The 144,179-nt window shown below is 37.5% G+C and overlaps 3 protein-coding genes across 9 annotated transcripts; 1 reads left to right on the forward strand and 2 right to left on the reverse strand.

Annotated features, from left to right (window-relative positions):
* Positions 1 to 723: 723 nt before the first annotated feature.
* Positions 724 to 30,004, reverse strand: SECISBP2L (SECIS binding protein 2 like). Of its 3 annotated transcripts, none has more exons than XM_084293349.1 (18): positions 29,779 to 30,004; positions 18,497 to 18,675; positions 17,576 to 17,900; positions 16,924 to 17,059; positions 16,230 to 16,459; positions 16,119 to 16,143; positions 15,224 to 15,339; positions 14,830 to 14,961; positions 14,356 to 14,439; positions 13,221 to 13,388; positions 12,925 to 13,066; positions 11,329 to 11,498; positions 9,958 to 10,090; positions 8,829 to 8,991; positions 7,897 to 8,117; positions 6,992 to 7,146; positions 6,274 to 6,493; positions 724 to 5,342 (listed from the first exon to the last, which is right to left on the reverse strand). In XM_084293349.1, exons 1-18 carry the CDS (start codon positions 29,794 to 29,796, stop codon positions 4,669 to 4,671), a joined length of 3,291 nt encoding a protein of 1,096 aa, XP_084149475.1. In that variant the 5' UTR covers positions 29,797 to 30,004; the 3' UTR covers positions 724 to 4,668. The 3 variants fall into 3 exon arrangements, with proteins under 3 accessions (XP_084149475.1, XP_084149474.1, XP_084149476.1); XM_084293348.1 differs by having other exon boundaries at positions 15,224 to 15,357; XM_084293350.1 differs by having other exon boundaries at positions 15,224 to 15,357; positions 29,747 to 30,004.
* A 5,519-nt stretch (positions 30,005 to 35,523) lies between these two features.
* Positions 35,524 to 58,036, reverse strand: COPS2 (COP9 signalosome subunit 2). 2 transcript variants are annotated; one of them, XM_084293245.1, is made up of 13 exons: positions 57,917 to 58,036; positions 49,512 to 49,625; positions 48,435 to 48,512; positions 47,710 to 47,835; positions 46,265 to 46,354; positions 46,067 to 46,144; positions 45,000 to 45,174; positions 43,961 to 44,139; positions 43,745 to 43,797; positions 41,371 to 41,468; positions 39,417 to 39,499; positions 38,372 to 38,430; positions 35,524 to 37,584 (listed from the first exon to the last, which is right to left on the reverse strand). In XM_084293245.1, the coding sequence occupies exons 1-13, from the start codon at positions 57,968 to 57,970 to the stop codon at positions 37,440 to 37,442; spliced, it is 1,332 nt and encodes a 443-aa protein (XP_084149371.1). In that variant the 5' UTR covers positions 57,971 to 58,036; the 3' UTR covers positions 35,524 to 37,439. The 2 variants fall into 2 exon arrangements, with proteins under 2 accessions (XP_084149371.1, XP_084149370.1); XM_084293244.1 differs by having other exon boundaries at positions 46,265 to 46,375.
* Positions 58,037 to 62,100: 4,064 nt separating this feature from the next.
* Positions 62,101 to 114,193, forward strand: GALK2 (galactokinase 2). 4 transcript variants are annotated; one of them, XM_084293601.1, is made up of 12 exons: positions 62,148 to 62,280; positions 62,519 to 62,736; positions 63,627 to 63,691; positions 64,391 to 64,479; positions 65,763 to 65,886; positions 71,479 to 71,569; positions 74,444 to 74,590; positions 87,692 to 87,790; positions 90,471 to 90,623; positions 95,337 to 95,547; positions 104,485 to 104,686; positions 111,490 to 114,193. In XM_084293601.1, the coding sequence occupies exons 3-12, from the start codon at positions 63,648 to 63,650 to the stop codon at positions 111,695 to 111,697; spliced, it is 1,368 nt and encodes a 455-aa protein (XP_084149727.1). In that variant the 5' UTR covers positions 62,148 to 62,280; positions 62,519 to 62,736; positions 63,627 to 63,647; the 3' UTR covers positions 111,698 to 114,193. The 4 variants fall into 4 exon arrangements, with proteins under 4 accessions (XP_084149725.1, XP_084149727.1, XP_084149728.1 ...); XM_084293602.1 differs by lacking the exon at positions 63,627 to 63,691; XM_084293600.1 differs by lacking the exon at positions 62,519 to 62,736 and having other exon boundaries at positions 62,179 to 62,280.
* The last annotated feature ends 29,986 nt before the right edge of the window (positions 114,194 to 144,179 follow it).

A 144,179-nucleotide genomic window follows, 5' to 3' on the forward strand; every position in this document is an offset into this window, starting at 1 on the left:
TGGAGGCAACTCCAATAGCAGAATTCAAACACAAAGCTAAGGCACAGAAATAGAAAACTCAAAATTACAGGATGAAGCCGCATCCTTTTTGAGTTGCTCCAAATATTCTCACCCGTAGGAGTTGCAAAACCAGTTAATGACACTGTTACTAGAGACGCAGAAGCGTGAGCAGCTCTAGTGAGTCACTGGGGAACTGGGGGCAAGATGCTCCCAATGCCCTGCTGCTGTTTGCCAAAGTAAATTTATCACCCAATTATAGCAACAGCAGGAGGTTGACTTCAACTCTCATACATTAGCAGTATGCACGAAATCCACTCTTTTGGAGGTGCCTGTGGTTATTCTTACTCTTCTGCTCTTAGATAGTTACTTCCAACACGATATGCTGGACCTACTTCAATCCCAGGATGCCTGTACAATGGTAGCATTTCTCTCTCTCACGTGGTTTTGTGGTTATGGTACAGGGCGGTGCATGAGTAACAAGGAACTGGACTCCCTGCTGCCAAAATCCCCAGCTGATCCCCAGCCCCTCTGCCAGGGACTGCTCCATCAAGGCGACTGCCCAGGCTTGAAGCTAATAGTGTGAGACCAGGGCACAGGGCGCTGCCCTGACCCAGCAGGGACTCACAGGTAGCGTTCTGCCCTCTCCTGTCCTGCCCAGGCCACCTTTGGCAACTCAAACTCAGGATGCAGCAGCGAGGAACAAACACATCACTAATAACACCATACATTTCTACAATTGTTTTTATTAGTTATGGAAGAATCCCCCACTAGTATTTACATAGTGCAAAAAAGCTGTTATTACTCCAAAAAGTACGGTAGACAGAACAATCATCCTTCATACAGCAAAAAAGAAATGGAACAAAACCCTTCATATCATATTTCTTAATAGTTTTTCTACTGCTTTAACCTAAGTATTACCATAAATTTTAAGACGTTAAAGATTAAACAGCTTTCCTAATTAGAATCTATTTAAAAGTAAAATACACGAACTATTGATGAACATTTAGAAGGTGGGCTGTGCCAACTGGGTTTCTACTTTCAGTGTTACCATTCACTGGAGTGGAAGTTTTTGGTTAGACACTCTTATGTTTCCTTACTTGAGGCAGGGTGGGTTGGAAACCCATGTTGTTTGTTTCTATGGCTTGCTTCTGCTGGTTTTTGTTTCACAAACAAGTCGCCATGTCTACTTTTTAAATGGCTAACATTGAACTCAATAGTTTCATTGGTTGGCACAACTTCACAGAAAATACTTAATGACAGTTTCAGCAAACAGCAGCTTTCCAAACAGTAATACTTTTTACATACGTATTTAAAGTAACATTATTAAAATTTAAGCTTCTGTTAAAGAACTGGACAGAATCACACTGTGTAAGCTCCCACCCACCCCAATGAGTACAGAGACACCTCTTATCTTTACCATAAGAATACCAACAAGTGCATCATTGAATGTTTTCTATAATGAATTTTTAAAACACAGGTCAACACCCTCAGTCACTGTTTAGCTCCAATCTTGCAAATATCTGCACACAACTGAGGCAGAAAAATAGGCCACTGTCCTTGGCCAGTGGAAGTAATGCTGTCAAGCATGTGTTAGCAGGATCAGGTCCTTAACCTTAGTCATTTTTACTTGGTCCAACTAAGGACAAAGATCTTCAGAATTCTTCCCTTTTACATATTTGCAATCCATATTTTATTATTTTTACAGAGATACTTAAAGTATTTATATAAATAGGTTGTATACATAGCCACCTCTATCAGCTTTAAAGATCCCTACCACAGATACATTATTTTTGATTTTACCAGATAAATTAAGTGGTGAAATCATTTCTACAAAGAATGTCTTAAGAAAAGTAGATTCATTTTCTGAATAATCATTTGCACAACAAAAATATCTATACACCTATAACTACAGAAACATCTTTTCTTGGGAACCATAACAACCTGTATAACAAACTGCATACTTTTATACTGAAATAGAAATTCAGCTAAAAAAAAAAAAAAAAAACAACAAAACAAAACCACATGGTATTGTAAAACATTTGTATGCTTTTTTTTTTTTTTTTTAATTCAGGTGATATTAAAATTCAAAATTACCACAGTGAGATACTCTTCTCAAGTGCTTTAAGTGGTAAGGAACTTCCCTAAATTTAGATGCAAATGGATCTTTAGATTTGCATCTAAATTTAGATGCAAATGGGAATTGCAATTTCATTCTCACAGTTATTGCTCATTCCCAGCTTATCAAAAAAGGAAGCACTAAAAACAGTTTCCGTAACTCATTTTCAGTTTGCTCCTCTAAGGGTGATCTGCCACATTTTTAAAAAAAGAGATTAGTTCCTCATTTGCTGGCAAACAGAGACATTAGAAGTGCTGTATCATCTTCAAGAACTCTATTAAACCTGTAGCAAAATTGCAGGCAGTTAAGTAATGGGCTGAATATTACAAGTTTTTTTGTTTTTTTGTTTTTTTTTTAATAAATGTCAAAAAACCTTAAAATGACAGTCCAAGTTCAGAAAAGACATACAAAAAGATGCGCCTGATGCTAATACTTCAAGATCAAAAGTTATTTGAATCACTGGCACTGAAAAAGCAAATGGAAAAGTTACAAACTTTTTTTTTTTAATGTTCTGGTAAAGTTTTGCCCTCAGTGTATACACTGATCTCAGCGAATGTTGAGACATGCTTACACATCCAAGGGCAAGTTTTGCTTGTCAGCAGTTCAAACACCTATCATTTCCTAAAGCAAAAACTGTTTCCAAACACACAGACAGTAGAAGTCTGCCATATCTATACAGTAAAAGGTTTAACATTCAGGAGGCATCAATCCTTAGTCTTTATTTTCCTACAAAACGCCTGTTCTAACATCTAGGAAGAGTACATTAAGGAAGTAAGAATGTGACAGGACAGCCAGTTGTCCTAGCAGCTCTCTACACTGTTTATCTACATAACCCTTGCTATGCCTGTATCTATCAAAACACTATTTACATAACACACACAGTTTCTATTATTCTCATTAGCATCCAAAAAACCCAGGGCTAGATGATTTCTAAACCTGGAGTCTTATTTCCCCAGTGCAACCTAAAATGCCAGCATTGCTAATACTATAAGCGCTGGTCCCATGTTAATAAGTGTGGACTACATATCTAACTAAGCTATCAATTTCTTGTGTTTTTCTTTCAGCCAACCCAAATGAATTTAATATTTTGATACAAGTGATCAAGAGAAATGAAGTGGAATTAAAACAAACATATGTTTGCTATAAAAGTATATTTGTGTGTTACTCTTTGGCTACTCTTGTAGTGAAGCTCCTGCTGCTGGCAGTTTCAGTATATCTCTCATCAATATAAGACAAGGATGGAAAACAGATTCCTTGCATGCAAGGTTTAAACATACACTCAATCTTCAATCTGAAATCAATTAACCATCAGTTAACAGATTTCACTTCATATTCAAAATAAAATTAAGGAATGGTTCTGTAGCAACATGTATGTTTCAAGGGCGTGGGGGTCATTCCTTTTACCTCAGGACCACTGCAATACCTCCCCAAATTACAGGGCACTTCTACCTTTCCTGGGCAAACTACTTCCTTTTCTACTCTAGAGGTCAACTCCTAAGGCTGCTACAACTGAGAACAGACAAAAAGAGGTCACATTTTGAATACAAATTGTTAAGATCCATCCTGAACTCAACAAGAAAGTGACCAGGACCAAAGCATGCCGATGAACTTACCAAGAAATTGAGCCACTGTGTCATTTGCACTTGCTGTTAAATAATTACTCTTCCTTTTTGCAATGTTATAAATTACAATATGCAAAAAACAGCATTCCTGAGGTAAGCAACAGGAGAAAAAGGAAGTCATCAGTTTGCTAAAAGCCCTGGGTAGGGATTATGGTTAATGATTCACTTAGTGTGGTTTGGCAGGCAGCAACTGTGGAGAGCATGGGGAATTTGTTTTCTTTTCCTGCTTTTATGTAATATTTCCACTCTGTAAACAGACTAATAACAATAATAAATACATTATACCCCTGTAGTTTAAAGTTTCTGGAATAAAAAGTTGGTATAGCTTATTGTAACAACTGCAACCATCTCAACTATCAGCGGCTTTAAAAAGCTGCATCTATCTTAGCGTAAGAACCACATACAGATTTCTCTATTTACTCTTCATGAAGACTGCAAACAAGGTTTTCCAGCTTTTTCTTTTTTAATGAAGATAACCAAAACCTTACTTCTATTTCTAGACAGAACTAGACTAATCACAGCCAAATACACTGACATGCCTGGCATAACACCAATGTGAAGCGCTGGTAACTTGTCAGTCTTAAAATGTATCTTATCTGTTTGAAAATCAGCTAAGTGGTCACATCATAAAATAATTTTGCTTAAAACTGGTCAGTTATAAAGTGTTTCCTTTTGCAAAAGATTTAATGAATACTCACTGACAGATTTTCCACAGAGTTTCTATTCTGGGAAATAGATACTGATTAAAAGCTAAGCTAGTTTTTAAATCAACCAAGTAATGGACAGCTACAAAAATATTGTAAATTAAATACACATTAAATGTTTAACAGTGCAAAACGTTGAGATGAAGCATATGAAATAATGGCTGCAACTTTTACAACAGTTAGTTTTAATATAATTTCTAAAAAGTTCCTGAGTTCCTGCTGATTTCTATGGCATGTAGATGGAATCTGTGTGATCTTTATTCAAAGAAGTGCAGATAGTGGGCTTATGTTGAGTGTTACTTGCATGCTTGTCGTTTGTCCATTCCTCACCATCAACGACTGGATCAACCTGCTCAGAAATCTCTATTTCTTCCTCCTCACTTTGTTCTGCATTGTCTTCTTCGGCACCACTAAGGGTCTTCCCAAGCTGAAGGGTCTCCATAGTTCTCTGGGTCTCTGAAACCCAGGATTCAATTCTGCTATTAAGCTGAACCTCAACAGAAATCGGTTCATGGGCATAATCCTCATCATCTTCCTCATCTTCCTCATCCTCCTCTTCTAGCATTCCTGGCACAAGAGTACTAGTGGTACTGGTCATAGAGGAATTCAAAAGATCTTGGCAGCTGCCATCTAGTGATCCTGTCTCTGTACTCTGCTGTGAGGCCTGTTCCAGATTGTCATCTGGTTTCACCTCCTCCTTCTCACCTGGTATGGATTTTCCGTGATTTGTTGCTGAGGTAGTGCTGGATGTAGCCAGTGGTGGTTGTTTATTAAGGGTACATTTTTCAGTTTGACCATTACCTGCTTTTTCTGGTACTGCAGCCTTGGATGAGGATTCTCTCTCATTTTCAGAGGTTTCTAACCCATCCGATGTTTCTACCATATTTCTCCAGTTTGTTTCTACAAGTTTCAAAAGAGATTTAGGTAGGAAACAGATTAGTTCTTTCTGTATAAAAATATTTCTCCTCAACATCCCTCAATTATTTAAACAGAAGTTGAAGGTAATCACTTTAATATTACACTTGCTATAACAATTTGAACTAGATAATGGGGGAAGAAGAGGAAGGGAGAGAGAGAAAAAGAAAAGCTGTTTTGTTAATAGATTTTAAGACACATTATTAAGTTGAAAGTTCATGCACTTAGCTTTCTGTGTACACTGTGGAAGCACTAAATATAACTGAGTATAATCAAAGAGGTAAGACAAAATATTTTAAGCTCAAGTATGAATTAAAAACAGACTGCCACAATCTTAAGTCATCTGTTTAATGATTTCTCAGAAAACACTTAAGTGAAGTAATCTTAAGACACCACAAAAGAATTAAAACAAGACAGTTTCTTGCAAACCAAAAAGGATACTAATAAAGAAGTTTCTGACTTCAAATAAACATTCTCCATTTTCTCCCCGTCAACTGTGCCTATGTTAAATAAATCTGTCTATTGCTCACAATATATTCATTCATTATCTCATATTTCAGAAGTTAAGCTATACATCCTCTCTTCTCAATAATTTAGTTCATAATCTGTCATTTTCAGCCTCAATCACAATCAATTCTGTGTTTGAAGAGTCTTGTTACCATACATTTCTGTGTTAGTTCAATAAATCTGGAAAATCCACCTCCACTAATGCAAGTAAGCTAACTGTAACACTTACTAAGTGTAGAACTCCAAATTATGGTTCAGGAAAAATTACTTATAAAACTAGCCAATTTTGTATTACTCCCAAAAGCTGTAGAAGACTAATGAAGTGTTATATTTTTAGCTGCATTTTTCAATAAGTAGCATTTGGAAAGCTCCAGCTTCTGATTATAAAATTAATTTTTTAAACACTTACCATATTCTTTCTCATTCACTTCAGATATGGGTTCAGAAATAACACTACAGAACGAGATAGCACTTGCTGCAGAGGGATTACGAGAATGACCCATGTGATGGGGTGCCTTCTTGACATTCTTCAAAGCTTCTTCTGCCTGTTCCTGTTCCATTGCAGCAACCATATCTCTGTATGCTTTTCGGGCCTCTTCAGTCAGCGATACCAGCTTATTAAATAGATCCTAAGTATGAATACAGATTTATTTTGTTTTAAATAATCAGTAGTTCTTATTGATAATTTTCACTTTAAATTACTTCTTTTAATCAATGGTATACCACGTAATGAATCTTAAGCCTACTAACACCAAATACCTCTACTTCAACCAAAAACTAACTCTGCTCTGTATTACATGTAAATAAATGCCACTCTACATATATACAACTCTAAAATGTGCTTACTTTAAAACACATTGTTTTCCTTACAATTTTAAGCCTACTAGAAAATTTCAGATGGCTTTTCAAGTCTATGAAAGCAATAGAAATGTCACGACCAACATTTCAATGCATAAGCCTCACAATTACATAAAAAATACTGAATTTCAAAGAATAGATCAGGGATCAGGGCTGGGCCATTATCAAATGGGTAGTAGCTTGATGCGCTGCTCTCCATGTCAAAGTAACTCTTAACTACAAGGAACATACATTGTTTACTCCAGTCATACATTAAGTGAATTACTCACCTCAGCACCTGAGTAGTTGAAGATACCCACTACACTAACAGGAACCAGCTTGTTCACACAACGGCCGAGAGCTTTACGTCCAAGAGCAAAGACAAAAGGAATTTCCTGTTCCCGTGCCATGGCTATTACGTTATACAGAGCTTCATCCAATCCACCTTGAAGACATTAAATTTTTAATGGATATCTAGTCAAAGCCATAATATGGCGAGACATTCTGTACCCCAGCTTTACCCCAACTTTAATTGTAACTAGTCAGCAAAATCTCAATACACACAAATCACCAGCTACTATGTATCACAGGATAATGGACTATAAATTATGAGTATAGCACATGAGTATATATCAAGGCACTTCTGTTCAGTGATATTCTATATTCTCTTAGTATATATTCTCTGTTAGTCTTGCAAACGCTTTTTTTCCCCCACTCTTTTGTTCTTCCATTGAATAGATCTTTACTCTTTCAATATCTCAGGAAGAGTCTCTCTGCATTTCTGGCAGAGGCAAAATGCGTTGTTTGGCTAACTGACATTTCCACATGAGGAATCCTCCTTAAGAGCACCCAGAACTTAGGACTTCAGGTATATTACAGACATAATGTAATAAAATCGAAGTCTACAGTATCTATTATTCTTTATATTATATTTATATTTTTATATTTTTATTTTTATATTCTATATTATTATCTGTCATTGTTCAGCTATTTGTTCCTCATGAACTAGCTTCTTCCAGAATGGAAGATGAAAAGAATGAAATAAGTAGAGACTGACAATTGTACAATGGATCCATGAAGTGTTACATCCTGCATAAAAATGCTGTTAGCCTTGCTATTCAGTGCTACACAGTCATACACACACAAAAAGAAATGAATGAAATTAAGCCCATCACTTGCTTTTTATTAATTATACCTTTTGACTGGATTTTTTCGCAGTTGGGAGATATAATTACACACTTGATCTTGTTTAGCTTCATATGCTTAGTAACTTCACGCAGTCCCATAACCAGTCTTCTTCTTGCTTTAGCTCTCATGGGATCTTTTTGATAAATCCGTTCTTGAAAGCTGACAAGCTCTTGCAATAACAGAGTCACACATTCATCTATTTCTTTACTCAGAACTTGGTTACAGTACCTGTTGTAAATTCAAAGAAACAAGTATTAGCATAGCACATACTCAACTGTTTCCACTGAGCCTCTCTTTAACCAAAAAGATGTTATTTTTTTATCATAAGTTTTATGGAATTAAAGTTATTTGAAGTGGTTAAAAAGGAGTTAGAAATCAGACTATATAAGCAAAGTTTAAAAAAATTTTTGACATTTCCAGTAATATCTGTTACCTCACAAAGTCAGACAAATGGAGTATTAAGAAATGCACAGAAATATCCCAGTAAGTGCCGAAATAAACCGTTCTTTTCCTTAATTTGATACTCTTAAAAATAAAGAATATTAATGTACTAAGAGTAAATACTACACTACTTTCAGCATTCTTACGTATTCCACCTCTTTCCCATCCACAAAGTAGACTGTACTCCTTTAAATAAAAATCTTCTACAGAATATTTTAAACTAGCTTACTTGCATTGCAGCAAATGAAGAAAATCTAAAGTGTGCATATACATACACAGTATATATACACCCGTGTGTGCACACACCTGATATATATATATGTAGCCATCAATCTGTAGGACAATAAGTAATAAGAAAATACTTACACATACTTGTATTGACGAAAGGCTAGTTTATGCTTATTCAACTCCTAAAACTATTAAACCTATCCATGCTTAAAAAATTTGGGGGACTGAAGTGCAGAACTTGAATTTAAATTAACAATGCAAGACTCTTACTCTCTGAATCTCTTGCTGTGAATTTTGGTTATTGCAGAAGATGCCATTGGACTACCTATTCCAGAACTAGCAGGTGAGCCTTGTGACACTGGGGTCATACAGTAGGGAGAATTCTGACTTGCTGGTGAAAGTGAAGCATCACTAGGCATACTTAATCCAGTTTCTGAAAGACAGTTTTGAAACATTATAAAGTGCAAGGACATTTTCACATAGAAGAAAGAAAACTGCAATTCCTATGCACCTCTCTCACTTATGCCAAATTACATTTGAAAAACACTAAACACTATTCTTCTCTGGATGGGTAATTCAGAGGCAGAAAGCAAAATAAGCACATAGCAGATGCTTTGCATGGGTCAGGTAACCAAGCAATATTTGAGCATTCATAATCAAACATCTAATGCCAAGTTTAAGGAATACAACAAAATAGAAAACCTACCTAAATGCTAAAACTTCTTTCAATAACTCTTTACTATATGATGTTTATCTACTTTATTCATAGAGTATTTAAGATTTTCACACTTATCTTTAATCAGGTGAAGTCAGGAAGATCAAGCAGAAGAAAAGTTCTGAAGCAGGACATCTGAACACTTGTTAGACAACCTGCTCCCCTCCCTCCCTCAATCAAGAACATGGAAAATTCTTTGGAACTTCCCAGTTGCTCATGGCTGTTTGCTGCAAACTGACAATCCAGACACTACAGCTTATTAACAAAGTGTTCAGCAAACTGGAAACCCCCTTTGACAGTTTAACTTTTGTAGAAAAGTTTCAGTTTGCAAAAATTAACACACACTGTGACCAATGTGGCATAGCTGAAAAAAAGTTTTATTTATTTATTTTGATAAATGGACAAAAAGTTATCAACGCTGAGAGATTTCAAGTAACCACTCAAGAGAAATTTATTAAAAGGCTATATGGAGATTATCAACCTAGAACACATACTGCACTGAGGCTTCCACAAATGAGGGACAGACAAGTCATTTTAAAAAAAAGGATTCTATTTTCTAGTATTTCATGATGTTAAGAAAAATTGCAAGGTAACACCAGTAGACTGTATTGCATGAAAGAGAGACGAAATAAGTAGGTTAGTAGAACTGGGGTACAGTGGGCAAGGGGAAAAGGAGAGACTGACCTTCTTGAGAGGCCAAATCCTGAGACTGATCGGTAGTCAAACTTATATGAACCTCTTTCTGTTCATCAGATCCCAAAAGACTGTGGTCTACTGACAAACGGCCTTTCTTCTCTTCTCTTTCTTTCAAAATAATCTAGGAACAAAACCAGCAGCTATTAACATTAAAAACAAACAGGATACCTTTACAGAAAAAGGCTCATTTGATTAAACAAAACAAAATCAACTAATTAAAAACCTTCCTACTCATAGTGGTATAAAGAAAGCTGAAGTCATCTATGTTTCCTCACTGACCACAAACAGTACTTCATTCTAGCATTTTACAGATGGTATATTCCACACTCCTGTACTTCCACATCAACAGTACTTCCAACAGTTTTAAATATTAAGCACTTTTACAGTTCCTTTCTGGTACACAATACTTACTCATTAAGAATTCCTCATTTCCATTTCTGCAAAAAGATTCTTATGCAAGAATATTAGTTGTCTTCATGAAGACAACATATGAAATACAAATAAAACCATTTCTTTTGCATTGAAAAAGCACAAAGAAGCACCTGTGGGTGTACTGCCATTAGTATAAATGATAAAGACCTTAAGAGAGGTGTCCTTTTTTCCACAGGAAGCTGTGGATTTCTATCTCATGTAAATCACAGATAAGGTGGGGGAGGAGGAGGGGGGGAGGGAAGTTACCAGTGAGAGAAAAAAGGCAACTTAGCCTCAGTCAACCTTTGCACGTACACAGCTTTACCAGATTCCAACTGCCCATCTCATCAGGTAGGCAAATCTTGATTAAGATCTGTGGTGCATTAGCACCAGTAGCTACCACTTCTTTAATGCTTACCCACTGTCTCTTTTTTTTTTTTTTAGGGCTAGCTTTTCTGTGTTTTACCTTCTGATTTCAGAACATATTGTATTATCTGTGTACATACCTATTTCATATATACACATATATATACATATACAAACAATTAGTTCTAAATTCACTCAAAACCTATGTGTTTGCTTCAAGTTATACAACCATTTCTAAAAAAAGGTACGGAAATCTAGCATACTACTTTGCATTACAAACTAGGATTCAGCAACATGGAAAGAAATACACAAACTTCTCCATATATTCTAGTGCTTATAGTTAAAATATCCTCAAAACTCCTATTAAGATAAATTTATACACTCCCAACTAGTTACAGAAGTAGAAGAGTTATGCATGTTACATGTCTGTATCAAAAGGACAGGACATCAGCATAATAAGAACTAGAGGTAGAAGCTCATGAGTCCTTCCTCAAGGAATAGTGACCATGAGTATATGGTAAGAAAATTTTTATTTTTGAAGTATGAGTGCAGATCAGAACAACCTACAGTTGACGCATTTACCTTTTTAAGTGCAGTAGGGCGTTTCAGTTTTGAAATCTCTCTTTCTTTTCCTCTTTTCACTTTTGGAGCAGTTGAATCCAAAGGATTAAGGCAACCCATAGATGGCTGTCCCTTTGTTAAAGATTTTCTGCTGGCAGATTCTTTGGTATGAAAGGGAGCAGCACTGCCAACTAAATACAAGAAAGATAATAGTTTCACTAAAAGACATGTCAGCTTTATTTCAACATTACTTTCAGAATTTCCACTGGTGAGTTCTCAAAGTGCATTTTCCTTCCTTGGAAAAAAAAGCAGTTCATAATGACAGGAAAATTACATCATCAGATATTGTCAATTCCAGATGGTTTTAAGCTTTCTTCAGTTTAGCCTCATGCTTTAGGAAGCTACAGATTCCAGGAAAATAATTACTTTACAACACTTAAAATGGATCTCTCAAATGACTACACATAACATTATTAGTAAGATCATAATAGTAAGATACAATGCAAATATTTATCCTTTTTTCCCCCCGAAAAAGACTTGGTTAGTCGAAGGAGAGAACAGATGAGAGTACAGCATGTAGTTAAGTATCTTCTGTGAGAAACAGAATAAAATAAATAGTCTGAAATGAAAATGCCAACTGTTCTTTGCTGAGCTTTGTTTGATATAACCTTGCCAACTTTAATTAATGTTTGAACACAGATGAAACTCAAAGCAGGTAAATGAAGTAAACATGGTAACTATGTGCATAACAATGGACTCTAGGCTACTTACTACTGCTCAGGAATGAGATTCAGGGGATTATGATAGATAACTATGAAAGTATCCGTTCTGTACTCAGCAGCAAACATAAAAAAATTAGTTTAGCATTAGGTGTTGATAAAGAAATAAGGAATAAGTGTAATTAAGCTGGTGCATACATTTGTGATAGAACTATAACTTCATATTTTGTGTACATGTGACCTCCTGCATTTCCAAGTAGATACTGTAGAACTACAAACAGATACAGAGAGGGCAATAAGGATGATCAGAAAGACCAGCTTCCACACACTAAATAAAGAGACTAGAACACTAGTGAGAACATTAGTGAGACTAGTCAGAACTCACTACTGTTGGACTTTATGGACAGTAAAAGCATGCAACAGAAGTGACAGATAGCTTCGGAAGCAAATTTGGTTTGAGAAAACCTTGGGTCAGGAGGCACTGAACTACAATCAGTAGAGGTTTGAAGAATATCCTGGAGAGGTATCCCTCTGTATCATAGTCACAGGTATCTTTTCTAAGCTGCTTTCAAGGAGAATTAGGTAATATTCTGTAATAATACACTTATTTTCACACATTCAACACTGAATCACTCTTAAGACAAATGCTGCATTTTACTAAGTGTTTATCTTCAATTCTAATATGGACTTCCACTATTATATACTGCAGCTCAAAGGAAGTTAGCACAAGTGAATTTTTGGAGAAATAAATGCATCAAGTAGATCTTCCTAGGTTTTTGTTATGTTTATATTCCAAAATAAGAAAAAGGAAAAAGCACGCTTAAGATGCTCAGAACAATGACATTTCACACTTACATTGTCACAAAATACATTTTGTGATAGTCAAGATGAGAAGTACCTGTGTATGAAAGAGGCCTGGTGTTGGTGATCTGACGAGCTTTCATTGCTTGCTGCTGCTTTTCAAGAGCTGCTAACATGTCCCCCAAATCTAACTGAACAGGGGTCTTACTCTTCTTTCCAGCTGCTTTTGATAAAGCCTCCTATAAGATGAACGTCACATACGGATAAATACAGAGAAATAGTGCTTGCAGAACTGTCTTTGAAAGAGATTCTTGCTTTTACAGAATAGAAAGGAATAGCTACTATAAGATATTCTACTTTACCAATCTCTGATGGGTGGGGGTAGGGGCACACCTGAAGTTTTTTCTGTTCCATGCTTATCTCTGAATACTCTTGAGCTGTTGCAAGCGCTGCTGCCAAGGCCTTCTTCTTCTGACTTTTTGCACGCTTTGGTACGGAAGTTGTAATGGGAATTGGAGTTTGGACTATATTGATTGGAGAATTCTCTGGTAAGTCATCCAACTAGGATTTTAAACAGCGCAAAAGACACCATTAAAGACCTTTCTCTTGAGACCACGGGAAGCATGATGCCGATGAGGCCAAACGAACCATTGCTTTGGTCCGCAGTATGATAACCCAATAATTAAACCCAACTAGATGACCCAGTAAACTCATAGAAAAAGTTCTGTGTATTTCATTTTTGTAAGAAAAACATTATTCTATTTGTCTCCAATTATGTCAGAGGGTTTTCCAGTCTGATTGCTAAATAAGGGAAATTTTTTTCCTCTCAGATTTCATGTAGGACTTGATTTTCATGGAGATCAGCCCAATAGATTAAATAGTTTACATGTATGATTCTACAACAAAACATTTACGTAAATCACATAAAAGAACATCTTCACAACACTTATTTCTAGAGTCTAGATGCAGATATGCTTAGCTTATTGTCCTTTCAGGATAAATTAGGACAACTGTAGTTATTTTGGAGAATTGAAACTATTAACTATGCATTTGCAGATTTAACAATTCTGCATCAAAGCTTCAGTCTGAATGCAAGTCCTTGTGAGTCAGAAAGAATAACCAGGATGTGATCTATTAGCCCGAAGACAGATAGATAAAGCTCCGAATAAGTTTTAATATCAGAAATCCGTCTGTATCTACTGTTCATCCAAAATTCAGCATGCAACTTCAAAAAGCACAAAATTCATAAGAAACTATTCGTGAAATGAAGAAGTGTTCGTATCTCTTACAGTCTCTCCCATTAACAGACTCATTAGAAGCCAACAGCAGTCTTTTTAAAATGGCTTCTCTGCACCATATAATTGGCATTTCTTTAACATCTAAAACCAGTAATGCAAATACCCTAAGAACATCATAATGTCCATATCATAAATATTGTGATATGACTTCATAAAAAGACAAATTTATGTTATCTCAAAATAACTTCCCTTAATTTAAATATATTTTGCAAAACAAAAGAGTTACTTACTACTTTGGGTGAAATCTTTTGTTGGATGTTACTACTTTTGCTGCTACTATTGTCACTATTTAGCTCTGGGAATTCATCCTCATCCTAAACAGTAGAAAAAATTAAGAATGAAGAGCACAGAACCAGAATTCACATGAAAAGCATTAACTAAAACAGCTGGAAGTACAAGGATGGATTTAATCCTAAAGTTCCACAAACTAGAAGAGCTTAATAGTGGCACAAACAGAAAGTGACAGGAAAAAAAAGTTAAAATAGTGTATCTGTATCTGCATAACCTGTTTAAAAAAAGAAAAAAAGAATTTACTAACACTTAAATTAAAGAAATTCAACTATATTAAGAAAATAAAAAAATATCAGAGAACGGTATTTTTTATCTGCAGGAAAACAAAAGTTTTTCACCTTCTCCCTGTTCATAAAAATCACTTATTCCACAATTATTTCACTAATGCATAAACAGTTTTCAAACAACATTACCTCAAAATACAGAGGTTCAGGACTCTGTTCTGTTCTACTCGACTGACTTGGAGTCAGAGGCTTTTCATGTCGTTTTTGCAAATTCTGCCTTCTTTCTGAAGATGTGCTGTGGCCTCTGCACCTGAAACCAGACTAAAAAAAATAACAAATATGGTCAGCATTCTGCAATTTTGATTTTTCAAGGTGTGTGCACACACATAATACATCCATGTCCGTTAAATACAAACTAAGAAGGAACAAGTTGTATGTAATTAGATTTAATAAGCAGTTTATTTTTTTTTAATGCAAAAGCTATTCAACAGATAATACCTACTCCATTTCAAATTCCTTATTTTCATGTGTTACATGAAACATAACAAAAAAATTCTTCAGTTTAGAACCATTAACAACATACCTGTGAACTATTTCTTTGCTCAGCTTGTCTTCCACCTCTAGAAAACGTCTGAGTTTTTTCAGCCCAAGGTTTTTTTTGAATTGCCTGGGAATTTACATTAGTCCAACTTACACCAGCTGAAAGGGAAGCATCAGCTATGACAAATGAATCAGTGTGACAGAAAGCATCAGTGACATACATACCACCAGAGGTAGAAACTCAAGTTTGATACAAACACAGTTCTCTGAGAAGGTCTAATTCTCCTCTTATAATTTTAACTTCTGTTAATAGCTACAGAAATAATGAGAATCACCTTTATGGAAGAGTCCCATGACAGATATTCAAACTGCTAAAAAACGATCACTAGGAAGCAATCAAAGGAAATATCAGATTTGCATCCCTAACAATTTCAGTCCAGCCATAAATAATAGTCACTAGCATTATCAACCACTATCAGAGTAATCACAACTTTTTTTTGTGTGTTAAAGTACTTCTAGAACTTCAAAAAAAATGTGAGCACTTCTTAAATAGGTAACAGAGTTCTTCAGCTCCAGGTGTAGAGTAATGCAATTACCACCCTTATATGAACTGCAGTCCAATAGAGTAAGGAAAGAAGATAAAACACAATACAAACACAGCTTTGTCTGAACACTTCTGTTGGAAAATTTAGTTTTCCCTCATTTGAAGACACAGTTGATAAATTATTAGCAATAGCTACTTAGATACTTTCATTCAACCACCAGGAGGGAGGCATTGGTGGGGACGGTAGAAGTCACAGTAAAGAAAAATCTTCAGAAGTATTTGATCAGTTCCAACAGCATACTGGAAGCAGATCAACTGTTACCCGCAAAATGTCAAGCAAAAATACAGAAGTAGCCCAGCAAAATATGATATAGCTCACTAGGAAAATACTTACTTGTATTTACTGATGGTTCTACAACCTGAAAAGGAAAAAACATTTTAGATGTTTTCTTTTCTAATCTGCAGGATACAAATACAGTTAAATTATTCAGTTATGTTTACATACATTCACTGCACAAGAATCTGTATTCCTTGAAGTCATGGCTGCAACCTGGTTATTGCCATGCTTAGGACTACAATATCCACTATCGCTGTCAATGTCTGCTTCACTTGCACCTTGTTCACTAGATGACTCTGCAGCAGGGTGAGAAGCTCTTCTGCGTCTGCCTTTTGATTTCCAAAGCATGGTAGAGGTGCTTTCAGAAAGTGACTTATTAGCTATATCCGAAGGAAAGTCTGCAAGACAAAAGATAACAATTCCTGCATAAATAAATAATTATGAAACATGAAAAAAACATACATGATAAAAAAAAAGAAACAAGCCAGTGTCTTTGCACACGACCATTTCCCTTTAATAAAATTAACAATAGCACTGATTTTCTTTCTTTTTTTAAAAAAAAAAAAAAAAAAAAAAAAAAAGATGATTATTAGTTCGATCTAGACAACTCCCTCAACAAGGGAAGAGTTCTTTTTTGACATTGGCAAGATCTCTGCAGAAGCACACAATCATTGCAACATTATAATCTGACACATTAAATAGGTCTCTGCAAACACCAGCACCTTTTCTTCATTATCTTACTGATCTGCAAAAATCACTCTCAGAAGCCTCCTCTGAAACTGGTCCACCTTCTTTTAGGACAGACAACAAGTGAGATATAGTTCTAGTTATTTTGTACACCCAGAAAATAACAAGAAATTACCTGTTTGCTGTGATGCATCAACCAACAAAACAATCTTTGATCTATTCTCAGGACCTGATGAACTAGTCTCCTTTTGAGTGGCTACATTTTTCACTGGGGGACGTTTATTTCTTATGTGCATCTGTAGCTGCTGTTGCTGTTTTAAAAGATTAGCCATACATACTCATAAGTCATATGATTTGATTTCATAGTTATAATCAAACTAAAGAAACAAATTGAAAGTTCTAATGCTCTTTACAGAAGCCACATATCTGAAGACAAGATTAAGGGAAATATTCATAAAGTACTTGTAAGAACATTTTCTGCACAAACTTTTTTGACGCTTCCACCTCATTACAGTAAACAAAGTCTGAGGATATTTTATTCTCTAAGGAAGTAATTCTAAACTCAGACCAAACCAGCAGAGAGGCAGCGGGAATTTCCCATATTACACTTACAGATTTTATAAGCTCATCACGTATTTTAACCACAAAATTGTCTCTGTATACAGAGTTTAATGTCTCTCTAAATAACACCTTTTCTGCCCACCTTTTCTTCCATTTATATAGGCCATACCTGTTCTTACTCAAATGAGAAGCATGCTTCCGTGCAAAGACACTTTCTTTCTACAATTCTATTTATCCTGTTAACAAAGGGACAGCATCATGCTTACTTTTTGTATGACGGGTCCCCTGTTACTGCTTCTGCTCCGCTGACTGGATAATGGAAAGACCTGGCCCGATGGGTTGGGACGCTCTGTGCATTCTGTAGTAACTGCATTTACAGCATTTGCTGTTTGAAAGGGTGCAGAATAGGGAGTAGGGAAAGGATGATAGAAACCCATGACCTGAGCACATGGTGCTGGCATCAACTGATAGTATGTGTATTCTGTAGAAACAGGTGGTTGTGCAGATATTATAGGATAAGCAAGGTATGGTCCTGCAGGATTTGGGTTGGGTTGCTGCCATCTGATGTCACTGTTATATAATGGAAACTGTCTGTAAAAAAAAAAAAAAAAAAAAATCAAAATGAAAGAAAAAAAGATTGCTCATTACGTTTTTCCCTCAAGAAAATTCAGAACAAGCAAACACCACCCCCTTAAAAAAAACATTTCATAGGCTATTAGCTTACAGTAACTGAACTTAAATTTACTAAGACTTCTTAGAAATTCCAATTAAATTATGTTCACCAGCTCAAATTACATTCAAGAGCAAAATAAAGAGTTTTATCTTGTCATCTTTGTAAACTTAATTTCTTATATTAAATTTAGAAATTAAGCATAGGCATTTCCCTTAACAAGTACTTTGGACCTACTACAAATTTAATTGTTTTGACATCTCAAAAAGCATATATAACTTTAGAGACATAAGTTTGAACAAGGTAAGCCAGTAGAGAGATGTAAGAGTGAAGTTCATCAGCTTACTCAGGGCTGAGTACTTGAGTACACCAAGAAGTTGCCAACTCACCCTTGTTCAAAATTCCTTTGAAATGCAGGCCTCAACAAGCACACATGAAGACAGGCATTTACAAACTCAAACTTTCAAACTCATTTCATGAGAGATTATCTTCCATGAAGACCACAATCATGTATTACCTATTGGATTGATTTTCCTGTACAAATGGATAGCAAGTAATCAGATAGCTGGGGATAGGAGTTGGTTCCACACCATTAATTCCTCCGCTGTCATTAGGAAGTGCCATTGGGATCATTAGTGTTTCTGGACCCTTCTTTTGAGGAATAAATGGTTCTACTTCAGCTGACAGCTTGACATTCTTTAGAAAGAGAAAAAGAAACAATGACTTCATTAAGTACAGAAACGTATAAATTGTTCGGAAAACTTAAGATTCATGAAGTTGTATGGCAACCATCACAAACAGCAGGCAAATGGACGACAAGGCTACAAGCCTTCTGCAGTAAACTGAAAGACACGGAAAACAGTTGGCAAGCATTTGTTGGATCCTTCCAGTCAACACAGGCTGTAACACAGATCACCAACAACTAATGTTTATGTTAACTTTACATAGTGCTGTACAAACACCGACTAATTTAGAAAGGGGCTGAAGTTCAGATCTTGCAGAGGAAATACTAGTCTCAACACAGAAAGAAACAGACTTAGCACTGTAGGTGGAGCACGGTCATGTAGGCTTGCATAATTGAAACCAACATATGGAATAAGTAGTAATGCCTGGTCTACACTACAAAACTGGCCATGTTTCTAGGCAATTATAGAACAGGTTTTTCAGCCACCATAAGTTTACTGCTAAAATAGATGGAACATGTGTGGGGTTTTCTTCTGTGATACACCATCTGAACAAGTGTTAAAAATGATTACTTTTTGCCACGAAGAGGGAATTAAAGACTGCTTAGAAGTAAATTCTAAATTGTGCTTTCAAAGGAAAAGATCAGCCCCAAAGGTAGCCTCAAAAGTTTATGGCTTTTTACCCACTGTTTTCATCTTTGTTTGTAATAGATTAGCTAGATTTATGCTTCCGCATTGAACAATGCTCTGTTCAGCCAGCCAAAGCCTTAGTCTGAGACAAATGCAGATCCCAAATACCCTGAAATTCCATGCTCCGATATATGTTACAATTAGCCAAAAAGGATCTTTTTGTTCAAACATTTCAGCTTCAATATGCTTGCTTCTAAGTAGATTCTTTCTAAAACAGGCAAGGAGTCCAGAAATGTTTCTTTCCATTTATCCAGGAAACAATTCCAAAGGCAATGTATAACCTGTAGGAGGTCGTGGTCTTATTTTACAAAAGGAGAAGCTTGAAGGTTTGCTGTGCAGTGGACAGTTTTACATCCTTGCCGCTACCTCCACAACATCCAAGCGAGCAAAATCAGTTAAATAATGTGAGTTCTGAAAACATCATGACAAGTAGTCATGTCTGCCACACCTCTCAGTCCACATCTTTGCTCTGTGTCAAGCCCCCAGCCCATACACAAACATTTCAACCTAACTGTCCAGAATCTGAAACTAAACGCTTATTATACCCTCCCTCCATTTATTTTTGGAAACATAGCACATGAGCAGATCGGGTATTTCTTTATCAGCATTGGGTGGGGAAGTGGGTGGAAGCTGGAAGGGGAAAGTCCAAAAACGTTTAGAAAATACAGTTATCCTAAGTCAGTAGGAAACTACTTTTTTTCCTTGATGAATAGGCACATTTAATGTAATAGACTGAACAAGAAAAAATCCTAGCTTAAACTAGGAGTTAAATTTATTTGAGCAACAGTGAGGTCAAGACACACTTGTGCAGATTACTGGTTCTTCATTTAGTTAGTCTGATACACTTAAATACAATGAAGTTTAATTAACCAGCAAAAGGCAGAATCATCATCATCATCCAAATGACTAAGAGCAGTCGACCAAGGGAAACCAGCTGACGTGATCTTTTTGGACTTCAGCAAGGCTTTTGACACGGTTTCCCATAGGATCCTACTAGACAAAATGTCCAGCATACAACTTAACAAAAACATCATGCAATGGGTGAGCAATTGGCTGATGGGCTGGGCTCAAAGGGTTGTGGTTAATGGGGCCACATCTGGCTGGCAGATGGTCACTAGTGGGGTCCCTCAAGGCTCCATTTTAGGGCCAGTCCTCTTCAATGTCTTTATAAATGATTTGGATGGAGGACTAGAAGGTGTTCTGAGCAAATTTGCCGATGACACCAAACTTGGAGGAGTTGTGGACACGGATGAGGGTGGACAGGCCTTGCAGAGATATCTGGACAGATTAGAAAACTGGGTGATCACCAGCCATATGAAGTTTAACAAAAGCAAGTGCCAGGTCCTGCACCAGGGACGGGGCAACCCTGGCTATACATACAGACTGGGCGATGAGACGCTGGAGAGCAGCCCCACAGAGAGGGATCTGGGGGTTGTGGTTGGCAGCAAGTTGAATATGAGCCAGCAGTGTGCCCTGGCAGCCAGGAGGGCCAACTGGATCCTGGGGTGCATCAAGCACGGCATTGCTTGTCGGTCGAGGGAGGTGACTGTCCTGCTCTACTCTGCACTGGTGTGGCCTCACCTCGAGTACTGTGTGCAGTTCTGGGCACCACAGTACAAGAAGGACATTGAACTGTTGGAGAGTGTCCAGAGGAGGGTGACAAAGATAGTGAAGGGCTTAGAGGTGAAGACACATGAGGAGTGGCTGAGGGCACTGGGCCTGTTCAGCCTGGAGGAGGCTGAGGGGGGAACCTCATCGCAGTCTACAACTTCCCCTCGCAAGGGGGAGTGGAGAGGCAGGTGACCTGTTCTCCTTAATCACCAGTGATAGGACCCGAGGGAATGGTGTCAAGCTGAGGCAGGGGAGGGTTAGGCTGGACATCAGGAATAGGTTCTTCACCGAGAGGGTGGTTGCACACTGGAACAGCCTCCCCAGTGAAGTAGTCACTGCACCGAGCCTGTCTGAATTTAAGAAGCGATGGGACTGTGCACTTAGTCACATGGTCTAAATTTTGGGCAGACCTGTGCGGTGCCAGGAATTGGACTTGATGATCCTTATGAGTCCCTTCCAACTCCGGATATTCTACGAGTTACACTGTAATCCACCAAACAAATGAGTTAAAAACCAACAGTTATTTAATTACTTCATTGTCACATACTCTTAAGAGAGAAAAAAACACAGTTGAGACTGTAAAAGCTCCTGAGAAATATACTCTCTATTAAGTCATCATAACTGCCAATGATCAATGCAATGTTTTTATAATATAGAAATATTTTCTCTGCCTCTATCAAACTGGATCTGAATTCCCTGCCAATCTTGAAAGTAAGGCCAAAAATTTTGCTCACTAAATTCATTCTGTTACACTCCATACATGACACTCAAACTAACTGCAGAGTCTCTAAGAGCTATTCTAATGACTTGCACAAACAGAACCAAACTATTCCTCCAAGTGTAAATCTTTTATTAGAAAAATCAGCTGTTTTTAATTTTATCCTTCCATTGTCAAATTTGCTAATTGTCCTGGTTTCAGTTAGAACAGAGTTAATTTTCTTCCTAGTAGCTGGTAGAATGCTATGTTTTGGCTTAGGATGAGAATAGTGCTGATAACACCCCAATGTTTTAATTGTTGCAGAGCAGTGCTTATACTGAGCCAAGGACATCTCAGCTTCTTGCTCTGTCCTGCCAACAGGCAGGCTGGGGGTGCAGTAAGAGCTGGGAGGGGACAGACCCAGGACAGGTGACCCAAACTAGCCAAAGGGGTATTCCATAGCATCTGACGTCAGGCTAAACAATACATAGGGGTGGCTAGCCAGGGGGAGGGGGGCCGGACTGCTCGGGGTTAGGCTGGGCATCGGTCAGCGGGGTGGTGAGCAATTGCATTGTGCATCACTTGTTTGTACACATTATTATTAGTAGTACTATTATCATCATTGTATTATTATTATTGTTATTATTATTTTCCTGTCTTACTAAACTGTCTTTATCTCAACTCACGGGCTTCACTTTCCATTTCTCTCCCCTGTCCCAGAGAGGGAGGGGGGAGGGTGAGCGAACAGCTGTGTAGTGTTTAGCTGCCGGCCGGGTTAAACCACAACACTAATTCATAATCCTTCCATGAGATTTTCTGTAGTATTGGCTCAAATTTCACCATTAGCTACTGTTCCCTGTAAACATCATCTCACTTCCTCAAAGAGCCACTGGGTAGCTCCAGGGCGCAGCAGTGCTCTGCTCTCCGACCTCAGGCATATGGTAGAGCTCCCCTGTGACTCAAGTACCCACCTGCCAAATTCCAAGGCATCTGATCCAACACAGCTCCACAGCAACAAAAGCTTTTTTTAATTATCAAATGCTTTCATACAGCGATCACATCATAACCAACGAATACCTATGCTCAATTCCCTCTCTGAAAAGAGATTTTGTCCATGATACAGAAAGAATTCCAGACAGAATTACTTGCAGAAGAATTGATTCAGTTGTGGACTGGCCTACAAACCCAGATGGCAAACATGTTAGAGCACCAAGCTAAGGCTGTCTCACCCACAGAAGACTCAACAGCATAATGGGGATGAGCTCTTTACAAATATAGCATTCTTATGAAGCACTGAAAACTTCCAAAAAAGTATGCCTAATCTGCTGCTCACCAGCTTCCAGCAGTACGTCAACCCAGCTTTAGCCAAGACACCAATTACAAACCACTCAAGAACTGACTAGGAAAACAGTCAAAATATACTTGTGATTCAGGTGGTACAAGATTCCCTATTTTGAAGGGCTTTCTAGTCTCTCTGCTCTTTCCCTGTATTACTTTGGAAGACTGATGTGGAAATACAACCAAACACAGACACACATACATGCACACATTTCTTAATGGTGATTCACTTGCAGAACTGTCTTAGTCTTATCACAATAATTTGTACTATTGTATTATATCATCATTATTACTCTTATGAAGGAATATTCTTTTTTTTTTTTTTTTTTTTTTTTTTTTTTTTTTTTTTTTTAAGTACATGATAACTGATCAAAGCAGGAGCTGAATGACTCCCATCAGCAAACCTGCCACAGCAGAAGTATTTCTTGCCATTTGGGAAAGATAAACCCTTTCCTGTTAAGGTAACTTTTTCCTTCTTCTTCCCACCCCCTCACCCCCCTTTTTAAAGGATTTTAAACAATGCTGAGAATGTAAAATCCTTGATTATTCTAGTAGTAACATTTTCAAGATAATGTGTTATCCAATCTGCTTTTGCAAAACCAAGAAAAGTGACCTTGGTTTTCCCTCTAAGTATTTTGGATAAAATGTATTGGATCTCTTTAAACCTTTCTAGTAAAAACAGGATTCTCTCCTCATTTTTTTTTTCTTTAAATAAAAAACAGTCATATATTTCATAAATTCTTAAATTTAGCAAAATTTCATTAAAATTATTGTGCTTAATTTTGGTAGTTTCATACAACTCAGAGATATCCAAAGTAGAAGGACAATGTCAGTGGTTCTTCTCCTATTGCCCTGCCTCTTATGCAGGTAATGATTAACTACTGCTGTGACAGAGCAATTGCCTGATATATTTAATTACCATTTTCTGTACAACTCGTCATATATTTAACTTATTTATAGTAGTAAGATAAAGATAGAAAATATCCTGTAATCATAAACAGGTATGAGTGCATTTGAAAATTAATGCCTTTTTTTGCCTGCAGCACTTTGACAGTGTCTGTTATTAAAAATAATCAAAGCAACACTTCAGAAGTCTTTTACATGTATTATAGCATAAACTCTGCTTTCTTTTGCAATCGAATCTGTAGGGGTAGACTTTTTTTCATTTTAGTTTTTAAATGTTCATTCAAAAGATGTTTGCTTCAGCAAAAGAATTCAGGGTAAATCTTACTTTATTTTTTAAGTTTTACATTCTGTTCTGTACACACTTTGAATGCTAACTCACCAAAAGAGAAACTGAAAACTTAACCTTAATGCAGGTGTTTCAAAAACCATTCTGCAAGCATAATACATGCAATCCCCTGAATGATTGATACATCTTGTCAAACAACAAAGCTCTATTTTCGCTTCAGGGTTAAAAAGACAACTTTGCTTAGATAGTAATACACTAAACTTCAACGTATTACTTCCTTAAGTATTCCAGAGAGACTGGTAAAATACTACTGAAGTACCTTTTTACATGAAATACGTGTACATAATAGGACACTAAAGTTCATTAAACCTAAAGCAGAAAGTGGAAACAGACTTATTGAGGCAGGTCAGACTGCTAACCAAACCAAAATAAAAGTAGAATTAACTCTCCAATGTTATTATCCAGACATTTCAGTACATTTCACAAAGGGCTGGTGGTTTCAGTTGACAGGCAAAGGAAACAAAATAGCTAAGTTAGGTAATTGGCCCAAAATTATCTAAGCAGGATTTTTGGGGGGTCTGTGATATTCTTGGCTGGGAGGAAGGACTGGGAAAGACAGAGAGCAAAGTAACATTTTAATAAGAGGCATTTTAGGTCACCTGTTTCCCAATATGTTGGGGAACAACTGAAATTATCTTCTCCTTAATAGTGTAAGAAGAGAGTGAAAAAAAATAAAAATAAACAATCAGTTAAAAGGTAAGGATGTTGCTAACTACTTATTGTACTGGACAAGCAAAAATATCTCAGACTGAGCCTTTGTATTTTGCTTACATGGTCATCTCCTGTGCTTCTTTCACTAGATACTGAAATAAAACAGTTCATCGTTGCTTTTTGTTTTATTTTTAAATACAATGTTGACATATTTGAGACTCAGTAGAAAACCAACTACAACTTCAGTATACTCTAGATAAGATGAGATCCCTTTATTAAGTGACTATTTGCTTCGGAAACAAAATGCAGTGCACAAATCAAAGCATGTGGATAAAAAACAACTCCCCCAAAAGTACAGCCAGACAGTATGACAGGAGTGACAAGTGCAGATGAACACAACACAGCAGGATTGATCACGTAGCTGATTTATAACCATATGCAAACAAAAGGAATTGAAAAGAAAGACCTAGACCAAATGCCAGAAAACTGGAGGAAGGCACCTACACTTCTGGTAAAAACAACAGAACACTTGCAATAGTAATTTATGCTATGATTGCTCTCACAACATAGACATTTACATCACCCTGCACACGCTAAAAATCAACATTTTGCTGCTGACATCACTGACATATAACAAAAAAGTATGTTTTTGACTGGGCAATCTAAAAGCAAACATTGCAAGACCAAGTCTAATTTTATTCTGGCGTGTAACTTTTTCATGTTTATTCAACCCTTCACATCATAAAGCTGAACAAAGCTTTATTGAAATTGACCTTTGATAACCAAACTCAATCCTAAATATAAATTTAAGCCATGATGAAACACCAGATTTTCAATCAGTTGCCCATTAACACAAGCAGACCCCTTCAAATGAAACCAAGATTTATACACGAGTTGCTTTTGTAGATACCCCTAGTGCAAAACATTTCACAAATTGAAACCATCTCATTACATATTTCAGTCCAACAATTACAACTCTTTCAAGACAGCATATATACTGAAGAGATCCTTTGTTTCCTATATAAAAGCTACTGTAGTCATCAACAGCTGCAAAGACAGAAGATGACACAAGCAGGAACAGACTGGTAAACTTTGTCCTATAGTTGTAGTACTGTATGTTTAATCTTAGAAAAGTTTTTGTTCATTGTAGCTTAATGCCATTCAGCACTTTCCATTAAAAGGGATCTCTTTCAGCTTGCTGTCTTAGAAGAGAACACTTGGGTATCTATCTCACCATTTACAGGGGGAGAAAATAGGCACAGATGCTGCATTTCAGAGGGCTGTAATGAAATCAGCTGCTTTGCTGCCTCGAAGTCTGGAAACAAGAAGTCTCATCACAGATGTGATACACAAACATAGCTCAAGTATCTTTTTCCTTAAAAAAAAATCCTGATTTTGAATTTTGGATTTCAAAATGCAATAGTCATTTTAGTAGTAAGACAGGTCACATTTCATCTGTTGAAGATAAACTTTACAAACATGGAAGCCATTGTTTCTATAATTAGTTGCTTCTAAGTGGCAAATACTTCAGGAATGGTAAATATGCAGTCCAACTGGAAACGCCAGCAGTAGGCCATTTAACAAAGCACAAAATTTAAGCCTATCCTATTTAGATTAAACATAATAATTCTAATTCAACACTTAGAGCAAACAGGCTAGGAAGTTAGCCTTTCCCTTAGCTCCCGTACACAATTCTTTTTCCTTTTGCAAGAAGGAAACCCTACTCAGAAGCATGTAAGTTAATGTTAAAATTTTTGAAGTACTGAAATTTTTCTGCATATGCTGAACGTAAACAAGTGGCACAACATGACAAGTTGGCTGGCTTTTTAACATTCAAGACCAGAATATTAAAAAAAAAAAAAAAAAAAGGAAAACTAAACCGCAGTATTTAGTTACAAAGCTTGTCCAAAAGATAAAAAGCTGCGGACAGGATCCTCTCCACTTATCTAGTTTACAGCACTTAACAGGGCATGTAAACTTCTCAAGTATGACTGCTTTGTAGTCTATATACTAAAGGTGTTGGTACAAACCAATCACATGTCTGCTTCCTCATCATACGCTAGTCAATGATAAATAAAATCTGTGATCAGAAGGCTTAGAAGACCTTCACATGTCATATCAATAACATTTTAGATGGACTGAAGAACACATTCTATAATAAAATATAAACCATAAACAAAACTCAAATTCTTCTGCTCTTGCAGGGTTCAAGAGAAAGTAAGATGCAAAACATAGAACCCAGAAAAACTGACCTTTTTCAGTCTGCTGACAGTTGAAAATTCTGCCATGCAAGAAACATGGAAGAAAATTAATTAGGATAAGGAGCACCTAGATCTATAGCAAGCGTTTTATCAAGCCAGCTGTTGAACGGTCAAATAGAGTAGAGGCAAGCAGAACAGGCAGTATTTAAGCAACAGTAATACAGAACACAGGTCATCGATTTCACAACTTCACCTAATTTCTCAACTGCACTAATAGAATCAAATACCTTAATCATAGGGATAGACGTGTCTAACACTTGGAAAATCAAAACACATCAGTGCCCTTGAGAGGGGAAGTTGATTCTCTTTAGATTTCTACCACAATCAGCTTCAACAGAAGGAGTGACAAAGGTCACATGCTGAATCTTCTCTTTTGTAGGGAAAGACAATACTTCACAACCACTGAAAGCCTTAGGCTTCTCAATGGAAGAAGTTTCAGTTAAAAAATAATTATTTTATAGGAGGGTACATTACAAACAGCTTTATTATATTTTCCTCTTTGTTACGCGCCAAAAAGATCACTGGGAATACCATAACAAGCGAAGTCACACCAGACTTCAGGTAACAGAAACCTGAGGAGTGACGTGCAAGTGACACCTTTTTCCTCATCTGGGTGCCCAGACGTTCTTGGTGCATGACAAAACTCTGTTCAAATATATCCTCCACCAAAAGCATTTGCATTCCCCCCTCTACCCTTGAAATACCATACTTTAACATAGCACAATATTCTACTTGCTTGTGTTCTAGTTCCACAGTAGTTATTCCTATCTGCAGGGACAATTACCCTATTGTGGCTGACTGAGTAATCTGGGGAAAAGGGAAAAAGAAAATTAAGTACTGTTATCATACATCTACATGCTTGAAGATTCATTTATCAGATGTCATGCAATACATGTGCCCAAAGCAGACCAAATCAAAGAAAACGTGGAACAGCACCCAGAACTGATGCAACTTTACCAAACACTTGCACAGATAAAGGAGATTACATTTGATCTCACTGCACAAAAGGTTCAAACCCAAAGCACTTTGGAATCTCCTAATCAAGATGTTACTGCATAATGAGAAGACAAAAGCAACAAGATAATTTAATAATTTTAGAAACTCATCAGCTATTAATTTGTCTGCCTAGAAGCCTTACTAGCAGATGAGGAACCAACAGGATGAGATATGCTGCAAACAGAATAAGCAAGAAGACTGTTCCTGCTTCAGAGAGCTTAACTGCACCTCCGAGTTGAAATATTACACAGTTAAGATAATCATACAGACAGATTAAACACATTACGTTATGAGCAACTCAGAGATTATCAGCTTTTCTGAGCTATTTCCAACAAACAAAAAGAGACTGGTTTGGAAGTGGCATGAGCCTCTGGTAATGAAGAGCTCAAGCAACAGGGAATAAATATTTCACAAGGGTGCCACAGTCCTAGTTACAGATGAACTGAAGGAGAAAGATACAAGATTTTAAAGAGTACAACAGGCAAATTCAGTAAGCTAATGTAAATTTTTACAGAGTGAGATCAATTTCTCTAAATTAAATAGACAGTGGGAGCCATAAGGTAGTAAACTGCACTGTTCACTAACTTCTTTAGACATATGTACAAAATAAAAAGCAATACATCTTTACAGAATGCATTGTTACCATCTACAGGAGCTTGTACTATTTTATTGATTGACTCTCCTATGAGAACCCCTGGACATGCCAAGATCTCAAGCTACAAGGAAGGAATATCTGAATTCCGTGTATGAGTTTTGAAAACATTTTGCTCAATCAGAAGCTTAAAAATAAAGTCACGTTGTTATGGAGAGCAACATTCACTTCAGATCCACCTTTTAGAAGTGCCTCCTGCCCGTGAAAGATTTTATTGCACAGATGTAAACAAATCACATGATCTCTTAAGTCCCAGCTAAAGCTTCTTCATACCTATAATTTGAAGGGTGCTAAGAATAATGCAGGCTGATTACTTGGAGAACACCAAGTTACCTATTACAGAAAAAGAAAACAGTGGTTTCTAGAATTAGTGACCTAAACCCAAATCTCCCCACCCAGCTGAACGGCCAAGACCTATCAGCAGCGGCTCTAACCCTGAAAACTTCACCCAAACCCTTATGTTTACATTACTCCAACAGGCGACAAGCCTCACGCGTCGCCAAGTTCTCAAGAAACCCACCCAGGACTCTTGCAGTGAGCACAGAGCTTTAAGTCACACCCCACCGACCGTGACCACCCCACGAACACGAAGCAAAGCCTGTCAGGAGCAACAGGGCGGGGGGCGGAAGAATCCTGGAGCGGAGCCCCTCGGCCCTGCGGGAACACAGGGACAGCCTCACAGCCCCCCGAGCCTCTCCCAGGAGCCGGACTCCCGCTCGGAGCCTCCCACAGCCCCGGCTGAAACCGCTCCCGCGGCCGAGGAGGGCCCGGAGGCAGCCCCCCGAACACCTCCCGGTACTCCCAAACCCCGCAGGCCGCGTCAGGCCCCGCACGCGTCCCCCCCCCCCCCCCGCCCCGCCGGGCCGCGCCCTGCCCCTCCGCGGGGTGCCGTGAGAGGACACAAGGGCCGCGGGGCGGCCGCCCGCCCGCCCTCACCGCGGTGTCCGCCGGCGCCCGTCGGCCCGCACCTTGTCGGCTTTGTCCATGGCTCCGGCGGGGCTGGGCGGCGGCTCTACCGAGTGCGGCGGAGGCTCGGAGCCGCCTCCTCCATGGTGCTCGCTTCTCCCCCCCTCCCCGCCGCCTCAGCGGGCTACACCGCGCTCCCGCACACGCCCAGGGCGGCGCTGGCCCCGCTCGCGGCTCTCACGGGAACCGCGCCCGGCTGCGCCACGGCCGAGGGCGGGCACCGGAGCGGAGGGGAGGGGAAGGGAAGGGAAAGGGGGAGGCGGCGGGGCGACGGGGAGGGCTCAGCTGGGACGGAAGCCGGGCGGGCCCAAGCGGCGCCGAAAGCCTTGTTTCTCCTCAGGGCTGGGGGGGGCGGAGGGAGGCGTCCTTGAAATTAAAATATTTAAAAAAATAAAAAAATAACTGTAAGTTATTTAGTCGGAAAGCTGAAAATGTACAGGAGGGGCCGGGCCCACGCCCCGTTCTCTGCCCGTCCCCGGGTCCCCACAGGGTCGGGCCCGTCCTTGGGTGCTCCAAGGGGCTGCAAGGCTGGCTCCAGGGCTTTCACTGATACTACTGGAGTAGGGCAGAAAAAACAGGCTAAATGCCTATGTAAAATAGAATCAATTGCAAAGGATGTGCTGGAGCAGAGCTGAGTACTTCCAGGTGAAATCCAGAAATCCATTTATAAAATGTATTAATGCAAGAGGCAGGTTTCTGATTGATTTTTTTTTTTTTTTAATTTTTGGTGAGAAATAAGGGCATAGCTAATGGGAAAGGTAAGCAAGCCTGTATTTTGACACAGTTAAAATTAAAATTACCAACACTGTTTCTACAGAGCAATCTTGATAGAGCTTCCTAGATTTAACCTTCACTTTCCAATTCACTCTTTCCCACGTTATGTTCAGCATGCCACATAACAAGCTGTTGGACTTCACAAAAATTTTGTTGGATTAATCCATGTTATCCCTTTGTATTTTCTTAGCATAGCTCTCCACCATTAGAACTTTATAAGTAACATACGGTATTTTGAAGATGGCTATTGCACTGCACAGTAAGATCTCATCTTGCAAACAGATGACATGAATACAGAACTTGTGCAGACAGACTGTCACTGCCTTGTGTGCTATTTTACATCAGCGGGATCTCCGGTTAAGTGTAACTTTTGCCTAGATGCCTGCAACATTACTTACGTTCTGTGAATTAAGTTTTCATGGGGTTGCAGCCAACAAAATCATAGGTCCCATGGATCATATGTGAAAGGGAGAACGGTGAAATTGTAATCCTAATGAAATGTAACTGTAGGATTTCTGTTGACTTCAGTGAGGCCACTGTTTTACCACAACTGAAGAGAACAGGAGGGCTGTTCCTGGCCCCTAATTGCTATAGAAACCTCTCTTAGCTGGAAAAACTGCAGCACTCGCCCACTTTGCTTGCACTTCCATATCCCAACACTTTCCTTGACAAGATTAATAGAAGTCTTCATGGTCAGTGTTGACATATACCATCCTGTCTTTCAACAGTATACAGCAGTAGCGTGGTGAAGGTCTTCAGCAGAACTAACGCACGTGTTCATAACCTTAGGAAGCTGTTTAAAAGTAGCAATACTGATCTAAATTTGAGGTTATGATGTTATGCTCCCAGCAGCTTTTACACAATGACATTTCTGATTTTGACACAAGAAGTCAGGAAAGTAAAACCAGGGATTAAGCCGGTTGTATCAAGAACTTTCAGCTGATGCAACTGAACACCATTTCATCAGTCACTGCTGAACTTAAAAATGAGATGTAAATCTATAGATAAATAATGATGAAACACTGAATAAGCCACTTGAACCTTAGTCTTCATAAATTGAACAATGCATCTCTACTGAGTGAAGTGTATTTTATTCCCAATTGTTGAATATGTTTCACTTAAGTGAATACAATTTTGCTCAATTATTTAAAATCTAGTCACTTTTCATCTCCCAAGTAATGTGGGAGAACTTGCCTGACAGGACAGAAAACAGTGAAAATATCCCACTGAAACCACTACAACAATTGTCTTCTTGTATTAGCACACCAGCATTTTAGCATGGAATGCAGCTTCATTTGTCTAATATGGTGCTGACCACGGAATATATATTATGACATTTGCTTAAGATACTTGCTGTATTTTCTTTTTTTTAAATAATGACTCATTATGGCAAGGCTGTTCATTGTGAAATCCTTCTTTTGTTCCCAAGATACATACCAACAGAAAGGTCACACTTGAAAGCTCTGTTATGCATACTTAAACAACAATAACAAGAAGTTCTAAGATCTAAATTGGGCAGTGATTAAATAGGCGTCAGATCTACACAACTTATACAATATACATAGTACAGAAAGTTAGTTATGTTGGGTGACCTAAGCAGCCACTTGGGTGAAAAGAATTCAAGTCTCCCATAAAATTTAACTCTGTATTATCACAAAAAAAAAAAAAAAAAAAAAAAAAAGCCAAAGCACTTAGAACCAGTTACGTTAGATCTTCTATCCACAGCTATTTACAACTAAGCCAGCCTATCTGGTTACATCATCATCTTCTTGATCAAGTGTTGTGTAAGTGAACTCAACAGTGTTACTGGCCTTAAAGAAGCCATGAGGGGAAAAAAAAAAAAAAAAAAGGCAAACAAAACAAGCAAAAAAAACTGAAAAAACTGTCCAGTTTAAGCACACTAGTAATTGCAGTAGCTCCTTTAGAATACTCAGTCCTAAAGGTCCAGTTCTCAAATCAGTCAATATGTAAGCAACTATTGCTACTTCTCTATCACAACATAGGGTAAATAATAAATAGTTGGGAAGCAAAAATGATGCTTGAAATTAGTGGGTGCTAATTGCAATTTTGCTAATAAGTTGTTGGGTTTATTGCTGCAGCTGCTGGATAGTGGAGTTATCCTTCCTGAATACAAAGAAGAACACCAATCAAATGAAAATCTAAGCTGACATAGAAATGAAACAAGGAGCCTAAACCTAGCTATCTCAGCAGAGTGGAAAGGCACTTTGTAATGGCTGCGTTCAGATCACAAGCAAGTCTAACAGCACACATGTAGCTACTCATGCTCCCCACTTACAAAGGCTCTACTTACACCCACTGGGTAGAGAACCTCACAGAACCTGTAGGGAGGCAATTAAGCACATCTCACTGAAATCAAGGTAGTTTCTTCTACTGAAAGCTGAACATACACATACAAGCTTAATTGCACTGGCAGAGGAATATGAAGCAAGGATTGCTTGCTCAATTACACCCGCTCTATCCCCAGGTCTCAGCAGGCTCAGGCTGAGCTCTGTGGCAGCACGGCCTGAACATGGACCACAGTGGAGGCTGCACAGTGAGAAAGGGAAAGACGCAGCAGGAATGAAGCTGGCTCCAAAATGACACAGCTTTACTGGACTGGAACTAAAATCTTCAGTATAATTATAGAAAAAGAGAGGTAGAGAGCAAAGCAGAACTTGGCAAATAAACATTTGTATGTGATGGGAGATACAACGTGTCACGTCCTGCACAGGCAGCTAAAGGCAAACACAACAGGGAACACACTGCAACTGAGGTGGGAGCTCGTCTACAGATCTGAGAACCACGAATCTGATAGCAAGAAGCGATTAGCACCTGGCAGCAGTCAGAGCAAGCACAGCACTCCCACTGAGCCCAGCTGCAAACTGGTGTTACAGCCGAGGACAGATCCTGCCTTGCATCTCCTCATAGCATGGCCATCAAGGGATTAGCCGTTACTCTTGCTGTAAGGCTTACAGTTATTACATCTCAAACGTAGTGCTATGTATGCACCTATTTAATGCAGATATAGTTTGCAATCTACCTTTGCACTGATTTAGAAGCATTAGAAGGTGATAAAGCTTTTTTGTCAACATCTTGATCAAGATTTAACTATGACTATGTAGCTGTAATGTAGTTTATCTAGTTCTCTGATGTAGGCATTTTCTAGATCTACAATGGTATGTCCAGCAATTTGAAAATAATAAAGTAACAGCTAAATTTTTATGATTAAAATCAGTATGGATGAATATATATATAGAGAGAGAAATTTATGTCAAATAACTGCTCTGTTTTTACGAAAGCCTGGGGTACTGTCCAGAGTGGTATCATTTTACTATTAATACAAACATACATGCTTCCTGCTCAACCAAATTAATCTCCCCCCCACCCCAAAATTAAATGTGAAAATACAGTCTTCAAATACAGACATGTTTTACAGCTGACAATTTCTGAGTAGCTACAAGAATGACAGTGTTTGTTATCAGACTGCAATTCAAATACCTCTATTATATTATTCTGCCAGATGCATTTCAACTGTTGTGTTTTGTTTTTTTTTAATTGTTCTATAAACTTCTAAGCCTAGTTAAAATGAAAAGAAATTAAACTACTCTCTACATCAGGATTTCAGATCAAACCCATGAAAAAACCTTAAGAGAAATGAACTCCTCCAAAGTACGTTTGCTAATTAATAAAAAATCAAACATGCATCAGACATATCCTCCCAGATTTCATTCGTGTGACATTCAGTTTTAATGCATAAGCTGCCAACAGCTCAGATGAGGGGTTTATATACACAGTTTACATCACACTATCGTAACCCTACGTAAAATAATCAAATTTTCTTTTGCAAATTAAGTTATTTGTACTAACCAAGGTGCCAGTTGGTCTTGTGTCCACATCAGCAAAACTAAAGGTATATAAAAACAACCAAAAATTGTGAAAAGCATGGCTCAGTGATTGGAACTGAGAATGGAGAATGTAGCGAGGTCACTTAGTGCTTCCTGAACCTGCAGGGCAACATTTCTTGGAAAAAAATAATTGTCATTAACCATCCTTCCTTTCAATTGCTTGTTTGGTTTTCCTGAGGAGGCAGAAATTGCATCTGAGACAAATGTACCACGTGGACTAATATCAACTACTAGCACTTTCTGTTGCAGCTGTATAACAGTGCATCTCCCTCAAATTTCCCCAAAGATGATTCTAATTTTTGAGTTTAAGAATTATGAAAATTTGAAAAAAGGTTAGAATCCCTTAGGGATTCTATAAACCTTTATTATGTGCTTAGAGCACAGACGCTAAGAGCTGAAGTACAAGTAAGAACTAAAGTATGCCAAAAATGCACAACAATTTATAAGAGGTAGACTGATACTTTCTCAGTTTAAAAACACACAGTTATCTCTCACTTTTCAAGGTAATAGTCCTTTACCAGTTGGCCTAGGCCTACTATTAGTCTTTGTGAGCAAAAACTTAAAAAGGAGACTAACTGCATATGACATATTTCCTACAGTATTCTCACTTCCTTCCAGGAAGCTCCAAATATGCCTCCCCAACAGACATATTTGGGATGGGAAATGTTACATCAGTTAGAACTGGCAGAAAGGCAGGAAGACTGTTTTTTTTTTTTTTTTTAACAATACTAAGTTCACTTTTTTTTTTTTTTCCTCCTTTAGAGGAGAGTAGTTGTTCCTACCCACAGCAAGAGTGGCAGGAAACAGCAGAGAAGGGAAACACTGAAATAGCTGTCATAATTCCCTGTCCCCATGGAAGACTGGCTACCGAAACGAAAGTCTCTGGTTCTGTAGCTGTGGGGCCCAATGCTTGCAGAGGATGATGCTGGACATCTATTTCACTTCCTGTGAAGCACTGGCATACCAATTTGTTTTTGCTAAGTTCAATTTGACATCACCTGATCTCAGTGGAATTTTCCAAGCAAAAGCTATGTTAAACACCACAGCACTTTAAGGAAGCATAATACGATGTCTTTCAGTGAATGTTACCTAGAGATTTTATGAAGGAAAGAAAAACAAAAACAACAAAACAACAACAACAAAAACTTTGCCTCTATTTAAAAAACTAAGTTCAATTTATATTCATGTTTTACTATTACTTTAAGACCGGGTAAATTAGAAACACCGATTTGTAAAAATACGCATCAGTGAAGGAGAAACGTTCATCCAACATTCAGTGCCTTGCTATTCCTGCAACACATTAAGTTTTAAAGTTTTACTGTGTAAAGGAAAAAAGAAATCACTCACATTGACAACTACAGAGCAAAATAATTTTCTAAGGGAAGTAATTATCCTTCAAATGAAAGTTAATTTTATCCCATTTAATTATACACTGATACTGATTTAATCCTGCTCTAGAACATTTAGTTTACCATGCCATCTTGCACATACATGATGGACGTATCATTTATTAGGCACTTTTTTTTTGTGTGCTAATTGCTCTACTTAGGTATTTTTCCTTTTACTCTAATGATGACTGTCTGTGGCACTGCTTTGTACACCACATCATACCCTCAGCTTTAAATTGGAGTACTTGCAGTTATGGAAGACGTTAACCCTACAAAATTTCTTAAACATTCCTGAGACCTGAAAGAGAATTTCTCTGTCAATACAAAACAAGCTACCACAGGAAGAAAAATTGCTGTGGCCAGTACTGCAGATCTGTATTTTAAATGTGTCTGATGATCCCAAAATCTTAGGACGTGAGGGGTACGTACCTACTATGTGGTACAACTGCAGCACTTGAATAGTGTCTCTGAAGGGATTACAATACAAAAACATTTGGGAAAGAATGTATTCCTTTACTCCCGAGGTTACTGTACTGGGTACCCGGTGTCTTTCTATGTACACTGAATTTGGTCAAAAAGACCACAGATAAGGCAAAAAGATATAACAATCAGGGTCTGTGTTTCTATTCACAGGGTGTTGTGTGAAAACCTTGTATTCTTAGAGTACCAGAATCAAAAACGAGCATATTCCTGAGAAATGCCAACTGTCCACCAACATCAACCAGACAGGACTAATAATTCACCATCTTGCAAGATAAAAATCTTAGCCAGACTGCTAAATGTCAGCTCTTGAACTTTTTAGTATTTATATTTAACTACTTCAAGGAAAAAAAAATAAATGGCACGCATACCAAGGTTTAGACTTAAAATCTCCTTATTGTCCTTCATATGTGAGGTGAGAATGAAGTAATCCCTATCTTCTTTTAAAAATAAAATAAAGTAAAAATCAAGTATAATGAAAGCACGTCAAGAAATAAACTGTACAATTTCTGAACTGCACTGTTTATTTTGCTGCTTGAAACCTAAGTGACAGTATGCCACTATAATTATGGGGTTTCTTCTAAACCTTTACTACACTGCAGGTACAGAAATATATGGACACATTTTTGGAGAACTGACATTTTGCAAAATGCAGCAAACATTTCAATTTATACATGAGAAAAGGAAGTGTTCAATAGGGTATGCATTTCAAGTTATTGCAGGTTATTTCTGTGAGAGAATTTCTGCAGGTAAAACATGTTTAAATTTAACCAACAGTAACATGTCAGTGTTTTTAAAATCATGACAAAAATCTTCTCTCTGGTCATTAATTGCCCTTTGACAAATTATTAGGATGTTGTGTGTTTAGGGCAAAATGTCAACACAGCATAAATCCCGTGGCATTTTGGTTTTCTTCTGGAGATTAAAGCTGTTTTTTTTTTTCTTGGGATAAATGCAGCAGCAAAACACAAACCAGCTGATCAAAAAAGCACTTCTGCCGTAACTCCAATAATTTCAGGGCACACCAACCGACAGTAGTTTTGCCATTCCCAGTTCTTTTAAGGTTTACATCACTGCACTGTTGCCTTAAGTACATTTGTGAAAGCTTGTTTTCTGTTAGGCCAGCTTGCTGACTACAGCCTGGTTGAGAGAATTTAGTTGGTTGGTCCATTTATCTAACGCAGTATACCGTGCACCACCTCTCTTCTGATGATCCAGTTCTAAGAGCTGGTTGACTTGATCAATTCGGCCATGTATAGTGCTAAAAGGAAATGAATAAATATCTATAAATCTTTAATGCACATGAAAATAGCAGCAAACAATCATCAAAAGGTAAAATAAGAGGTCTTCTTACATAAGAGAGAGAGACAGTGTCCATTTCAGAATTCAACTATCCCGTGTAGTAATGCCTTTTATAGTTGTCAGCCCATTTAGAAACCAATTTAACTAATTCATTGCGCAATGTGTATCTTACTTGCCTAAGCCATGACCCACATATTAAGTCTGAAGCAATATGACGTAAACAGTTCTTCAATGACATGGCATCACAAATTATGGCGATTCATATACAAAGAAATTAAAATACGAACCCATATATGGATAGTATTTCCCTAGTAGATGTAACAAGCTACCTTCCAAAAAAAGATTTTACAAATTGTAGTTGAGCTCTTCCAGTCTCGGAGAACAGACTACTAAAAAAAATTATCAGCTTGAAAGTATACTTGAAAATATAGATGGGTATAAGCAGCATTTACTAAGAATATATCATTTTCATAATCTCATTACAATGCAAGTAATTTCTCGTGTAATTTAAAATTATAGTAAAAAAACATGCTACTCAATCTCTGTATATAATTAATTCTCTTGGCTCACATCTTACAAATATACTTTATTGCTTTATTGCCAAGCAAATAATAGTCAAAATCATTACTTTTTGGTTTTAGAGTCAAACAATATTGTCATAAAGCACAGAAATACTTTGTTGTTTATAATATTCTTTAATTATTTTAAAGTAACCAAAGATCAGTAAACAAGAAGAAAGTACATACTTATCCAATATGCACTGCACAAGCAAGCTTTCCACATCAGCTACATCTATGTTTAACTCCTAAAATAAAAAGAAATCTCATTGTGTTGGTATTCTGGTTTGCAAAATTAAATCCTTCCAGTCTTTATTTTCTTATGTAGAATTTATTTTGACGTATGTTTCTTAATGTTTGAAAGAATTAATTCAATAATGATCTGTCAAGCAGAAGAACTCCACCCAGAGTATATATGGCCAATGATCAAGAGAAAGTAACCTCTCAGATAAGGCTGAGGAGGCTAAAGCAACATTTTTGGAAGCTCCAGAAAACAGTCCCTTTGCTGACTGTATTTAAAACAAACGAACAAAACAAAAACACACCGCAAGATGAAATAAGGCAATAACCATCGGAAAAGAATTAGCCTGTGCTCAAAACCATTTGGAGAGCTAAATGGATCTTTTGCTCAAGTAAATTCTGGAAATGAAAAAGTTCTGAAAGGATATTATGCTATTACAAGTTAAACATAACTATCAGGTTTATTTCATATTTCATGAGATATTTTGGAATGCTGTGAATTTTTGCAAGAAAAATCAGACAAAGTCTGAGAAAAATCAGTCTCACAGGAGATGGAAACGTACATCTATTGTCAGTTATTGCTTTTGCTCCTTCCAGATTAGAGAATGAAATCAGTAGTTCTAGTCTTATAGTCTTAAAATACAGACATATGAAAATATCTTTTGAACACGAGATTAAAATTTGGATTTTTATATCAATAGAATTTATTTTCACTTTTTATACTTTTCTTCAGAAAAGTCTTTTTCTACACCAAGTAGAGTATGGTAATTGAGTTTTTAAGAAATATGTCACAGTGCATATTATAAAAAGCATTTGGAAGATGCCTTAAATTTACATTTTCACACTGCAAAGCTGCCAGGACTGCATCAGTACAATGTTACAGTTTAGATTATATTTTAGATGTTCTATTTCTGGAACCACTGTATTTATTTAAGAACTTTTATTCATAATTAATCATTTACTTAAGCAAATGTAAGGCTCCACTAATACATACCTTAGAAATAAAAGGAATATGTATTCTTGTGTAAGGCTTAATTAATTTTATAAGCACTTGTGTTCTGATGTTTCGCAAAAGCTCTGTAAAAAAAGAAAAACAAAACTGTAAAAACAATGGCATTTAAGTAAGGGTGCAATACAGCTCCTTATAGAAGGATATCCTAAATACCAAGATCTTTTTAGGTCGTAGGTACTGTCAAATTTAGTGAGGTGGAGAAACACAACAAAATAGAGATCCTCTTTCCTTCAGGGACAGTATGGCAATACACAACTCTGACGATGGATAGATAAAGCTGAAAATTGTTCAAACAGAGAGCAATGTATTCCCTAGTAAAAACTTTAATGATTCAAATTAATTGCCTAAGTCATGAAGGTTACTACATGGTACATCTGTCCCTCTAATTTATGGCTGTAACGCTTGCACTGTACTAAAGCAAAAAGAGGTATTCTTAAGGCTCTGAAATTTAAGCCTGCATGCATTTAACTTCATGAGAAGTATTAATATGGTAAGATAAAGGTCAGAGCCTAATGGCATAATTACAATGAGGAACAGAAGAATGATAAAAACAGAGCCTTCATAAAGTGACTGATTTTGGTTAGGTATGGTATTGCAGCTATTGTTTTAGTAATTTTTACATTAAAATAATTTTGTATAAAATGAAAGCATGAATTACCGTTGTAAATTAATAGAAAAAAAGCTAAATCCATTTTTACCTAACCAGTTACGCAAGTACTGTTTATATAATGAAAAATAATACTGAAGACCAGATTATGCATCTCAATATAACCAAAGAGATTAAACAACAACACAAGGTATGTAAGCATCACAAACATAAACATGCACTATGTATCACTACAGACTGAAAAAGAGGAGCGTTTTTTTTTTTTTTTCCCCTGCAGACTATTGTCATAGAAGGGGTGAAATTCAAGTTCCCTTGCCCTTTAATTCAACTGTCCTCCTTTTCTTGCTTTCCAGTTCTGTTATACTCCCTTCTTTAAGAATCCATCTCTCTAATCTTACTGAGTTTCCCTACAAGACTTTGAAGCTTACCAGCAGTTGACATGTAACAGCAGTAGAGGGATTATATTTAGTTTCCCCTGCTGTTTGCTGTGCTCTCTTTTACAAACAAGAAGCATAAGAAAACCAGGTCTCTGGATTTAACTCTTTTCGTGTAGCTATCCAACTGATCTGGCAATTCCACAATAAGTCCTACTCTTGATGAAAACAGTAGTTACTTGAAAAATGAACGCTGTATTCAAGTAGAGAGACTTTTACATTCTCTCTTACATACTAGTGTAAGATACTAGTACTTACCTAAGTGCTGTGGATAATTTTATTTTGTCATAGCAATGAAATGGATGGGCAGGTTTTAGTGTGTTCCCATTTTATTAAGTATAGGTATTATAAATCCAACCACTGTTTTCAACATATACATTAGAATTATGTAACAATACCTTCTAACGTATATATACATATTTTGTTGCTACACATTTATTAATCCAACTTTCATTACATTGTCTACATGTTATATCTTTCATCTGCAGCAGAAAATTTCCCTTATCAACTAGTGAACATCTAACTGTTAAGACTGACACAGCCTTTACAACTAAGGGTTGCTGTCACTTAATTCTTTATAAATGAGGGTGGACACACCTCAAAATATTCAGTGCCTAAAACCACTGTAGATATTATCTTAGAATATCCTCTCTTGCTAGAAGTTTATTCATTATTCCTGCAATTCTTAACATTCCTCTGTATGTCTGTTGGCCATGACCAACTTGAAATTGGAAACAGTAAAGGAATTGTCCATAAGCAGTATGGGCATAAGCAGTAATTGTCTGCAAGCAAAATAGCAGAATCACAAAGAATTCTCATTCTGCCAAAGAGGAAATAATAAAAAAAAAATCTTACCAAGCAGTGAAAAAAGGATTAAAATAGCCTGCAAAAATACCTTCAATGTGCTCCCTTATGAAGGGATCATCCATGATGTTGCTGTGATTTGTTTTTAGAATCTTCTCAAATTCAGCGATGTCGTTGTTCTGATAGGCACTTCAGAAAAATGGGAGACTGAATTACTGTCTTTAAAATTAAAACCAGACTCATAAGACTTCATTCTGCATCTTGTAAAAATCCATATTAAGTTATTTAGTGTTGGTGATAAATAATTATATTCAGAATCTGTGTAAAGAAAAGCTATTTCAAGTTGAGATGCCACAGAAATGACCTTTCTCCAGTTCCAATTTTTGGTAACATTTACAAAACTATAGTGAGAATATTGAGTTCTTCTGCAAGTGTGCTCTGTTTTCCAAATCCTTGTACAAAAAAAAATTAAAAATTAAAATAACCCTAAGCCCAGCCAGTTTTGGACAGTATTACTTCTATTTTGGCTTCATGAAGCCCTATTTTATGTAGAAAATAAGAGGTAAAAAGATTTCACGGGAGGTGTTGTTCTTTCTAGAATGTCTTAATCTGAATTCTGAAAATATTGGAAGATGGAAGAAACGCCTGACTTCCAGGATTAACCATCGGTAATTTTGGCCTATTACTGCTTCGATTTTTATTTATAGTGTATTTTCAGTTTAATTGCTCAACTGTTATCTGAGAAAAGGTGACTAAACAAAGGTAGTTTAGACACCAGTTATTGTTCAGTAGTGGTACCTTGACATCATTTAATGGTAAGAGCTGTAACCACTGAAACAAAGCCATTTTCTTCAAATATAACAGTCTTAAAATTCCCATCTATTATCTTTTCTTAGAGGAATTGTCAGCTGTAATAGGGACTATCTACTCACCAATCAAACTTCCAGGCTTAGTTATACTAAGCTACTGGCTAACAGTATTTAACCTCAAAGATGTACTGGTCAATACATGTTTTCAGTTTTTGCTTAATAGTAAGATAAAACACTTTAAAAGCAACATCTATTTTGCTGTTATGGTCCCTGTATATTTTCAATTGTACAAATTGGCCAAAAAAAAAAAAAAAAAGTAATCCCTGATTATCAGTTAAAGGGGAAAGAAAAAGACCAGTTAAGTTTAAGGCAGAACTTGAAGAATTTATAAACGTAGTCACATGAGTGTACGACATTCTATCACATGAAACCATTAACTGTACTTCACAATTAAATAGAATCTCAGTTAAGTATATGTTACTGTTTATTCCAGAAGTCTCTTTTATACCGTATGTAACACATTCAAGTTCCCAATGTAGAATATAAGAAGAATGAAAAACACAATTGGAATCTTTGTAATTGCTTTTATCTCCTGCATATTTCTTCTTTGCACCACTTTAATTGTATTATTAACTTTAAAGCAGCAGTTATACTCAAATGTCAAGATAAAAGTTATAAATTAGGAAATATGAATAAAATCAGATTGGGTAAGGCCACCTCGAGTTCCTTATGCCTCAAATTCACAGGAAACTATAAAAGTGAAATAGACAAGTCTGAAGTGGAAATATTCCCTTAATGATGAGTAAACAACTTGGCAGTTTATTATGTCAATAATGAATAAACTTTCAAAAACGATTTGTACGTACACAATGGTGCAGCACCATTGTATATCATATATCACAGCAAGGTTCATTCCAACCTGACATTGACCGTGTATTTTAAAATGCAAGCACGTTACTTCTTACACAATGAAAAGGTATGAAGTTCTCCTATGTTTTGTTAATTTTTTTTTTTTTAACTTGATAAAGCAAAGGTGGGTAGAGTGGATGGAACAGGTTAGCTTCATAGCACGATATAGAAAGACTACCTCAGTTCCATTTATTTCGTCTGATGATCTTAATACCCTAAAAGTCCTCACTTCACAGTTGCCTCAAAGAGGTAATGAAACATTCTTTTGATATTTATGTGTATTTGAAGGATGCTGGAGAACACCTGAGAAATTCATTTCATATTCCTAAATTATGAACCCCCTTTAATAATTGTGAAATATCCATACATTCAATTATTCTATTATCTTTAGTATGAGCTATCAATCACTTCAGTTTCTCTAATCTAATCTGCCAAAGCTGAAAGTGCAGTTGCAGTATTAGGTAACGCAACTATCTTTAAGGAAAAAAATGAGTTTTGTGATTGCACATCATAGTAGAGGATAACAGCATGTTTCTGGTACAGTACAGATACTTAGATATGTCATGGTAAATAAAAAAAACAACCAATCCACAAATATTTTCCCCATATTTATACATAAAAAAAAAAAAAAGAAAGAAGTGTTTATTGTGCAGAGAAGACCACCTCTAAAAATATTCCATTCCCGGTGTGGACACTACAGTTCTCTCCTCCCCAGCCTCGCCCCCCACCCCCAAATAAAAATCTTACCTTACTAAATTCGTCATTGCTAGAATCTCTGGATCATTTTTGTATGGTTTAGCCTATAAAGAAGAGAAAGCATGATACAATGTTCAGATTTAAAATATTTTTTTCTGTTGTCATATTTAGAGTAACATTCCTATCAACTCAGCAAAGACAAAAAAAAAAAAAAGGACAAAAATAGGACAATATGTCTAATTGACTTAATCATATCTCTAAAAGTACCTCCTGAGAATCAAACGGATTTATTCCAGATTTCATCAGCATGTTTGCTAAGACCAAATATTTTAAGCAAGTGGTTCTTCTGGGGCTCCCTGATTCATCATAATTCTTGAATGCTTCAAAAAAATCAGTATGTGCCTTTTCAAACTCTCCTTCTCTTAAGTGCATTTTGCCTCCACATTCTGAAAAGAAAACACAGATGAAGAGAAAAAGAACATTGCGTGCTTGTTGCTGACTACAATAATTGTACTAAAAAGTTCCATGCTACTTCTAAATAGATCGCTGAAATATTTTTGGGAGTCTTTTCATTCTCTAAAATTACTAGGAAAAAAAAAGCACTAGGGCCTTCACATACAGCATTGCCATTTCAACAAACCTTTTCCAAAGAAGAAAAAAAAATAAAGCCCAACCCACACTATAAATGTAAAAGAACACTAATCCTCACAGCCAGTAATTATTTTAACCTTATGTTAAAATACTGTAAAAAAAAAAAAATAAAATAATGTAATCTACCTTGATTTTAAGGGCAACGTGCTTCCTATATTTATGGAATTTTCCCAAAATATTGAACAAAATTATACATAAAAATTGAGAAACGCTCTTCATTTCCTTTTATTTTTGAAGCACCAACTACTGCAAGTACCTATACCAGAGTAAGATGATGGCACACATTTACAAAAGGGGACTACAGAAATAGCAGTCCCTTCCACGAGCAGCCTGTCAAGCCTTGTGCATTTATCCTTTGGTGCCTGCCATGGAGTCAAACAGCTCAGGTCTTCCCACGTTTTCTGTTGCTTCTCTCCTGCACTATATGTAGCCAACTGTTCTGTCTGGCTGAGCAGTGTATCTGGTACTTGGGCACCAGAGCAGCAACAATCCCATAGTCTCAGCATTTGTAGTCCCTTATTCCCATAGGGTTTGTCTGCCTATGAACCTACAAGATCCTTTGTCTTTCTAGTTGAAACTGAAAAAAACATTAATTATCAGATTTTCATTAAGCTAATATACAACAAATTAAGTGAAAGATACAAGATTAACTTGCCTCTGATAACTCCCATGATCAGCGGATGAGGAATGGCTGACTTGATGTGCAATGACTGTTCATATAGTGCTTTAAGTTTTTTGTTATTTTTCTGTGCTGTATACATTTGAATTTCCAAAGCATAGATTTCCAATAGTTGAGTACCTTTTTTTAGATCATCTTCCCCATCATCAGTCTAGGATAGATTAAGTAATAAATACTGTGAAATTTTAAGAGAACAGTGATTTCAGTTTTACACTGACAGAAAACGCATTACCAAATACTCTCACTAATTTCCTATCAAAAATAAGGATTTGCCTGAAAACTTTAAATTTTGATATAAATATAAAACACAAAACATAATACTCCAGCCACTTGCAGTAGGCCAAATTCTCAAGCCCTTTCTTTAATAAAGTCAGTATTTTTGTTTAATTGTTTGCCTTAAAACAACTTTAAGAACTTTGTTCTTTATTCTCTTCCACTCTCCTTAAAACAAAACACCAAAAAAACCCACACTCTCTCAGTATACAAACAAAATGACTTATACAGACAAACCTATATATATTTTATATATATAGTGTGTGTGTGTGTGATACATACAACTATTCTACTGCCTATGACAGAAACAATTCCCAGGTATTTTTAACCCTTTTTCCATGGTGGAGGAAAAAACGGGGGCACAAACAGGCACAGGGCACAGCAGGCTGCACAGCTATTTTTTTCCCTTCCACCTTGGAAAATAATAACTGTAGCTTCAGTTTGCAGTAACGCTCATTTGGAATCTTTGCTATACTTTAAACTAAACATCTACAATTTTAGATTATTTGTATGTGCTTATCCTTTCCGTACATGGCCAAGATGAAACTTAATCAATAGTTATGAATTATTTTTTAAAGTCATCCTTAAGTAAGGAATAAAACATTTTTCAAATCACATTTCATTCATGTTAACAAACAGAAAAATAAAGCAAGTATAACATTTCTTTCCTCTATACTAAAAAAGCTCAACAACATGCCTCAAAGGCCAACAACTGATGTAACAAAATCAATGCTGTTTACAAAGCTACAGTGATTAGAGTATAAAGGTACCTGGCATGACTGATGCAGCTGGCGCAAAATCTTTTGTAACTTTCCATATTCTTCTCGTTCTAAATATAATTTGCCAAGCTGTAATAAAAAAAAAAAAAAGTTCAAGTACTAAGATCTACTAAGATTTCATAATTATTGTTTATTAAATTTAGCTGAAGGTGTCACAAAGCAAAGCAAAAAATGAGTTATATATTTTACCTTTGTATTTGTCTTAAACCACAATCTATCGTTCTTAGCATCTTTCAGAGCTTCAAGTGTTGTTTCATAAAATTCCTGAAGCAAATCCATCTGACATAAAAAATCAGAATTCTATAATTGTAAACAGCAAATTTGTACCTGTTAATAATGTCAATCTGAACAAACTAAATGTGCATGCTTGAACTTCAAAACAAGAAAGGTATCTGCATTTTATTAAAATGTAAAAAGAGCATAAGTAACAACACTAAGAAAATTTCCTTTCCTTATATTAAATAGATATTAAAAAGCATTCACATTTTAAGACTTGCAATCATCCTTCATGCTAGTTCAAAATGAAAGCTACCTTACAGAAGCCAGTCTTACATAATAAAATTCTTACATTGTGTAACTAAAGACAAACATTAATGGGCATTGCTGCTACTTAAAAAAATAAAATAAAATAAAATAATAAAAAAATAGTAATCTACGTATCATGTAGAAAATAAATTTATGAAGAGAAATAGACAAAGATGCCTTCTGCATTCTAAGCTACCAACACCATGTGAAAGAAAGCTCTCAGCACATCAAACTATTTCTTTGCTTAAAATACAATATCCAAAACGGAAATCTAACTGCTGAATGCAACCTTTAACAAAGGTTCTACAGAGAATTCAGTAGTTTCTGGCCACTATTCTTTTTTTTGGAATAGCACATCTGCAGGTATGAATGAATGTGAATTGATGTTCCCTCCAAGTCTGGTTCCAAGTGCATTCACACCAAAAACTCTGTCAACAACGTACAGCCCAAGTCAATCCTTTAGACCTTAAAAGTAAACCATCCTTCATCTACTCAACTTCCATTTCTTTTAAGTGGCAGGACAGGAAGGACTGGGATAATGACAAAGGAATCATCCCTGAAGACCAATGATCTTCTATATGCACGTACTACTTCAAAGTAGTAATTTAGGTAAGTTTTCTGTAAATCTGCACATGGCAGATTTACAGTAAAGTAAAGGAGCTGGAATGTCTCTCTATAAACATGTACCTAGCTTGAACAGCACACTCAAAAGAAAATATTTAACACCAACACCTCACTGCAAAATTTTTCACGTTTTTCCCCCCCAAAAGTATTGTATAATTGCAAGTTATATTTGAAAAGCCACCTAGTGTGTAGCTACAATGCTAAAAAAATATTTACTTTACTTATTAGCATCACAATTCCAGATAAAAACTGCCAAAAAATAATTCAACCCTCTTGAACCAAAAGATTAATTTTTAAAAAGTTATGTATATTCATAGAAACCATTAGATGTGGGAAATACAGTTAGAATACGATGAAAAATTAATATTGTGAACACTCTCTAATAAGGTCAAAAAACAAACAAACATGACCACCATATATACAAATAAGTCCACAATTAAGAATGCAAAAAGGAAAACCACCAATGGACGAACTGATGATCTAACCTGCTTGGAAGTAGAGATATAATCAAGAATAGAATTGATGGATTTTTCAGAGTAATTCCTTGTAACTGCACTCCGTATGTAGGTCAATAGCTGTTTATATCTGTTCATCATTTCAGGAAAGTTAGTCTATAAAGAAAAACAAAACTGTTATATTTTTGTCTTAATGATGAAAAAATAAGTTACATCTTGGAACACACACAGAAAACGAAGCATAACAGAAAGGCTAGGCAGTAATGGTTGCTGCGAGGAACTTTTACATCAGCACTTTATTCATAAGCAGCAGAATCAGGATTAACTTAAGCAAGACTCTATAGAATAGATATTTAAAATATTTATCATTATTAAAAAAATAGAAATGGCTATAAAACCTTTTGGAATGGTCATATACGTAGCATAAAAGTACTTTCACTTATTTGTTCTGGGGAAGTACACATATATAGAAATGTTCAAGTTTGCAATGGTGTGCTACCTGAGGATAGCACGGGCTGAGCGTCAGACACTCAGAGTCTCAGCTGACTACAGCAGGTATTTTGCATCCATTTTGCCTTGGATTTGCAACCGCCACAAAATCTCTCTGCCATGCCTGTAGTAGCCATTAAAGTATGTGAATGACAAGTTCTGGCAGATTTAGATGTCATAGCCATAAATTTGAACAATAAATTAAGACCTCTGGATCAGATCTGTATTTAAACCATTTCTTCTCAAGTGACAGCGGAAATTCTTACCAATTTAAAGTTTATTTTAATCATCTGTTTCAGAGCTTTGAATCCCCATTCTCCTTTTTCACCTTCAAGCTCCAAAACCTGAAATAGAAACAGTCTTTTTTAAACAGTCTTTATAAAAATTTCATAAAAAGAAATGTTTTACTCTGCCATGTTCTTCAGTTCCACTCTCCCTTAATATTATTGAGGAAGTTAGAGAGGGACAGGTATCTTATTATTTTTCATACCTTAGGTGATGTAGGGATGGTGATTTGTTATTAATAGTTTTTTTGTTGTTGTTGTTATCTAACATCAAACACTAAAAACTTTAGCACCATTCCATGAATATATATGCATGAAAAAGTTTTAACACCACCCAAAAATGACTCAAACAACTCCCCAACTAAATTAGTCAAAGAATGAACACTTCTGAATTGCTATACTTTCTTTACATATCAGGAAGACTTCTAGGTTGCAGTCTTCAATAATATCATAGTCAAGTCAAGTTTTATAAGTTTTTTTCGTTTTGAAATCATGTATATAAATACTGCTACGCACTATAAATAAGCCAAAAGACGCAGAACTTTTTTCCTTAAAAAGTTATAGCTAATGTGTTGATTTCTTGTGATGGTGTTTGCACATTAAAAATTTAATACTGACATGAAGGAAAGAAACAGTCATTCAGTATTTACTCATTTAAAGTTTTGAATTCATATAGCAACCCAAACACTATGTAAAACACTGAGGAAAATGCCACTTTATTTTAAAACACAAATTGATCTAGTTTCTATAGTTGACACATGAAAACACCCTTAGGACTAATTAACCTAGTCAATTCTGAAGATTAAAAACTCAGTTCTGTAAAAAATAGGACTAGCCTATTGTCCTACTTATGCTCCCTAAGCATGATCCTGAAAGGCAGTCAGCTAGGAATCCAAGTAGTCCATTGATAAACTTAGCACATTAGCAAGTTAAAATATAAACATTACTCTTACAATTAAAGAAAATATCTCAAATCATAAGCAAATATTTAAAAATATGTATTGAATATACTTGCAGTCTACAGAATATAAAAATGAGAGATAATATAAAGAAAAAAACCTTCTGAAAACTGCTTAGTGCTGCTTTTGGATCATCCTCCTTCAAAGCTTTGGAATTGTAGTATTGATTTTCCAGATCCACATTGGGTTCAGAATTACTGTCTTCAGAATATTCCTACATAAAAGACAGGAAAAAAAAAAGAAACAAACATTATAAAACAGGAAGAAAATAAGGTTTGGAACATCTAATATTTCACTGAAAATAGGTAAACTGTAGTAAGATGCATGACAAGGAAAGCCTGTATACCAAAATCTTGAGTTTCAAAGCAGGTATCAGGTACGTACTCCTGAGATGATTCTCTCTCCTCCATCTCCAGGCCTGCCTTGCCATCCACCACCACCTGCCCGTCAACACATTTGTTTCTGAACTAATGAACTGACTGCCTTTCTGACAAGTACAGTCTGTATTATTAAAATTCAGCCAATTTTGCTGCATAAGGACAGATGCCTAATAGTATATGCCATCTCTGTACGAGAGAAGCAAACACGAAGGCCACTAGTCTCCTAAAAGGTGCTCTGTTACATGACCTTTGCTACCCACAGTGAAGACACTGGCTGAGCTGCCAAACAAGTAATGATTCAGCAGCGGAGGGTGTAACAGGCCTCCACAAATGTCTCATCTGCCTTTTTACATCCTAAAGATCCATACTCATCTGAGGAAATACGAACAGTAACACCAGCTGTTTCTTTGCTGAGCAGCAGAAACTGATTGGGAAAAATGCTAATACTTCCAGCGGGGGCTGGGAGCACTGGCACAACAGTTTAATCAATTACCCCTCACATACACTACCACCGAATAAACTAAAGAACTTAACTTCTACCATTCCTTTATTTTTATTTTTTAGTACCCTGGGGCTTTTCTGATGAAAAAACCCAAGCCAACAAGCAATTATTCTATCTTTTTATGTTGAAGGACTATTGCTGTGTGTCAATCACAGACCGCTAACAAAGTCAAATCTCAAGTAAGCCTCAGAATTATTACACTGATCAAAAATATTTCACAACACTGCATTTTTAAGCCAACTTCTGTCAACGGAGTGCTCAGCTATTAGGAGATGATCTGTTTAACAGAATCTGTTTAAACGTCCAAAGTTACTGTCATTGCAGTAATTTTCCCTTTTACCAACAGAAACAATATTCAGGTGCCCTTCTTTAAGTTGCCATTTCTTCTTTTCCTGTACTTCTTCATCTACACACACCTGTTCCTTCATTCACCCATATATTGCCAACTCCTTCTTCAAAGCCACAGTAGAAGAGAAGTTTTAAATTAGCTCTTTAGTCTTCTGAAATTCTAATGGAAAAATTAATTCTGGAAACTCACGGTTGGCCCAAATTTTAATAAACATGGTCCTTGAGCCACTGATCCAACCTTCAGAACACATTGCTCACATTTCCACTCATTACATGTGGACAAGGTACTCACGTATGCGTTTATTTGTACTCACAACCATCAATAGTCTGGAAAGCATAGGGAGGGCCACAAGCCTGTTTTCTGCATTCCCATACTTAATATGGAAAACTCCAAAGAAAACAGCAAGCAACTATCTTATTTCACCAGGGAGACTTTCCTTGTGGTTTGCTTATTTTCCCTATTGATCCAGCACTGATGGAGCCACGCAACACCTACAGGGTGTCGACAGCTGGAAGTGTATGGGGCACCTCAGGAAGGCAGCCACTTCCAAAGCTTAAGCAACCTTGCATTTAAGGTACGTGAGGTCAGTTGATGCCTTGTTTATTTTGTATTGTTGAAGTTTAGCATATTTTTGGCAGAAGTATCTATTTTTAAAGATAAAAGGTAGGCAAACTAAATTAATTCCTTTTAGGAAGCAATGGGCTCTGTGAGGCTGAAGCCAGAAACATCTAATTTTCATCTTGGCTCTGGCAGTGATTCTGGATGTGGACTCCTGCAGGAAGCTCTTTTTCAGATCATTTCTCTTAATGCTACTTAAATATTCATAAAGCTGTTTTCATACTAATATTAATGCATAATAAAGAATAAGTGTAAGTTTATAGATTATTTTTTTCCTAACGGAATCACTTTGAAATTCATCACAGGAAGCGTTTTATATCCTTGTAGCTACGTTTTTCTTTTAGTTGATGCCTATTTGCCTTACATCAATTTTAGGATGTTGATAGTAACTCAAAGCTGTAAGGGAGATAGGCCTTTCCTATCTTTGGAAACATGCTTTTCTTAATGACACATGTTCCTAAAAACAGAGGTCAGAGACCCCGGACTGGAATCATTTGCAATTTAAAAGAGAATTCACACTGGAGTTCCTGCTGGAAGCAATGCTTGCTCCTGAAATGCTTGCTACTGAAAAGTGTGAAGCTGTCTCCTCAAAGTTCAAACTCAGAAAAAGATGTATTTCCTTCCTACTACTGAAAACAGAAAAGTTCTTTAAACAATAAATTCAGATCCTGAACACCTAACATATCCTCTTCATTACTGTTAACTGCCCTGCCTCCTGCCTGAACAATTTCCCCAACTCAACATCTTGCACCTAGAAAGTTCGTTTCCCCTGCAAATGCAGTACCAAAACAGAAGCGCACAAGACTCTGTGTTGAATAGCTAGACATAACTCTAAAAATCTCAACTATACCACCTAGATCTAGCATTCTGCATAGTGAAAAATACTCTTAATTATAACTTACAGACAGAAAAGCACCTGTGTGCTACATCTTAGCTGCACAAGTCCTGGGTGATGGCTCACCCTGCTGGGTTAAGAGAACAGTCCCACCAACACAGGGACACAACGCTAGAGAAATTGCATAAAGCTCTTGAAGCATGGCACCTCTCCTCACAGACAGAGGTATGTCAACTCAGAGACTGTAACACTCCATCAGCCACATTTAACAGCAGATTGTGGCATTCCAGAACAGAGTGGCACACTAACCTGATAAAGTGAAAAGCAAAGAAAGCAGTATTTTGTGAAAACCACCTTTGACTAGATGTTAATTCTCCTCTCCTGCCTACAGCCCTTCCCTGAATTCTATATTACATGTGGAGCAATAACCTGAACTTTTGCTTTCTATATGTTGTTCAGCAAGCAAACTACTTTGCAAACCTTTTTTCAATAAAAAGGGAAAGTAGCTATGCAGAGGATATGCTCCTCACAAAAGACACAATACAAAGAGTTCTATTTCTGTAGAAATTAATCCTCTAAGTATTGTTAACAACAAAGCCCTTATTACCGTCATTTTCAATTGCTGGTAATTTTACCAAATTTCAACCATTGGGATGACTCAAAGCATTCTTTTTTGTGAAGTTCAATTGTTTCTGAGAACAAGTCTGGTAAAAATTTGATTTTACTTCAACTAACTTTGTTTCATAACCATTGCATTTAGGAGGTCTAACTCTAGGATTTGGAGCAGGGACCTGATATTTTGCAAGAGCACTAGTGATGTGGGTTTGGTTTGTTGTTGTTGTTGTTGTTTTTTTTTTTTCCCAAACACAAAAATGCCAAAATGAGGCCAACTGAAAAAACTCTGAAAACAACTGCTCAGTACATTAATCTATTAGCTTGCCAGCTAAATTTTGTGAACATTTCATCTAAAACGAACATGCACTATTTTCACACAGCTCACGGGCACTGTCCCCAGCAGTGACCAACCAAACACACAGGCCCCAAGCCCCAGGCCAGAAAGCAAATAACAGTTTCTGTGTGCATTTACCACTGGTATCCAGGCAGATGAATAAAAAGAAAGCAACCACACCGCAGTGCAAAAAAAGGAGGAAAAAAAAAAAACGAGACAAACCATGAGGGTAAAAACAACAGTGATTTGTGTGACAAGCCTGCAACTACTCAGCCACACGTTGGTAGTCCTGGTTTTTGTTTCCACGTTCTGAACTTCAGTACTCTTCTGCTCCTATCTGCTACCTCTGCAAGCCATCTAGTGCCTGCTGGCTTACACTAGGGCTCGTAACAGCCTGTTACTGACACCAGGAATAATTAGTCTGTGAAGCCAGAGATTCGCAGTGGGGCCAGTGCAGTTCCACAGAAAGGCAGCATTCTGCCTTTGTGTTATTGTCTCAAGCAGAAGTTGGAAGATGCAGAGAAATGAGACAGAAGACTGCAGAAAGGAAAAAAAAAAAAAAATAGGTATTATGACATGTAAACTGTATCAGAAAAAAGTGCCCTTTCTTCCCACTGCTATCATACAGCTCTCCTATAGTTCTGGGCATCCTAAGAGTCCATGTCGGGGTAACTAACATCTAATTTACTTAATTTTAACACCGAGCTGCATATCAGATCCTAGGGAGCTCTGTTCTGAACAGAGTGATAAATACTATCTCTCTCTAAAATATTTCCAGTAACAATAATCGAAACTTACATCAAACCTATCCATGTTCAGTTGGAAAGAATGTACTAATTATTCTCATGCTTTTTGCCTCGATACTTCCTTTTGAGACATTATTGTAATGAGGAAAATAAGCCCCAACTTTATTAATTCTGTGTTTGTGGATGAGTCCAAAGAGAATTGCATAAAATAAAGTATCAGGACACACACATTGAATCCATATAAAATATGGAATGGTAATGAATTCAGAGAACTGTGTATCCCATGTCCTCTGTAAAGCACACTGAATGTTTTTTCAGTCACATACTAATGTAATTAAATATAACAAAGAAACAGAAGAGCATAAACTGGATTTGCCTGATTTGGTATTTCCCCAGCAAATCATGAATTATTTATATATATATATATATATATACATAATATATAATTATGAATGCTCGGTTTTGCCACCTTACCACTCTCTTGCTTGCAATACATATTTACACATATTTAAGAAAAATAATGGCAATACTGAAATGTAAAGCCCTGGAAGAGGTAACTATCTGCATGAAATTTCAATTGTATCTATTATAAATGCATCAATATAAAGTAGGAAAATTTCCTTTCTTTACTGATGAGACTGCTTATCAAGTCTGAGAGCATACAGAAATTCTTTCTGAAATGGAGTATGTTTCTCAGGGTTGGAAAGAAACAGTGAACCAATTTTGCCTTTCTGATAGCCTGAAATAAAAAGCATGACCACGTACTTCTTAATATTGATATAACACGAAAAGGGAACCCCGCAGTAATTTGAAAGCATGTTGCCCTTATTTGAGCCATGCTGATCCTCATGAACCTGTGGCAATGTCACTTTTGCTCTTGAAAAGTGAAAAGTCTTCATGCGAATTGTACAAAGCTCTTCTCCTGAAGTCACTAAGATAATACAACTACATAACAGACAAGTTGTTCAGCAAACAGTATTTGGCTACCTTCCCCCAGATTAATTTTGAAGTTGAATAATAAGCATAATAATAATGAGCATAATAAGACGTCTCATTAAGAATGCCACAGACAAATTCATTACGTATCTAAAACAAAAAAAAAACACAAAAAAGTCAAGGGATTACAATAACTGTCAATGTGCTAACATTTTGCTTGCAAGGATCAATTTCTGGAGAAAGGCTGAGTTTAGTCTCAAAGACAATTCTAAACACGGTTCTCTGTCTGAGAATGAAAACAAAAATGGTAGTTACAATGGTCATTCCCTCTCCACCCTCAAGCTGAAACAAGTAAAAAGAACCGGGGCTGAAATCAGAATGTACCTAACAGCATCAAACTGGAAATTAAAATTCAGTGGCTTTCATAATGACCAGTAAACATTATTCTGTTTACTGAAGCATAAAGTGCAATAATCCGTGTTATAATCAAAGCTGTCAGTATATATTATTAGTAACTTGTGAGCTAGGTTCATCCACCCATAAAAATAAATGTTTTTTGTTGCTGATAGAAAGATCTCCAGCAGATAGTTAACTTCTGTATGAGTGGCTAAGGTCATTCATTTATGTGAAAAACCTTGCCTTCTATCTCAGTGGACAACTAAGCTGAAGCAGTAAACTATGGTCTGTGTAACAGGCAGTGTAGTAACTCCTCCGGTTATAAAAAAAAAAATCCAAGATGATGAAGCTGGGAAAGAGTTGGGCTTTCAGAACATCAGCTGAGTTTCAGTTCAAATGCAAAACATTTGCATACTAAACATAACTGACTGATTGTACTCAATGGGAAGGTCAAAAGCACATTTGAAGAGGCACAGCCATAACCACCTTAAGTAAAAACTAACAAAAACTTCTTAGGACTTTTTTTCCCCACTACTATTTTTATGCTAGCAGTTACCCTAGGACACTTGAAGGTACTGTATCCTGACAAAATAGCTATCTATTTCTGCATCCATTAGTGCATTGTGCAATTCCTGCCACTCTTCCTATTTGTTACGAAACATTTACCAACGCTCAGGTATGCTCTTTGTTTTCAGTTCTGTACTTGTCTGAGTATTGTCTTGTACTCAGTTTTTCATTCCACATCCTTCTGCAGCTGCTTTTACACTGAACTTGAGAACCAACCATCCCCTTATAGTCTTCTGTTAATGTAATTAGATTTATATCTACATGAAAGGAAGAAATCGGGCCCTGTCTCCGGAAGAGGTTTATTTAACTATTTTCCAAAACAATTTTGTTGAACACTGCAATTACAGTCTGAAGTACATCTGAAAACATCATACAATCATGGTTTGTTATTGCAAGAATGTAGAAACTAGTTCTGCTATCTTTATTCTTAAATTGTTTCTTTCCTTGATCTGTTATAAATCAAACTAAACAAAAAAACAAATCTGTTCTATTTAACAATGGAGTGTAAGTATTGTTTGATGGTTTACCTGGATGAGGTTTACATACTGAAAAGAAGAAATGAACATGCTCCTAACAAGAGGTATTTTTAAATTTGGGAAGGTCTGGGCTAGAGGCAATAAATGACAATAAAAATGTTCCATGAGAGTTAGCTGCAGTCATGTGCCCTAAGCAAGAAGTTTCAGGAAGGTTTTTCCAATAACGGAGCAAACACTTAACACAGGAAAAAGAATCACACCAGCAATTATTCTGGGTGAAAGCTGACTGAATGTATTTTGAGCATGGAGTTGCACTGACTTATTCAAATTTATATATGCATTTAAATATTGAAAAATGTAATTCCAATGATTCCTCTGTATGTCCAGGTCTCACAACATGTATATTCAACATGAATTCTGCTGTTTAGTATTACTTTGACTGTATCACATGGAAAAAAAAAAAAAACACGGTATTTTATACCAGTACGTGGATTTAAGTGTTAATTCAAATGAATGGAAACTGATGTTGGATTAAACTGACATAAAGTATGTTTAATGGTCTCAGGGTACTTCCTTCAGGAAGCTCGTTTATAAAAATCTGTGGATTCATTCATGGAGTTAAGTAGAAGATCATTGGGAGCATTATGTCAAGACTAATCCTGGAATACTGACACAGATAGATGACAATGCCTGTCAACCAAGCACTCTCATCTGAACTTGAATCTCAAAAACAAAACCAGACTTTTTCCTTTTCTTTCTGTGTTCAGTGTCATCCAGCCATTCTGGGCTGTTCATAATAAAAAATTGACCAGAATGTATTTCAAATGAAATCAGGTGAGTCTTTTAAGTTAATTTGTAAGTAACAATGGTCATCAAATAATTCATTACAAGACAAGCCTTCCATAAGCAAGCAGCTGGGGTTTTCAGTGAGAGTGCAGCACTGTGAGTACAAGTTCAAGTGAATAAGATGAAATAGACTCTTAATCCTCGACTATATGGAGTTTTTAAGAAATGCGTCAGTTCTAAGAACTTACGCAAAGTTCAGAAAAACAAAACCTACAGACTCTCAAGCCCCAATATATGATTATGGCAACGGGATTATAACTGAACAGAGAGCACAGAAAAGATTTTTTGTTTCAGAGGACAACTATTTCGTTTATTAACCCACCTTGAAATCACTTTGGTAATTATAAAAAAAAAAAAAAAAAAAAAAGAAGCTTTAATAATTAAGAAGAGACTTGTTACATCCCATTTCATTATGTTCTCCAATTTTCCTGGACTAATTGCTCTGTCTACTGCTACCTGTAAGCAGCACTTACGTTTTATTTTTACCTGCAAGAGCTCAGAGCAAAACCTGATGTGAAAACACAACTAGACACGCCACAGAAACCCCGAGCCCCGCAGAGCAAAAACCTCGCTAACACCCGAAGCCCCACAAGTTGAACACGAGGACCGAGCTGCCGGGCCGCGTCCCCTCGCTCCCCGCTCCCTTCCCCGCGCTTCCCCTCAGTTTGCCGCCGACGCCCGCGGGGGGCCAGAAGGGCCCGGGGCCGGCCGGGCCCGACACCCGACACCGGCCCCGTTCGTCTGGGGACAGGCGGCGGGGGCCCGGCGGGGCCTGCTCCGAGCGCAGCGCCCGCCCCCGGCAGCCGCGGGGCGGAGGAGGGCGCCCGGCGGCCCGGGGGGGGCCGGCCTGGTGCTGCGGCCGGCGCCGCGCCCCCCGCAGGCCGCCGCGGAGCCCCGCGCCCTACCAGGTCGTAGTCCTCCTCGTCGTCGCACATGAAATCATCCTCCATGTCAGACATCTTGGCCGCAGGAGGGGCGGCGGGAGCCGGCGCAGGGAGGAGACGCCGGGGCCGGCCCCTTCTCCCACAACGCCGCGCGGCACGGAACGGCGCGGCCCCGGAACCCGCCGCCGCCCGCGCGCGGGGAGCACGGAGCCCGAACGGCGCAGCACCGCCGCCGGGTGTCTGCCCCTCCCCCGCGACCGGCCCTCAGCAACCGCGGCCCCGGCCCTGCGGCGCCGCCTCGGGCCCCACACCGGGGCTGGGACCCCGTGCCGCTTTGTGTCCCTGACAGGAAATTCGGAAAGTCCGGGCGCTGTGCTGCCGCAGCCCTCTAGGCCTTAGCGCATCGTCCTGCCGCGTTCAGTGCCTCAGCACTTTCTGTGCACTACCATTACCGTACCCAAGTATCACCCAACCACCCGGCCCAACAGGGTTTTACGTGTGAAAAGCACAGGCTCCGCTAGGTGTGGAGTCAAGGGCTCTCTAACGACTTACACAGTAATCACTGCTGCGTTCAGCTGAAAGAGTGTTATACGTGGAGTGGTAATTCGTGTCGAGAAAATGGTGGATATTAATAAAGAAGGGGGAGATTTGGGAGTGTGGCCATGGGGGTTGGAAAACCCCATGGTTGAGATAACATTAGACTCTTAACGACAAGGCCATCAGGAATATAAAAGAGTTTAGAGGGAACAAAGAAGGGTGATTCAGGAGACTCCATGCAGTCTCGGGTTTCTTGTTCCCCAGCTGGTTCTCTTGTTCTCCAGCCATTAAGGCATGGGTGTTTCTGGGTGTTTGCTGTTGTTGTTACATTCAAAGTTGTTTGACCAATGAAAAGTTGTTTGGAAAAGAACTGCTGTGGAGAGATAGGTATAAGAGGGGAGCCTGCCCTCAAGATAAAAAAAGAAAAAGGCAGCACGATGAAGTTACATCAATAAAGAAGCAGGAAAAAGAAGTGAAGAGGAACAGGCTGGCAGAATGGAGACCAGGACGGGAACAGGCACATTGATTGCCTCACGAAGATAGGTTCGGCCAGACTCAGCAAACTGCTCAGAGAAGCTCGTACTGAAAGTCGCTGGAAATAGGCACTCTGGAGCTGGAGAGAAGCTCGAGCTGAGAGAAGCTGAGCCGCACACACAACTGCCCCTCGCTGGTAAGCAGTTGCGCATTATGGGGAATCATACGTCCTTAGGAACAAAGACTGTCCTGGCAACCTTACGGCTTATTCTCCTTCTTAGCAATGAGACAGTTTATGATCCTGAAACATGGGACCAAATTGATGTCAAGGTGTGGGACTCTGCAACTAAAAATGACAAGGTTGCAGTGGGATTGCTCAGCACCTGGTGAGCAATCTCTGAGGCCTTAAAGAGCCATGTGGAGCCACAATCACAAACGTGTGGCTTGGCAGACAGCGAGGGAGCTGCGGTCTCCTTTACTGATCCGACTGCTACGCCATCGCCATCGGCCTCTCTGCTGCTACATCGAAGGCTTTTGCTGTTACGCCCCCTGGTGACCTGGACGTGCCTTTTGACCCAGGCCTCTTGGCCTTCACAAGGCGATGGACGTGTTTTTCTTCAATCTGGGAAGAACGGGATACATAAGGCCTGAAGCAAGAAAACGAATGGAAAATGGAGACTGTTAAGTTATGGAACTTAAAAGATTGTTTGTTACCTATCCTGATTGTATGTATGTATAGGCATACTCGGGTTATTATGTAAAGCAATGTTCTGTATACATGTATTTAGAATGTTTGATGTTCGTGTGTGCGTGTTGGTGGAGCACAGACTCCCTGCACACCCAGCGCTGTTTACTTGCCTTTTATACCTTTTATAGCTTTTATACCTTTTATAAATATTTGTTTTATAAATATTACAAAATTCAGATTGAATTGAGACCTCATTTATAACAAGAGGAAAAAAGCTGGGACATGGAAGCGTTACCCTCCCACACTGCAAGGCTGGTGGATCCTGCAAGCTCCTAGACAAGTTTGCAGTATTTATTGTCTCCATTCTTTTCTGTGGGTCATTTTATGTTACAGTTGTTATAAATGAAGAGTTGTATCAATCTGAATTTAGTAATATTTATAAAAGGCAAGTAAACAGCGCTGGATGTGCGGGGAGTCTAAGCTCTACCAACATGCACACACAAACATCAAACTTTCTAAATATACAGAACATTGCTTTTACATATTAAACCTGTGTATGCCTATACATCAAAGTTTTAAAAAGCAAGTGTCCTTGAAGTCTATTACTATTAATGACCATGACTGGGGGAGCATAGTTGGAGTTGGGAATCCTGGTTAAAGTACTCCCATATCTTCCATGGCTTCGTTAATTTTTCTCAGCTCACTTAAGTCTCCATTTTCCATTCCTTTTCCTGATTACAAACACCGGAGAATTCCAGGGCTAGTCGTGGGAACAATGTCTTGCTTTAAGTTGTCAAGCAACTCATCCTTCGGGCCTTATGTATCCTGTTCTTCACGGATCGAAGGGAAACAAACATTTCCACCTCCTTTTTAAGGCCAATAGGGCCTGGGTCAAAAGGCACGTCCAGGTCAACAGGGGGCGTAACAGCAAAGGCCTGTGATGGCAGCAGCGGCGGGGGGTGGGGGCGATGGCATAGCTGTCGATCAGTAAACGAGCCTGCAGCTCCCTCACTGTTTGGCAAACCACACGTGTCTGACTGTGGCCCCACAGGGCTCTTTAAGGCCTCAAAGATTGCTCGCCAGGTGCCGAGCAATCCCACTGCAACCCTGTCGTTTTTTGTAGCAGAGTCCCACACCCTGACCTCAATTTGGTCCCGTGTTTCAGGATCATAAACTGTCTGACTGTTAATAAAGGGCATAAGCTGTAAAGTTGCCAGGACACTCTTTGTTCCTAAGGACGTATGATTCCCCATAATGCGCAACTGTTTACAAGCGAGGGGCAGTTGTGCGCGCGGCTCCGCTTCTCAGCTTGAGCATATTCCAGCTCCTGTTTCCACCGACTTTGAGCGGTTTACTGAGTTTGGCCAAACCTGTCTTCATGGGGCGATCAATGTGCCTGTTCCCGTCCTGGTCTCCATTCTGCCAGCCTGTCCCTGTTCTTTCCTTTTTTTCTACTTTTTTATTGATGACATAATTTCATTATATCGTGTTGTCTTTTTTTTTTTTTTTTCATTTCGAGGACAGGCTTCCCTCTTACACCCTTCGCCCCACAGCAGTCCTTTTCAAACACCTTTTCATCAGTCACACAACTTTGCCCGGCAACAGCAAACACCCAGCAACTTCCATGCCTTAACGGCTGGAGAACAAGCAACCCCAGACGGCGTGGTGGGCATGGCGTTTCCTGAATCACCCTTCTTTGTTCCCTCTAAACTCTTTTACATTCCTGATGGCGGTAAGACAACCATGGGGCTTGTCGACCCCCATGGCAATACTCCCACATCTCCTCTTTCTTTATTAATATCAACCATTTTCTTGACATGAATTATTACTCCACTTATCACAAGTTTTTGATATTTTTTTTTCCTCTCCTGTGGCTACTTCTATTTCAGTTCTGCCCCTGGAAAATTGCTTCAGAAAGGCATTAATCATAGAATGGAATATTACTGTATTTTTCTCAGTCCAGGCATTTAAAACTTCCTGAGGTGATTATTAGAAGCCTTAAACAGCAAAATGGACAACAATGAGCTGGGCTTGTAAACACATTCGAAAAGCTCCAGCTCCTCAAAGTTACTGCTGCCATCAGTCTTGAGGGGTAACGGGATCTGTGAAGCTACTTGTTTGAGGGAAAGCAGCAGACCCACACGCCAGAAAACCCAAAGGATAAAAATAATGCCGGGGGGAAGCACTGCTGATTGCCCTACCGCGTTGCCCCAGTGCACCATGCCGGGGCGGCTCTGGCCTCAACACCCCGCACCGCGCCGGGGGCTGTTTTTAATCTTTGTTTGTTGCCAGCTAAATTCCGACAGGAACGAAGTAACAGAGCGCCTTCTGCACGCGATGTAACAGCTTTCCAGCCACCTGCGGACCGTCTTGCGCCAGCAGCTGAGCGGCCCCACCGCCGGGAGGGCTGCGGGGCGCCGACCCCCTGCGGCACCGGCCCGGCGGCTGCACGGCGGGGCTGGGACCAGCGCCGGGACCGGGACCGGGGCCGGAGCCGCGCCGGGGAGGAAGAGGAGGAGGAGGCTGTGCCGGCAGCCCCGCCGCCCGGAAGGCCGGTGCCTGCCCGTCCCGTGACCGCGAGCCCGCCGGAGCCGCCGCCCGCCTCCAGCAGGGGCCGGCGGGGGGGAGCCGCCATGGCGGGGGACGCCCCCAGCAGCCTCCCGGTGCAGGCGGTGGAGCAGCCCAGGTGGGTGCCTGCCCGGCTGGCCGAGCGAGCCCGTGCCAGGGCGGCGGCGCCCAGCCTCGGCCCTGCAGCCGCCGTGGCAGCGGGGGCGGGTGGTGAGCAGGGGGGCCGGGCCGGCCGTGTGAGGGACGGGCAGCCTGTGGGTGTCCCCCGGCCCCCTCTCGAGGCAGCCCTCGGAGCCCAGTGCGGCGGGAGGGGGGACGGCGCCTTCAGCTGTCCTCCCGGCGTCTTCTCTTCGCAGGGTTTTGGGGATATTCGGTTATCCTTTCGTCTTGTGTGCTGTAACGAATGGCCCGTGCGATTCGCTGGGACGAAGCGTGCTCTTGCCCACGCTGCTGCGCCTGGTGTGTGGCAGTAGAACATGCTGGCAGTTGAATGAGCCCTTTTACCCGTGTTAACGCTGGCAAGGGGAATTTTCTAAATTTGTGATCCCCGCGGCAGAGTGCAGTGTATTTCCGTGTAAGTCACGTGGAAAGGACAAGCTCAGCTTTTCTAGATTTGGAGGTGTGAAGTTGCAAGGGATGCGTTTGCTTAACACTCTTGACAATCAGCTTTGATGTAGGTGCTTACATTGCAGCATGTTGCAGCAAAAAGGGCAAAGCGTGTAGATAGCTCTTCACAAGTCAACACTAGGGAGGATTGTAAGCAAGCTAAAGAGGGCCCTAACACAGCTTTGTTAGTGGGCTCCAAGGCAGAAACGTACAGAAAGATCTGTTACAAAAATTCACAACAAATAATGCTTTGTAGCTTTCCATTTAGAGAAATCTTACAAAACATTTGAATGTATATAGTTGGACAATAACAGCTTTTACAGAGAAGTACAAGCTAAATAATTGACTGTGAAAATTTGTAACATCTGTTCCTCATTGCTGTCTTCTTACTTAAGCTTTTCATTAACTAGGCTTCCAGTTTTAGTTTTAGACTAAATGTAAAAGGCTTAGCAGCCTGATTTTTTCTTAGTGGACTAAAAACCAAATAATAATAACAACACTAATAATTTGGTACATGTTTTAAAGTCACCAGGGTATGCTGGTGAGATATTTTAAGACTTGTTTTAAATTTTCTGTTCTTCTTACTTCTCGTTTATCATTTTTTTGTCTTGCATACGTTAAAGAAAGTTAATGGGTTAGTGTGTACCCTAACAGTAGTTTTGAAGTGAATCACTATTAAATCACTTATGCTTCACTAGGATAATGGCTAAATTTCTTCTCAGTCATTGTTTACCCACTGTTCCTGCATGACATGCTGAAGCATCCTAAGTTTCCAAGCACGGTGTGGAAGCTAAATATCTTTATGGTCTTATGAAACAAAACAATATGCCAAATCTTTCTCTGTTTTGGAATTTTCAGTGACACATCTAGAACCTCCAAATGGAAAGTCTGAAGAACTTTCTGGGAACTGTTGCTGTAAAACTGTAAATACTGTCTAAATAAGTCATAGGGATAATCAGTGGTTTGGAATTTTAGTTCTCTTCATATGCATTGGTACAGAAATGGTGCTCATACAAAGGCTCATAGGAAGTTTAAAAAAGTCAAAATTTAGAAGAAAATCCATTTGCTCAGGCCTGGTGTAATCAAATCTGACTTTGAAGAGGGTGCCTCCATGTGTGTTTATGTGACAAAACCAAGTGCCACAAACAAGCCATTGATGCGCACTGCTGCAGGTCTTCCTTACCTGCGAGCAGTTTTACAGAGCTGTAGCATACGAAAGGTAGGTGGAGGCCATGGAGTTTTGTTACACAAGGCAACTGCCTTCTCTGCTTCTGGCTAGAGCCAGCCAAGGTGGAGGACTTAAGTAAAAGCGGGTCCCTTTCATCCTTTTCAAAAGAACATACAAACAATAGTTTACCTTTGGACATCTGACTCCTGAATGAGTTTATGACTACTTGTATTTAAAACAAAATTCTTATCAATTAGGATACCTTAATCTTCTCTGTCATGTGTTATGTGAGGAGCAGGAAGAAGCAGCTTAATGTAGCTCCTGATATAGGAGAGAAAACCCGTTGTACTTCAAAAAGTTAAACCAAAATTACTTTAGAACATATTTTAGACAACAGGCTTCCCATCTTTTATGCAAATACAGTCCTGCTAAAGGTTTTCAACCTGCCTTTCAGATTGCTGAAGCTGAAGGAGAGTTTTATAGCAAAATTTGGATCAGCTCCCAAGTTTTATGTTCGTGCACCAGGGCGAGTCAACTTAATAGGTAAGAAAATATTAATATTTTATCATTTTATCTGACGTCACAGAAACCTAGTAATTTAAAACACAGAATCTAAAATAATGTTGGATTTTATTTTATGTTTTATTTTTTTTTCTTAGAAAAGTTGCACGTGATAAAAGGAAAGTAGAATATAACACTTTCCTAGCTTATTCCCACCTTATTATAAATAATTTCACACTCAAATATCAGTTTTGGAAAAAATCATAGAGAGCAGTGATGATTTTGAAAAGTGGAATAACATTCCAATTTATGGTTGGATACAATTCTTTTGAAAAGCTTTGCAAATCTAATCAAAGTAGTTGCTGAACAGTACATCCATAAATGAAATCATTGTATTTTTTTTCTCATTCATTATAATTTAAGTGACCAGATATAGTTAGCCAAACAGGAATGCATATGAAGGTATGAAATGATTCTGCCAGAATCTCAGCCATAGAGATGCATCCACAGAACAGTTGGTTGTGATTCACATGCTTCCTGGAGAGACACAAACACTGTTTATCTAAGACTTACCTGTGTTTCTGTGGCTGCCTTATTTTTTAGATTTGTCTATCCATGTTAGGATTGTTCTCTCTCTAGAGCTCAATTTCTTGTATATGAATAGAGGAACCATACACATTTGAAGATTTGTAAGTAAAAGGAACCTGGAAAACAGAGCTTTAAAATTAATTAGTCCATTGTGCAGTTAATGATGATTTTCATCTTGGTGTTCTTAGTGTTGCACCTATATGTATTAGTTGTTATTTACATATAATCTTCATGGAAAAAAGTCCAGAAATTTTATGAAAATAAATCCACCACAAGCCGTATCCAGTGGCCAATGAATCTGCCACATGAGCAGAGGAAATCACATAATTGGAAGTCATGTACTGACTTTATCTCTTCCAGTCATCAGTTAAATGAAATAGATTTGAATTATTTTTCCATACCGACACAAAAGTTTACAGATAATGCAGGTAGTTGTTTTCATTCTGGACAATAATATACATAGTGCTTTTTAAATTTTTATAAGCCAATGTTAAAACATGAAGATTTATAAACAGGTGCAATAGATAAAATCGCTAAAAATAAAATATTTGTGTAGTAATACAAAATGGAGGAAATGCACCCTAAACTTTCAGGTGTACTTTAAATAGTAAGAATTGAGACTATACTCAGAAGCTGTCTAGTACGGTAAACAACACTGAACTCCTGTAGGAGCCCTGTTTCTGTTACTCAAGAAAGACTTACTCAAAAATATTTTTAATCATCTGTTTCTTCATTAGGAGAACATATAGACTACTGTGGTTATGCTGTGCTCCCCATGGCTATAGAACAAGATATACTGATTGCAGTAGAACCTGTAAATAGTGATGTTGTGCAACTGGCGAATACAAATTCTTTGTACTTGTAAGTAATTGTTTGTTTATTTATGAACCTCTTTATGCAATCGCAATACAGATTAACTTTTCTGAGGTTTGACAGACTTACATTGCAGTATGGATTTTAATTGTGTACATTGAATGATACAAGCAAATGGAATCCCATTTGAACAACTCTGTGCATATTAGTTTAGAGCAGTAGGTTCACTGCTCCTGTCTGCCACCTGTTTTTTTGGATTTCTCTTGCAAAGCCTCTGATTTTTCAATCTTTATAAAAGTGCAACCCACTCACCTCTTTTAGCTCATCTTTCTTGTAACCCTATCAGCTGGCAGCAGTTCAGTTTCTCCTGGGGAAAGGAGTGAAACGTTTTGTAATCAATTGCTGCATATGTAAGCTAACACTCCCCTGCTGTTGTTGTCTTTGGGACTACACTCTGGAGAACCTGGGGCTGTATTTTCACAGCACAAGGGCCTTAGCAACAATCCTGTCTCAAAGAGCCTGTATTCCCTCTTCTACTTCCTCCACAGCTGCTTGTTTACGGAATTGTAGAATAATTTAGGTTGTAAGGGACCTTTGGAGATTATCTAGTCCAATCTAGGACTAACTTCAAAGTTACAGCAGGTTTTACAGGGACTTTTTCATTCAAATTTTGAGTATCTCTAAAGACAGAAACTATAATCTCTTTGAGCAACCAGTTCTCTAGTTTGGACACTTTTGCTGTGAAGAATATTTTATAAATGTCTAAGTGGATTTTTTCTTGCTGCAGATTACCTGTTTCCTCTTATGCTTCCTTCATATACCTCTGAGAAGAGTCTGGCTTCATCCTCTCTGGAGCCATGTGATGAGTGGTCAAAGACTCAAATGAGATTCTCCCATTCAATTTTCTTCTTCAGGCTGAATAAAACCAGCTCTCCTAGCCTGTCCTTACACATGATGTGCTGTAGTAGCCTTGTAGCCATCTTGGTGACCTTCTGCTGGACTGTTTGGCAGTTTGTCAATGTCTTTCTCTACTGGGAAGCCCCAAACTGGAGACAGTATTCCAGATGTGGTCTCACAAGTGCTGAATGTATGGAAATATTCTGGCCATTCCTTTCAACTTCAGCCACATTATCCTGCCTTCTTCCTTGCAACTGACTGATATTTGTGTGGTAGCCAGGTAGTTCAGAGTAGGTTCATTTACATGAACTTTAGTGGTCATTTTGCAAAAATCAAATCAGCACCAACTCAGTTGGCTTAAGCCAATGATAAATTACTTCCTGAAGGTGCAACATATGGCAGGCAGCACAGGCACATTTAGCTCAGAAAAGACCTCTAAGATCATCTGGTCCAACCTTTAACCTAGCGCTGCCAAGTCTGCGATTAAACCATGTCACTAAGCACTACGTCTACGCATTTTTTGAAGACCTCCAGGGATGGTGACTCAGCGACTTCCCTGGGCAGCCTGTTCCAATACTACACAACGCTTTGAGTGAAGAAATTTTCCCCAAGGAACATACTGCCAAGAGCGGGAACTAGTTAAGCACATATTCCTGGTTAAAGCTGAGATATTATCTGAGCTTTATCTTACCTTATGTTCTGAGCTGCTACCTGCAAGTTAGGCAGTTAAGAGGAATTTTCACTTCCATGCAAAGTATAAATATGCTAATACTTTACACTCTGTGGAGTATGTTCTCACTATATGGCTGGGCTGAATTAACAGCTCACCACTCCTGAAGGGGGGTGACTTACTTCTATTTCCCCTGGTCTCCCTATTCCTGCTTCCACCATTGATTCATCCTCTGCCTTTTCCATGGTGTAGTACCAATCTTAAGGTAAAGTGTGCCCTAATTAATTTTCTGTCATTTTAGTGAATTGAATTCTCACGGATTCAGCACAAAAGCTGATTCAGGATAAACAGTGATGAGATAAACATACAGTGATGAGAGGGGGGAAGGAAATGGAAGACTTTACTTTTCTGTGACAGAAACCTGCAATGGGGCTTCAACTTTGTTGCGAAATCATTTTGCAAGAGACAAGAGTTTCAAAATTGTAACAGCTTCGATTAGGAAAAGTTATTACAAAGGACGCTAAATAAAGCAGTAACCAAAAGGTAAACATATTTTTGTGTTTTTTGAGCTTTGGCTCATTACATGGCAATTAAAATAGCCTCCTGAGGCACATACAGTTCTTACCAGATATAGAATTACAGCCTTTGAATTCAAATTGTGTGTACAGTCACTGTATTTTTATATCTGCCTTGTTTTCAGTTTAAAATCATATGTTTTAAACCATAAACCAAGAAAAGGTTTCAGATTATGGTATGAAGCATTCTCTGTTTTGTTGAGACACTGTTGCTTAAAAACAAAGCTAAAACATGCCCGTAATTTCATAACAAAGAAATATTTTTCAACACTTTGAATGTTATACCAGATAACAAAATTGTTGATGAGACATCTTTTTTCCCCCAGCCTGTTCCACTGCTAGATGTTCATGCCTGTGGTGAATGCATGTACATGTATGTAGGCCTTTGGCTAGCAAGGACTAACCATTAGCCTTTGTAGAATCACTGTTACCTATTTCATTCTTGTTTTGTGAACTGTTTAGCGGTTCACGTAATACGTAACAGTTCTGTAGCCCTCATCCACCCTGATCATTCATATTAACTTTAGGAAGAACAGAACAAAGGATAGGTGGCAAAAACAAAACAACCAAAAACTTTCTGTTTGTTTTTCATCATAAAGCATCTTATCTGATCAGATGTTTTTAAAATATATTTGGGCTAAAATGGTATTCAAAAGTTAAAGTCTCTTGAAGATCCAAATAACTCCTCTTCACACAGCACCGTTTTAATTGAGAAAGAGATACTCTCTGAGTATTTGACACCACACATCTCAAAATGCTTTCAGAAATGTCAAAGCACGGTAATTAACAATTATCATTCCATCTCATAGAATGACCTGAAAATCTCTTTTTTTTTTTTTTTTTTAATAGATTTTTTACTGAGAGTTCAAACAGAAAAACTAAGAAATTGCCGAGACAATGAGGCTCTGTGTGAAAAAGCCAAATTGGTCTCCCAGAACTAAGGATTAATTACTACTCAAGCAAGGAACAATACCTCAACCACATTTTTTTCACATTACTCAAGAAACTCACCTCTTCTAATTATATAGACCAATTAAAATGTTTATATATAGTCCTGGAGGAGGGAAAACCTTACCACAAGTCCTTTAAAATGGAAAGGTTGGAACAGACAATATCAAGGTATTTTTATCTCAAGGGGATGTTTTCCCCTATTTTTTTTTTCTACTTGTTTTCACAAAGTACTTATATCAAACTTCCTACCTTCCAGTAGTAGGACTGAAGGCAAGATTGAAAATTTTCTGATTTAAGATATAGCTTGGGCATTTAGGAATGAGATTTTGTAACAAATCAAATGTGATAATAAAAAAAAAAAAAGACTTAAGGATTCTGGGGACCTTGCCAGTTCCACATCCTGTGATTGTATGAATTATGTGCATGTGAAACTTGCCAAGTTCAAAGCCAACTTTTCTTTCTTTTTCTATGTGAGATTACAGAAATCTGCAAAATGCACTTTAAGAAATAGTTATTTTAATTTATCCACAGAACCAGCAAATATATACCATAGTATATGTCTTTTTGTTCATTTCATTCTAACTTTGTCTGATTGCATAAAAAGAATTATGCAGATAAAATATTTTATGACCCTTTTTTGAAGAAAAGAGGAGTTTAAATTCACTTTATGATAATCACTTTTACACATTGATTTCTAGCATCCTTGCTTTTTTAAAATAATAATTTAAGGTTATTGTAGAAAACAAACGTAAGTAAACAGAGGATTATTTTATTCTTCATTACTTTTGACAGTCATTTTCTACTGTACTTCTGGTTTTTGATTATATTCAAAAGCCATAACAAAAACAATTTGTTTTATTCTCTGGAAGATTGTTCCGAAGACATGTGAATCTCAAACTGGAAGAATTTACTGCTGTCCTTGAACTCTACTTGTATTGTACTCTCAACACTCCCTTTCAGATCTTTTTGTTACTCTACAATCCCCAGTATTTTGCACTTAAATCTCTACTATTCTTCAGTGCTGCATTGTTGATGAAGTCCTGTAAGTGGCACTATTTTGAACAGTTCAAATGGGAAGACAGCAACTTATACGTTAAACTGTATAGCAATCTCTGATATGTCTGCACTGCAGTGAATGTTGAAATTGAATGTATAACTGAGAAAATGGTAATTCTAAGTTGATATTTGAAATGTGGTATCTGTCTTGTAGCATTGACCTGGGAATAGGTTGTAGATTGGCAATACAAGTGGAGTAGCTCACTACAACACAGCTAACATTAAAACCTATGTTAGCATAAACACAAAAATTGCAGCCTTTAACTGCATCACAATAAAGTGAAGTTTTCAGCCATTATTTGAAGACAATTATATCACTGTAAAGATGCTTTATATTAGTATGACTAACATAGGCTCTCTATAGGGAACAGAATACTTTACTGATAAAGATACCTTCACACTGGTATTTTTTTACAGGTATTAACTAGCGGTATTATTTCAGATAAAAATAAAAACAGCACGTCACCAACCTATATAGTTTACAGAAACAGACCGGGACTAGCATAAGAAAGAAAATTTGTGTTCTCTTAAAAGCTGTGAAGTGTCTCCTTGCATGTAATTTCTTGAAAGTTTTTTTTTATTTTTTTTTTTCCTTCCATTAAGACTAAATATTTCCAGGGAATCCAGCTGCCTCTTTTCATATTGTTTGGCAGACCTTGCCTTGTAAAGCACAACTTAGCCTACAAGGTTTGAATAATTTTTGTTAGTTTTTCGTGACATTCTTAGTGCCTTTACTCTTTCTTTGTTGGACATCTGCTGTACTGGCATCAGGTAGATACAGTTATTAGGTGTTTGACAGTATAGACTTCTAAACAATCTACCCTTCCTGATGATTAATGCATGCCCCTCCAAGGCGTCTGCACACCACTCCATGTATATTTTTAAAGCATCTATCTGTAGCATTAGTTTCTTTAGGAACATTCAGGTTTACCATTTTTATTATTTTGAAATGCAGTAGGAAAACTATTATCAGTGTTATCCTGGAGGAAATAGATAAACTATTATTTTAATTATATCTTGTAATATACACGTACATAATACAATTTTACAGCATTAGGCCTCTTTTAATGAGCTGCCATTCACAGCGTAGGTAATGAAGATGAATTCCTCAGCAGGGATTAAAGAAAGCCTAAAGTGTATTTATCTCTACTCTAGGCTTGACAGGTACGATTAGTTAGATTTATACTTTTCTAAGAGATTTAAGAGAGCATGTACATGTGATGGAAGCCATGCTGCCTTGATTACGGGTGCGAAAGGCAGTTTAATTTCTGTATTTGTGTAATAATTTCTGTTACTTTAGGAAATACTATTATGCTTCTATCTAAAATATAGAATTGATTAATAAAGAAGATCTGTACAATAAAATATTGTACTGAAAAAAATGATTAACAGAAATGTTTTTGTTCATCAGCAGGTGGCAGTAATAAGCCATGTTTTTTCAGACTAAATTTACTGACAAGTTGAAACCTCAAGGTTTTTCTGTTTTTGCAGGGATTTTAGTGCTAGTATTAATGACATTCAGATTGACAAAACCAAATCTCAGTGGCATAACTACTTCCTGTGTGGACTGAAGGGTATTCAGGTAAGCCCAAACCATTTAATTTATGAAATTAATGTGGAAGTAAAATATGACATGCATATCCATTCACCCTGAAACTACTTCCCTGCATCTCTGTCATTTCTTGATATACAGTTATTTAATGATGAGATTTGAGTGGTTTTGTTTTAAAATATTTGCACAGCACTATATTCATATTTATTAAATAAATTATGATACCAAATAATCACTTATTTAGTAAAGTCATGATCAAACTTGTGTTAAGATGACATTTTTGTATTTTAAAGTTAAAAAGAAAGCTTCCCACTGGACTCATGCAATTAACATTTGCTTTTTAGAAAGGTTTGGAGTCATGTCTGTCAGGATACAAGGGTCATATTTTAGTCTTTTTCTTCCTATGGAAACATTTTAAAAAAAAAACAGTTTCCATTAATGTTGGAAACATACAAGTAATGCACAACAACTGAGCAAAACTGACTCATGCAGTAGGCAAAAGAAATCTCAGAAAGTACATAAACCACATACAGAAGGAATTATCCAGTAAGAACCATTACTTATCCAAACTTTCAGTGTGTGGAATCTGAATGGGAATTTCAAAATTTCCTAAGCGAGTTAAGAGTAGAGCTATGCAGGAAATGGCACGCTTATGGTAAAGGGTGGAACACTGAACAGACAGACGTTTTCCTGTCTGCTCATTTGAGCTTTATCTTCTCCTCTGTGAGCTAGCCTGTCTCCGGACTGACTTGAAGACTGAACTGCTTGTGAAACCAACTGCTGATTGTCAGTATGGCCCTGGGAGGCAGCCTGAACTCAGAATTGAGGCTTCCTATAAATCTCACCTGTCCTTTGCAGGTGATTCACGGTCCTTTGAGTAAAAAAAAACACAGTGACTTCTCAGCCTAGTGCCAATCCAGTGACATTTCTTGAAGGGTCAATGGGATAAAGAGTGACAGCAAGGTAAGGTCATCACAGCCAGCCCAAATTATGGGTAAATGTGCTTCTGAAAGCACATGAAGCTCGTCTCTAGTTAGGCCATCTGGGTCACCCCACAGAGTGATGCAGTAGATAAGCACTGCAGGCAGCCAAGAAAGCATGCTTTAGACCTGGCACTGATGTCTTCAAAATACGATTTTTGGAACAATCAGTGCCACGAATCACTTCATTACGATCCATAGTTCCTAAACAGACCCCCTGCTATGTTTAGATCCCTATAAATTACTTACATTTGCAGTAATGTGAGTATTTTCAATTTTACATAGCTCAGTAACACGTGCATTTAAATTGTATTGACTGTAGATATATAGATTAAGTTTCTTTTCAATATATCTTTTCTTATATTAAGGCTAGCATGACCAATTGACTTTCCTTCTTTTGCAGTCTGCTACTGAGATTTCTTTCCTAAGGACAAGCTTTTATACCAGAAGGTTAATTTGCAAAGCAGGTTTTCAGACTCAAGCACTGGCAGAAAATAAGCATGAATGTTACAGACTTAAACACTGAAATACAAGTATTTAGAGGGTCCAGCGGGATAATCTGTTTATATTAAATTGAACATGCTATCCTTTTGGGACAGAACTATTGCAGAACTTGGCAAAGTCCATTTTCATTTTTGAAACCAAAATACGTTTTCTATTTAAACATTGCGTGATAAGTTTGCAAGCCTGATTCACATTCAAGACAGTCCAAAAACTGTGGATCAGTTTCTGGTTACTCAATCATTTTCTGTTTTTGAACAAGCCTGTCTAGTGTTCCTCATGAAGGGCAGCAGTAGTATTTCAGGTATTAATTCCCTTCTGTTTGGAGAAAGGGAAATTTAAAATTTGAAGTGATGCTAGAAAACATTAAAGGAGGTGCTTTGTGTTTGCGGATCTCTACCATTGGTATTTATGGTTGAAGTTACTGCAGGAAAAGTAGTAGAAATCTTTTGAAGGTGGGTGCTTCTGTATGGAAACACTGCTGTTTTTCTCATTATTGACTGTTTTTCTGATTATTTTAATATAGTTCATTGACATATAAGTCCGTATCAGAATATAGTTGTTCATATACCTCCCATACATGTGCAAAGCTTTTTTAGTATGTACTGCGTGTTTACTTCTAACTAACAAAAGAGAGAAATTTATATAAAAGTTATGCTAGATAAAAAGACACAACTAAAGAGTAATTAAAAGAATATGTACACGAGGATTTATGACTTCTCTATTAAATATATTATCTGTGATATTTGTTACGTATGTAAAAATGTCTCAAATTTTATTCTAAAATTAGCATGACAGATCTATCATTGCTGGTGCCTCCTAAAGCATAGTGTTCTTCAAATACCATTATATTTTTTTCAGTGCCAGTCCTGTGGGTGCTTCAGGAGATACGAGTATCTGGCTCTGAACACAGCTGCATGGCTACTAGTTCCTGATCAGCATGATTAGCTCCCTAATACTACATGCCAGCATTAAAAGTGAGGCATGAAGTGGACTGCAAACTCTTTGGGATGCATTTAGTGAGGAGTGGAGGAAAAAAGGATGAAAGGAGGGTGTCAAATGATTGGTAACCTCCGGTACTGTCACCATGACAGCTCAGAGCTGAGCCAGTGCTGTAAAACCCACCCACGAAGCTTGGTAAATTCTTGGGCACTTAGCCCACACTGAATTCTGCTTGGGGTGCAGTTCTGTCAGTCCATGTATGTTTGTGTACAGGAACTGCAGACATACCTTTGGCTGAAGCCTTACCATTGGCTTTGTTCTTAAAGAATAGCATGAAAATTTCACTTTATTTTGGAGATACCAGAAGCAGGTCTTTGGTTCCAGCAACTCAGCAGAAAGATTCTCTTTCTAAGTGTCAGATAATTGCAAGCCTGAGCCTGTCAGTACTTGAAACTGAGATTGTTTATTTTTTCATTGTTAGGAACATTTTGGTCTTAATAACCCAACTGGAATGAATTGTCTGCTAGATGGAACCATCCCTCCAAGTTCTGGTCTTTCTAGCTCCAGTGCTTTGGTGTGCTGTGCAGGACTCGTGACACTAAGAGCTAATGGAAAAACCCTCTCTAAGGTAATTTACTGTAAAACACAAGAGTGTCAGCAGTAAAATTCTACGTAAAATTAAATATTGTTAATGCCTGTAAACATTAAAAACACGATACAATTGTTTTTGCAAAGAGTTGTTGGATATAAACTTAAGATATTGCACAATTGAGCAAACATCTTTGGCCAAATTTTGGCAGGATTTGATTTTGGCAAGAAAACAGGCTTACATTAAAGCTGAAAAAAAGGAGCGTTATTGTAAGCCTGTGTTTTGGCCAACCATGAGGTCCATGCCTGGACCAGATGTGCTATTTGCAGGCCAGGACTGAGGATATATGTGCTAAAGCATGTGGACCACACCCCCGAGGCCTTTACCCTCTCCCTGAATGACTTTTCATGGCTGCAACAGCATAGCATCTGTTGGAGGCCTGTGGAACAATTTCTTGATAAATTATATAATCAGCACAAAGCAGAGGTAAAATTCTTCCATCTGACTCTTCTTATTCTTTTCACAGTTTTTTTGGAATGAACATACTTATAATCCAAAATGTATTCCTCACTTTTTTAAACAAACATTAGTCTAAAAACAAACCCCAAGTATGTGACCTGTTACCAACACAAGTGTTAGCAGAACTTGGCTTGTGTAATAAAAAGTTCTGGAGGAGTCATGGTCCTTGAAAGTGCTGTATGGGAATGAAGTTCTCTCCAGTAAAAATGTCTGGTTAAGTGAAACTAGGATCTTAAATTAGAACATTGTCAGGAAGAGAAAAAAACAAATCTAAATGTGACTGTTACACATATTTGTGCCTATTGTCTAATTAAGTCAGACATTCCCACGTTGTGGTACAAAGCCAACTTGAAGTGGTACATGGTGATGGCAGCTGTTAACAGTGCTTGTATACAAGCACTTATCGGAGCCATAAGGTAAACAGCTCCACACAGAAAGCTTTTTCTGATCCATTGTGGCTTGCTCCTCGATGTTGCTGCAGCTGCAGCAATCTGCTCAACAGTAAGTTCTCCAAGCCACATTGCACAACTCAAAGTGCTTCAGGAAGGTATCAAGCAGGGCTAAGGCAGCAAGAAGCAGGGTTGGCAAGGTGCACTGGCTTTCCAGGGAGGAGGATGTGGCTACAGTCATTGTCACCCTGCTTTGTGTTGGTGCAGCGTGTGGTCAAAGGCTAAGTAAGGGACTGGGTGTTTAACAGAGGCTGTAGTTTGTGAGGTGAGACATAGTGCAATGGTAGAGGAAGACATGGAACTGGGGACCCCGGTTAGATGAGTGCAGCTTTGCAAGAAGAGGGTTGGAAGTGACAGATGTGCTTCTTTATAGTATAATTGTGTACCTGGCTTGCCAAGAAGCTTTTGGTTTTGCAGAGATGGTCTTATCACACAGGTCAGCACCATCTCTGATGGTGGTAACCAAAAGAGCTAAGCTGGGAAACTCCTGATCAAAGTCACTGGAGTGCGTGTGTTCAGAGAGTATTGGGTATCTGCAAAACCCATAAAACTGGCAGAAGTCAGAAAACCCAAGTTTTACTAGGTAGTAGAAATCTGTAAGTGGAAAACCAGAAGCCAGGTTTTCATTATTCCAAGAAATACTGCTTTCTCCCAAGAATAAATGATACAGTGTGTATCTTGAGGTAAATTTACGCATGGCTTGGGAGTACTGGTTGGCATTATGCCAGACTTTTTTTCTGAAGAAAGGTGCAAAACTCTTTCAGCATTTTTATAGAAACTTGTGGAGGAACAAAAGAAAGACAGAGACTCTACTGAATGTCTTTCCTTCTCCTCGTGTGTCCTGTTCAATCAAACCAAAATTCCTTCTGCTTGCTGGTTGGAAAAGGTGCTGAAAGTTAATGTTGTGTCTCAAATATAGCTGCACAAACACAAGAGACACAATTTCACATTTTTGCCAGGAACTCCAGCTGTCTGCAGCCAAGTATTTTGCACTTGTGATGAAAAATGAGCAATTAATGTACAGATGAGAATTCCCAATAGCCAACACAGGAGCAGTTAAGAACATGTCCAAGATTTTGTGTGCTTGTACAGACAGAGACACCTGGTTGTGCTGGGTAAGACAGAGGATGGCAGCTCTGTAGACTGATTACTGTTGTTTAGGCTCAAACTTTTCCCAAATCTGTTGTGTTCTTGGTTAATTTATTATTTAGTGTTAAGAGACCTCTTATGTCTAGCCAGATCCAGGTTTGCTGTTGCACTGAACTTCTGCTTAGCCCTGTGGAACTGCCTCATATAAGGCAGTGTTAGTCTGAGTATAAATTACAGTAATCTAGGCATGTGAGCCCTCAGAAGTATAAAACGTGCTCTCGTGACTTCTTTACAGCTCCTAATGCAGCCTTTGCTGGTGTCAAGTGGTATCTGTGCAGGATCTAGTAATACTGGCTGTGTATCAGCTGGGAGCTCCCCCATGGCAGGGAAAATTTTAGCTGAACAGAAGTAGGGGTATTCCAGATCCTTTCTGCTAGAAAGCAAACCAGGATCTTACATTTTTAGGGCTCTGGATATTTGTTTCTGTTTAATTTTAAGGAAGAAATAGTCACTTATCTTGTCTTGTCACCCCCATCTTTTTTTATTATTATTATTTTTTTATTTTATTTTTTATTTTATTTTCAAACGCTTAGATTTGCAGAAGTTGTAAATGGTAGCATTTATAAGTAACAATATTTGGTCATTAGAGTAGGCTGTCGTGGTAATTTTATGAGAAAAGATTGACTTTTTACCCCTCATTAGTCTGATGGACTTTGCAAAATCTTAATACTATGGGCTGTAACAGCAGGACAGAAACTTTTGGCTTTGGAATCAAATTTGGCTGAATGGTAGGGCTTCTGTAGCCAAAGGTATGAAAAATTGACCTTTTACTGAACGGAACATTTATCTGTTTTGCTTCTGTGAAACTGTTTTTATTACAATATTTGCGTGCTCTCTCTTTCCTGATAAATCTATGTTTAAAATAGTAGCTGTAGAGTAAAAATTGCTGAAATTTAGAGCTTTTGTGAGATAACACTTCCAGTGTGATGTTTGGGCCTATGAGATTAAGACACCAAAAAAAAAGCCAAACCCCTAAACGAAAAATACTGTACAAACATAGTTAGAATTTCATGGTGGCTTGATTTAAAAATAGTTTGTGTTTTTTTTTTTTTTCCTGACGTTGAAAACAAAATCAGGAAAAAAATATGCTCTCTAATTATTGTGTGTAGCAGTCTGCAATAGGGCATTGTTTCAGTTTGCATACAGTATTTTTTTAAAAACCCATCACACACATACACAATAGTTTAGGGAAAATACTAGTTCAAGACAATTCAGCCAGATGTGCAGTGCTAACCAGTTGCAGCAGTACAACAGCATTGAAATAGCAAGATGGAAAATTTAGAATGCGATCCTTAAAAAGAATCCATTTTTCTTCTCCAAACAGGATACCAGTGTAAGACTCTGCTGGCATCTCTCAAAGAACAGCAATGCTCAGTATTAGCTTTTGATTTTAAAGTGATTTTTATTTTACTGTTACAAAATCAATCTTTTGTACAAGTTTTCATCAGGAAAAGATACTTTTTGTAAAGGAAATGGAATAATGCTCTAAATTGTCCCAGCTTTGTGTTTCATGGTAGGAATTAATAAGTACAGAAAATCATTTAGTACATTTGAATAACTATATTTACTTGAAAGATGTGATGATAGTGTTGCTGTCCAAATGTTAAATCTTGTGGTACTAAGTTCTCTTCAGCCACCCTAATATTTTTTTCTGTTGCTCAAGACTGGGCAGCTGTGCACATACTTATTGGCAAAAATAGATATAAAGCCAATAGGGTTTATTTAATTTAATTTGAAATGTTGAGCATAGGAAGTTAAATTATATTATAAGTTAGACAGAATTTTGATTAAAGGACCTCAGTCTAATCTGTAGTGGCACTGAGTCTATGGGCTTCAATATTATCACACTACAGCTCAGTTGAATTGGAGTGTGGGATTGTCAAAACATTCAACGTTGTCTTGTATTTAAGCAGCTACACTACATGGTAATGTCATTGATTTCAGTGGGAGAAAAGAGGGACCAACATGAATCACCTCTACTTTATTTCTGAAGCCTGTATATGATAAGAAAAGGACATGAATTGGTTACTTTACCCCTTCCTGATAATTTTCCTGGTATGCAGTAGGGCTTTAATATTTGACAAGAAAATCTGTGAGTAGTCATACTGATAGTGTGACTTTGAAATTATTAATATATGCTGGTAATTCTGATTAGGATCGTTTTATAATATTGCTGCATCAAAAATGTTTGATAGATTCATGCTCAGATGATTTATGTAAGAACCTCAGGTTGCTTACACAGAAAATGGTACCTAGATGCTGTATTTTAAAGTACTTTTAATATTGAGAAATGTTAAAAATCCTTTCTTTTCCTATGGAATTAAAACTTGTGGTTTTTTAACTTGTTAAATTTGACTGTGTGTTTGTAATCAAGGGGAAACTGAGTACTTCAGAGCAACAGTAATCAAAGGCCATAATCTCTCATCAACCAAATTGATAACCTTTTATTTGAGTATGTTAGAGGGCAGACGAAGTCAAGCTAAGATTGCTGTGGTTATGAGGACATTCAGATGCTATCTGACAAATTCTTTCCTATTTCTGAAAAAAGTAAGGATAATTACCTTGCAAAACATATATGAAGTTTAGCTAATTGGGATTTTGTATGCAAACTGGAAGCAGATGGTAACTTTCTGCAATCTATCCCTAGTCAAGACTAGATATTAAAAATAAGGATATTCCTAGTCGTAGAAATAACCTCAAAATTTGGGCATAATTTTATGCCCTAATAAATGAAACATGGTGCTGTATATTTCAGAAGTTATTTTCATGCATATATATATATAATAACATATAAAACATGCAAAGATAGAAATAAAAGATCAACATCTAACTTAACTTTAAATGTGACTTAAGTGATGGAAAATGTTTTTTTACTCTTAGATGCGTGTTCTCACTTTTCAGTCCTGTATTCTGTGAACCCCAAATGATTTCACAGAAAATCTCCTGGGTGCTAAACTTGCCATAAAATTACCAACGTTCTGTAAAGAGAAGTAACAGAGTCTGACTTTTCAGATTAAACCAGAGAAGGCATTAATGAAATTGCATTGCAGAGCCATTACTGTATTGCTGTAGAGAAACTAAATGTACATGCAGGACTTTGGGCTCAATAGATCAATAGATATTTAAATACTCCAGTTAGTTAAATATGCATGCTGAATAGCTTTTTGAAGCACTGAAAATGACAGTCTAAAAATAACTCTCGTTAATGAATTCTTCTCTTCGTAGAGCTTCCCTTCATGAACGGTAAACTTTAAAACGGGATTTTTTTTTTCCATTTTGAACATTAGTTATCACTATTCCTGCCTTGTTATACATAGAAAATCTAGCATGTTTAACTTTGGCTGGAATGAACTTACATAAAACCACTGAGGTAGATGTAATTTAATACTATCATTTTATAGAGAAGGCTGCTTTATTTTGGTTGCTGTCATTCTGGATTTGTATATATCAGGTTTCTGGGTAATGTAGAGTAAGCTGTTCCAAAAAAGTACTAAGCAACACTAATTCTGTTTTACTAAGAAATATTTGCCTGTCTCCTACTCACTAATTGTCTTACTCTTTTAAGAGGTTTAAGCTTACACAAGTTTACTTCTTTAAAGGTCTGTGTGAGATTGAAAGGGATTGATCAGTGGTATGGAACATATTGACAATGACAGTTATATAGGGACAAATTCTGTCACAGTTCACATACTGTCCAGACCCATTGCACTGAGTGAAAATCAGAGCAGTTGGCCCTTGGCCTCTTTGTGAGCAAGGGGACTATTGAAGTCGAAACTCCCTTGTCTGTTCTCACTTAAATAATACCTTAGGAGGTTGCTATTTTTAGGAAAACTTCTGTAAGTGTTTTTTTGTTCATTTTTATTACACATTTTATTACACATTTTATACCTAAATATCTTTGCCTGTCTAAACCTTCATAGTCATTATCAATAATATCAAAATGAAAGAAACTAAAATAAATGATAAGACAGTAGAGAATCATATAAGCTGTACTGGGTGGTTCGTGAGTTGTCATGCTACTGAAGTATCAGGGTATAAAAGGTCAAATGTAATACAATGGTGGATTGTGCCTGGAAATAGAGAAATACTCTTCTATCAGTTCTTCAGCATTTTTGAAATATTCATTTGAAAATGAAAACCTGAGTTTTAGGTGTTTCATATTGAAAAGTAAACATACAGTGAAAAATACACACTAGTGAAAAGTATCATTTTACTGACAATCCACTTTTTCCATTAAAAAACAACAAAATAAGGTAACATGATGCAGCGCTATTGATGAGGGCTTATTACAAGTAATCTCTCTATCTAGAGTAACTACACATAAGGCAACAAATAATAAAAAATCACAACCCTTCTTTGTCAGACTAAATTATATCTCCACTAATATGATTTCCCAGGTTAGACTTTCTGCATGCTGGATAGGAAACCTTGTGGCTCAAAGATAAAACAGGTTTAAGTGTTAGTAATTTCTTTCCTTGTAACCCAAGATTGACTTGCTCCTTATCAGGGAGAACCTTAAATTGTTTCAAACAAAAAGCAGAAGTAGGTAGTAGAGCTCTTAGATCAAAGGCTAGCCTATGCCTGCACATGGGGGCCAGTTGTTTGATACACAAAATGGTAAGTGCTGCCTCCTGCAATAGGATACATTCTGAGCATAATTTAGAATTAAGCTTCTGAAAAGAGTGCAGAAGTAAGGAGCAGCCTGAAGAAGGTTTTGTATATTGTTAATTTTCGCTTTGTCCAAATGCTCCAACTAAAGATGTCTAAAACCTGAGTTGAGTTTTGAAACGCTTAAGAGACAGCAGCTTCCTTGGTAGGTTATTGCTTCGTTTATATTTCTAAATGCCTAATTGCTTATCAGGCAAGTGAGTGAAATGTATGCACTGAGATTTGACTCCTAATGATGTTGCTTTGTATTGTTTTATTCTCATCTCATCTCAGGGATATTCTCATTTATTGTGCTGTATCTTTTATATTGGATAAACAACAAAAATGTTAAACTTAGTATCTCATGTGATTCCCTGACACTAAACATCCCCCACGCGCACACAGCCAATCTGGCATGTGTACTTGCCAACAGATATAAAAGTACTGCTTGTGTTTGTATGTATCATAGCTGGTCTGGCATTCAAGAGCTACAATATTTAGTGTTTCCTGACAGATCAGCAGGGAGATTTCAAGGTTTAACTCACTACCAGCTATTATTACTGTCATGTTTTGCTCGTCCCTCTCATGTGCTCAGAGCCTAAACAAACTAACTATACAAAATAGCTCTAGGTCTTGCTAGACTAACTTTCGATATTTAAGTTTCCATTCCCTGCTTATTATGGCTCATGTTTACAGCCTTCACTGTGGTCTGCAGAAAGTAGCAGTGTGCTTCACCCATGCCACTGCAAAACATGTTTAGCAAATGGATTTTGCCATGGCTGACGTGGTTGCATAGCCTGTCCTGTTGACTGGAGTGTCAGGACAGTAACCTCAGTGAAAGGGGTGGAAGAGTTCAGGTTCCTAACTGGTAGAGGCTGCATTGCTGTATGTACCATATGAGCCACTATTTTGTGGCTTGTTTGCCACATAAAGATACAATAAATAAATAAATAAATAAATAAATAAATATAAAAAATATATGTATCTTTTTGTATATATATTGTATATTTGTATATAAATATAAATATAAATAAATAAATAAATAAATAAATATATATATATATATATATATATATACAAAAAAGATACAAAAGATACAGTGAATTTTTCTCCGAGATAGTCTTAGAAAAGCTGGAAGTCTGCCTCTGTCCTTTCTTACAAACCAAGATAATTAAACTGGAAAAGGTTCAGGTAAAAAGCCACAGGGACAATTAAAGGTACAGGATGAACTCCATAAAAGTAAGCTAGGACTCTTTGGAAGAAGGAGCTTGAAGAAGAGGTGAGAGATAAATGATAAGGTGAAACGATTAATGCAATTGGTATAGTGAATGGGAATCAATTGTTCATTACCCCTCACAATGCCAGAGGGTATCAAATGAAGCTAGGCAGGTGTATGTTCAAAACATACACGGGAGATGCTTATTGTCCGAGAAGTTGTGGAAGTCCTTGTTACTGGATGTTCCACATGCTAAAACTGTGAATGGGTTAAAGGGGAGTCTGGACAAATTCATATACATGTATAATAAATCCATCATTGGTTTCTAAGTGTACAGAATTCATGTTCAGCTCAGGAAGCCGTGCATCAAAAAAAAATGTTTTGGGGAAATGTCTTCTATACTTGGCCTTTGCTCCATACTAAGAGGCTACTTTCTGTTATAAGATACAGAACAAGATGTGGCTTTGGTCTGACCTGCTATGTCTCTTTTTTGTTAATATAGTCTACATTTTTCTATAATTTTATTCTGACCCAAGACTTTTAATTTATTTTATCTAACTGACAACCTGTTACTTACTCAGGAGTATTATATATACCTCCATTCTTGGCTTGGGTTAGGATTTAGGGTGGAGGCAATTTGAGGGTGGGATGAAATTGAAGAAAACATATCCTGGTGTTTGAGCTTTACTTTTTGAAGTATGTTAAATGTATCACTTTGCTTGTTCAAAAATGTAGGTGATGGCTTAGGACTTACTGTCTTTACGATAGATGTTCTTCACAAATGATGTCCTAGTGTAGCCTGCCCTGTTGGAACAACTTCCCTGGAACAATAATAAAGAAATTTGGAGGGCAGTAGCATATGTGGATCACAGATAGCTGGGACATCTAATTAACGAAATCATTTGTTTTCTAGTTGTAATGCTGCTGTTCAAACCCCTTTGTACTTTGATTTTGGTATCGTTTTGTACCACTTTTCATTACCATCATCTTAAAATGATTTTAAACCCATTCTGCAGTGGTTTCCCTGAGACCATATTCTTTGGAGAAATAAACTGCAATACTGGAAAAAGGGAGTTTTTTGAATTCCTACTTGGGCTTTGTATGACTTTGAACAAATCATGTAAATATCTGTACTGTATCTAAATTGAAGATAACAGCAGCCTTATAGGAATGCTTTTAAAGTAAAGTATGTAAAAATCTATGGAGACTTAAATGATGATTTATTAATGTTTTTGAAATAGTGCTTTAGGGATGGCATGAGACTCACACTCATGAGTCTCAGGTGCATAAAACTATTTATATTTTGTGATTAGCAGAAGGTGATCTTACATATGGATCATAATTTAAGGGATGAAAGTGTAGTCTATGTGCAGATGGGGTTTAGTCTTTCAATGCTATTTCCCATAGTGAGTCATGAAGAACAAATGTCTCCTTTCACGTAGCTCTGCAAGAACACCTGTTTAGGGCTTATTTCTGCTGCTGGAGAACTCAATGGGAATGATGTTAGTTATTCCTGATAGTTGTACTTTTAGCCCTACTGAGGAGTGGCTGGCAGCCTCTGAACTTAACTGCCTGGTAGGTGATGCCACAGTGGAGCCCGGGGTGAGGTTCCCCTAAACCTGGCTATGAGAATGCTCCGAGTTAACCCTGCAGGAACCACGGTGTAGCCAGGGGGAAGTAAATGCTGCATTCCAAGGTACTGTTCAGACATACACTTGAGATGTTGCCAAACTGTGCAGTGAAATCTGGGATCTGAGAAGCTCAGTATTTTCACAGGTGAGACAAACCCTGTCATGAGATGCAAATAACAGATGATTCATACAGGTTGTGCCTTAAGGGGCTTCTATGTGTTGCATGTTGAATGGAAACAAGGTATTGCCCTGGGACAGGCACTCATTATCTCCTTTTATTACACTGTTCTAGCAATTTTTTCCTTTGCGTAGTTTTATGTCAAAGCCTTAAGCCAGAGAACTCATGTAGCAAAACGTTTTTTCAGTTTCTAGTAATGAAGTCACATATATTTACATCATTATCATCTAAGAATCCCAAGCAGTACTTACTAATTACCAAGAAGGGGAAGATACTTCTAATTTTATTGAGGAAACAGAGTGATGATGAGTTAAAGGGGCTTTCCCTGAATCACAAGAAACTTAATGTGGAGCTAGAAACTGAGCCCAGACCTTCTGACATTCAGCTCACTGTTTCAGCCATATGACCGTCCTTTTCCAAGTATCAAATATGTACACAAGGCTCTCAATTTAGTCTTCACATTAACTTCCAGTGCAATAATTCAGTTCCTCTGACCTTCGCCCTCTCACTCGTTTTAGCAAAAAGGCAATCATTTGCCCATTTGTTTCAATAGTAAGTAGAAACTGTTTTATATACAGATGATGCTTTCCCCTCCATTCACATGCTTCTCATCCTAGTATTAGAAGGCCAGCCTGTGTCAGCGAGGGCCTGTTTAAATTAGAAACCAAATCATGTTTCAGGGATGCCTTGGGCTGTCTTGTGGAGAGGGTTCTTCTCAACCCTTGCCAGTTACTACTTGGTGGTCCTGCCAATCGTTGCTGAGTTTCAAAACAAAAATTGCTCAAGCTCAGGCAGCGCTGTTACCCAGCGTACGCAGCTGGACAGCTGGTGAGCTGGGACGAAGCAGGGCCCAGCGCTTAACCAGGCACAATTCACCAGACCATGTAAAGGGACGGGGGAGTGGCACTGTCCTAATTGCTAACATTCCTCCTCTGCAAGACTTCTGATATTTATTTAATAAGCCCAGGCTCATAAAGTCTAAATGATTTGAGCAATCAAGTGGTAGCTGATTTGTATATGGAGATGACATGCAGTCAGACTAAGTGAAGGGTGAAATGCTCAACTTCTGACTTCTGCAAAGTTTTATCTGGCAATTGCAAATGAAATAATACCTCAGGCAGCTGTGCCCAAGAGTGTAACATACAGTGAGAGTACCTAGGAGCTCTACTTCAGGCCAGCTTTGCAAAGCCACAGCTCCTATTTAAGTGTGCATGACCAGTGTGCTGGCATGGTCTTTCCAGCCACTGTGGAGACGTTCCTGTTGCTGCCAGTGAGTAATATTCATGAACTCCAGTGTGATGTCTCCTGCCAGTGGCAGCAAAAGTCAGAGCTGTGGTATTGCTCAGTTCTCAGAAGGGTGAAAGGCAGGTTCAGCAGAACTGTCTGGAACACGCCTGCATTTCTACAGTTCAGCAACAGATGTTTGTAAATGGGCACTCCTTCAAATGTAAAAAGGAGTTCATTGAGAGAAAGGAGTTCATCGAGAGACTGCCACATGTGAGAGTTTGTTCTTTCTTTCTGTGGGACTGTTGCTGAGAGTTTTAGCATTAAGTGGGGAAAAAAAAAAAAACAGCATTACATTCATTAGCATTTCATTCAGAATTATTCCCAATTTGTAGTGAAACAGGGACACATGGTAGACTTCCAGGTTCAAACTGGAAATGGACTTAATGCAGTGGATGTGGGACGAGAGAGGAAGAACAAATTTTGAGGAACCTGTTCTTCAGTAAAAGGCACTGGCAGATGTTTTTTTTTTTATTTTAAAAATAATCAAAATGAACGATGTTCCTATATGTTACATATATTTATATATATAAAAGAAGTATTATCTCCTTTTCAGCTCATTTTTAAAATACACAAAGGAAAAGCAGAGTAGAAAAGGAGAGTATTTTTGCTGTTTGTTCTTTCTATTTTCTCTCATCAATGGTGTTACAAGTGGCCGTTTACCCTATACAGCACCCATATAAGCTGAACAAACCCTTTGGTCTTTTCACCTGTATAACAGGATCCACTTAAACAGAAACACCAGCGTGGGTCTCTGATGACAACCTAAACTCCACTGACGTTTCATTCAGAGAGGTAGTTTGCATAGTTCTAGAGTAATTTGTTAATGTTCTTTTGATAGCTTCTGCTTATCAGCCTGAGGCTTATTGACCATAACTGTATTGTGAACTGAGTAAATTGGTTGTTACTGTGTTTGCAAGCAGTTCAGCCTGATTACACTGATGTAGGCACCATTTTTACAACGTTGTCTCTGGTGCCATTACAGAAATTAAGCAAGCAAGCAGGCAGGCACACTGCACATACCTTGTTCTTAGTATGGTGATTTACTGCCTCTATCTGCTGCCTTTTACAGTTGTGTACTGGCTAATGTCCCTGCCCCGCTGCTTAGCTGAAGTCATGTGGTGCTACATCCGCAGTGTGGAATCTGAATCTGACTTTGCTACCAGACTGAGAAACAGGCTGCAACTTTTCTAAAGTTCTTTTCTCATCTTTCTGTGGTTACCTTGTGCTTAGAAAAACAAACTGGTAGGGGTTATGGTGTGAGGACATGTATACTTTTGACCTACTTCCTTTTGAGAAGTTTATGTTCTTCAGCCATTCTCCATGGCTTCTCTGTGTTCTGTTTTGACTTGGCCTGATGGCTGAAAGCTTTCCTGTAAATTATTACTTTTGACAGTTATGATAGTGATATTCCACACTCCCATAGTATCCTCTGACCTGCAAGTATCAGAATGCACAAAGATATGCCTAAAATGTCACAAAAGAATGTGAATCACATATAATTACAAATGATGTCAGATAAACAATGTAAGTGGAGTACAGTATCTCAAAGCGAACTGACAAGCACCACTGATTAGAGTATTTACAGTGAGAAAGAGTTTCTGAGTTAGCTTCAATCCATAATTTCTGATTATTGAGTTAGTGTATTAAAATAGTATAAAGTATCAATTTACCATCATTCTGTAAGCTAACAAGATAAGTACATATATGGATTCAACTAATAAATCATCAAAATATTGGCTATTGGGGTGGGGGAGTGTGAGGCAAATAAGGAAGGTGGGACGGCTACCAACGTCAATCATCTAAACAAAGTTACTCTGGAAAACGTCTGGCTGCAGTGGGTCTCGTGGAGGCTGCATAGTTGATTCTCTTTTGCTTCAGAACAAGAGGAAAAAGGGGACATGTGGCATCCTGGCTGATACCAGCTTATACGGCTTGGTGTGTGAGAGAGAATGGTCTCACAGCTCTGCCATTTATCTCCTTCATTTTCTCACTAGTTCCTATGTAAGCAGTGTAAAAGTATCATCATTAATCTTGGCTGAAGGTTCACATTTATTGTTTTTTCAGGTGGAACTTGCAGAAATTTGCACAAAGAGTGAACGTTACATTGGCACAGAAGGTGGAGGAATGGACCAGGCAATCTCTTTCCTGGCAGAAGAAGGAACTGTATGTGGATCTTTCTGACCTAAACCAACAATGTGATATTCGTTAATGTAAATGATGTCTTCATATCTAGCAGAAAGACAAAAAAATAGAATAACTCAGCAAGCAGGATAAGCACCATTGCAAACAAAACAGGAGTTATATGTATAAACTTGTGCACAACTGGGTACAACAGGTTTGAAAGAATAAGATGGTGAAAAGTAGAAATGGAAGGAAGAAGAAAAGAAAAGTTGTGGGGAAAGATGCACCCTAGAAGAGCTCCAGGTTTCACACTATGTGGCTAATTGATCACTGAACTTAGATTTCCCATATAATGAAATCTGAATGGCTGGTATGCCTTGTATTCAGTGCAAATGGGATAATTATTATAAAAATGCTTTCTTGAAACTTCTTATAACCAAAGAGTTCTAGGAAGTTTTGCCAGGTCAAGTTAGAAAGACAATGGAGATTTTTTTTTTCCCCAGTTTTGGTAATTCCAGACAATTCTGTGGCTGAATTCTGATGTAGAAGGTATTTAGCTGTCTTAAACATGGTGACAGAAGGTGGACTAGCAATGATACACAGGACCTGCCAAGTTATGCATGAGTGTTCGCAGTGGAATTTACAATGAAGTTCATCCACTGTCTCAGAGGGTGCACAGAACTGTGAACATTCAAACCTAAAAGGTGTCAAAATACATTTACTGAAATGAATGCAGCTTTTCATGGGAGACCTTTAGTCTGCTTATAATCTGTTTGAAGTGATTTTATATCTCTACAGATTTTGTGCTTTATTGCCATATCTTGGATGAGCTTATACAGAAAATAAACTATTTCCTAGAATTACACCAAATGTTTAGTGCCCTCATGACACATTTATTTTCGATTTCACATCACCTGTGCCTACTCTGTACCTTTCCTTCATGCTTTATACTGTTAGTATTAAACATGCGGCTACACTAATGCTGAAGAAAGTTGCATATTTTCCTGGCATACACACAGAGGATCTTATAAGTGGAGACTTTTCAGATACATATAGGTGGTGGTCAGAAAAGCAAAGAAAATGGTAGAAAAGATAAAAAAAAAGAAATCATAAACTGAACACAAAGCATCCTTGCTTCAGTATACTTGCAGCTGAATTCAGCTCTGGCCACCCATGTCAAAAAAAAAATAACATAACTAGAACAATTCGAGCACTGACTGAATAATTTAAAACTTCAGCTTGGAGAAACAGTACCTTTGATGGTGAAATTTTGAAGCTTTGTAAAATACTGAAAGGGTTAGAGAAGGTAAATTGAGAATTCAGTGTTTTTCATAACTGAAGCGCTAATAGAAACACAATGACATTAGCAAGCAGCTTATTTAAAAACAAACAAGGAAGTTGTTTTTCAAAACATTCATTGCTAAATTGAGAAATACTGTACATATTGGACGGCAAAAGTTTAAAAAGGGTTCAAAAAGGATTTTCTTGGATATGCTGATAGAGTACTAGTCTATTTGTGGCTATTAAACATAATAGTATGATGTATATTCCAGTGTCAGTATAACCGCCATAATCTTCCAGTATGAGAAGCTGGAAAAGTATACCAGAAGAAAAGATTGCTTTGTATATGACTTATTTATATATTTCCTCTAAATATCCATTTAAGGCTACTGTCAGACACAGGACACCAGACCAGGTCAGTGGTACATTCTGATCTAATGTAGCAGTTCCTAAAGGGTATATTGAAATGTAAGCAAGCCTGTCTGTCTTGATAGTAGTTTTGTGACTTGGTCCAGAATCTCAATGGCAGGGAGTAACACACATGCTGTACATAATGTACAAGCAGATTTGTCATTGTTTATTTAGCACTCTAGCTGCTCAAGGAACTCTCTGGGGGTGAACAATGCCAAAACCAGTAAGATGTCCCTGCTTGCAGAGTAACAATCTATTCTAAGGAGCAAAAGCAGGGCACATGATTTACAGCTTACCCCACTGAAAAGCCAGATGTGAGTTTAATCTCTTGATTACATTACATCCTGAATTATTTAATTAATGCATGCCTAGCTTATTCCACGAAAAGGTCACAAAATGTTGGGGACATCTTACATAGCCTGTGTAAGGCATCTGTGAGGCAAGACAGTCTCTTATCTTAGAAGAAAGGAGACAGTAACTACTTTTTATATATCATTTTATTTCATTTCTCTGATTATTGGTATGTAACATGATCACTGTCTCTAGGCAACCCTAAACTTTTGGTAATACTTAGTACCTCAGTGAACTAAATCTTGATTTAGTGGAAAATTAGAAAAGTAAGGGGGAGATGGACACTAGTGTAGGGGAAGTGAATGTGAAGCTGCTTGTTTCTGGTAGCATATACATTAGCTTCAGCCAGGCCTGGTACTTTTCTGTAGATCAAAGAAAAACTGTTGTCTTAAACAGGCAAGAAAAATAGGTTGGGTGGGGTTCTGTGAAACCCTGAAAAAACCCAAAGACTTAATGGAAACATTTTAAAATCCAGCTACAAGGGAAGGGTTTGAAATGTATGTGCAGCTTGGCCAATGAGGTTAAGTCTCTTTTCTTGCTGTTTCATGTCAGTTTCCTTCATTAACTGTCCCTGGATTTCCAAGAGAAAAAACATGCAAATTTGCATATGATTTATAGAACTAAGTGCACTGCTAGCTAGTAGTAAATTAAAACTAACCATTCATTTTTCTTCTGATAGGCCAAGTTGATAGAGTTCAGTCCTCTGAGGGCAACTGATGTTAGACTTCCAAGTGGAGCAGTGTTTGTTATTGCTAACAGTTGTGTTGAAATGAATAAAGCAGCAACTTCTCATTACAATACTAGGGTAATGGAGTGTCGTCTGGCTACAAAGGTAATGTATGGCTTATGTCAAACTCTAATGAAACCTTCATCTAAGTATGTGTTTTTCTCCACTTCTGACCAATCGTATCTTTAACACCTGGCTAGGTGCTACTTTAAGTAGCATTTTTCTTTCCAGAACCAGATACTTCCATCTCTGCAGAAACAGGACTCCTGCTGAGTTTAACGGAAGTGCAGAGACAGTGCCCTTATATAGAAGATTATGTGATTTAATTCTATTTATTTTGTATTATATTTGAATGGAGGGAATATGTCTATTTTTCAGCAAATAAATATTCTCAGTTAATGAGATAGACTGTTTCTAATTAAAGCTGAATAATGATAAATAATGGAAAGCAACCAGTGTGGTCACATGTTTATATGTATATATGGCAGTAGATGTGTATTTTCAAGGATTTAGAGGACATCAAAGCTACTAGTTGGAGGCCTGGAAGTAATATTGGAAATGCTGAATAGCAGCATGCATGTTAGTGTGAAGTTTAAAACAGGCTTGAATCAAACCCCAGCATTTAGGTTGCGCTGCCAGTTTGTAGTTTGCAATTATCTCTAAAACACATGGAATCTGAACATGACAAATCTAAGTTCCACTTTAATTATAGATTTTGCCAACCATACGTTTAGGAATATGTAGATAGAGGGTTTGATTTAAGTCTGTTATAAAAATACAGTGGATTTTTCTTTGATTAAATTAAAGGACAAGTAAGCATAATGATTCAAAATTATACCCAACATAGAGTGCTGTGTGAAAGAAGAAAAATTGGGTCACAAAGTATAGATGAAAGTTTTAAAAAGTGTTGCATGGAACTCCTTGCCACAAAACATTTGGCCAAAGTCTAAGCAACACTCCAATACTCAATCTAAACAAACAGGTACTTTGAGCACCTGTTGGCATAATAATTCCATGAAAAAAATACCATACTTAATGCTAAACAAAAGTGAGAGTTGAAGAAATTATCAGACAAAAGTAATATAAAATATGCTAGTTGGGATATTTTTCCAGGAGGGAAGCTAAACTTCAGGTGACTTTTAAAATGGGCTTTCAACTGGCGTATAAAAAACAGCTGCATTTTAGGTGTTATGTTAGATATTAAAGCTGTTGTTATTGAAGTTATTGAAGGCTCCTATGCCTTTAAGCAAATCAAGTTAAGCGTGATGGTTCTGACATAACTGATAAACCTCTGACTTAGGATAGCTGATCAAACTAACCACGTCTTTTAGGGTCCAAAACGATCTGTTTTAAAAAGCAAACTGTCATAAGTGCATTATGATGTAAGACCTTTTAAAGTATTGTTCCATATGCCAGCTTTGGCAAATTGAATCATAGTTTTTTAAATTGCTTTAAATTACTGAACCTGTGTAGCAAACTGCAAAAGGTGGCAAGGAAGAATGACTTTTTACACTCCTGTTAGCTATGATGCAATCCCTAAATAGGTACCTTCAGCAGATCCATGATTTTAAGTAGACTAACAACATACACCTGTCTATTTTTAAACATATGCTACCCAGATGGAAAGCTGCACACACTATAACAATATGTTTAGCCAGGAAAGATTGTCTTTAGGAACAGGTCACAGTGGGGTGAAGGAGGGCAGGTATGTAAGTGGAAGCAGGGAAGTCTTTTATGCACCATTAAGCTAATGGAATTATGAAATAACATGCAGAGCTTCACAATAATATTTTACAAGAAATGCCCATTGGTAAGTGCCTTACGATGGGCTTTTTTCCCCTCTTCCAACTTAGGCCATTTTCATATTTCTTATTCCTTGCAGAAATCTGCGTAAGTAAAGATACCAATACAACATGTCTCTGCTGGCATTAGTACAGAATGTTTTGATATCAGTCTGTCTTACAGCAAATGAAATCTTGAGCATCCTCACAAAATTGCCTGTCTCTGGTTCTATGCCTTTCCCTTCTAGACAGCTATTTATTTGATTGAGTTTTTTCTGTTCTTGTTTTGTTTTTTCTTCTTTTTCAATTTTTGCTTTAGTCTCTGAGTGCTTTCCTGTACACCATTAAACAGCATGTTTAAAGTCAATTACATTCCTCAGAACATTCTCAGTTCCACAGGAAATTAACATGTACTTTATACCTCAGAACACTTGCGCAGTAGGTGTTGCAGGATAAGTATGCACATTAGTGAATGTTCTGCTATCCCTGTGTTTCGTAGGGTGTGCTTCAGTTCAGTTTCAGCTATAGTGGTGCCAAGAATGTCTGAAATGGGATGCCATGTAGTTAATCAGCCAGTGTGTGTTAAGTGTGGGAAGACACTCAGATGGTATATAGAAATATAAAGTGTAAGAAAATGGTGTTATATAAGGGCTAAGTATCCCAATACTTCTCAGCCTGGCTTTCTTTTATTTAGATTTGTCCCATCATTCACTCTGTATGTTTTACTGTCCAGTTGCATACCGTGCTCCAGTGTGCCTGTGTTGAACAGTAAGACAATAAGGGCTACAGATCCTGTATCCTGACAGTTAAGAGCCAGCTGGATTATGTCCACATCTTTAATCCATCTAGTCAGAGATCATCAAGAAAATATCCAACTGTGGGGATCAGCGCTGGGATTACATTTGTACGTTTAATAGATGGGATTTTTCCCATTTCTGTTCTGTGTCCATTACAATTTGAGGTGCTGCAGCTAAATATTAAAAACAATATATTTAAAAAAATCTTTTTGCCCATAACATTTTTCCCAGTGCTGTTACAATTTAAATTTCGCTATAAACAATACAAAATTTTACACAAAAGCCCTGCCCGCAGGCCTGAAGAGGTCAGTTTCCATTTGGAACATCTGATGTGTAAAACTCAATGTAGTTAGCTCATTTAAAATACAGCATCTCCACTCAAAATAGAGTAGATGGCACAGTGCGTGTGACAAATATTTATAGCTGGATTATCTATTTTACAAGTAAGTAGAAGGACTTTTGTTGCCTTAGAGAGCATTATATTATTTTTTTTCTAAATGCTTAGTTCTATTTAAACTCTGGTAATAAAGTTTAGGGGATGCTGAACGTTAGGATTAAATTACGAGAGGGAAATTTCCATTCATTTAGCATCTTGGAACAGATCTAAGTTGGTGTCATAAACATGCACCAACATGCACCAAATATTATTGAATATTTAAATGAAATAAGTGAAGCAATAATTGCTACTGTACCTGATCAATAAGTAAGCCAAAATACAAGTGCATTAAATTAACAAAGGTCTACATGCTCAGTGCCTTTGAAAAGCAGTCCAGAAGAGACTTAAGCAGTCTTTCACCAGAAAATTTTCTCACCTTGATTTCTGCGTTAGCCACCAGACACAGCTGTTTCTTTCTCCACCACCACATACAACACTGTTTTAAATGACAGCAGTGTCATATGATTGGGATTTTGATTGGATTTTGTTTGTTCTGCTCTGCTAAGCTTCGTATAAATTTTAGCAAGTCACTAGATGGCACCAAAAGTAGTTAACTTTTATGTGCCGTAATAAAGCACAATTGGAAAAGCCCCTGCAGAAGCGCTATTGGAGGAGAGCAGGAGGTTGAGAATCTATAGCTGGACAGTAGATCTGCTTAAACATCCAGTTCAACATGGATTTGAATGGGAAAAGGTATTAATTCCCTGATTTTGCTGCAATACTTTAAACTCTCTGCAAACATAAAGCCTGATCTGGCATATGTGGAAACTTTAATCTCAATTTAAATGGTGCAGAATTAGAGGCAGTTCGTGTATTTATCAATTCCGTAAAGTGACGTTGGCACATCCCTGCTAATCTGTCACAATAACCACTTAATATCATTCCATCACTAATAACATTAAAAATATTCTACCTCATGGAAGCATTTGGAAAGCTGCTTTGCTCAGGTGTTTTCATTAGGCACTGGGGAGCATCATCACATGCAGCAACCTTCTGGAGAAAAGCCTCTTTGACATATTTCCTTTTAGGGTTCTGGTGTGTTTTTCAATTGCCAAAACATCAAAAAGATACATAACACATGACATCATTATCTGGAGTGGGAAAAACACATTTATCTAGATCTAATTAGCATAATAGCAATCATGTAGGAACAGAACAGATTCTGACCAACACATCGTAACTTTGTAGAGCTCAAAATTTTGAATTTTGTGTTAAAAGAATGTGCTTATTTGTAATTTACCCTAAACACTAGACATTGAGAATGAATACAGTTAATTCTCCAGCACAAATCTTATGCCTACCTACTTTCATATTTTTAGGACTATTATGAGAAAGGTTTGTAGTGACAACAATCATTAGGAAACTGCAGGAGCATCTTGGAAAGATCGATCTCTGTTTTCAATGTTAGAGCAAATTAGTGCAGAAACAGACTTCTTGGGGACTTGCAGTGTTACAATATTTTAGCATTTGTATAAGCAATAGTCTGAATGTGGTTTTGAAATATTAACTATTGTTTGAAGTAATAACATCCATGGAAAAGGATGAATCACTGATTTGATATCACACAATGTCAGTAGGGCTTTCACAGACAATGTCTCAGGTAGGGGAGTGTATGTGTATCTGCCATTCATAGAGCTTTTATATAAAAATATAGCAATTATCTGCTCTGTGTGGATTGAAAGTGGCTATTGATGATTCCCAATTAAGAAGTGAAAAGAACAAATGGGTCTTAAAGCTGCTAATGGACAATTTAATGTTAGTTTTAAACTGGAAAGCACAATATGTTTTATTTTTTAAATCTTAGCTTCTCTCAAAGTCAAAAGGCCTGGACTGGAAAAAAATGTTGAGACTCCAAGATGTGCAAGCCAAGCTAGGAGTTAGCCTAGAGGAAATGCTGACCATTGTCGAGGAGGTATTACATCCTGAGCCTTACAGCACAGAGGAAATTTGTAAATGCCTGGGAATTAGCCTGGAGGACCTCCGCTCTCAGATCCTTAGTCAAAACACGCAAGATGGTAAGCATATATGAAATGGCGTTTTTTACTGCATGATGTTTGTGTTATATAAAATAGTTCTGTATTAATATTAGTAGGTAGTACACAAGTCTTGCCAGAATAGTTCTCCAGAATCTTAGGTGGCAAGATGCTAAATGGCAGAATGAATCACAGAATCACAGAATTTCTAGGTTGGAAGAGACCTCAAGATCATCGAGTCCAACCTCTGACCTAACGCTAGCAGTCCCCACTAAACCATATCCCTAAGCTCTACATCTAAACGTCTTTTAAAGACCTCCACGGATGGTGACTCCACCACTTCCCTGGGCAGCCTGTTCCAATGCCTAACAACCCTTTCGGTAAAGAAGTTCTTCCTAACATCCAACCTAAAACTCCCCTGGCGCAACTTTAGCCCATTCCCCCTTGTCCTGTCACCAGGCACGTGGGAGAACAGACCAACCCCCACCTCGCTACAGCCTCCTTTAAGGTACCTGTAGAGAGGTACCTTAAGGTTTCTTAAATGGTAGAAGTGGCAGATCACTTACTATTTTAGATTAGTCTGTAATATTTTAGAGTCATCACTAAATAATCCAGGCTTTATTCTAGAGAAAAGACTAAGCTAGGCTTCCTTTTTAAGCCATAGCTCCAACAAAACCAAACATTTTGGATGGTTACAGCATTGATCAAATGAGTCCTGTTTGTGGTTCTTTAACTGGTGTTCAGGGCTAGCACAGGTGGAGCTTGTGCTTCTGTTTTCAAATTGATAAATACACAGTCACTTCATAAAACATGCAACAAATCTTCTGGGCCACTCTTTCCTGAGAAAGAAGTTTCTGTTACCGCCAATATATATATTTATTTATTTTACAAAAACGTTGGTGCAGGTAAACAATTTACTACTAAATGTATTTCCCACATATTCTCGCATATAATTATACCATGTAGTCTTGAGAATTGGTGTATATGACTTTTGAAAGATTGACTGGCTTCTGAAAGAATTGTCTTGGATGCATACAGTAGGATTGCTAGTAGTACTTAATAGAGCATTTATGAAATCATTAATTTGCCTACATAGTCATTTCCAGTTGAGATTAGAATTTTACTTTATGCATTTAAAATAACGCATACTTCTTTGTTTCTATCCTGTGGCTTTAATACCTCTGCTATTCTCCACAGCCAAATTATATCCTTGCCAAGACTGCTTTCAGGGAGGTACATATTTTATGCATATAAATTAGTAACATGTATATATATATATGCATAATGGTGCATATATTTAAATAATATGCATATCTGGAACAATTGTAAATGTTACATATTGAACTGAGATCAGGCCTGAATCTATAATCTGTTTTGCAAGACAATGATATCAGAGAGTGTAAAATTATCTTACTGTCTAATTACACTGCCAGAGGGGTACCAGCATGGAATATGATATCTTATTCCAGCTCTTGATCTTCACAGAAAGAGCTATGATCATTCTGTGCTGTATGTACAAGACTGAACTCTGTAGATGTACTCTGCAGCATTTTCACGGGGAACTACAAAGTTCTGACTCTTTTATGCTGTCCCCTAACTCCCCTTTATGAAGCAGTACAAGACTTACAGATGTTTATAATCTATAGACCTGGTTTATAAAATAAAATTCTACAGCTCTGTAGAACTGAATTGTTTTATTCATGTTATGTTGTGTTGTCCGTCCCTCCCTCCCCCAAAACTTGGATAAAAAATTTAAACTCAAAAGTTATAGAAGAAACTCAAAGGAAGTGCTATACTGTGGCTCTGAATAGTGTTTGCAGATGTTTGCTGAATGGAATCTCTTAAACTTGCATGACCATGATTTCATTTGATAAGGCCAATTACAATGGGTTATGCTGGAAGTCTCTTTGCATGTACAATATAAAATTAAATAACAGCTTTCTGTAAAACTATATACAAAGAAGAAACAAGACAGACACAGAAAGAAAATAGAAATGCACAGTGGTTTTTTCTTTTTTGTTAACACACTCAACAAAATTTCATTTTATGTTGGCTTTGGAAAACCAGAGGGTGTTCGACAAAAATATTTTCCTTATCTCCCCTCTACTTTCCCACTATACTTTAATGACAAAGCCTGGCTTCTTTATGTGAGAAAACCTACCAAGAAATAAATGATTTCTGCAGAGGATTTCAGAATGTTGAACTCGTGTTCAACAAGAACAAAGAGAGCTCTAATCTTTAAGGTACCTTTTATTCCTTTGTATAGGTTTTATCAACTTTTCTGATAAAATATTACAGCATTAAGTGTAAAATATGTGCATGAGAAGTATACTTAGATCATTTACTGGAATCCAAATTTTCTGTGGCTGAATATAAATTGTCAGTAGTTTTAATTCTTTTGTATTACTCAAAGCCCAGTGATAGTTAACATTATTACTGATGCTGTATCTCATGTTTAAGGATCTGACAGTGCTATGTATATTATTTCAGCCTTCAGTCCAGCTTTCCTTCCTCTACTGCTCCAGTGATGGTGCTGTATACTTGCACAAAGTTCTGTGTGTATGTAAGGCTGACCAAAGAAAATATCCAGATCCCAAAGAAAAATCACATGGGCAGGCTTTGAGCAAGTCCCAGGCTGGCTGATGCATAGCAACTTTACATCCCTTTTATAGGCAGGTACTCAGGGATTCCTGCGGTGCCTCCCTGTACAGCCCTACTTGCTCCCCAGGTTTGGAGAAGCACAGATGATGCATAAAGCCTTTGTAAACTTATTGCAGTTGTTCCTTGGCCAACTCAAAATCCTGAGTTTAAATCCCCCTTCCAAATGTTTATACATGGATTGCACTCATGGCTTCTGAACATCTCCAGAGAAAATAATATTTCTTACATTCTAAGGTGCACTTATCATAATTTTGTCTTGGACTTGAGCGCTTCACAGAACATTTAGTGTGTGGTTATTGTGGGACATTAAGTATTTATAAGCCTCACCACAAAAGGACACTTTTACAGGAGAGCATATTCCTTTGAACTATAAAAAGGTTTTTTGTTCTTAAGTGAGTTATTTTTAAACTGATTTTTCCTTTTCACATATAAAATTGTAATTTAATTGTGGCATTTAAACCTGGGAAATGAGTTGTCATGGGAATAACAGGCATCCATTTGTTGTCGGGATTTGGCTATTGAACGGCCCTCCTATTTGTTTCCTGGAATGATAATTCTAAAACCATCCTGTAGCTTGACGGAGTGGTGTTTCAATAGCCTTTCATTCGCATTGCCAAGTTATCTGTATTAATGGTGATCTCAACACAAGAACAATTTTTACTTTATTTGCACAGAAACTAAGGCACGGCTGTATGTGAAGGTGGACTCTCAGACATGCTGCTCAGCCACACATAGAGCTTTGTTGTGTGCAGCTGTAGAGTGCCCCTGTCTTACAAGAACAGAAGTTACCTCCAAATTGGTGAACCTAAGAGCACTTCCCAGCTTCAGGATCTGTGTGCCTGTCACAGCCTCAGCCTGATCCCTGCTATGGCCAAATTGGGGCACACTTCATCTCCTTCCATAAAACCACAGCTTCCTTGGGATGAGCCCCAGGACGTCTGCTCCAGGCAGACCCCATACAGGTACTCAGCCGAGGTAGGCCTTTTGGGACTGCCACAGGTCAGGCACAGGGAGTGAATGTTCTAGGTTAGTCACAACAGCCCTGCTAAAGCTCATGTCTCTGGAGAAAAAACAGCTTGAAATTGGTAGTTACCATATTCTCAAAGCAGGTGTCTGCTAAAAGGGTTGCTGAATCCAGCAATGGCCGGTCCGTCATTTATTTTCAGAAAGCCGGATTACAAACAGTCACTTGAGCAGTCCCAGTAGAGTAACTGTTCCCCACTTTGAGTAGGGGGGTTCACAATCTGGCTCAAATTAAAGCCATCTGGCAGCATTTTCTTGTATATATTATGAGCCAGAAACCTTCACCCTCTTCATGTTCAATCAGCAGGATGCCTAACAGAGAAAGGTACTATTCCACATGAGTAATGGTGGTAGAAACTGTCCCCTCCATGATTTTGCATTGGTGAGTTTTTCCTGTTGTAAATTTCTAACAGTTCCATCAGCCATGTGTAGCTCGTTAATCTACAGTGAAACACATCGTAAGAAGCTGCCAAAGCAGCCAGAAAAAAATATACAGCCTGAAGAGGCTGGTCTTTAGCTAAAGGTCAGATAGAATTGTACAGGAAGTCCCTAAAGAAAGGAATCTGCTGAAACTGAAATTACAACAAATCATATGAGTTGCTGGGAAGCCACAATGTTTAATTGTAGAGAAAAAAATCCTTGTAAGTGGAGTGGACAGGTTTACACAATTTTAATAAAGTTAAAACAAAAAATACGATGATACAGTTGCAAACCGACAGTAAACTTCTCTGTTACATTTAACTAACTGACATTTTTGTTTGGAACAAATAGCCTGGGATTTTTGTTTGTTTTAAGAGATTCTGTATGGATTTTGAATGAACTTTCATTAATGTTAATTGTGTCTTAACAAATTGCAAGGTTCTTGCTGCAGTGTGAACTATTAGTGCACTGGAAAATGTCACTGCTTCTTTCAAGAGCCTTTGGTGGTTGGTAAGTGGGTTAAGTCTAGCTGCTCACAGATGGTATTACAGAGATCCTGTGCAGAGGAGCAAAGCCTGGGTGCAGAGAATGCACAAAGGGTCAGCAAGAGTCACTGACATTCCCTGAAAAATGGATGTTGACTGGTAACACAAAGCAGTTAACAGTGGATGAGATTCCTTGTGGACTGTGTTCTCTTTGAAGCTTCAGAAATAATTACTGAGGCCATGACTTGAAAGGTGGATTAGCTCTGCCAGCAATAGGCTGACTGCTAGTAAACGTGTTAAAAACTTAATGACAAAGCATCACTAAGAGTGGACTTGGGAGTAAGATTCCTTGTCCTCCCCAAAGTTTTCTTTGGTCTCATTTTGTCTTTTCACATTCATTGTAACAACTTCTGATCTGTATTTCTTTCAGGCTATAGAAGATATAGCTCACTCTCACTTCAGTCCACAAGAAACTTTGTGTGTGTGCAGCTGATACCATACAACATAAATCACAATCGCCACATTGTCTCTTCAGATAGGGACAACAAAGCCCCTGAGATTTTGATTGTGCCAGCATGTCTAGGTCTAAAATCAAACAGCTTTCTTGCATGGCAGTGAGCTACGCAGAAAGCAACAGAGAGGGAACACACAGCAGTGTGAAAAAAGAGCTTTTGACAGCATGTTTCTGGTCAGAGACACAATCCTTAGTTGATATGAATCCCCATCGCTGCAAACAGTGCTCCAGCGTTTTATCAAGCTGAACACCAGGACTGGATACTGCACAGATCCCTTTATGGGAGAAACATTACTTCAGACACGTGCTGGACAACTGCTCTTATGTCAGCATGGCGGTCAGCAAGCATCATTGCACCGGAGATTTTAACGTCCTCTCTAGTCACAGAAACAAGTACTGTAGGGCAATTCATGTCTCAGGTGAGATGAGCAGTTACCTGAACTGCCAGAGTGAGCTGAGCATATCCATACCCCTCAGCTGGAAATAAATATGTGTGTGAAACCAGGGCTTAATAGTTTAAAGGTTTAAGAAAACACATTTACATTTTTAGTCGGCTTGAGTACCTAATTTCCATATACAATAATAGATTTAAAGACCCAAATACTTTTAAGAATGGGGCATGATTTCCCTAAATCCTGCCTTTTTGCTCTCCTTTGAGCCCCACGGAGGGCAAGACCTTACAGCCCAAGTACTGTACAACACTGCCCACTTTACTTTGAGGGCTTCGGTTTCTCTTTTTTCATAGCCCTCCAACCCTAGCTCAGATAAAAACTAAGCAGTTGTGCACACTTAAGTTTTCTTTTAACCATGACAAAGTGTGGTGTATGAAATCACTCTTTTTTAATTGTAAGAAATATGGTTGCTTTCCCATGAAACACACAGATTTTGATCAGTTCCTGCACTCTTCTAAAATCATGGGCTCTATAGCTCTTCGGCATGGCCTGGCCTGTTAATTCAGATCTGCTTATATTCAGTATACAGGCTGTGATAGAGTAGGAAGGTTCAAATATAAATGTAGTCTTGGGGAATATCATGTGTGCTCTGCTATCTTTTATTATATGGAGATGGTTTGTTGGACCACCCATCCAAACAGAAAGAGATCCAAGAGGGTTTCTCTATTACCAGAAGCATTTGGTGTTGATAGCTGAAAATATGTGAATCATTTGATTGTTTTAGAATAGCACTCAGAGAGTACAGAGGTGTTTGCTGTCCTGAAGATAACTCTACCTGAACAGTAAACATGCTGCCAGAGAGGAAAAGCAAACTAAACACAAACATAATTTTCCGAAATAAAACACTGCCCATAAACAACCAACAGCTAATGTAATGATGCCAGGCTTTACCTGATACCAGTTCTGTAAACAGACACAAAGAAGTCTGAAAATAACATACAGCCATGCTCTCGTTTGAGACCTGCTTGTCAGGGTTGCTTTCCCAGAGAGAAAGACAGCATCAAGGTAGCAAATTCTCCCCTGCGCTGCTGGGCTCTCCACCAAGTGAACACTGTCAAGAGCTCAGCCCAGAGTTGCTGGCTGACAGCCAGGGGTTGGAGTGCCCATTCCCATTCCAATTCATAACATGATGAGCATAACACAACCCCAGAGATTTTAAAGGTAATCTGGCCAGTAGAGCATTGCTCTACCAAAGGGTGGTCTCTGAATCAATCACAGCCTTTGGCAAGTCTGTTGCCTTACAATTGAAAACAGACATGTTTTCAGTTCATTCTTTCGGTTACTACTGTTCAATGGTGATTTACAAGAGAGTGTGAGCTATGGCAATCTCTCACGCAACTTTAGATATTCCCTAAACGAATGCACATTTATAAATCTCCTTGCTGTAAAACAATGGCTTATAAGAAATGAATATTTAAAGAGAAACCATCCTTAAAAAATGCCACGCAGCCATTCTCCAACATTCAGAAATACCGAGACGTTGCTCTGCAAAACACAGTGCAAGTAATTTCAGCAGCAACAAAATACAGTGGGGCAGGACACACCTCTAAGTGGTAAAGCAGAACATGCTCTTCCTGAGTGGCATTTCTGGGGGGATCTCAATTTTGTCATTTCTATCCTAACTTTAAATACGTTTAGAAGGCCTCCTCACAAGACAGCAACACAGTGTTTCTCAGTAGCAGTCTGTATTGAATTATGAAATAAATATCACTAGAAGCAATATCATCAGTAGCAGAAAACTTCTGTGTTCCATGCTGCTCTATCATTTTAGACCATTTTTGTCTATCAGCTCTGTGTTTTCAGCATTTACAGCTGTGATTTACACTTATTCTGGAAAGATACAGAGATTGTATAGACAGTGTTGAAGTTTTAGTAAGGGGTTCAATCAGAAGTGTGTGTGTATATATATATATATATATATGTATACATATATATAAATATATATATGAGAGACTACTTCCTACTGGACACAATTTCATTTCCAGTCTTTCAAGGAAGACTTCTACGTATAATTGCAAATGTAGACTGCCAAAATCATCAGAAGTGGTTCCAGAACTCGTCTGTCTCCACACAACAGCCCAGTAGGAAGTGCATGTGTCTGGGTCAGATAGCAAGTTCTGTTAGGAATACAGGGGCTTGCCTGTCTTCTCGTCCTTTTGCCTGTGTTTGAATATTTCATCAGCAGTTTTAAAAAGTAAAAGACCAGAAGCTGATAGGAGGAAAGAGTCCTTGTTCCAAAGGAGAATTCATGTGTAGAAAGAAAATGAGGGATATTCCAGGGGCTTGAGTTGTAATGATGAAACATACTGTAGTAGGTGCTCCCAATAAAGAATAAGGTTCACTTGCTAATATAAAAAAGTTCAAGTGATCTAGTTTTATCATAAACTAAATTGTCCTGCATGCTTCTGTAACACTTCCTCAATAACAGGAACAAGTCCATAGTATTGAAACAAACAGAACTCTACTGGCTGAGGAAAACAATGGACTTAACAGCCTAACCTTGGAGTAGCTCAAGGAGCCTTTAACCACAGACATCCCCTTCCTGGTTTTGCCCCACTGTCCAGGCTTGGCAAATAAACCCTGAAAACCAAACTGAAAGCACCTGTGTTCTTCAGCATACCTTTAGCCTAGTGGTATTTGCAGTCATGTTGAGCCAGCATTGAGGAAATACCTGAGAGGGCTTCCTTGCCTATGCACCAGGAAGTATGGCCAACGGTACTTTTAATCTCAGTTTCAAAATAAACATTACATTTTTATTTTTATTTTTAAATAAAAGGTCTATCTGTGACACAATGGATGCAAATTAGGCCTGGAGCAGTTACACACAATGCCCTGGGCCAGCAGGTGCCAGCAGCCAGCAGCCTGCAGGGCACTGGGCACCTCTCTGGCGTTCTCATGACTGTTTGGCTCCTATCTGAAAACCTGAAAGCATTCGCTTAATGCCCTAATGCACGTCAGTGCTTTCTGTCTGTCAGCACATCACTGCTAACTTGTGTGGCTTGTATCTGCAAAGTAAGAGGGAAGAATGAGTCTCTTCAGTGACACAGCAATGAACTAATTCTGGGGCTTGGGGTTGACCTGTAAAGTTGGGTATACGTATGTCTGGTTTCATATTTCATGTATCAGTTCAGTGCATTAAAATCTCTTCCTATAGAGATAAGTTTTAATCTCATATATTTTTTAAAATTATACTTTTTGTTATGTGCATAATGTTATAAAAATGTGCCCATCATATTTTGATGAATTCTGAATACTACTTTATTAGCTCTTTTAAAGATGTAGGTGAGCCTTTGCAGAAGACTTTTAGCTTAGTGTTCTGATATGAAATAGGAATTACTAAAAATAACAATTCTATGTTTTTATGTTCCTTTTGTATTAAATAACAATGGATAACTCTACTACTTAATGTTTTCATTTTGTTTAGTTTCCACCTTCAAGTTACACCAGCGTGCAAAGCACGTGTATAGTGAAGCTGCCAGAGTGCTGGAATTTAAGAAGATATGCAACGAAGCACCTGCCAATGCAATCCAGCTGCTGGGAGAATTAATGAACCAGAGCTATATCAGCTGCAGGGAAATGTATGAATGCAGCTGTCCTGAACTGGATCAGCTGGTAGACATCTGCCTGTAAGTCTTGACCACAAGGAAGAGTAATCGCCTGTTGAGAATATTGTTTGAATTGATGAGAAAATATGACATTGTTGGCTATTGCAATTTTAAAATGAAAGTATTCTTGTCTCTTATTACAAAATTAATCTCCTGCAGGGACATTACATGGTCAATTGTTTCCCTACTGACATCTGTGTAATACTTTCAGATGAAAGCTGCAGTTTATGGCTTTATTACAGACTTTGCTTTTGGATTGACTCATCATCACAAGTGTTACGTTAGGCTGTGTTGGCTATTCTTTTTTTAAAAAATGTAGAAGAAGTCATAACTGGTTTTCTTAAAACATTATTTTAGTTGTTTTATTTGAACTCTCTTACTTTTTGTGTATTTCTTAGCCATGTAAGAACTGCCACCATGGGAATTCTAGATAGTAAGTGAACTGTTCTACATTCCTAGGTTGCCTTGAAATCGTAATGGTATATTGTGAAATGCTAAGGATTTTTTTTTCTTTTTACTTAGAAATTTTATCTACAGCACCCGATAGGTTGGAAAGCAGTTTACCATTTAAATGATGAGCATATTAACTATTACAATGTCTGACCCTGCTTCTACTCTCCACACTGTGCATCTGAGCCTTCTCTACATTATTCAGTCTCCATCTCTCCTCCAGCCTCGTTCTTTTAGCTGGGTTCCATCACTCAGTTGGGCTGCAGTAAAACAAGTCCTATGAACTCCAAAACATATTCCTTGTCATTTTGTCACTTCTTTTCCCCCTTTATTCCTTCCCAGTTTCATATCCTCTGGCCAGAGTAAACAGAGTTTGAAAAGTGGAATGAAGGGGCTGGAAATCACAGGTTGTTGCATGTAGCAGGCCATTATTTTCATAACTCTTTTACAGTGGGTGATGAGATCTGCTATAACCATGTGTTAACAGAGAAAGTAAAAATGAATACTTAGTACATTTAATATAGTATTTCATCCATACCACAGCACTGGCATGAAAGGATATACACATTTCAGCCCCTCTTATCTTCCATTTTTTTGGTACATTTAATCATGAGACAGACTTCTTGTGCTAACTTTGATCTAAATTCAGTGCCCATAAAAAGAATTCAGTGGTTGGTGATTATTTTAACACGGGCATAAATAGTTGCCCACCCAAGCCTACCCACCACTATTTCATCCCTGCCACTGTCCCAGCCACCTCTCGTGGCTGCTTCGCTCATTCAATTCATCACAAATCCTGGTGGTGCCCTCTTCATACTGCTGCTCACCTTTAACAGTTCCTGCTTCTCCTTGGAGAAGGGTGCTCATAGTTTGGGAAACTGGCCTAAGTCAGAGCATTAAAAGGTTAGAGGTTATTGTCCTGTTAGAAGGGAAATACAGTGTGCCTTAAGTGTTTGTAAACCTGAGGTCAAGGAATGCTGTTTCACTGTCTTTCAGAAGCAGGGACTCTATAAAAGTATAGAGTTTCTTTCTCTAAATCTTTGAGTCTTGGAGAAGACAGAAACTGCCTCAGTTTGAAGTTAAAAAAAGGAAGGTTACAAAAATCCTTTACCAGCATTTTATTTTATTTTTTTGACTAGGAAATTAGTCTGGTTTATAACAAAAATATGAATTTTACAAATAGGCAATGTGCCATATGCATTCTTACTTTTATAGTCGTATGCATTTAGTAAGTTGTAATACCTATTTACCAGGTTTGTAAATTGATACAGTATGATACAGATGATTATTTAATAAGCTAGGTTAGTCTCATTAATTTTGCAGACAAGATGGAATGGCTTCGAAGCCAGAAAACTACAATCTCAAAAACCAAATGCAAGACTTCTGGACATTCATGGATTATTTTGCATATGAGATACACATGCTGTTTTGTGATAAATCACAGAGAAGCCCATTGGACAATCTGATAGTAATTTAACAATGTAATTTTTGCTCTTTCTCTTGGGAGCCAATCCTATATGTAACTCACAGGCCACATTCAGTTTACTGGATCACATAATGGAGTAAGCTACGACAGTCCCTCAGTTAGTGGAGTGATTCTAGCAAGGTTGTCCCAGCTACTCAGAGGGGAACCATCTGTCCACGTGAGAGAAGGGAGAGCTGGCTCTGGAGACAGCTGAAGACAAAAACTATGCTCCACTCAGTTTTCAAAAGCAAACAAGTCGAAAAAAGCTGCAAAGTCTTGATCCAGTGCCAGGTACCAGCAGCCTCTTTTGGGACCCCATTGACAGAGGAAAAACCTTGCAAATTAACATCTGCATTATTTTTAGTTACAGTAACTACCCAGCATTGATGCCTTAGTCAGAAGTACCCGATGACTGCGCCCTGCAGAAGCGACTAGCCATTTCAAGTGTCTGCACTTAGGGCATGCAGCTGGAGTCATACTAAAAGGGCTGCTTTTCCAAAATGCTGAGAGATAACTACCCTGTTTCAAGTAGAGGAAAATAAATAGGTATAAGCTAGTAACTTTTATACTACAGCATAGAGTTACCTGTGCTACACTGAATAAACTGGCATGGATGGTAGCAGCAGTGTATTGCAGCATGAAGCGTAGCACATGGATGGAAATTCTCTGTTTCTGATTTGTGCTGAGCTCTGCTTTCACAGCTAGGCAGCTGCTAGTCTCTGAGCTAGCTTTGGTATCGTGACACTAACTCATAGGCAGCAGCATAGACATAGCCACAGAACCAGAAGGAAAGGAGCACACAGTTAGGATTTTACTAAATTGAATTAAAATTAATCAGAACTGAAAGTTCCATGGACCAAAAATAGTGAAGAAAAAGAGTGACGTGTGTACCCATGTTACTTCAGATTTCTAACTTGCCAGCAGAAGCACCTATGGCTAGTATGATGAACATAACTATGCTTCACAGTGGAGCAAAATAATTTTAATTGGTATTTTTAAATGATTGTAACTGTTCTATTATATTCATTGCACAAAGCAAATAAGTTCTTAGTTCATTATTCCTTACAGTCTTGTCCCACTAAGAATATTTCTTGAGAAATACATCCTTCTCCAGAAGTTTCATATTCATGAATGATTTTTCTAGTGCTACGATTAGATTTGTAGAAGCGTATAACTATTTGAGATGAATACAGCTTAATCCAGCGCATAAGTTTTGAAAACTATTGGGGAAAAAAAGCTCTAAACTTTTCTTGAGTTGTGCATTAAAAAACTAGGGCACGTAAAAATCACTAGTCACTCTAGGAAAACTTGGCTGATGTGATTATAGAAATGGCCAGGAACTACATAAATTACATTCTTTTCTTACAATGATATACAGCTGCCCTGTAACTTTAAAAAGCCCTTCCAAAAATACATTCCACAGAATTGCCCAAGTCTACTGCTGTTCTCTCCTTACAAGGTTTAAACTGTGAAGAATAATCTGCATATCCAGATGTTTTCTGTTTTGCCTAGATCTTTATGTTTTACTGTACAGCATCTGCCAAGAAAGAAAGGGATCCATACTTGCTGTGGTTTGTAGTGCTGAAAAGAGTAACCACCAGTTGGTCAGTATTTTATTTTTTGCAAAGACAGAAGACTTGTTCTTTCTCTAACCTTTCTCATGCTATTAATAGCCATTTTACCTGTTAGCCTTTTAAAACACAAGAGGTTTACTAAATAGGTAAGGAACAAAACATTGGAACTGAGCTCCCAAATTCCTGAGGTACTTTCTCCCTGAGTCCCTGAATTTTACAAATAAGTTTCATTCCCTTATTCTCCATATCTTGGGGGTATAAAACCCAATAATTTTTGTGTTACCAGCCACACGAAGATGGCTGAATCCTCTCTGATCACTTTTAAAATGCAATTTTTATATTACATCCAGGCACATTATGATACAGAGACAACTGCATTTTATCAAGACTCTTATCACTGATGATTTTCCTAAAGCTGCAAGGCCTGGACAGGTTCATGGTATAGTTTGAAAAACGAACAAACAAAAACCAATGAAAAAGTTTGCAGCTCCAAAAAACCTTAAATATGTTACTCAAATGCACACTAAGTTATGAAACAGAAGTATGCACCATACCACCACCCCCAATTTATATTTAAATCTCATGTTAATTCCGTACTTCCTGAATAGCTGGTTCATAATTTTGAGTATTTCAAATTAACAATATTGCTGATTTTTTCATCTCTCACAACAGAACTGTTTTTAAAATGTCATACTGCATTGTCTTACCTATCACTTCTATATACCAACTGTGCAACTTTCATTCTTGATCTTTCCATTCTTAATCTTTTCTTTGCTGTAGCATTCATGTTTTCACTCTCATTTACACACACACACACACACACACACTCACAATTCTCTCTTTGTCCTGTGAATACTGGAACAAGGTATGTAAGCTCATAAGGAAACGAGGAGCAGACCCCAAGACTCAGCACCAAGTGCCTCTAACACTGAACTGTAGACATACATTGCTTTTCTTCATTATTATTATTATTATTATTATTATTATTATTATTATTATTATTATTATTATTATTATTATTATTATTATTATTATTTAACGTGCTCCTTCTAACCCCTCTGTTACTTTTGCTTATGGGTGCATTATAGCCCAGGTAGTGCACATACTTTCCCACATGTTAAATCCATGTCACTCACTGTGTAAGTGCTCTGTCTGCAAGATTGTCGAAAAAATGACTGTCTGCTTACTGCTCTTTTCTTCATAAATGCATAATTTAGATGCTGGTGCACAAGAAGAGAGTGTCTGGTTATGAATCCCACTTTACCAGAAGAGTAAGTCCTAGCTTAGGTCTGAATTGACTGAGACTCAATGAAAAAAAGTTTCAGACCTGTTCCAAAATCACTTCCTTGTGTTTGACCTAGATACTTCCCATGCACCAACCACACCTCCAGTATCAGCAGAGTTAGGTGCTCACTTCTGAATTCTTTCAATCTCAGATACCTAACTTTCAGGTGTTGCAGCACTGCCTGTCAAAATGCCAAGTTCCTCAGCATTACACCCTGAGCACCTAATCGTACCACCACATTTGAAATCATTAGCCACAGTATTTTGAAACACAGTGACTTCAGCTCTGAAACAAGCACATTTTCTGCCTACTTTACGCTTTATTTCAACTAAGTATTTTAAAATGACTCAGTAAAAATGAGGCATGAGCATGACTGCAGAGAATTATGAAATCAATAAAAGGTTCAGAACAATTCTAAGGGGATTTCAGTTGCCCACCAAAATAAAAGCCAGACACCAAGTGAAATACAAAATTCTGACTGAGGTAACAGACCAGATGAACACAGACAGTTGATTTACCACTCTGAAAATTGGATTGGGCTTTATGAAGTCAATGGGAATTTCCCTATTGATTGCAATTGAGACTGGATTGTATCTTGCTCATTTTAGGAGGTTGCTCCATGGGCCAGAAACAACCAAAAATTGCATCAGAGAATGAGTGGCTTACAGGAATCATAAGTAAAATAAAACACCAACAGGAAATAAAGAAGGAACATAAAATCGAGTCAATATGCAGGGTGGCACCACACAGACACTGAAGAAAGTGTTTCTATTCAAGAAGATATGTAAGCATGTTTAGAATGAAACACATATGTAAATACTTGCTTGAAATACGACCTAAACTTGTTCTTACCCAGCAGTATACCAGACTCATTTAACATAAAATGTACATGCAAAAAATCACAATAGCCTGCTCAGAATGAGCTGTCATCTTCTAATACATTATTCACATGAATCTCACTCTTCCTAAAACCGATTCTATGACTAGTAAGTCACAAATGCATGGATATTGAAAACATATAAAAAAAATACTTGTTGCAAATCTGATTAGACCTCTCATGAGGATTAAGATTTCAAATGAGTTTTCTGAACCATCCAAAAGAAATTCATTACATGGTATTTTCCTACTCCTTCTAAATCTAACTAAAGATAAGGAACACAGGCAAGCAAAGTAATGAAAGTAATTCATCTAAATTCTAATGAGGTGGCATCTGAATCTTGCATGGTAACAGCATGAGATTCGCTGTAGGACACTTCTAGCAGGCCAGTATCTTGAGGCTGGGAATGATTTTATCATTTCATGTCTTTTCTTTATCATTTTTTTTCTCTTTGCCCCCATTATTAAAGGCATTTTGTTCTTTTGAGACTATATTCTTATTTTACCTCTACTGCTGTAAGTCTGTTACGTTCATGTGGCTCCTCTAAAGATAGATACCTAGCTCTGTCCATTCAGCATAAACAGATGTTTGAGTGCAAAAGACTTTTTTTTTCTTTAAAAAAATGAGTTTACGAACTCTTATTTTCTTGACCAGCACTCTCTGTAGTCCTGCAGAAGTCTGTGAATCTTCAGCATGTTTTAGATCTGCCCTGGAAGAATAGAGCTATTCATCTTTGCCACATTGGAAAATAGCTTGCATGCCTACATCCTGTGCAATTAAGTTTATGAACCCTCTTTTGTTGTTTTTATCATGTATTGTTTTCACTTCTGATGTCTTATGAACGTTGCTAACACAATCCCTTTTCTTCCCCTGCTTTCTTCATCTCAGCTGTACTGTGATCTTTAAAACAGTTGATGCTGAAGCACTGTAAAAGACAGTATCATAGAATTGACAGAAATGACTACATTGCATCTTAAAGTGACAGATTTTTTCTGTCCAAAATGGTAAATACAAATTGTTGGTATATCATATACAACTAAGTGAATTTCAGCAAGTCAGATAACACAGAGGTATTTTGAGTCCAGTATTCACTAGTTTTCTATAGGAACTTAATATATGACCGATTACTCCCTTCTGGCTTATTTTTCATGATTTTTTTTTATTTTGTTTTAGGCAATTTGGGGCCGTTGGGTCACGTCTGACTGGAGCTGGATGGGGTGGCTGCACTGTGTCAATGGTGCCTACTGACAAGCTGAATACTTTCCTAAAAAATGTTAAGAAAGCTTATTACCAAAGTGATGTCCAAAGGTTAGCATTGGAGAATAATAGTCTGTTTGCTACCAAACCTGGAAGAGGAGCTTTGGTTTTTGTTGAGGCCTAAAGAACATAATTTTTTTTTAAAGAAACTATGTAGGGCATTTAGAACTGGCAGGACTTCCAATGCCACAGTAAATGAAAGCCTTCTCTGTTTTTTATTATAGTGAGCAGTTGCTATTATCAAAATACATTTCTGAAGAAGTGATTAAAAGAACACTAAGATCTATTTTTTTCCCAATACTAAAAATAGATTTCAGTGTAAACATTCATTTACAAAAAACTATTGACACAGAAAACTGAAATTGAAATAATTTGTTATAGCAGATTTATTTTCTTTTCCTTTTTCTGTAATAAAAGTAAGACCAGGTGGAACAATGAAACATTTTATTGTAGGGTAGGAACCTTGAAGTGTTTGCAGAGTTTTCAGTGCTTGCTCACTTCAGCTGCTGGATGTTGTTCTGTTTATAGAATCCTGTAAAGATGAAAGATCAAACTAAGGAATTAAACAACAACAACAACAACAAACAAACAAACAAACAAAAACAACAACAACAAAAAAAAACAATGGAAGGACCTTGCTAAACATTACAAGTTTCATGCTAGTCTCAAATATGATTTCTGTTGCAATTAATGGTAATATTGGAGGAGCACCTGCAGGCCAAATAAAACATCAGGAGCCCACTATGTTAAGCAGGAAAATGTTCCTCCTAGCTATATTCTTCTGTAGCGTGGTACAAGGGTGACTTAATATGAAAGTTTTAAGTGAAAATCAATGCTATCTGTGAGCTGTATGATACAACGTCCTCCCCCTACTAAATGAATGAACAAATAGTGAAACAAAGTTTGGGGCTGAGTTGTCCAAATACTGTATTTTAATTGTTCAATCCTAGCCGTGCATCTCTATACTGTGGATGAATTTGCATTTTCATGCAAGACTGTTACAAAGGATTAGATGTAACTCGTTCACCATGTTAAAAAAAATTTATAAGGGATAACTAAGGAGAGAATTCACTCAGTTGTACTACATAACGGTTAAGTAGGTGTGACCAAGAGTTAGTATCATTAACTTATTTCTGACAAACTGTACTCTCTCCCCTATTTTATGCAGTGCCTAAGGAAGTTACTAGCAGTCTCAAGATTATAACTGCAATGCATTGAAGTGTAACATCCACTATTCATAGCCCATCTCCTCAGTAGGAGAAATAATTATGATTACCCAAAGAGATGACTGTATGTTAAGATACCCCAATAATATTCTAGCCATGCTTCTAAGTACAAGATTAATTTCCTGTGCCCACACTAATTTGCGCTTCTGTGCCATCTACAATGAGAATGCAGGAGTTTTGCTCATGTCATAACCCTTTTGGCCATAAAAGATATAACAAGATTTGTCCCTCTGCACATTTTTATGATGCTAAGCACATGTGGATGTCTAGAAGTCTGCATCAAATTAGGGATCTCTCAGAAGAGATCCTCTGGACATTACCCATGCTAATTCAGGCCAAATAGGAATTCTTAGAGGCTACTAATTCTGTGAGATGACTCTGCCAAATTTGAACACAGCCAGTGTAGACTGCCAGGTCTTTTCAGGAATGTCAGAGGGGACATACAATGGTAATACTATTACTAGAGAACATTTTTTTGTATTTTGACAATGAAGAAAAATTGAACAGAGAATGCTCTAGATCAAGCAAATCAAGTACTCAAGAGGAAAAGGACAGGGTCTAGACGCAAAGAGGAGAAATGAAGAGACAGAATTTGGAGGGAAGACAGTTAAAAGATATATTTGACAAGAGCAAGGGATAAGAGAAACAGGAGAGCAAGAGAACAGGATCTAGAACTACAGGAATGTTTAATCTCAAGACATTCACTAATACTATTGATGGAAATGTAGTATCTTGTAGCCTGTTTGTAATGTACAGCAGATGTGCTGTATGTGCAACCAAATCTGTAAACAGGACTCCAAAAATCAAATAACAATAGCTAAATATCTTCAAGAATTTTCAAATTAACCGCGGAGATTTTAAAGAAAAATAATGCCATGGCCTTATTATCACTGGTCTTAATAAATACAGTCCTTAGTTTGAGTGAGTCTCTCCTTATAATCCTGTCATAAAAGCAGTGTACTCCTTCATATATTTGAGTTAAACTTTAGTTCAGCTGTATTCGTGGAAGCTCAGTCTATGAGAAGAATAAGGATTCATTTTTTCAAGTTGAACATATCACACAATCATGGAACCTTCCCAAAAACATGCAGGCAAGCTTTTGGGCTGCAGCACTTTTCAATGAATCTTATAAATGATATTCTCATAAACAAACTGGCACAATAATAAAAGAATAAAAACAAACGTTCTGAACTTCTGATTAATTTATTTCCTTTCCTTTTTTATTGCTTCAATTTTTTGCCATACTTTTGCTGTAATCTGCAAATAAAATTGAGACATAACTAATTGAAAGATTTATGGTATTCAGAGTATATAAATTAAATTTTTTTGTTGTTGTTGTTTTTTAATTACCAATAGGAAGTAATCATTTCTTTTTAAATAAATTTTTTAAAGAATGAATTGGTGTCTGTTTTTTATTATTATTTGCTTTTGAAGACATTTTTATACATTAGTAATAAATACATAAAATAGCATGAGAATGATATAGCAACAATGTGTAAAGTAAGCAGCAAGGACATTTGTAGTTTCCTAACAACAAAGCAAGAAGGTTTAGGATAACAATTTCTGCATATTAAGCTGCAACATCTAAACGTGTTATGTCTTTCAAGATTTGTATTTTAATAACTGTATTGCAGTAATGCTGCATTAATTAAAAACTGTAATACATTTTAATAACTACTCTACCTGTATTTTCAGTCTAAATAAGCTACATTTTCTGCAACTAAAATAATGTGAAATAGTATACACACGCACACATGGAAAACTAACAAAAACAAGTGTCAGAGACTATATGCAGAGGTGATGCATGCTTTAAGCACAAGCTGTGATTATCAGTGGTGTGATTTCATCTTACTATAGCGTCTGCCTGTAATTCATTCAATTGTGGGTTTAATCTTACTGTGCAGTAAATGGGTTCTAAACCTTTCCAAAAAGGATTTGGAATGGAAACACTGTCAGACATCTAAGTGCAACGACACTGCCTGGTGCCATATTAATACTCTGCATTATCTTAATCCCATTGACATGTACTTCTTCATCATGATAATGCAGACAGCAAATATCTTGTATGTAGGAACATGCTCCCAAATAGAAGGAGAGTAACTTTATCGTTCACTTGATGGGAGGGGATCATGACTTTATGTTTGACATTTGCTCTCTTGGACTCGAGATACACAAACACACGCATGTCAACCTAATATATAGTAATGACTTGCATAGCACCTTCAGGATCATTAGTTTTTAGATTAATATGATATGAATGTCAACTTTTATTTTAGTAACTACTGTATACTTACTCAGTGTAATCCTTCTGAAATTCCTCTGAGTCCATGCGGCTCTTTAATAACATCTTGATATGTCAGAGCAACTGCTGTGCTACAATTTCAGTTAAGTGAAAGGTTTGCATTTTCAGCTAAGAAGGAAGTTTATCTGTGTACTAAATCCCAACTAGATATAGCAAAAGATAAACACAGCACAACATTCACAAGATTTATCTTGTTCTAAAAAGAGATACTATGCAAATCAACTCTGTTATGGAAAGGCCTCAAGTAGTTCTTTCTGATCCTTGTGACAATGCTTCAGTGAGAAAAATGAACTACAAAGGACTTACATCGTATGTATAGCATGAAAGCCAGGCAAGCAAGGCTTGACATCACTAAATCTGTGAATCTCACAGCATATGAGATTATATTTTAAATGCTAATTTTGAAATGGAAGCCTAGGTATTAGTAAGAGGCTAGTTGACATTGAGTCTGCGATACAGAAAGCAGTACAATGTAAAACACTCATGCATATTGCTCCCTGTGATGCAGCCTAGTCTGATAGGCTTTCCCAGAGTACACAGGATGGGCAGTGAAAGTGCTGCTACGCAATATTGCCATCACATCTGCGCTACCTCTGCTTTTCTATTCTTTGCTGAATGTTCTTCTAAGATTCAATAACACAAAATAAACACAGATGACTAATTGTGTGCTTGATCTTCTCTCCTATACTCTGCCCTCTTGTTTGGGACTTGGATCAAAGTAATTAACTACAAGCTAGTGCTAGACCCCCATCACAGCCTATAACAAGAGCACAGCATTTACCAGGAGACAGAATCTGCCCCTGTCCTGTCAAGGACGCCTCAACACCTCTGTAATATCATCCACTTCAACGGGACTGCAACATTCACGCTAAGATTGTAAGACCATGTTGTAATCAATACACTAGGAATCTGGACAGATATTTTTCCCTCAGGTTAGCCACTTCTGTTTTACCACTAAAGCCTGTGGATGAACACGTCCTAGAGCCTCCTTTCCTAGAGTCTCAGCAAATCTGGCCATTGAGTTCAGCAGAACCTGGATTCCCCCCCAGCTCATACTCCCTAGCAAATGGTTCATCCCATAGGATAACACATAGTGTGTTTGCATGTAAGACTAACTTGTCTCCAGTCTTAATTAAACAAAAATGTAATTAAGACATTTGTGCCAAATTCATGTGTAAGACTTACTAGTGGAAAAACCACAAAGGATTAAAAACAAAACAAAACAAAACAAACAAACAAAAAAACACAACCTTGAAGCTAACAAAGAAGTAGACACTAAGAAGCTTTTGAGAACTAATTGCCAAATAAAATGCTTGAGATTGATTCCCAGTAGCAGTGTTCCTGCAGAAGCAACAAACAAGATGAGGATTTATACTGAAGTATTTGGTGTATTTATTGGATTCTAAGTCTAATGCGTTTAGAGAATTTCTGTTGTCTCCTAAGCTCTACTTTGTTGGCCAAAATCAGACATTAATATTAAAAGAAAAAAATCTCCCCTCAAAAGCATGGCTTTCCGCAGTTTGTACACAAGGCTCAAATAACTCAATAAAGATTAGACGTACTTCAAACTGAAATACACTAGTGCCCAAACAGCTGTCTTCTTTCCACCCAAGCTGTGTGTGATTCAGGAAGGGAATAAAAATATGTTCTATAAGCAAATGATCAAGAGAAGTGTTTTTTTTTGTTTTGTTTTGTTTTGTTTTGTTTTGTTTTTGTTTTGTTTTTATCCAAATTAATTGTTCAAGTACCACTGAAGCAGGTGTGTATGAAACTCTTACTGCGGTATCTGATGATTATTACCGAAGGCCTTATTTTTACGGGATTTCATGTAAAAAAAAGTTTAATTCATGTTGTGTTACATTTTCTGGACTCTTACCTGTCTCTTATGTGACATACACATATTTAATATTGGCTAAGCTGCTCTGACTTTGAGTGTTGTGTGTGTGTTTTCACTGACAAGTGTCAGTAGCAATAACATTAAATCATTCGTATTAAATGTTTAAGAGTTTTCTATTGCTTTTTTCCCAATGAACATCCACTCTGCCTTCTAACTTTTTCCTTCCTGTCCATGTATCTGTCTAAAGAATTAAGACAACGGTTTTACAAGAACCTATCCCTGAGGAAGAATTTAGTGAGCCACTTTTAAGCAGCTTCACAAATCATAGTTCTTAAGGAGGTCTAAACCTAATTTTATGACCTTAGAAACACTTAGCTCTTTCATAGCTGTGTTTAAAAAATGAACAGGAAACAGGAGCTAAAATCAGAACCAGAAGAGTCCAGCAAGGATTTACAGAACTTGGATAAAGTTAAAGTTCCACAGTTGAATCACAAACTTCATCAGAGCCAAAGATAAGGAGAAATATTGGAAGACAAAGGGTTAAAGATCAAGTGAAAAGTACCTACTGAGCTGTTATAAAGTCAGCTGTAGTCAGGCATGGACCCTCTAAAGAGATATTCAGTTAAATTCCTGTGTAACTCTTGGTAGAGCAAATCTAACAGTATCAGCAGCAAAACTGATGATAGGCTTTCAAAAGACTTTTTTTCTCTTTTTTTTTTTTTTTTTTCCCCTCCCCTTCAGAAGTCCATTTGAAAAAGTGAGAAGCAGCCTGAGAAGCTTTTGTTTCTGAAGATCTATAACCTGATGATGGCAAATGGGGAGAGAGTGGGGCACTGTTGGAACTGATTTTCAATGCTTCCTCTAGAGGGAATATGATGGCTAGTGTAAGTGGCTTCAGAAGTTGGACTTACAGGCCTCTCACTGTTGTTGAAAAATTCCAAAATTTATTGTCTTGTCTGAAATTCATAAGATATTTAACTTTCTTGATGATGACATTTCAGGGTGCTATCTTCAAGAAGCTGATTTTTGGTAAGAACTTGTTAGGGGGTGCAGATTAAGCAGCCAGGCTCAGTCTCAAAGGCTGATTAGTTCACAGCAAGAGTACCACTGAGCTCCATGGGGCTGGATGGACAGGCTCCAGTGCTTTCTGGAGAAATACCAGACAACCGGTTCTGAAGCACTGCTCCTCTGACCCATAGGCTGTCTGAAGATGCTACAGGAAATTCCTTTTCTATCACAAAACTCTTGATACTTTGAAAATAAGCTACTGCATAGTTAGTGATAACAAATTGAGATTTCATGTCTGAAGATGAATTCTATGACATGCATCAGCTGGTTAAATAAAATTTTATGGACATAAAAATGTAATGATTTATGGGATTTATGAGCACTACACTAAACTAGCAGCCTCACACAACCTCTTCTTGGTGGCCTCCTTTCTCCCTGTGGTACAGGGCACAGTTATGTTGCGAGGACATGATGTGCCAAGAAATGCACATGAACTTACCATAGCACGATGGAGCTGGAAGACTTGAGATGCCTGTGCACATTTTATACTTCTGTTCTGGCACAAAGAGCATGACAAAGACTTTGTAAGCTCTTTCAAGCAAGCCTAAGGGGTTGGGTTAACAGAGTTTGAATCTCAACTATCTACTGTAGCTCCACTAATGAGATTTTTTTTCCCCCTCTACATAGGTGGTCTTTAATTTCTTAAATGCAATTAGAATAAAGTTGTTGCCTGATTTTGTTTATTATTATTTTTGAAAGTGCCGACTCTACTGCACTTAATTTCATAGTTATAATGTTTCCAGAATTGACTTCTGTGCTCTGCAGCCTATTTTCAGGAAAAATTTTGTAAGAGGGATGATATTTGGAACTCTACTTTTATGGTTGTGAAGGCCTCTCTCTGCCTCTTTTTTTTTTTTTTTTTTTTTTTTGCTTCCTTTGTTTGTTCATTAGGTGTTCATTAGGGGCCACTTTTAATTCCAATATGTGCTTTTGGAGATAAGTTCCTTTCCTTGAAATACATACTACTAAAACAAAACATTAAAAATACTTTTTACATCTTTAGACTTTGGATTTACTTTATGAAATTCTGTGCTGTGTAATTTTAATGTACTGCTCAGAACATTAAGATATTTGTTCTAGTTTTTTTTTTTCCTAGACATTTCACGACATGTTCATTAGATGCCTTTTGCTCATTATGTAAAGGCATGAAAGACTTTATTCTCTTTTAGCTAAGTGAAATGGAAGGTTTTAGGCTTTTAATCAAACTACAAAAAATTTCAACCTTCTCCCTCTCCCTCCCCCCCCTTTTTTTTAAGGATGACATAGATGTACTTTGTAGTGTTTCCAACTTCTAAGTTTTATTACAGTTTTGCTTTCTCATGATTCATGAATTTATAACTCATACTCTTAAAAAAGAAAATGGAACATTTTTGCAAATCAGCGTCATGCATATTGCAAATTACAATAAACATGTCAGCAAAACTGGATATACTAACAGTTTATGGTGGCTAATTTGCTAATTTATTCTTTTCATATAAATGGACAAGTTACAAAAGTTACAACTGCCCATTGTGGTCACATTAAAGGGAGAATGGTGTGGAAATTTCTGTTCTCAATCAACCCATAAAGAAGTGGACACAACTTATTTTTAGACAGAATTCTACTCATAATGTGAACAGTTACCTAAAATCTGCTGAGAAAAACAATCGGTTTCACAAGAAGTCTAAAATTTTCCTTTTATCCCATTAGTCAGCTTAATAACAAGTTTTACATTTTTATCATTGTAAAGTTTGTAAAAAGAATTTGACAAATATAAAAATAACACACTGAAAAGTTGAAAATAATGTTTTCCATTCTTCAGTATTATGATTTGTTGAAACCAGTGAAGTTACATTACCATAATGCAGAACATGACACCTAAATACACTGAACTAATAGGAGTTGCCCTGTTCTAACAAAAGCTGCAGAGGTTTGACAGTATTTTTTAAGTTGTGATTTCCCCGTGCTGAATATCCTACCCTGAAAAGCAGCGGAGAAGTAGTTTTTCTTGAAGATGTTGTGTTCAAACGCTTCTTTATACAGAAAATCAAAATTCTGAGAATTCCCACCAAAAAATGTCTGAAAATGTTTACTCAAGTAAATCTTCATTAAAATCACCAAACACTGTCTAGGTAGAACAATTTGATATACATCAGGAAAAGAATAGAATTAATTAGGAAACTGTTGATTCTGAAACCATTTAGTTTAAGATATAAACACAAAGGGCTCTGAATATCTGTACTACACAACACATAAATCTTCTCTACATTCAGAAAGACAAATGTGAGGCAGAAATATGTCCAAATTCAGAACAGACTCAAAACTTCCTCAAGATTTATAGATGTTTGGATCCAAAGAGGACAATTCAGGGCCATAATAGAACCAAGTCTAACAAATAAGAACAAATAAGTTTGAATCCAGATATGATAAGAGCTTCATTACATTTTGTGAGGTTTGATTTACATTTCTTGCTCAGCTTTATTCCCCTAAAATCTAACACATGTAAAATAAAGTAACCAAGTTGAAGTGCAGTCTTACTTAAGACACTTTAAATCACGTTAGGTTAAAGGAATAACAAGATGAAGAACCAAACAAATCTTGTTTCTGCATTTCCAAGTTTCTCTCTTTTGGGTAAACCACTTGCTGAGATTGTCTGCATTACTGTGGTCTGTCTCAGTCTAGAAAAGAGAAAACTGTCCCAGCTATTGTGACCATAACAGAAAAAGGAAACAAAATAAATTGGTGAGACTTCTGTAACTCATTCCTCTCCTCCCTGCCTCAGCTGATTTAAAACCAATTTGGCAAAAAGTTTTGAAGCAAGGTCTTAAAATAAAACACAGGTTGGGAGTCAAAAAGGATATGGTAGTTTGTAAACTTCAGTACAATCAGTTCTGCAAGTCAAGGAATATGGAACTGTATTATCAATTTTATGCTTCTTCAGATAGTAGGAGACCAAGGGACATTGGGCACCAAATCTGAGGAGCACACGCTTGCTTTCTGGATCTGACCCAATACAAGACTGTAAAAATGGGAGAGAAGTCAGTTAAGTCATACTATTTGCAGACAGTTTGATAGCAGAACAGAATAGAAATTTCTACACACAGACTAAATATTTCTGCTGAGAATGTTTTGTTGAAAAAAACTTAGTCTTAAAGAAAATGTATAGTATATACTGGTGCTATCAGTATAAGGAGGGATCAGAATCTCTGACAAAGACTGGTGGCAATGATCTAATGTTATGGGAGATTTTCTTTCTTGATTTCAAACAGGAAAACTGCAGGAAACTAGAACAGACATAAGATCAAATTCTTGGCATGGAACATAAACACCTGCAAGTAAACTTGGATTATTTCAAATCCATGCAGTATTTTATGCACAACAATTAAAAACAAAACAAAATAAAATGAATCAAGGTGTGTGATAAATTAGTTCTATCAAAATACCTAGTAAATCCTATTTTAAACTGCAGTTTACCACACTGACGTTCTTATCTAATTAATTCTAGTGTAAGGCTAAAGTCTTTTTCTTTCATTAACAGTGAAAAATTTAAAATGCAGTAGAAAGAATTGGACAAAATTACATAAAACATATAAAAACAACCCAGCACAAATACAGTTAGTAAAAGGAAAGTATAACATAAACACATCAGTATTCAAAGCCACTGATAGTATAACCTATACAATTTAAAAATAACATTTATATCTGATTTTGTCATTTTTTTTTTAACAAATCACACCTAAAATTAATGCAATTACAAATTGAAGGAGAAAAATCCCCTTCCTTTTTTTCCTTATTTTCTCCCCGCATTCCTCTGTATTCTGATGTTGCCTTTATGTGGATAACTTTGTTGTATAGAGCATTTTAGTAGTGTATTTCATAAACATTAACAGAAATGTGGCTCTTGTGAGTGAGCTACACTTACTACTCTCCTTTTAACATCAGAAGTGTGTAAAGCAAACCTCTGTTATGGTTTCAGATTCCTTTGGCATATCATTTGTATGTTCAGAATCTTCACTTATTTCTTCATCTGCCATATATTTCCTATCTTCAAGTAGATCTTTGCAAATTATGTCCTCTGCTAACAAAAATAGAAAGATCATACTATTTCATTTACTGACCATACATCAATACTGCTGTCTTCCTATTGTTATGACATCCCTTTTCATCACATAGCATTTTCTCGGTACTGTAGGATACACATTATTCTTTCAGTGAAAGATGAATAAACCTATTAATTAAGACATAAAAATGCATTTTTCACATGCATTTTTCCAGCCTAAAAGCTATGCAAACAGATGTCACTGCAGGTAGTGAATCAGCTGATGAAAAATGGTGCTAAGAAGGCTATTTAATCCAGCTACTACATTATTGGAGACATACTGATCTGTCAATTCATTGGAAACTAGACAACATCTTATTAATACTGGCAATAAAACATAGATTCTTACCTCTGCCTATCCCATATGTTTTTAGAAGTGTATAATTAATAATCCTAGATTCCTAATGTTGCACAAAATAGAGAGTAAATATCCAATCTCACTAGACTGATGCCCTTCTGCCTGCCTACTGAAGTAAAAAATAAGCTGTACAACATTGTATGTTGTATATTGCAGTATTCAGCTTTGTGCAGTTTGAACAGCAAGCAAGCTAATGGGATTTTGACTGTGCACCATGTATAAACATTATACTTCATGTAGTGCACACATACACACACGTTGTCCAAGTGCAAGCCTGCTGTCTTGCAAAGTTCCCCTTGTAGTTTTCTGTTGCAGTAATAAAGGAATAAGACAATTACTGATCAAATAGTATATGTAAGAATGACATGCTGAATTTTTTTAGATAGATCTTTGGTACCTTCAAGATCCTTTAGAATAGCTCTTTAGGAAGAATAAAGTCATTCACTTCTTGAAGGTTTTTAAACAAACTAGCAGTTTTACAGTAAATTGTCAGGCATCCATGAAGGCAAGGCCAGATCTTAACATCTTAGCCACAGGTTATAAAACAGACACAGATGTACAAAACCATCAAGACAGGAAAAACAAAACTTTGGAAGAACAGTGAGAAAAACTTTACATTTTTGCATAACAGGAAATCCACTGAACAAGAAGAATTACAAATAACCACTAACATGCCTTATTTGCCTTAAATACAAAAGCTCCTAAAATGAGAAATAACATCACCAAATAAGAATAACCACAAAGTGAAGAACTGTATTTAATAAAAAAAAAAAAAAAAGAAAGAAAGAAAAAAGAAAACCTCTTTGAACACAGCAACTTAGTGCACAGAGAGGATGATGGAAGAGAAGACACAGAACTGCTAAAAAAAGAACTGAAATAAGTAACTTCTTTGCGTTCTGATACCAGCAGACAAATACCAACACTAATACGGTTCCAGACTCCAGAAAGTTAGCAAAATGGAGAATGATGTACTAAGCATTTCTATATCAGTTAATCCGAATTCTTAGAAAGATGTTACAATACTAACAGGAAGGTTAACTGAGATATACTGACTTACGGGTAAACATCCACTTTGGAAGCTTGCATATAATAATTTTTCATTCTGCCTTAGCAGTACAGACAGATTACATAGAGCCATCCACCATTTGCAAGCCCTCCTTTGTGCAGTAGCATTTAAGAGAGACTTGAAGAAAAAAAGAGAAAGGTCTGTGGACAGTCAATGTGCAGTTGGATAATGTATCTAAAATCTGCAATTATGGAAAATAGTTTATCCTTTTTTAACTTGCCTTTTTCTACTCTGTCGCTGGAGATGCAATACTCCACTCCAGAAGCTCAATAATAATTTCAAAGAATGTCAGAGTTCTCTTAGCAAAGCTATGATTCAAGGAGTGTGAACGTTCAAGCACAGAGCTTCATAAAAATGAGCATGGAACTCTAGCTAGCTGCACTGCAGAAATGGGACTAGGAACAATTATTTGGATACATTCTTAGTTTAAACTCTTCCTGAAGTAGGTCTAATCACCAATGAAGAAAGTCATTTTGAATGTCTCATAGCATTTTTTTTCCATAGCCATCAGTTAAGTTGACATTCCTTCTGCAGAAGTGTCTGCACTTATGTTGCAGAGATAAAAACAAGCAAGGACACAATCAAAAAGGCTTGGTTTTACAGATATGGATCAGGAATTTCTGAAACCAATAAGCATAGTTACATTTTAGCCCTAAGATTTGAATTTAGTAAAGAAAATGAATAAATTAGTCTCCTGACTCAAACTGGATTATAATCTAACCTTGTTCATAAAAAGGTGCCAGACACGTGCTATCTGGGAATAACATCTCTCTGCTGTAAGGAAACCTCTCACTGCTTGCACAAGTGACAAGCACAAATAAAAATACTTTAATGGAAATGTGCAGTAGCAAACAGGTGGACAAGGGCCTGAAAGGATAATCCAAAAAATCCAACTAGTATCAAATTCAGATTTTACTGGCATGGAACATCTTTGAGGAGGAAATACACACCATGAAAAGAGAACACTGAGAGCTCCTCTGGTGGCATACTGAGGACAGAAGTTATATTGCTTATTAAAACCAGGAGTGATTTCAAATCCTGGTTTGTCTCCTGCCATAAAGTAGTATTCTCTCTGGAAAAAGAAAGTTTACAAAGTGGAACAAGATTTGGTAACTAACAAGATGAGGCTAAATTTAATCTACTCATAAAGATGTTGCCAAAAGATTGGAAAGGAGGAAAAACAAGAGAAAAACCAAAGCCAAAGAACAAGAACACTTTCTCTCCTACCTTGGTCCCCAAAGAATCCCAATGTCCCAGGATGAGTGAGACAGGGAAAGGCACAGCCCAGATCGCTACCCTAGTGAGAACAACAGTGGAAAAGCCACATCCCAGAACATGGCTCAGCCCTGCAGCGTGACAACTCAGTAATGAGGTCTTTGTTGACAAGATGGGAGTACAAGCTGAATGACTGACTATCTGGCAGAAAGAGGAAGGAAGGAGGGAAGTGTTACTGCTTTTGTCCCTTTTCCCTTTAGTGTAATGACCAAGATCAGTGGTGTCATAGAAGCATTGTCAGAGGCCACGTTTAAACAAATCTCAACATTCTTTGAATTGCAGGCTCTGTTTCTGATAACATTATGATTACAAATGGCTCTAAAGGACCTGCATGTCTGAAACTGATGTTTTCCAAACTATATCATTTAGTTTAATTAAAACACCACTTCTTCCCACACACTTGTCTCATTTGTGTTACACATGAACACTAGAGACTCAAATCCTTGAGAAATGTAAACTCAACAAGATGGTCACTATGACAGGACTTTTTATAACTCCTGTGACCTTACGCATCATTCCTAAGACCAATGCAAAATTAATAGCTCTAAAGTTTATTCCTCTTCTAACATTTCTCCACAGTAGGTAGGTCCAGAAACCTCTTACACAGATATAAGTTTTTAGACAGTTCATAAGGAAGAATTAATCAAGAATAACCAGGACTAGACAAATCCAGATTTTGACAGACTTCATCATCACAAGAATTAACATTCATTTACAGTCCTCTGATGGACAGTTTAACTGAAGACACACTGTACCCTGAAGAACCTTTTTATTGCTGACAGTAATACTTGGGTTAGAATTAGCACAGCATGATTTCTAAATCCCAAATTGAGCCTGCAGAGAATACAGTTAAAAAAGGGTTGTTTGTTGGGTGTTTTTTTTTTTTTTTTTTTTTTTTTAACTTGAAAACTGAGCCAACTCGATCTGGAAGTCATTAACAGATAATAAACATAACCTTCCCCCACTCGCTCCCAAGATGCCATCTCTACAGTCACTGTTCAGAATACAATCATATTTTTACAACATATCATCCTACAGAGAAGAGCCACACAGATTTTCATTTTATCTGATTTCTCCCTTACTGCTAAGGAATTAGTGCCTTCTCTTCAACAGGACTCTGTTCCTGGTAAGGAGAAAGAACTGGAGTGAAAAGAGAAGGAAGTTGGAAACGAAGAAAAGTAAGAGACTTTCAGGAGTAAGTTACATCTTTGCAAAATTCTCACGTTGATTCTTCATTTTGACAGGTCATTAGGCATTTGTATACACTTGATGAATTTACCGCTGATAGTAACTCTGTGGTGAATGTTTTTGTTTCATCATTGTACATGCTAAATTTTTACAGTTCACAAGATAGTAGTGGTGGCAGATATTTATCTAATGTGCAAGAGATTTTTGGTCTGCCATGTTGCGTTTACTATACATATGTTGTGTAACTATAACACTATCTACAAACAGTTGTATTTTTAGCATGATTGCAAAAGTGAAAAATACAGAACTGTTATCTGTTTAAAAGAAATTCAGAATCATATTTTGATTTTGAATCTGCTGAAACATATTAAGCCTTGATGTTCTCATTAACATTTAGCTGTTCATTAACATTTAGCTGTTAAGATTATTATAGTTACTTTTTACTTTTTTTTTTTTTTTAGCCTTTCTTCGTGAGGTCCTTACACAATGAAGACCTTACACAAACGAAACTCCCACCGACGTCAACTAATATTTTGTCTGTATACATCCTTCACTGTTTTATTATTATATAGATTCAGGTGTTTGGCAACAGTCACTGAAAACTTTCACACTTAAAAATTAATTGCTTTGCCATTGTGTTTCACACCAGTGAATTATTAGCGATTGCCTAAATTAAGACTTCCAGCATAGCTGTCAGTGGTAGTGAATAACAGTGCAGAACTTCCCTAATTTTGTAGCCCTTCGTTGTTTCCATGAGCACAGACATCATTATTTTTTGTAAAGTACTTTAGTTTAGTCATGAAGTTGCAAATAGAGTTGTATTTCAAAGGTGGTGTGTAGAATTAGTTTAATTATTTCTTTTCTTTAGTAATCTAATACAATAATCACCTCTTGTTTTACTAAATGCATACCTGAAAAAACACCGTTCTTATTACATTTTAAATACAAAACTGAAACATTTTAATGTAGTTTTCTAAACTACAGATTATGTTAATTAAGATAATTACAAAAGTTCTACAGTTTTTGGAGCACACTGCTATTTGTCAAAAGATCTCTAAACTTGCTTGTGATTCTGAATGTAATCAAACATCTTTTGAACAATTTTTTGGATGCATTTCAAAAAAAATTATTGAAGAATCAAAAACATAGTCTTGAACATCAATAAAGTCTGTGCATATATGCTTGTATATAAGTATGTGCAAAGGATGGATATTTATTTAATGATTCTATATTATATTACAATATATTATTGTACCGTCAGGTTTCAACAGATATATTTATATATTCATAGCTTATTATGAAAATAAGGACTTTCAGGCAGCTTCTTCATTAACAAATATTATTTAAAATGTTTTCTAAATAGTGGTGAGACAGAATGAATATATATTCTGAACAGTTATATGGCCAAAAATTATCTACCAATAAGTCCAAGTTAAATGAAAGTTGTTTTGCTCAGTGAGATATTTTACTAAATTCTCTCGGATGACAAAGACTATTCTGAAAAGCAAGCAAAAAAATACAGCAGGTCAACTTTGAAGTGTGCTGCAACGATCAGCCTTAAACAAATACCTAATACTGCTAGCCCATTGTGTAATAGACTTGACGATAAGCAGAGAGACCAAACATTACTTCTTATAAAGTCATTTCTTAAAGAAATCTTTAAAAGCATATTTGGAGATTTTTAACAATTCTCATCACGAGAAACAAACACCTGCATCCTTTTGGTGCTCTTAAGAAATGTCTTATTTTGCACAACAGCCTTGTAAACCATGTTGTAATCTGTTTTCCTACATCATTACAGGTGACAGATTTCGATCCACACAGTACTATCACAAGGCTAGGCTTGGAGATGCACCTCTTTTCACTCCTTGCTTTCCAAAGTAATCATTTGAAAATAGTAATGTTAACAGGCTTTTTAATTATTCTGTTTACCCCTGCAAGGAATCTAATTTAGTGTCTCAGATCTGTGCAAATTCTTGACAGCCAAGAAAAACTAGTCCACCTTTGTCATTAAAATCAGAAATGCTGCCTCTAATTATCTGAGCAGAGAACAGTTTTGCCATCTAAAGCACTGTAATTTTTAACTTCTGAAGTTTTTTTTTTAATATAATTTATTTTCCAGATATACGTGAAATTAAAAAACAAAACAAAACAAAACAAAAACTTTTCAAAATGACCTCAAATTAAAAAGAAGTAAACAGGAGATCTTTACAGTAGAGTAATGCTACTGCCTTCCTGACCCTAAGATGTGAAGAAAGGTTTCTGTAGAGGAGAATCTGTTCTACTGCATTAAGATCAATGAGCTTGTATTTTGTCATTGAAAACACCTTTTCTCTTCTCTCACTGAAAAACTCAAAATTAGACATGCTGCAAATACCACATGACCTGCTTCTCTGATACGAAATTACCCACATGACTGGTCCTATGAGCCTTGGAGAAAATGAATTTGTTAAAGGAAGTTTAAAAGAACACTTTTGAAGGGGCAAAGCACAGAATAAGTAGACCACAAGACAAGGTGTCAGAGGCTGAAGATTCAAAAACTGAAAATTCCAGAAGAGGTCAACGATGGAAGGATTGCTTAAAAGACATTCTAACATCAACAAAAACAACAACTTTGAAAATCATCAGATACCACTTATTTCCCTTGAAACTTCTCAATAACTTAAGGAAAACAAGAAAAAGATGTCTTTCTAAGCAAGCTTGTGAAAGAAAGCACTGCAGGCTGTAAGTGAGTAAGAATGGAATTGAGTAATCTAAAAATTCAAGAAGATTTGCTATTGATTCCTACTTATTTAAATATAGAATATAGATTAGGCTTTCTGCTCACATGTGAAAATTGTAAAAGACTAAATGAACATACGGAGATCTCATCATCAGAGAGCTAATTGCTGCATCTGCTATATTGTGCTTGAAAATCTGACTTCTTTTAATAGAAAAAATAAGACTTATCCAGACTGTTTCTTTTTATAACAGAATACCGGAATAGCTGTACTCAGTCAAGCCAAAGGTACACAGAGTGCAGTATCCTATTTCCAACTCTGACCAATATGAGATGCCTAAGGAAGACTGTAAGAGCATAGCAAGCACAGTGATATTTCCAAAAAAATCTCTCCTGGCCACAAGCATTTTGTGGCTTAGGAACCACAGGTGGTGACTCTGTATTAATCACAGAATCACAGAATCACAGAATTTCTAGGTTGGAAGAGACCTCAAGATCATCGAGTCCAACCTCTGACCTAACGCTAGCAGTCCCCACTAAACCATATCCCTAAGCTCTACATCTAAACGTCTTTTAAAGACTTCCAGGGATGGTGACTCCACCACTTCCCTGGGCAGCCCATTCCAATGCCTCACAACCCTTTCGGTAAAGAAGTTCTTCCTAACATCTGACCTAAAACTCCCCTGGCGCAACTTAAGCCCATTCCCCCTCGTCCTGTCACCAGGCACGTGGGAGAACAGACCAACCCCCACCTCACTACAGCCTCCTTTAAGGTACCTGTAGAGAGCAATAAGGTCGCCCCTGAGCCTCCTTTTCTCCAGGCTGAACAAGCCCAGCTCCCTCAGCCACTCCTCATAGGACTTGTTCTCCAGGCCCCTCACCAGCTTCGTCGCCCTTCTCTGCACCCGCTCAAGCACCTCGATGTCCTTCTTGTAGCGAGGGGCCCAAAACTGAACACAGTACTCGAGGTGCGGCCCCACCAGAGCCGAATATAGGGGGACAATCACCTCCCTAGCCCTGCTGGTCACACTGTTTCTGATACAAGCCAGGATGCCGTTGGCCTTCTTGGCCACCTGAGCACACTGCTGGCTCATATTCAGCCGACTATCAACCATCACTCCCAGGTCCTTCTCTGCCTGGCAGCTCTCCAACCCCTCAGCTCCCAGCCTGTAGCTCTGCTTGGGGTTATTGCACCCCAGGTGCAGGACCCGGCACTTGGCCTTGTTGAACTTCATGCAGTTGACCTCAGCCCATCGGTGCAGCCTATCCAGATCCTCCTGCAGAGCTTTCCTACCCTCAAGCAGATCGACACACGCACCTAGCTTGGTGTCATCTGCAAACTTACTGAGGGTGCACTTGATCCCCTCATCCAGATCATCGATGAAGATATTAAAGAGGACCGGCCCCAGCCCTGAGCCCTGGGGAATCCACTAGTGACTGGCCTCCAACTGGACTTGGCTCCATTCACCACGACTCTTTGGGCCCGGCTATCCAGCCAGTTTCTAACCCAACGAAGCGTGCGCCAGTCCAAGCCAAGAGCAGCCAGTTTCTTGAGGAGAATGCTGTGGGAGACGGTGTCAAAAGCCTTGCTGAAGTCAAGGTAGACCACATCCACAGCCTTTCCCTCATCCACTCAGCGCGTCACTTCGTCATAGAAGGAGATCAGGTTCGTCAAGCAGGACCTGCCTTTCATAAACCCATGCTGACTGGGCCTGATCGCCTGCTTGCCCTGCAAGTGCTGCGTGATGACTCTCAGGAGGATCTGCTCCATGAGCTTCCCTGGCACTGAGGTCAAACTGACAGGCCTGTAGTTTCCCGGGTCTGCCCTCCGGCCCTTCTTGTAGATGGGCGTCACGTTTGCTAGCCGCCAGTCAACTGGAACCTCCCCCAATAGCCAGGACAATATTAAATACTCCTCTATGAATTTTCCTTCTAATTAGCTCAGTAATCTCTGAAGTTTAAAAATAAATAAATAAATAAATAAATAAATAAATAAAATCTAGTGTCTTTTGGTGCTTAGCAATACTGTATGAAGAGCCATCTATTTTTTATTTATTTATTTATTTATTTCTAAGTTTAATCTGATGTTCTGCTAGTCTTATTTGCTTTAAAGTTAGGAAACAATCAGAAAACTTATAACATGAACTCTTGCAATAGACAGCTGAAGATTTTCTTATATTAAGACATCTTGCAAACAGAAAGCTCTTCTACCAAAATGTCATCTGGCAGAAGGAACTGAGGTTTCTTTTCCTGATTCTGCTCATTTAATAATACCAAACTACTGGATAACAATTTCTGTTTTCTGGATTCAATATTCTTGAGTTTGTATACTATAACCAAAACTTCTAATAGAAGTTTTGTCAAATATTTTATGTTATAGTATAACATTCTGAGAGATGATTTTACAACATAGTTTAAATAGATGAAGATCAGCTGTTGTCCCTACTTTTTTTTTCTTTTTTCTATTTTTCTGAAAAATCACTGCAAAAATGAACTTGTCTGCAGACTGAGTTACCAAGACGTTCAACAGTTAGCGTGTACCTCACATTTCTCAGTCCTTAAATAAAATAAGTGCTTATTGGTGTGACACATCAGGCATAAACCTATGGACAACAATCACACATTGATTCTTGAAAAAATCTTGCCTCCCAGGGAGCATGGGATATCTTTCACCTCAGGTTATTTTAGATATGTATTAGTTTAGTTTTAGATTTGTAGCTGGGAACAGTTACTGGGGAATCAATACTGCTAGAAGCTGCTAGAATACTCAGTACCCTGAGCTGGTGGAAGGCGATGGGGAGCAGGATGTGGCCCTCATTATCCATGAAGAACTGGTTGGTGACCTGCTACGGCACTTAGATGTGCACAAGTCGATGGGGCCGGATGGGATCCACCCAAGGGTACTGAGGGAACTGGCAGAGGAGCTGGCCAAGCCACTTTCCATCATTTATCAACAGTCCTGGCTATCAGGGGAGGTTCCAATCGACTGGCGGCTAGCAAACGTGACGCCCATCTACAAGAAGGGCCGGAGGACAGACCCGGGAAACTACAGGCCTGTCAGTTTGACCTCAGTGCCAGGAAAGCTCATGGAGCAGATCCTCCTGAGAGTCATCATGCAGCAATTGCAGGGCAAGCAGGCGATCAGGCCCAGTCAGCATGGCTTTATGAAAGGCAGGTCATGCCTGACGAACCTGATCTCCTTCTATGACAGAGTGACGCGCTGGGTGGATGAGGGAAAGGCTGTGGATGTGGTCTACCTTGACTTCAGCAAGGCTTTTGACACCGTCTCCCACAGCATTCTCCTCAAGAAACTGGCTGCTCTTGGCTTGGACTGGCGCACGCTTCGCTGGGTTAGAAACTGGCTGGATAGCCGGGCCCAAAGAGTCGTGGTGAATGGAGCCAAGTCCAGTTGGAGGCCAGTCACTAGTGGCGTCCCCCAGGGCTCGGTGCTGGGGCCGGTCCTCTTTAATATCTTCATTGATGATCTGGACGAGGGCATCGAGTGCACCCTCAGTAAGTTTGCAGATGACACCAAGTTAGGTGCGTGTGTCGATCTGCTTGAGGGTAGGAAGGCTCTGCAGGAGGATCTGGATAGGCTGCACCGATGGGCTGAGGTCAACTGCATGAAGTTCAACAAGGCCAAGTGCCGGGTCCTGCACCTGGGGCGCAATAACCCCAAGCAGAGCTACAGACTGGGAGAGGAATGGTTGGAGAGCTGCCAGGCAGAGAAGGACCTGGGAGTGATGGTGGATAGTCAGCTGAATATGAGCCAGCAGTGTGCTCAGGTGGCCAAGAAGGCCAACGGCATCCTGGCTTGTATCAGGAACAGCGTGACCAGCAGGGCGAGGGAGGTGATCGTCCCCCTGTACTCAGCTCTGGTGAGGCCGCACCTCGAGTACTGTGTTCAGTTTTGGGCCCCTCGCTACAAGAAGGACATCGAGGTGCTTGAGCGGGTGCAGAGAAGGGCGACGAAGCTGGTGAGGGGCCTGGAGAACAAGTCCTACGAGGAGCGGCTGAGGGAGCTGGGCTTGTTCAGCCTGGAGAAGAGGAGGCTCAGGGGTGACCTTATCGCTCTTTTTAGGTACCTCAAGGGAGGCTGTAGTGAGGTGGGGGTTGGCCTGTTCTCCCACGTGCCTGGTGACAGGACGAGGGGGAATGGGCTTAAGTTGAGCCAGGGGAGTTTTAGGTTAGATGTTAGGAAGAACTTCTTCACTGAAAGGGTTGTTAGACATTGGAACAGGCTGCCCAGGGAAGTGGTGGAGTCACCATCCCTGGAAGTCTTCAAAAGACGTTTAGATGTAGAGCTTAGGGATATGGTTTAGTGGAGGGCTGTTAGCGTTAGGTTGGAGGTTGGACTCGATGACCTTGAGGTCTCTTCCAACCTAGAAATTCTGTGATTCTGTGATTCTGTGATTCTGTAATAACACAGCTTCATGAAGCATATCTCATCAGTGCCTTCAAATATTTATATTTTTTCATTTTCTTATCAAATATCTAATCCAACCCATTTTCAGTCTGTAAAACAAAAAACTGGATTGATACCCTCTGAACAAGAGCGTCAAATCTTTATACACATTTAGACAACTGTAGCACAGCGGAAGACATTAAAGTGTCTGACTTCACCTAAAAAAAAGATGGATGCACATAGGATTGAATAGAACAGTTCAGTTGGAACAAACCTAAAAAGTTCATCAAGACCCAATGCCAGCATAATGACATAGAAGAGTTCTGGAATATTATTATTTCAACACATAAAAAGTCTATTTCCATGATTAGAATTAACATCTATAGAAATATATTGTTTAGAGTATGCCTAGTGTTGATGACAGGGTACAAGCAGGATTGTAGCCTCCAGCATCCCTAATCAACTAATGGAATATTTTACTTCAAACATCTGCAAAAAGTAGAACTATTTTTCATTAACTTTTCCCTTTATTTGTACACTCTTGTGCACTTGAAGCACATGAACAGAATTTTACAGCTTAAAAGTATACAACATGATTAAAGATTTTTTTTTAAATATGCACACAAACTATTAAAACAGTTTTTGATTTATCTCCTCCTCATATTAATTAGAGCATTGTGTTCTTGATGGCTTTAACATACTAGCGGAATTGTTTGGTAGATTTCTTTCCTTTAAAATAAGCTTTATGAATATTCAGCTGTGACTGCAGCCTCTACTCTCAGAATAACCTTAGTTATCATCACCATTACCACGTCATCCAGTGTGCCAGACATGCTCACAAGTTGGGAGCAACTGTAGGAATAGGGACCGGACATAGTTTTATAAGGTGGCTAAAGCCTTCAGATACTGCAAACTATACCCAGCATAATTTATAGGCATTACTCACATGACCAATACATACTCCTTATCTCATGAATGAATGTCTAAATAAACACTAGTGGCTGCCAATCCTTTCATCACACGAGAAAAACCTGTAACAACTAAAAGCACATACAAAATGGTTAGCATCCAGGCCTTTGAATCTGCTGCCTCTGGTGAACAAGGAAAAGTTATGTGAATTCCTGTTCTTTCAATATTATTTCTTGTATATCATCTTCAATATTAACTTGCACACACAATTAGGAAATAGCACAGAAACTTTCCAAATAGCTGTGTTACATCCTAACAAAATACAGCAATAAAAAAAAAAATAAAAAATCTGTTTCTATCAGCGCAGACACTATCTTTCTCAATATCTTACCAACATGTTATTTCATTAATATCTTCATGTGCGGTGGGAAGGAATGAAATTTTCCATTGCTGGCTCAATGACCTCCAAAACATTTCTCATCTTTTGCGGTGCAAGGTAATAATTGGATCAGAGTCTGTCTTTAACATCTGCTGCTGGTTGAAATCTCTGACAGGTTTTTCCAACTTCAATCTGAGATACATTTTGAACATTATTAATTCCCATGACCTAGTGTCAAAGTCTGATAGAGAAAGTGATCTGGTTGCCTTATCTTCCAGTATTTAATAACAGTTCTGGGTAGAAACAGCTGGAAACAATATCACAATAGCTACAATAAATTTTCAGAGGACTTTGTTGAAAATATCTCAGACCTTGAGCCAATTCGGAAAACACACGTATAAATCAATGGCATGTAGAGGACTAGCCACATGAGCAAACTGCTCAAGATGATTACCTAATCAGATTACATAAATTACATAAAGCATAATCAGAAGTAAAATGACATCTTACACAGTCATATAGAAATCTAGTTACAATTTTGTCCCAAACTCAGAATCCAAATTTGCTCAATTAAAATAAAGTCAAATTAATTTGCATTTATTTCTTTAGCAATCATTGAACTGTGAATGGGCCCTGAAATGCCTCTTCACATGCAGCTTTTGTTGATTTTAGTAGAAACTTAGCATGCAGAAAATTAAAACAAACTCTGAGCCTGCTATAATATCACACAGAAGCTGTACTCTTTAAACTTTTACTCTGCTGTTTTGCTTTTTTTTTTTTTTTTTTTTTTCCTCCCCTTTTTTCTTTTCTTTCAGCTTAAATGAAAGCATTTAACCACTAAAAATGCTTTTGGTTATTTTGATGTAAAAAACAGAATATCTAGACTGTCAGTAGTTATTTTAGCATGTCATGAAATGCCCACAAATGAAAGTAAGAAGGGAAGAATCAATTGAAAGTTACATTTTATTTATAATTAACATAGCCAAAAAGTATGGCACAATTTCGGTGTCCTCCCCTCCCCAGCATTTCTATGAGACGAAGCAAATGACTGTTGCATGCATATCTAGGAAATTCCACTAGTAGTGTGTGTGCTGTCATAGAGATTACATAGTGGATGAATGTTTCCAGAACCTTTCTGTTTGCATGTGGGAAGAAAAAAAAAAAAAGAAAAAGAAAAAATCTCTCTTCGTTTTCAGCTATGGAGGTACTAGCAAAATATTTCAACAATCTTGAGCAGCACAATTTAGGGAACTGAAACAGTTCTACAATGAAAATAAGTTTGCTTTGACCACCAAAGAATCTAACTACATTGAAGTTAAAATATTTTTTTTATATATTGCAACAATTGTCTAGTTTAAATATCTATAAATTTCAAATAAAATACTTTAATTTCAAGTCTAAGTAAGGAAATATTACATTCATATTGCATTTGCATGTGAAAGAGAAGAATTGAAAACATACGTATATTATATCTACCCTTCTAATTAAATACTGCATGTAACCCTGTCACTAACAACAGTAAGAGTATTGCCAGAAAAAAGCCAATAGATTTTTAACATGGTGGAAAACCCTTAAGAAATGGTAACTGATATCTTGATCATTCAAATCAATGCATGCATGCAAAAACCACCACCATTACGAGCCAAAAAACACGGGCACAAAAGTTCTGTTCCCTGTTACTGTTAGGCAGATTTCAAGATACTCTTAATTGAAAGAGTAGCTTCCAAGAGGCTTTAGGATTTGTGGTTGCTTACTTCTCCTCCCTCCCTCAATAAAGGATGAAACACTCCAAGGCCTTTCTACTCTCTGAATCTATTTGAGGCTTAGAAAGAGGAAGGAGGTAAGATTCTGATTCTAATTATTACAGCAGTTTTGAATATCAGGTGATGAGGCCCTGATAAGCACTTTAATATGTTCCCTGATTTCTGGAATAGTGCTGTAGCTAGAACTCAGATTTTTCTGAGATCCACTTTACTTAGTTGATGTAAATACATAAAAACACCTAAAACTGTTTCCAGACTTGAATACCACTTTCAGGAAAGAAAATTTGGTATTACATATAATTTTCTCTTTCATAGTAATGGTAAATTTTTCTTTGTCCCTCTCTGAATACCAGAGGATATCTTATAATTCCTAATATTTCATAAATTAAATAAATATAACCAGTTACACAGCAATCTGAATGCTTCTAGAACTCTTCTAGAACTTCATCATAATGGAATTTCCTAAATATATATACTCTTAGGATGCGTCTCAGTTGAACACTACAAGGTTATTCATATTGTTTTGGGGCTCTAATACTTAAGTTCCTATGTAACTCAGTTCTGAAGATAGACATCAATATTTGAGCTAAAATAACATTTCTGTGTCCTTATTACTGGGCCTCATGCTTGAAAAGCATTAGGCACTTAAATAAAATACTGTGTTTGTGTTCAGTGTCAAAGTAAAGGAAAAGCATTGCAATAACGGTGAATCAGCAAAGATTTATGGTCTTGCAAATGATAGTATCTCTGGATGTGACAATTAGAAGCTTAATTAGTGCAGTTATCAGTAGGGACAACTGAAAGGAACAACACATTTCCCTGAAGAGAAAACAGGACTCCTTCCTTTGATCTCTACATTGACCTAATAGTAAATTGCAAACCAGCAGCATTTGAAAATCCTTTTACCAAATACTAGGACCAGTACTGAGAAAATAACTTAGAGTGAGAACTATCACAATATATCTCCTATGAATTTATTAAAACAATTTCTGCATTTTCATTAAATTGAACTGCATGTACTTTTCATTTTTCCCCTAAATTTCTTCTATATCCTTTTTTTGCAGCAATATGGGATATCAATGTAAAACAACAGACTGAACACAATTATAGTATACACCTCAGCTGATCGTATTCATAATATCCTTTAAAACACAAGCTTCCACATACAATTGAGATACTGTGTTTATTATTATTTATTGTAAGGTCCTTTATCCAGTACACGCACCTACCAGAAAGAGGACTAGACAAGGATATTTCCTTTCATCTAGACCATTAAATGATAAACACTGTTGACTCTAATTGACCGTTAAGTGACAATGTAAAGAAAAAAGATTACTAACACTGCTATTCCTACAAACTCTTTTGCCTTCAGACTTGACTCAGACTTGGAACATATTGAATCCACTTAGCATACTCTTGAACATTTATGTTGGCTCTGCTTTCCTATTTGAATTAAGCTTAAGTTATAACACTGTGAATCTTATACAAGGCCGAGATTCTTCCATACAATCTACCAACATCCTGTTAATTAGCTCCAATAGAGTTGTCTCTAGCTCTAGCTCTATGCCAATGCTTCCAGAACAAATATTTTCTTATCATAGAGTCATTAGGGCTGGAAAAGGCCTGCAAGATCATCTGGTCCAGCCGTAACCCTACTACTGATATCACCCACTAAACCACATCCCTAAGAACCACGTCCAACCTTTATAGCCAAAAAATACAGTAGATTGTGATATCTGAAGAAAAGATAGTTTACTGCAGGCTGACTAGAAATACATCACATACACCCCTTTTTTTTTTTTCTTGAATTAAATGTAACTACTTTTACAGCCTTCCTAGTTCTCATCATTAAAGTTAGGACACCTGCAAAGAAACACTTTTCCTGAAAATTGTTACATGAAAGTCAGGTGAAACTGAGGAAAAAGTGAGTAGGATAATTCCTTGAAACCCTAGTACAGCTTTCTCTGTTCCTCAGAAGTCATGTAGACTGCACCAGTTTCATTCAATGTAACTTCTAGTAATATACCTTATTATCCAATCTTATCCAAAATTTGGAGAGTCAAGACTGATGTTATTTCCTAGCATCCCTGGGAGGTTTTGCTCCCCGCTTTCAGACTGACTATCTTTTTTGTTTTCTCCCATACATTCCAGCAAATCAAATTGATGCTGAATGGAGTATATAGAAACTCGCTTGTATAATTTCCTAACCATTTGGAATTATTGTATTTTTATTGGGGCAAAAATACTGTAAGCCTTGTGTACACTGCTTTCCAGAAAGTTCCTTGACTGGAAGATCAGTATCTTTAAAACTTAAGTCCCACTTTTGCAGAACAGAGTGAGATTTCCACTGTGGTATGAGCCAAATTCCATGGGAGACAAAACAATGGTAGCTCTTCTCAGCTTAAAAATCAACTGAGGGGAATGCAATAGTGGCCATAAGCAGCACAGATAAGTCACTAATTATTCACTGTTCTTCACATCATGAGAAAGGGGAAGGGGCATCTAGAAAAATGATCAGGCAGCAGGTTCAAAATAAACACAGGAAAATTATTTTCTCTCACCCCCACCCCACTGCTGGACTGATACTACAGAAAGATAGTCTGTGCTGTACTGGTCATTGTCAAGAATAGTACGGGGTTAGATATGACACTATGCCTTCTCTCGCCTTTTCCAACTTTCATTTTAATACACAGGAACACCCTCTTCATCTCTGCTTCTGAGTTAGTTGGAAAGTCGGAACTGTAATTCTTCCACTGATGGGCAATGAACTGCAAAGCAGTCTTTCAGATTTAAGTATTGCCTTTAGTCATGTAAAATACTTTTTAAGCCATATGCTTTTTGTAAATAAAAATAATGGCTAAAAATAGGGTTATGAATGAGCAGTCACTTGAGCAGTACTAGAGAAAAGGAGCAAAGCTAACTAAATAATGCCATTAATTTATAGATTAAAACACCTGAATTCCCAAAACTTAAGGTAAATTTGCAGCAAGGGGAAGAATGACAGAGTATTAAATAAAAAATAAAAAAAAAAAGACTGGAAAAGTGCCATGCTATCACTGTCTGAATACACTGGTTACTGTTGCCCAGAAGGCACTAGAAATGGATCTCCATTTAAAAAGCAGACTGGTTGCCACACACAGATGGACGCTCAGAATAGCAAAAAGCTTGAACAGGTGCAGTCAGGCAGGGAATTGCATGTGTATGCAGGCATGTGGTGAAGGATCTAGCAGGAGCCCAGACATCAGGCATTTTCCTACTTTTTGAAACTCTATCTCCAAATATTTTTTTTTTTTTTTTTTAAATACAGAAGTAAACATAAAACAAGCAAAACCAAAACAAAACACTAGGTCAAACTCCCAGACTGACTCATCTCTTCAGGAAGATGCTGGAATAATTTTTCCTGGCAAGCAGTAGAACCAACTGAATCCATACCAGCCTCAGTTTATTTGTCATTCTTGTAAATAGATTAAAACAAGCAGGAGAAAAAGAAAAATAGAAAAGCTAGGTTACAAATTCCTTACTCTGTGAGGAAGGGCAAAGGTAAAATTCTAACTTAAGTTACACAAGACTTCTCATATTATGAAATAAGCTGTGAAATATACAATTAATTCTGTATTAACCTGAATTCCCTTTGACTACGTATGACAATACATTTATTTTAGAAACTCATTCTGTGATAGTTTAATTTTAAAGCAAATCTGGTCTACTCCAAGAGCACTTAATCAAGAGGGATTGATTCCTGACAGCTGTTATTGTTCAAAAATATATAGGAATTTTGTATTGATTTGAAGGGGCATCTGTTTCTAGAATGTGTAAAGCTTTGATAAAGCAGAGATAATTTATCTGCTTTCATTTGGTACAATAAAGCTGCTCTTAATATTCTTATCTTCTAATACTGAATTTTAAATAGAATGACTTTGTCATGCCATCAGTTTTTAAGGAAAATCATTGAAGTCAGGTGGGTTTTCTGCTCCAAAACAGAGGAACTATATGATCCAGTATCATCATCATTATCATCATCTTTGTTATAGTGAGAAAGTGAAAGAAAACTAATGGTTTAGAACGATACATGATGAAGCAGCAAGGGCTGCTTATTCCACTATTATTATGCCACTGATTAATAGTTTGCTTGTTGATAAAAATGTTAAATTCTACTTTATAAACTATTGCTGACATTTATATTTCATACTCTCATGGACTTAGAGAAACTAACCTTGCTTGACTAAATACTTGGAGATGGCAGATTCATGCCAAAGATCTCTTCCAGCCTCTCTCCCACCCACCGTGCATCTTATTTACCCATTTATTCTGGAAAATTCCAAACAGGCACTACACACACAAGAAAACAATTTTTGTGAGCCAGCTGTTTCTCCAGCCAAAGGCGAAATTGAAATGCCTTGTATAAACAAGACAGTAGCATCTTCCAAAATGGAAGTTGAATCTCATGATTTTTACGGGGGAGAAGGTGGTAGGGCAAGTATTCTGATTAATTTTGGCAAAAATAATTATATAAAACAAGACCCACTACCACCTGTTCTGGTACTGAGGTTCTGGTATAGAGTTGTGAGGAACTACACGTTGGAGTTCTGTCTAACTGAGCAATAGATTGGTGGGAGAAATAAAATGAAAAAAAAAAAAAATATATATATATATATATATGTAACTCTAAAAAGTCAAATAAGTTCTATGACCCCTCATCATTTACTGAACCTTTACCCTACTCTGGGAACATTTTTTGTTTGACAATTCATACACTTTCTAAACACATGTACAAAGACAACTGTGTAAACTTGCATGCACTGTTTTGTATATGGTACAAAATAAAGCAAAAACATGATGACAAGAAGTAGAAACTAGAAAGCAAATCATATTCCAAGATACAAACAAAGTGCTTGTTCTCATTCTGCAAGCTCCTGTCACTTAAATTGCATTCTTAGATCTATGGTTGCCTTATTTCATAACCTTGGAAAATACACATCTCTTCACACATCAGTTTCCCCAGCTGTGATCCCAAGATCAAGGATTATCTCTACTATTTATTCACAATGCCTGCCATGTGATTATGCCTCTTTGTATGGAGTTTATAAACTTTTTTTTTTCCTGAAGAATACTGCCAAGTTTCAGGAACTGTGCATTAGCATATCAGTGAGATTTTTTTTTTTTTTTTTTTTTTTTTTTTTTTTTTTACCTAAACAGTTATACTGTATCCCAAAAGCAATTATGCAGATCACATAGAAGTTAAATTTAAATACATACAACACACTACCACACTACAGGAAAGAATTTTAAATAAGACAAAAGAATATAGAAATTAAACTAAGGAAATCAAAATAAAAATTTGATTTGTATTCATGGTATAACTTCAACACCAGAAACATTAGCTGGTGCAAACGCTCTATGAGCTGAAAAGCATTCCAGGTTGGAATTCTGTTTCAGTATCCATAGCTAGAAATTGGCTACAAGGGAAATCTCAGAATGCCAAAGAGACAGTAAAGTATTTCTCCAACCTCTTCTTTCAATTGAAGCAAAAATATGTTTGACTCATGAAAATACTTCCAAAATAGAACATTCTAAAGATGAGAACAGTTTACGAAATACAGCTGAAATATCTGAAATTATAGAGTGGCAAAATAGGAAGAAAAAGTCAAAGAAATAGAATCCAGTTCATGGAAGTAACATTTCAGATAATCTTCCATCTTTCCGTTCTTTTCCATTCTCTAATTTCCCTCCCCCCCTTCAAAAAAAAGTTTGTTTGTTTGTTTGTTTGTTTTGTTTTAATAATAATATCTGGCACAGAAATAGAATAGCTCTGCAATATGAGGGTTCCAAAGTACCTTTGTATATAGTAGGTAGTAATATTTCCATATATCTACCACTGAAATGCACCTATGTCTATCAGGAACGTAGCATCACTTCAAATGTGTGCAGCAGAAATAAGCAGTTCAATAATTGAAGAAAATTTTACCTGACAGAAATTCTACAAATAGAACTTCACCAGCAGAAGGAACTGTACCACAGTGCATAATGCCAAGGAATAGCACTTCACAATCTTATGGAAATTCTGTCATGCAAGTGGGTAGTTAAAAATATAACATTTCATTAGCTTAACTAACTACACTTCAAGATGATGGAACAAAGCTGTTCAAGACATTTCCTCTGTCAACGCAGGGCTGTAATCACATATACACCCTGCACTTGTTTCTGATTTATTTAAAAATGCAAAACACAAACCCAGTGATGATAGATACCATTGCTTCCCCCACTTTAGTATGTAGTCACCGGATATCCCTGCTTGATATTTTGAGCTTAATTACAGATTATCTACAGAAATTCAGATAAAATTCTAAAATTTTCTGTTCTAAAAGTTCTGGAATTTTCATCAAATTGCTTTGATATTTTATATGATTCGCTCTTTTATAACTTTGAGAAAAATAGCTTATTTTGCTCCAAAGAATGAAATCATGGAAGTGCTAAAAATATTAATCATTTGTTGCTCACTTTCCTATCTTTATTCTATTAATACAAGTTTTCTTAAGAGTAGTGCTTCTTAAAAAAATTGAGACGCTAACTGCTGAATTTCATTGCTGTACCTCCTTCATGTTCTCTTACCAAGAACACAGATTTTTGGGTGAATTCCACTAACTGCAGTTATAGTGCTCTAAAATATAACTGTCTAAATATATTCCTGTTTAAAAACTGAATTTGCAAGTGTTTTTTTTTTTTTTTTCTTTCTCCTTACCCCCAGGCTGAACTTTTTCTTCAAACCAGATTATAGCAGGAAGGACTAGAGGTTGTGAATACCAACTTTCACTTGGAAATTCAGTCTCTGCAATAATTAATGTATGACACTTATCCTGCCAAGTACGTCACTTCTAGTTTGACCATATTGGCATTAAATTTGACCTTACATTTTTAAATATGCCACATCCTGCTTCAGTGAGAAACTTTGCTAAGCCTGAGTCAAGGGACAACGAGGAATATATTAGAGTGTCAGTTCCAAGAAATATTTTGAAGGCAGAGTGAAAGGTTTCGATAGAGCCTTCTCAACAAATAAGTGTACATTCTCCCCACCTGCCAAAGTTATTTCTAATTAGCTTCTTTAGATTATTCTTCATTACTCATAGAATCATAGAACATCCTGAGTTGGAAGGGACCCATAAGAATCATCAAGTCCAACTCCTGGCACCACACAGGTCTACCCAAAGATTCGGACCATTTGACTGAGCACAGTCCAAACACTTCTTAAACTCCGACAGGCTTGGTGCTGTGACTACATCCCTGGGGAGGCCATTCCAGTGTGCGACATCCCTCTCAGTGAAGAGCCTCTTCCTGATACCCGGCCTGAACCTCCCCTGTCACAGCTTGACACCATTCCCTTGGTGTCAAGGGAATGGTGTCAAGAGAATAATAGATCAGCACCTGCCCCTCCACTCCCCCTTATGAGGAAACTGTAGACCGTGATAAGGTCTCCCCTCAGCCTCCACTTTTCCAGGAGGAACACGCCAAGTGACCTCAGCCTCTCCTGATACATCTTCCCCTCCAGGCCCTTCACCATCTTAGTAGCAGCTGTATTATCTCTATTTTATTAGGCTTTGTGAAAGGAATTTGATCAAAGAGTTTGGAAGAGCTCACAGGCTCTTCCAAAGAGCCTTCCAAAGTGCCTAAAGAAACTCTAGTTTCCTGTGAAAGTCTAGCCTAGAAATGGCATCAGAGCAGACATATTTTAAAGTGACACTGCAATGAGGCAAATACAAATGTAAGTGACGTAGGCCCGCTTGTTAACAAGCCTTACCATGCCAGATAAAGGATTGGGAGTCTGCTGTTTTACTGACTACTGTGATCTCATGAAAATTTCATAGATACCATGTTTTAGTTGCTAAATTATTAGTTTCTAAATAATTGCTAAAAGTACACACGTATGCACAAGTATAGCAGTCTCTCCACTTTGTTGCTGGCTCAAACCAAGAAATGTACAAAACAAATACTACCACCTGAAGGGTGTTTGGCATCCTACCTGAAATAACAGGTTTCTG

This window comes from Netta rufina, assembly GCF_964035555.1.
Source record: "Netta rufina genome assembly, chromosome: 11".
Classification (NCBI taxonomy): domain Eukaryota; kingdom Metazoa; phylum Chordata; class Aves; order Anseriformes; family Anatidae; genus Netta; species Netta rufina.

Excerpts from the sequence above, each read along its gene's own strand:
- SECISBP2L (XM_084293348.1), bottom strand. Across the intron at positions 17,901-18,496 it reads CAGGAAAATCAATCCAATAG|ACAGTTTCCATTATATAACA; the intron begins GTAATACATGAT and ends TTTTTTTTACAG. Across the intron at positions 10,091-11,328 it reads GCCCTACTGCACTTAAAAAG|ATTATTTTGAAAGAAAGAGA; the intron begins GTAAATGCGTCA and ends TTTTGTTCCTAG.
- COPS2 (XM_084293244.1), bottom strand. The coding sequence starts at position 57,970 with ATGTCTGACATGGAGGATGATTTCATGTGCGACGACGAGGAGGACTAC. Across the intron at positions 48,513-49,511 it reads CACTAAGCAGTTTTCAGAAG|GTTTTGGAGCTTGAAGGTGA; the intron begins GTTTTTTTCTTT and ends TTTCTATTTCAG. Across the intron at positions 39,500-41,370 it reads CATAAGGGAGCACATTGAAG|AGCTTTTGCGAAACATCAGA; the intron begins GTATTTTTGCAG and ends CTTTTTTTACAG.
- GALK2 (XM_084293599.1), top strand. The coding sequence starts at position 62,228 with ATGGCGGGGGACGCCCCCAGCAGCCTCCCGGTGCAGGCGGTGGAGCAG. Across the intron at positions 71,570-74,443 it reads GTGGACTGAAGGGTATTCAG|GAACATTTTGGTCTTAATAA; the intron begins GTAAGCCCAAAC and ends TTTCATTGTTAG. Across the intron at positions 95,548-104,484 it reads TAGTCAAAACACGCAAGATG|TTTCCACCTTCAAGTTACAC; the intron begins GTAAGCATATAT and ends CATTTTGTTTAG.